Source organism: Anoplopoma fimbria, chromosome 8 (genome assembly GCF_027596085.1).
Source record: "Anoplopoma fimbria isolate UVic2021 breed Golden Eagle Sablefish chromosome 8, Afim_UVic_2022, whole genome shotgun sequence".
In the NCBI taxonomy this organism is placed as follows: domain Eukaryota; kingdom Metazoa; phylum Chordata; class Actinopteri; order Perciformes; family Anoplopomatidae; genus Anoplopoma; species Anoplopoma fimbria.
The window spans coordinates 16,213,161-16,357,339 of NC_072456.1; the positions used below are offsets into that span (position 1 = coordinate 16,213,161).

Consider the following 144,179-nt stretch of genomic DNA (forward strand, 5'->3'; position numbering starts at 1 on the left):
CAACTTCCCTACTGTCTGTCAGTCACTCTGCAATTTTAAAAACGCATAGTAATTTCCTAAAAAATCTGGGCACTGTAGTGAGTTTGGTACTTTGGTACTTTTTACAACATTTAAATTTATTACAACAGGATTGTGTACTTTGGGAATTTAATTGAATATAATAATTGAATTCAATAATATTATAAGTCCAAACGAAACCCTTTAGTAGTTTGAATTATGCATTATAAGCTACTAAAAACTGTGTTAGGAAGTTAAAGAGGTCATAATTCCCTTTTTAATATGTATTTGATATTTTTGTAAAAGCATCTCCTTCAAACAACTGTATTTATTAAACTTTCCAGGCGAAAAAATGTTTTTATAGTACATCTGAATGCATCATGATAACGTTTTAATTTACCATCGCAAATTAAGGTATTTGTACTGAATAGATCCTCTGAATAGATCTTGAACGCAACATAATGGAACTCAATGGAGCCTCCATTAAAGTTGTCTCCGTTAGCTCCATTATTTTTTCAACGTACTACCCTCAGACATAGAAACAAATCAGGATTCTTCAACTGAACATGCTCAAATATTAAAAGGTTACTGGTAAATGAAAAACCTTCAAAGGAAGGTTCTTCTTACCTGATGCCTGAACCACCTCAACTGGTTTCTTTCAACACTACTCTGAGCTCCCTCTGTTCTAACTACTCAAAGCTTGTGACCCTAGGTGAGGGTTGGAACGTAGATTGACTGGTAAATGAATAGCGTTGCCTTCAGGCTCATATCCCTCTTCACCACACCAGTAGGGTACAACGTCCACATTACTGCCGACACTACATCAATCCTCTTATCATACTCACACTCACCACTATACGTTTTATACAACTCCTTAAAGTGATTCTGAAATTCTTCAAACGGACCCTGAATATTTAAAAAGTAATCTATTCCCTTTCAAGCTTATACAAAGATATGTTTAGCAACGCATAGGCCTGTTTACTGCCAGGGAATTCTGGCTACAGAGGTAGGAGGACTCAGGCGCAGACAAATACCTAGTAGGGAAGCAGGTAGAATAAAGGAAATGGTCAGAAACAGGCTTACGAGTCGTCCACAGGATGGCTGTTAAAATTGGAAAGCAAATCCAAGAAGGGCAAGCGAGGTGAGCAGGTCAACAACAGGCAACAGGTCAAACAGAATCAGGGACAGAATGGGGTACAGGTTCAGGTACAGGTGGTTGTAAAGCAATAGCATAAGCAACATTGACTGGCAGGGAATGATTGGTAATGGGCAAATTATACAGTACTGCAGGGCTGATGATGGAAAGTGGAAACAGATGAGCAGGTGAATAAGAGAGTGAGGTGACCGAGACAGGTGGGAGTGAGAATGTGACTGATTGGAAGCAAAGTGAGGCAGAATGGGAAAAGCAGAACTGAGGCAGACTTTGTGACAGTTTGTTGGCTGTTGATTACTGAGTCACAGGATTATAAAGCATAAAACTAAAATAATCATGTGATTTCACACTACATCACAGGAGAAGGGACCAGATTGTACCTCCCATCGGTGGAGGCGTTGAAAAATAAAATGGTTGAGTGCTTACCGGAGCTGTGGAACAACAAGCCCTATTGTGTCCTGTAGGTTTATGATCCATCTGCACATACCGCCATTATATATATATAATAATATATTAAATATATTTAAATAACTTTATCGTACTCATGAGTACTTATTTGCAAAGTTTGAAAACCTCCTAATTTTACTTGAGGTTGGTTTTTAAACTAACCACAATTTTTAAAGTTAGTGGGGAAACTAAATCTACAGACATATGCACCAAACAGCAGTTCGGCGTACCAGGCCTTCTTGGAGTCCTTGGTTGGCGTACTGGAAAGGGTGACGACTGGGAACTCCAAAGTTCTGCTGGGGGACTTCAATGCTCATGTGGGTAATGATGGAGAAACCTGGAGGGGGTGATTGGAAGGAACGGCCTGCCTCATCTGAACCCAAGTGGTGCTTTGCTGTAGGACTTCTGTACTAGTCACAGATTTTCCATAAAAAACACCATGTTCGAGCATAGGGCAGTTCATCAGAGGAGTTGGTACCGGAACACCCTTGGCCAAACATCTATGATCGACTTTGTGGTCAAATCATCAAACGTTAGCTAGTAAATAACACAACAAGTTACTGATTATTGTGCTATGCTGGGTAAAAACCTGTCACTATGACAAGTCATAAAAGAGGAGGCAGCGGTGCCCTTCAACTCAATGTCAGCTGAACTGAATGTTTACACACTTGGCAGCAATGTGAGTTCAATGACGTGATGAACCTTCTTCCTTTTATATATTCCTTGTTACAGTCAATGTGAATGACATAAACTGACAGGAAATGAACACTGATCCAAACTGTTGACTAGAAATGCAATTCCACTGAAATGGTCTATAAGCAAACTGATACAACCACCAGCCAAGTGCATACTGTCGTGCTTGCCTTTACCGCAGCTGTCACAAATACAAGTTGTTGACACATCTAATACAAATACACATGAAGATGATTCAAAAACCTGTTATACAATCCAAACATTGATCATGCAAACACAACCACAGATTGGCTACCATCTAGCAACTGGGTTTACCCTTAAGGCTTAAAGTAAGGCACGCTGCAGTCTACTGTATGCAAGAGTCAATATTAGCCTCTGGAGGAGGTTACACATTTCATATTATTTTTGATATATTCATGTAACAGATCATCTCAATTTCATGTATGATACCGCTGACTTTTTGTGTCTTAGTCTGAGGCACACAAGATAAAGGCCTATCTGAAACTGAAAATGACGGATGTAAAGCGTGCTGAGCTCATCTTCATCTGTTTGATGCTGCTTAACGGTAAGAAATTTTGAGTATCCACAAAGTTAGCAAAAAAGATGAAAGCTGAATAGTTGCAATTTGGTAGTTACAGGGGTACTTGAGTTACTTCTGGTCCTGTACAGTTGGCACCTCTTTCAAACACAGATTTATTTAAAATGTACCATCAGGTTTGACATTATATATATGAAACTAAATTAGTTTAAAACGGCTACATGGCACATTAATAAATACATTTTCAGTGTATACTATACTATACTCTAATATCATGATTTATCCTCTCTTGTCTGGGGACAGACTCTGGAAGACATACTTGTTTACTTACTTTTAAAGTAACCTGATGAAGGTCTGTGAGCTGAAATGTTGTCACTAAAGATCCCTAATGCAAGTGAAGAAGGCAGTGGGTGGGATTTTTTGTTTGTTTTATATTGTCTACCCAAGCTATTCTCCAATGGAGCTGTTGACCTACTGGTGTGCCAAAGCTTGCACTTTAAAAAAAAAAAAAAAAAAAGTCATAGTCCATGATTCATATTCATTGTATATTTCCTGCTGTTATTTTCCAAAAGAAAATTGGGGGACACTTGTTTATTTTGGTTGAGTCAGTTATCAGGCACAATTCTGACGAAAAAACAGTGCTACCTATCTAGTAAATAAAGAAACTTTGGGTTACTTAACATTATCCCCGGTTGTGTTTCACTACGGGAATCGCCTATATATACCCGTATGGTGTACAGCAGATAAAGATCTGTAATGCTTCTGTGAATGTACCAATGAAATAAATGGGACTTTATACTTCCATGGGCACGTAAATGAGTTATCTCACTAATTTTGTTTCCAGGTTTTGTAGCAACATTGAATTGCACAAGCCCAACTCCTGAATCTTTGTTTTCCTCACTTGAGAAGAATTTATTCCCTAAAAAACTACTGCGACCTGTGAAAAGCTTTTCAAGTCCAACTAACATAACCATTGGTATCACAGTGGTGGGAATTCTAGGAGTGGTGAGTCTACACAAACATGCTTTTACGACTGTACTTGAGCATGCAGAAAATTATTAAATTATATTTGTAGTCATAAATTCAAATTCATAATTAATCTGTATAACTTGTTTATTTATTTAAAATATATGTTTCACCCATAGGATGAAAAATCCCAAAGCCTGACAACAGTCTTGTGGCAAGTTCTAGTAAGTTCTCAGAAGATTGAAATAAAGTATTTGTCTACGTAAATCCACTCTGTGCAGATTTTAACATGATTACATCATCTTTAAAATTATTATAATTGCATTAGTTTTTGTTTTTAGAAAAATAAGCAAATTCAAGCGGTAGGAGGTGTGTCTTTTTTATATAGAAATTTTCTGTTGAATTTCTCTAGTAACTCGAAATGATAAGTATATGCCTATTTGTTTGAAATTACTAAAATGGACTGAAATTAAACTTAACCTAAAGTTAATTTGGTTACATTGGCTGTTTTGAATGAAACATCATACATTTTTTGTTATTTTATGCAGTGACACAGCTGAAATGAATGGCGTTTTCTAAGCTGTTAATCACATCGGTGTTGTTCCGTTTACTGTAGGAGTGGGATATTGAGGGACTGAGCTGGGATGAAGAGGAATGTGGCACTAAAAGAGTCTCTGTCCCTCGAGAAAAGCTTTGGGTCCCAGACATCCATATCTCAGAGTTGTAAGTTAAAAATGATGTTCAGCATTATATCAGCTTTTTCTAATTATTGGCAAAACCAGAGAAATCAACCTTAAAGTAAAGTACGTTCTGAAATATAAGGACTCAGAAAGCAATCTTTGACGTTGTAAACCTGAGAGGAGAGAGGTAAACCTCAATGCAGGTAAACAGTATAAGAGTTGTTTGGTACTATGGAGCCTAAGGGAATCTAATTGATGCCCCATTTAAAAATGCTAAAATTATGAGGCAGTACAAGGAATTTTCCTTTTAGTGTTGATTGGTGGGCCCTGTGGACGAAAGTGGTAGTGTTTCCGAAACACCAGAATACCTCGGAGAGGGATATGAACCTTCTCGTCATGGTATTCCTCTCTTCTTTAAAAATGTCTTGGATTTATTAAGTAACTAATTAATATTTAAAATTAATTTTCTTTTTTATTTCAGCATGGACGAAGACAAATCTCCCAATACTCCCTACGTCTACTTGCTTAACACAGGTCATGTATATGATGATAAGCCAGTTAGAATGGTCAGCTCCTGCCGATTAGTAATCTACAATTTCCCCTTCGATATTCAAAACTGCACTCTGACATTTGGATCATATCTACACTTTGGTAAGCCTGACTAAATATAAAATACAGTTCTGGAAGAATCTAATCTTTTAACTGTGTATATAAATAAAATCACTACAGGATAAAATGCATATTTGTATAAAATAAAATGTCTAGTGTCATATTTTAGGGCTTGAAGTAAATTAAAAAGAGTTGACTGCAAATGGTTGGGAAATAAATGTGTGTGTGACACAAGGTTACACTTGGCATCACTTTTTCTGTTGTCAACTTTGAAAAGCCCTTTAAAATCTGCTATTAAATGTAATTTAAGCTACAGACATAAGGATGATTCAAGGCCCCACATCTGAAGAGATACTGCAGGAGTCCCAAGATGTGTTGGTGACCAATGGGGAGTGGGAGCTCATAGGTATCAGTGTAGCTCCTTCTACTCTGTCATTAGATGTGGGAAGCTACTCTGAGATCAGATACCATGTAAGCACTTTTTTTGCAATATATTCATTGGTTTTTCAGTTTGCAAATCGCAGTGAAAGCACAGTTATATAAAACACACCAACCCATATTCAGATTTTTGGTCCATCATCATTTTCTAATCAACAACAATTTTACATTGACAAAATGACTATGTGACAAGAAACCTAAAGTGAATCATTTGGCATCCCAATTCAGAAAGAAATAAAGATAGATGCTCAAAGTGGACTAAAACTTGGAGGCGTTGTACCTGTGTCTCTTCCCAAGATCATTCTGAGACGTAGGCCAGTCCTCTATGTGGTGAACCTGCTGATCCCCAGCTGCTTCCTCATCACTGTGGACCTCTTCAGCTTCCTGCTGCCCCCCCATAGTGTGGACCGTTCCTCCTTTAAGATGACCCTCATCCTGGGCTACACCGTTTTCCTGCTCATCATGAACGACCTGCTGCCTGTCACTGGGGACACAACACCTTTCATCAGTGAGTGACACCTGTGATATTGTTACTTACTTTATTCCAAAGAAGGTTAAAGGATCATGAAATTCACTGCTGCACATGTGCTTTTAAAGCCAAGAGCTTTGTTGACCGAACACACAGGTGTACTGAAGGCAAACTGAACAACTCAAGGGAGAAAAGTGGTTATTATTATGTTCAAATTTCAGGATATGGACTATTACGCAAGTTGCAGCAAATTAAAAACTTTTCTATTGCCCAAGATTGTGTGTGTGTATTGTGCAATCTATCCTGAGATTTGTTATGTTTTGCTGAAATGCAAGGCATCCTCTGGGTTTGTCAGTGGCGGGCTTGTCGCTGCTGGAGGCTCCGCTGGAGTCTCAGCTGAAGGGCTTTCTGGTGAATCTGCAGGATTTCATCTGATTTCATCTGCACAAAATCCTACCCAGTGGCACAGCTGACGAACATAAAGAATAACTATATAGATACTACTATATATTAATAGACTATATAAGCCATATAGATGCATCAATATTAAATTTACTAGTCATTCTGCTGGCCCCTGCTACAAGCCAAGAAAATAAAAGTTGAAAATGTCATTTTCATGCCACGGTTGTACAGAAGCCGCAGTATTACCCAAATAATTCAGTATCCATAGAACACTGACACTCATATTTATTATGTGTTGAAAAAGGATAAAAAAAAGTAAACAAATCAAAATCTAATTTGAGCCCTGGGAGTGATGGGGGGCTGTTTGTGCTCTGAGGAAAGTCATCATCTACTGCAGCTCAAGAACCAGTGGTATTTCCCAAATAAAATCATATCCAGGTTATGACTGAGGACGGTTAAAAAGGTTACTGACATGCATATTAACATACAGTACTTAATTAGAAGTGTGCTGTATCATCTCTGTTTTTGTTGATTTTGTGTCTTGCAGACGTTTTCTTCTCCATCAGTCTCGCTCTGATGGTTGCCAGCCTGTTGGAGACCGTGTTCATCACTAATATCCAGTACAGCTCCAGCCGGTACAGCGCCATGCCTCACTGGCTCAATGTCCTCGTGCTACGATATCTAGCTGTTGTAGTTTGTCTACCTCGAACGAAAAAAAGCAACCGAAAGACTTTCTTTCACGACTCATCTAATAGAGGTATATCATTATTATTTATTGACATCAACGTTTGTAGGGAGTTGGTGGTTAAATCCTTTGAAGCCCCAAGTGATATTTAAATGACTAAATAATTGATATGACTATGTTAAGTTACAAGAAAAACTAATATTTCTTTGTTAACTGTTACCTTTATAAGAATCATTACATTTTGGAAAACAAAAAGTTTGAGGTGTACTGATAATAATTTTAATGAACACCTAACAGCCAATAAGAAATAACAACTTTCCATGGCCATGGGATAAACTAATCTAGTTTAGATTTGACATTTTCAGCTATTTTTATATAATAAGCTGTTTTAAATATATTGGAATCCAAACCAGCTGTTCTTTGTTTTTGACAGAACCACCACAGAATTCCGGAATCACCAACATCTCAGCGTTTCATCTTCAGAGCGTCTCTGGTGATACACCTCCAGCGAAACCCAACCCAACCCTTTCGATGCCGGCCCTGGATGAACTGAGGAAACTGAGCAGAGATCTCTTGGCCATCCGCCTCCAGATGGACAAACACTTCCAGGGGAGCAAAACCTCTGAGGATTGGCAAATGGTCGGGTTAGTTATCGACCGTTTTCTGTTTGGATTGTACATTGTCTTCCTCGGTGTCAGCTTCATCACCATAATATGTATCTGGACCTTGAGCAACTCGTAACCAGCATGATTTAACCAGACGGTTGAAAGCCTGATTGATAAAATGTTCACACATTTCCGCAGCTTACATGCAAAATTCTGAGGTAATATCCACCATGTTCACAATCTTAGTGTAGCATGTTAGCACTCAACAGCAAGTACAGCTGAGTCTGATGGAAATGTCTTTTCTAGTTTAGCAATTATTTGGTCATGAATGTCAAATTATTATTTTAATCAGCGCTGTTTCTATGTAAGCTATCCGCTCCTGCTTTTTGATTCCAGAAAAGTGTAGAAAAGTTCAGTTGTGAAGTTATCCAACACGTAGCGTTAGCGTGCTATATCCAGCATCCAGCAGCCAAAGTGATCTGCAGTCAGTTAGCTGAAGCGTGCCCGCTGCAGACGACAGGTGCGAGTTTGCATGGCCACAAAGCTCCGCCCAAGATGTACTGATCACAGTCACGTGTCAAAATTGCACACAATTTGAGAAAGCACAGACAGAGAAAGTGATTCCTTGCATTATAGTTAATGTTAGATGAATAAACACTCAATCTCAAAAGAATATGAACATGGCGGCTATAACCTTTTAAGAATCCAGTCAGCCTCAGAGGGAAAAGAACAGCTAACTTTTTATAAACTGCCCTGTAGAGCACAACTGTGTTTTATGCTTTAAACTTATTTCAGAGTTTTAAAAATAGCCTCAAACCAAAAGTAAGCACATGGTTTGACAGTACCGTGCAGGGTGTTCGAGAACTGAACATACCTTAGGATCCCATAGGTGGAGGTGTTGCAAAATAAAATGAGGTGATTTGTTACCAGAGGCCTGTGCTGTCCAATTTGTTTTTATGATCTGGATTTAACTGCAAGATATAAATAAAATATGTACATGTGTGTATGTAATTGTTTTCCATTCTGCAATATTGTATAAGTTAGTTTAATAAGTTTAGGTAATTTGAGATATGAGTTTGAGAACTTCCCTCATTTGTTTGAGGTCTTTACTAGAATACAGCAACAAAATTTATTTTTTTAATGTAGTAAATAAATGCACAATAGTCACAAGTTTGAATTTATGTTTACAAGGCTACACCATTAAAGATTATTTCTTTTTTTCAATTGTTACTGAAATCATGTCTGTGTGCTGTGGGTTGCTTAACATTATAAAATGTATGCTACAAAACCAAAATGGTCCAGATTATTGTCTACAAGGTATACATTTCAGTGTCAAAACATGCAATGTTTTGTTTTTTTTATCTGAAAACAAGGCAACTGTAAATGTTTTTGCAGATTGTAGGCAATGATTTTCCTGCACTTTGTTTTTATAAATGATCTGTTCATGGTGAATACAAATGTTTGAGGTTGAATTTCTATTAATTATTTTCACATGAGCAGATGGTGTTGTTGGGGTTTGAGGTACTTGTGCTTTACACAAGTATTTCCATTTTCTGCTTCTTTATACTTCTACTCTCTTAGACCCTTCTATTATACTTTTTACTCCAGCAAAATTTATTTGATAACTCCTTACTTTGAAAAAATCTGATTAATACAAAGCATAGGTTAAGATAAGAAAAGTAATTAAAATTATCTCCGCCTTTATCACCTGTAAAAATAAAAAATGCTGCAAAATGCATGACTTTTACATGTGACAGTATTTCTCCACAGTGGTAAAATATCTGAGTACTTCTTTCATCACTGTGCTTAATTTATAAAGATCAATGTACACAACTAAAGAGGGCGCAAAATGGTTTTTTCCCCCTTATTGTTCAGCAAATTTTGATGACAAAAAAGGTAATGGCGTGAAATAGATTAGTTTTGATGACTTTTCTATTAACACACAATAACAAAAAAACCTCATAAACAGTCTGGCCAGTATTTTATTGTCAACAAACTTACAGAACAAAGTCAAATTAACACAAATAATAATTATAATAACAATCATAAACGTTATTAATAATAGACTCTTTAATCAGTAGTGCACGTTAAACCTTTGAACACCTCCGTGTTAAAAGGCAGTTCAAGGACAAACCATCTGCTGAGTTGAGGAGGCTTTTCAGTGGAGTCGAGCGGTCACTTCATTGAAAGTTCAGTATTTCCTTTAGAAAGGAGCCTGAAGACACGGGTGCAGTTTATTTCTTAAATTCTTGTCTGTGGGGGCTTAGGGACATGAATATCACATGTATTGCTTTAAGTAGGTTCTCATGAGATCGTGTTGACCTTGTGAGGGATTGTACACATAAAGCAAGGCCTGTTGAGGACGGTGTGCACTCTGGAGACTAATCCATTAAGAGGTCGGTACACATTCAATTGTAGGACTGAAATCAGAGGTAAAGCGTTGTCAGTGGGTTGCATATTTGTTTTCCCACAATTTTCTTCCTCTGATTAACCATCACATGAACTTCATATATTCATTTTTCCTGACGTACTCTGGTTAATCTAACTCACTACAGAGCCACTAAGCAGAACACTTAGATTAATAGAAGCAAGTCCAGATAAGTTGTAACAGGTGAAAAGTCTATAAAATATATACTACATGTGCGATTCCAAACTTAAGGGGTCCCAAAATAAGTATGACGGGTCACTGGATTGAGGAAATGACGAAAATAATCAAAAAGATTGTTTAGTAAAGTTTGACATTTTTTGACGCTTTTCACCTATGAAATACTAGAATACTACTTTACCTTATGGGGTCTCTAGATATCATTCAAATAAAACAATCTGAGAAAGAAAACATGCTGTTTGGTTCAACAGCTGTGTCAAATAGTGATCTTTAGCAGTGCTGGCAGGCATGTTTTTTTATAAACAAGGCTATAGCTGGTTCCCTCTGTTTCCAGCCTTTATGCTTAGCTAAGGTGAGGTGAGCTAATAAGCTGCTGGTCACAGCTACATATTTACCTGACAATTTTTACAAAACTTAAATATATTCTTTTATGGGACAATAAGGTTGGGAACCACTGTACCAGACTAAGATCTGTTGGAGGAAAGACCCAATTAAATATGAAGAATTTCAGTCCAAGAGATGATTAATGCATTTTAAAAACGATGTATGAATGTTTTCTCTTAAATTGTGTCTCTTATTGTGGACTGAACCCTCTTCACAATGTAATGCATTCAAGGTTCATGTTCTTAAAACGAACATCACCTAAAGAGTGACGTCCTAAACCGCCCCCCCAACAACAACAACAACAACAACAACAGACAGACAGACAGACAAACAGACGAATCAGTGCAATTAACTGGACTCTATTATTCCAAAGCCGGCGACGTTAGAAACAAGTGCTGATTAGGCTGGTGCAAACCTTTTGTGCATGACTGCATGTACAGCAGGTAGACATGTGTGCGCACACACACTCACACTCACACCTTTTTCTTATAACCTCACTCACTCACTCACCTCACTCACTCAAAGCAGCACAAAAATGGAGCATTTGCAGTTTCATATATTTGCAACACTGACAGAAACTCTGAAGTCCAGTCCTTTATAAACTCAACTTTCCAATGTAACTCCACTAGCCCTTCCAGTCTTAGTTCATTGGTCCCAGAGGCACATAAGCGCTGCTAAAGAGCTCAAAACGGGACAGTAGGAGTGGGGGAAACAAAGGATTAGTACCTTCAATATTTTCAAACTAAAATAAAAACTTCAATATAAAAAAGGGCAGGATTGCTCAAATACAGTGTCTGCACTGAAAAAATCAGTCAAAACATAAAAGAGATCTTAATTTTTTACTTGCTATTTGATTTAAGATATTTGCAAGATACATCCTGCCATGATCACAAAAACAAACTTCAGCTAAGCCAGTAGCCATTAAAATTACCAAAATTTAAGCTGTTGCCAAAAGCTGCAATTGAAGGCAGGAGGAATATCAAACCTGGGTACAATAGTCTAGCAAATGCTTGTTTTTTCCGATCTAGTTCAATCCCAAATATATTAGCTTTACACCAAAACGTTTAGTGAATCTCAGGTCCTTTTCACACATTTAACTGCAACATGGTCAGCATAAATTGTCTTGTAAGTCAGAGGGTTTTGTTATTTACACTTTTGTCACAAAACAACTTTTTCTTTTTTTTTATACTGCCAATAGGAGTCTCCAAAGCCAGACATGTTCAAGTCCTATACTTTTATTTATTACGTGCAAGGAAACGTGTTTAAATATCTTCTTTTTTTGAGCCAATCTCAGGTTTAAGAAAAAGAGTATTTTTAAAGAAATCCTGCTAAAAAAAATTGGGAAGCCTGATGTCTCTTTAAAAGTCACAACATTTTCATGGAAAAATCAACTCCTTTTCAAAAATTACGCTGACACAAAAACTAACCCTACTCACAGAGTAGAGTGCATGTGTGAAAGGGGACTAGCTTACACTAAATGTAACTGGAAATCAACAGTAGCCAACTCAACACAACTGATGTACCGATGTAGTAAAACCTGCACATCTGGCAATCTCTTGAGCTTAAAACATTAGTTTGCAGTTTTGTCACCCAGGTGTGTGAGGACTGGAACAGAAAGAAAGGTGGTCAGTCACTACAATCATGGTCGCATTGTGCTCTTCTTTTGTCTCAGAGTGTCTTCTGTTACCGGCACTAGGGCCCACCTCCCTCGTCCTCTCGTTCCTCCATGTTTTTCCGCGCCATCCTCTCTCTCCGCTCTGCCAGCCGCTGACATCGAGGGCAGTCTTTGCCCGTCCGGAAACAGCTGCGATGGTAACACGCATGGCACTCTGTAAAGGGGGAGAACGTCACAAAAAAACAGAAGTCAGAGAACGCTTTTCCCAGGGAGGAGCTTCATCTGCTAATCCAAACAAAGCTGCAGTGTTAATGTTAACCAGTTAAACCAGTTTGCTGACAATGAGATGTGATGCATCAACAGAACAGCCAATCCAAATCAGACTTGTTGGAGGCAGGGTGAGGAGGGGAGTATAAAAGACGCAGAGGTAAGAGGCAGAGCGGCAGAAGGGAGGAGGAAACAAGCATGTGAGCTGGCTGAAATCCGTGGAGACTAACGCCACACCCTGAACCTGTTCAGACACATCCCATTACTCCAAAATAGGCCACCAGAGTGCTTTAAAACTCTTCACTGTCTTAACAAATGCTTCAACTGACATTGATTTTTGTCTCTTAGTTTGCAAATCAAAAAATGGAATGAAAGATAAAATAAAATGAAAGGCAACTCAACTTAAAAAGATGGCGTTTATTCAATGTTCACATGAAGATGAAGCTTAAATAAAAGCGACTAAAAGAATAAATTACACATTCATTCTGAGACATGTTGCCACCTCACAATAAAGACACACTCTTCCTTCAACAAAACTCTAAATAATAACATTTAACATGCTTTACAAACAACAGGCAGTGTTTCCTCTAACCTGGTGGAAGAGTCTACACTGAAATGAAACACTAGCTCTGCTGATTCCACACAGAGAGATGAACGTATCAGTGAAATCAGCTGAAGTAGTGTTTTACTGGGATGGAAACACGACTCCTCCACTGGCTCAGGGGGAACATGTGTAACAGACCGAACTAGATTTCTTGACCAAAACGAACTGAAATGTAAACGTTTACGAGTGATACACCACTTCGGTAACATTTGCCATCCCTTTGGCCGAGACGAAAGCAGCCCAGAGCTCACAGCCAAAGACGGGAAAACTAAACCATGACTGACGACAGCTTCAGTATCAACCATCAGGCATTACACACAAACATTTCTGGACTTGAATCCAAAGATATCCACCACCAAATAGCTGCCAAAGCAGAACCAAAGCCAAGAAATACCAACACCACTGTAGTGCAAAGAACTTATAGCAAAATGAAAACAGGACAGAACAAGAATAAGTGTGCAAAATATGTCCAACCACAAGACAGCTGATAGGTGACGAAAAGACAGTATCAACAGAGAGGCAGACATATAGGACATCTGATTATTAGAGTTCAATATTCCTATACTAAAATACCGATATAAGTAGTACTTAAAAGGAATAGTCGGACATTTTGGAAAAGCATTTGGGAAATATGCGGATTCACTTTTTTTTTGCAGAGAGCAAGACGAGAAGAACACTTTCACTCTCATATCTGTCTTCTAAATACGAAGCTGCAGCCACCGCACCGAGCAAAGAAATAGTGCAGAGAACATTTTTATACTTTTCATCTTGCAAGGGTAATAACAACAATATGTAACATGTTAGTCAGTGAACAAAACAACTCAAGTAGTTGTGCAGCCTTACAAGAAAGTACTTCAAATCTACAGACTATAAACGCAGCCAAAAACATGTGAAACAAGAGTTGACTTGAAATGATTAGACGAGTTAACTAATCCTGACGCCCTCAGTTGACTGTTATCTAGCAGTCACTAATATCTGGACAAAAACAACCCACAGTTTTATCCAGTAGATTCATCAAATAAGAACCGTTATACATTTATTTAGTGTTCTGTGACTTTCCTTTGCAGTTTGAACAATTGTATCTCTTAGCTTTATATTGCTCTTATTCTTGTCCTCCACCTCTCTCAGTACAATAATCTGCATCATTCATCTCTTCAATTTCTCCACTTGCTTTCTTGCTCTCTTTCCTGATCTTCCTGCCTCCCGTTTCTCTCATAGCTTTGCGAGTTTTACGACTCCTCCAGTTAGTCTGGTTAAAGTCGGCTGGCTCTTGTTGGCCTTCCTCCTCAGCGTCCATCTCGCTTTTTGCATCACTCGCCTCATTTCCATCCTCCTCTCCTTTGCTCCTCCCTCTGGAGAAAACAGCTGACAGCCGATGAGGTTTTAACCATTTCATAAATGTAAATTTGTCCTCGTTTTCTGCGACAGATATTTCTCCTTCAGCTGCTTCCGTTTGGCCTTTGTCTGAAATTTCATTATTCTCCTCGCCCTCCCTGCTGCCTTTCCCTTCGACCTCAGATCCTGTTTCTTTCTCCAAAGATCTCTGTTCAGACCCTTCCTCTTTCACTTCAGTTTTCCGTTCATCCTCTACCTCTCGTCTTGAGAAAGCCTTGGAAAGACTAGCTGAGCCTGATACCTGGCAAAGTCCTTTCCTCTGTTGTCCTACTTCATCCAGACTTTCCATGCTGCTGCATGTTTCGCTGTCACTGCCCCTTCTGTCTCCTTTTGAAATGTTCTTCTTTAGTCTATCAATGTGAAGAACCTTTAATAAGCTGACTTTTTTCCTGTTTGGTTGACCATCTCCCCTTTCCCTACTCTTTTCACTCTCTTTCTCTTTCTCTTCCTCTTCATCGCCTTTCATATCTTCCTCCCTATCTGACTCCGCCCCACCTGTCATCTCCTGCTCTTCCTCGCTACTTTTACTCCTGGAGAAAGCTTTCACCAATTTTCCAGGAGCGAATGCTTGAAATATCCCCCCTCTTCCCTTTCTCTCTCCTGCTGTGTCACCCTTTTCCTCTTGCACGCTACTCTTCACCCCTTGATCCACACCTTGCTCTAAGCCTCCCTCCCCTCCCTCCCCTCCCTCCCCCTCTCTCCTGTCTTTGGACAGGGCCCTTGCCAGCCTACGAGGTTTGGAGATCTTCCAGTCTCTCCAGGTAACTGGAATGGAGGGGCGGTTGGATGGGGCTCTGGAGCCGTCCAGGCCTGCCACCAGCAGAGAGGGCTCACCTTCGCAGCGCTGGCACTTGTTCAGCTGGAAGGGGAAGATGATGTCTTTGTCGTTGCTGCAGAACTCGCACACGAAGCCCTTTGCCTGACACAGCTGGGGTCGATCGAAGCAACCGGGACAGAAAGAGCAGACATTCGATTAAGCAGGGAATATTATTATTTGCCGATTTCGCTTGTGTGTTTTATCACTGAGATAAATCAACTGGATTAACTCTCCGAATTAAAAGAGAAGTTACATGGTGATCTTACCACACAGCCAGCTACGTGCATGGTACCAATCTTAAGCAGCTCTTTCATTCGGGGAGCCAGTTCCCCGTTACGCACAGCGGTGAGGTCACTGAGGGAGAATAGATGAAGGTCCTCTGTCAGGTGACCTGGCAGGCTGTCGAACTGGTCCAGCACCCTGAGGGACACACAGACACACACACACACACTGATGATGTCCGTCTTTGCACAGAGAATAATCATGTTTTGAAATGATTGTGAAACTAAAGAAAATGTGCAGGCAGACAACTTACTCTTTAGCAAAGCGACACGTCTTGAATAGATTCTTCATGTGAAACAGTTGCACTCTCAAAACCTAAAACAAAAACAAAATGGAAAACACATCATCTTGTTACTTAAACATCTTTGACAGAAACACAGAGCCATTCAGTTTAATACATGGTGGAAGGAACGGGAAGGCCAGGTCTAGTTTACAATAACAGCATCTGTGCTGTCAAAGTGTTTAATAATTTGTGTGCCTGCCAGCTGACTGAGGTGGGGAAGCATCACATTTCTTCTCTCTCTATTTTCTAGTAGGTATAAGCTGCATTCTGTGCCATTTTATGTGTTAATGTATATCCTAGCTCTTTAAGACCAGGCCTGCCTAATCACACACATAAGAATGTGACTTCAGGATCACTAACTTACTGTTTGAAATCGAGGACATAAATTGCTTGATTCATTCTGATGTATTTAAAGCAGCAAATCCAGTCACAAGTTTGCTATTTTACAATTAGGATACTTCATGTTCAGAGAACGATACATTTTGGGCCACAGTGTTCAGCTTTTTCTTTTTTAACAAAGCTGAAACTGGTTATAAATGGTGGCTTCCTACTAGTTATTAGGGAAAAAGAAAACTAAATATAGAAAAATTCAGAAAAAACATCAGACAATTTGCCTAATGCCTAAATTCCCACGTCGCTGCTCCTGTGCTCACCCTGACTGCCTCCAGAGCTTTAATCTTCTTGTACAGGCCACTGTTGATGTCATTGGGGTTGAATAGCGGGTCTCCGGCGATCTTGCTCAGCAGGTCCCGGGCAAAGTTGCTGACATAGTATTTGCTGAAGTCCCACTTCCTCAGCACTCGGCCAGGAACCACCGCCTGGGCGTTCTCATGGCAGCACTGGCAGAAGTAACGGCCGAGGTATTCACAGTAACGCAGGCGCTTTATGTAATCTGAAATGTGGAGAGACACAAGTGAGTAGAGGTAAGAATATGGAATGATACTATGTCTGTGAACAAAAAGTAGAAGAATCTCTGCTTAGCATTTCTATATATAAAAGGGAACAGCTGATCACGTTAAAAAACAAGTATTAAAGATGCACTAACCCTAACCCTAACAAGAACTGAAACTGTGAATATGAATAGATATTTAGTGTGATGATACCGTTTGTTTAATGGAAACATGTCCAAATGCATGTTAAAGCTTCCATGCCTTGTTACATTTTCAAGGACAACAAGTATTTGGGTTTGCTGGACATACCTGGGTCGATGCGGGTACCACAGCCAGCGCAGCGGTAGTTTTGTTTAGCCACAACTATCTTCCTCCTGACAGGGAAAGAAAATGTGTAAGTAATATAAATTCTGTAGAATAAAGAGCAAAGACAGTGGCCTTAACAGAAACGGCCAGAGTGTGTGGGTCATGAGAAGGATGACAGCAACAAATAAATGGCAGATTAAAACAGAAATGAATAAAAAAGGAACAAAAAGAAAGTGATAAGGACAGGTAAAACCTGCTGTGGACTCACTTTGGGGCGGAATGAATGTTGAAGATGATCTGCGGTCGGGGCGGCGCCCACTCCAGGTTACCTCGGACCCGAATCCTCAGTTTGTAGATGTCTGCGTGTTCACCGTCATCAGGAGAGATCGGCAGAGAGTCTGGGATGGGCAGCAGCTATGAGTGAAAGCAAAGTATTTTATTTTTAATCATTAATGCATGTTGATTGTCATGTGTGGGGAACTGCTATTCTGCTAAGTAATATATATATATAGGCAAGATGTGGCACCTTCTGTGGAGCGTCGTGTTCTGGGACCAGCCAGTCGAGCTCCGAAGCTGCAGGAAGCTGCATGCCCTCAAATTGCCTGAGTAAACCCATGGCTACTGATTCAGCCGAGTTAGACTGGAGGAAGGATGGAGAGCTGAAAATACACAAAGAAGGACAGAATATATTTCAAAAATGTAACAATTATTACGCATCAGATTTCAAGTTTGTTGCTTTATGACAGACATGACATAAAATTACCAGTAGAATCATATTAGAGTCTTAAACATTTTTTTAAACCAATTTGTTATTTTTTTTCTGTGATTAATTAAATCAACTTCAACAGTGTTCAATCAATAATTAAGATTGTGAAAATGATAATTCTGCATTATCAAGAGGAAGAAGGGAAATAGGAAGTAAGTAACTTACATTGACTCTGAGCTGAGAAAAGACCTGCTGCTGGAGCTTACGCTACGCTTAATGTCTGCATCTGGAAGACAATAAGACAAAAGTTAAATAAAAGAGATTTGACCACTTAGGAGCAGTGTAACAGTCACACGCGTATTTAGCCACCAAAATTGTAAGATTTGTAGAATTGGAAATAGCAGTTAGATGCTGGCTGAATTTGCCTGGGGAAACAAGCAAAAAGTACCACGGTTGGCTGGTGGATGGTGTTCATTTCTCACCATGGCACTATTTACTACTGCTAAGCAATGTTTAGAAAATACATTTTTTTAGAGAGATGTGATTAGATACACAAAAATAAGATGCTGAAAAAAGTAAAAACATCTATCTATGATTAAATTCAAGCATGTTTAAAGGTAATTCAGCAGGAGGCATGCAGGAAAGGTAGAGAGATTCAAAGGTAGAGCATTGTTGCCATATTTTCTTGTAACAACCCCAAACAAAAAACACCTAAGCATAGACATTAAGCAGTAAGAGTTTGGAATAACAAGAAAGTGCCTGCAAGGATTCTTGTGTGACTATAGAGTTTATTCAAATAAATCACTAGTTTGACTCTGAGCCCTTTATGCAAGATTTAACCAGTTTCAGCCTTTAAATATAAAATGTTTACAGTTTGAATACTGTAGCGTGATACTACAAGCAAAGGATGATTTTCAGCAGCAGCAAAAGGAAAAAAGCACATATGAGCAGACAGGGCATGGTGAGTGACCTTTAGTGATTTTGTGTCCAGAGGAGAGAGGTATAATTAACTGGAATATGTCATCACTCACATAAGGCAAGCATGTGCATAACATTCTTCTTTTGTTTAAGAGAAAATTGAACTGCGGTCCTGCTTTGGTTTAAGGTTTGACGAGTTCTCACTTAATCAAATATCAAGATAATTCTGACCAATTTCATCAAAGTCAATACTGTGACAGTGCTGCTGCTTTCAGGGGATATTCACACACAAAAACATTTTAACCAAACAGGTAGAACTTGTTTTCTTGGAAATGTGTGGTTTTCTATTAACTACAGTTTGAAGACTTTTCAAAGGATGCATTAAATGATGCCGTATTTTCTTTAACAGTATTACCAATGTCTGTTTTCATCTCATCAGTACGAAAATACAATCACACACAAGGATTCTGATTAGGTTTAAGGATTTTGGTTGTATTAGGGGTAAGATGTTTTGGTTAAGGGATGCAATTTAGTATAAATGATTGCGATTTTTGGGATTGTTAGAAGCATTCAATGTTCATTTCACTCTAATACAAAAGAAATATGAAGCTCTCAATGCAGACCAGGAAAACTTTACATTGTTATCAATATCACAATTTACCGGTGTGAAAATCAGTTGAATGAGCCTTCACAAAATAAATAATTAACATTGGGCTGACTTCAAACAACATGGGGGAAGGATGTGAATGTGACAGAAATGATCACACCTCATATTTACCGGAATTGCATTGGAGCTAATGAATAATGTGATGGATGGATAGATGGATGATTAAGTGAATAATCCCTATAGTTACAGATGCCAAAGAATGCGACTTGTAAACGCCCTCCTCTGCTCCCATGAGCCTCCCTTAACTGTTAACAGGTACAGGCACATTTGTCCACCAAAGCCCTGGAGCACTAAACAACAAGCACCAACTGAAACAGCCAAGCGCACTATTCAGCTAAGGTGAGCAGGCAGGTGGCTCGACTCCAAAATGAAAAACTTGCAGTAGTCTGTGCTCTGCTAAGAAAAAAAATTTTGGTAGGATAATGGAAAGCCATAGTAATCTTTTTTTTTTTCCCATCTAAAAACTCTGCAACTCATGTACAACAACAACAAAGTATAAAACTTCTTTATGATAGGGGTTAACCTGCCTGGTACAGAGTAAAATTGTTTTTAAAATTGGAGTTTACCTCCAACTTTCAAAATTAGACAAATTCGAACAACTGAAATCTGCTTTTGTTTAGTAAAAAGATTCTTTAGCCATAATGCCTTTGCAAAAACTGTTTAGTGCATTGGAGTACTTTTAGTTTTATGCAGGCTTGTACTGCATTACCTAAGTACATACAGTCATGCTGAACCAAAACTGAAAGCAATCAGTCCATGGATTTACTAAAAAATAATAAATATCACTAAATCAGTATTCTGAAAAAAACATAGTTTTGATATTTTTTTAGGTCAATTAAGTGTCTTTAACTTTACTGAAGGTTGTGTTCACTAAAATATTTGAACAGATTAAATCACTATGATTAAACGAAGACAAAAAGATAAGATATAAACTGTAAATGGTTATGATTAAAATGCCATCAAGTTTAACCGGAAGGATTGAATTCTCAGTTTGGAGTGGAGCCATCAGCTTCCTCCTAGAGGAGCCCCCCCCCCCCCCAGTAAACTGTCTGTATTGTAGCTGTGGAGCCTCGCCCCACCATCCAGCAAGCAGATACCTGAGAAGAGGGAGGCGAGTGACAGGGAGAGGCCGTTCTGAGACACCGCCAGCAGGGACTGACCCTCACAGCCATCTGAGAGACAGAAACTAACACTCAGCACAACCGTCACCACAAGCACAAACATTTTTTTAAACACTCCACAGAGCTGCAGGTCAGTGTCACAGACAAACATACGGAACACTGCACTAATACAGTAAGTGTGGAAGTCATGCAGTAACACAGCTCCCCCATACAGCAAACTTTTTATGCTCAAAACACAGTACTGAGAGGTGCAGTTACACACAACCAGTCAAACAATACATAACGTACATGCACATGCGAAGTCCCACAACCCATGTTAACAGCATCAAAGCAATACGTGTTCGGATATTTCCAAATGTTAGTGATTAGTTTCTTGCGGTTACTAATTGACACACAAAACAGCAATTTAAATCTAATCAATTTATTCAGAGGAAAATGTTGAAGTGTCGTGAACACTGACTGGAATATACCAGAAGCTTTTCCTGACCAAACGCACCCTACCAAATGATCATGACCGTTTAAATCCGAGTTGTGGAGACTCACATGACTGTAATGTTTGTATAAATAGTAACACTAAGAAAAAACATTTTACAGACTACCATTCTGTGACTTTTGTACTCTTCCATGTTTATGGTCCATGGTAAAAAGGTGACATGCTTGATTAGCAACATGAAGCAAGTGTGGTGACTAGGTTATGAATTATGACAATAACAGAAAATAAATCATCCATGCAGACAAAAGTTGAATTATTCAGAGTCTTAGAACATATTAAATACATTAAGAATAATTTTGCAAATTATAGAAAGGAATATTTTGGCAAAAGTTCAAATTTCTGATTACTCTTTACTGTTAATTGCATCATATGACTGTAGCTTGTTCATCATCAAGTAAAAAGATGCTAGCTGAACTGACAAACACAACAATGTGCATCATATGCCTGGATGGAAGAAGTGTGTTAACTTAAAAACAAAGACTGTTAATCTTTCCTGGAGTTCCCCTGTTCCCTCTCTCTACCTCGTAGTTCGCACTCCTCCACCTCCTCCGCTGATCCAGAGTCAGACAGGCCCTGGCACGAGTCCTGAGAGCTCCTCCTGGAGCCTCCGCTGTCAGTGGAGTTGAAAACTGTAGGAGAGGAAAGCGACAAGAGATTGAACAAAGAAGCATAACAGAAATAAAGGACAGAAATCAAATGTGGCATATGACACTGCCATGCAAAAAAACAAAACTTGACTCAAATTGTTAAAATACGTCACAACGTTCTCATAATCCCAGCAATTATGAGCCGTCAAGTTGTCATGTAAATTTGCATGCTTTTGTAAGACCATCACTGAGACCAGGATAGGCGAGATGAAGAGAAATATATCAAAATTAAACAAATCTCATTGTATTCATTTTAACTAAAGGATCTTACAATACATTAATTAACACTGAAAATAAATTGTGAAAAACATTTTGTTTTTAACAAGATGTATTTACGTAAATCCAGCCATCTCAGGTTTGGCTGATTAAAGTCTGGTCGGAAGATTTTGTGGTCGATGATCGTCTCAAGAGCAGCTGCACTTAATCCAATCCTCATACTTTGTTTTCCGATATTGATGAGTGTATTTTTGTCTTTAATGTAGCGATATTTGTGCCCTTGTTGCCTTACTGTGCTGGGAGTTTGCGCAGGGCGGCAGGCGGCTGCGTCGGATCTGCTGCCTTCGCAGGCGGATCTTCTGTTTGAGCTGCTGAATCTCAGAGTCGCTGTCTCCCTCCTCCTCTCCCTCCTCCTCCTGACGCCGCAGGTTGTACTTCATCAGCTCGATGGCAGCAATAAGGGACTCTGAAATGCTGAAATGAGCATTTTCCTACAGAACAAAGGAGAAATAATGAATTCCTCAGAGGAGCCTAGACTTTTCTGTCATGCAACATTATAAATTTAACACTGCACCTTTTCTAAAGTATAATTTATGACAAATTTGGAAGAATTTTAGCATTAAGTTGCTGCATTTGTGAAGCACTTGAACTGCCTCAATGTGTTAAAAAGTGTATATAATCAGAGTTTGACTAAATTAGTGATTGACTAATGGATCAATCAGCACCAACACTAGTCAGAGTAAGTCATGTGTTAAAATGGACCCCGACCTTCTCAAGGTCAGCACAGCTGCCAAAGTCCTGCTCTGACAGGTAGCTGATGAGGCTCTGACCCTCCGACGGCTTCCTGAACATCCCATCAGGAACACTGTTCTGGGACCCATCTGAAGAGACCAAAACATGTACACAGAAAATACATCAATACACAAAACAAAAACAGTAAAGACGCTTTGTATTTTCTGAATTTAAGTGTGTGTTTCTGCTGGATTATAATGTAATCTGTTATAGCTTTCAAAATAATTATTTGGTCCCTTGTAAAAACTGAAGAAAACAAAAAAGCGCTAAGCTTGCCAAAAGCCGACTGCACGCTGTCAGAGCATCTCATTATCTACACCATAAAATCCCAATAACACATATACACCCACACCTAAGCAACTTTTCTAGGACCTTCCTGCTCAGGTCCAGAGTATCACATTTATTGAACAGCTGACTCACCTGCTACATTCACATTCAGTAACATTTCCTGTTCAACTTACTTCCATATTTAAGTTTGCTATGGACTTTCTGTGGCTCAAATCTTCTTTAAAAAAATCTAACAATCAGAGGATAAGAGCAAAGCCCTTGCAACATAACTGCAAAAGCAAAAAAACTTACGGGACTCCATGTAGAGGGAACTGGGAGAGGTGGCATCTTTGCACTGAGGTGAGAAAGGGCTGTAGTTCTTTATACAGCAGTCGTTCCCTGCTGATTCTGAGAGACAAAAAGTCCATGTTAGGTACCTTTTTTCACCCAAAGGCCAGAATCACTATAATAAACCCAGAATTATTTGAAATGTATGGAAACATGTGTCACTATTCATACACAAAGCAGGTTAAAAGCTGTTTTGATGTTATCGTCGTTTTTATGTCAAACAATCATTAAAATCTATGGAGATGGCTCACTTTATTGCATGCAGAAACAAAAACTCCCCGACCTTTGTCAGTTTCATGGCTTGAATTATGGATGTAAAATCTGAGTGACACACTTTTTGCAACACATACACGTAAACACCTGCTTTGACATTGACACTTTGACTGCTACATTATAATGAAAGAACACTCTAAAGGACAATGCCAGTACTCCTACATTACTAACTTAACTGCAATGAAATGAATACGTAAACACACAGTTTATATTTCAACACAACACTGATCGGTTATGACAAATGTGTGCATGGACATAAACACAACAGGGGTCATTCAGGGCCTCATCACATCAATTTGACCTGAGTAACACAAACCAAAACAGTTAAGAAAAAAAAGACATCAAAGACAAAAAGCACATATGAGGAGCTGAAGGCAAGACTTGAAATGAGAAGAATGGATAGAGTTCATCGGCATGCAAAGGAAAAGGACAGAAAAGAGGGGTATAGTGATGGAGCACAGTGGAACTGCGCTGCCAACCTGCTACCGGATCTTCTATTATTATGGTGATTTTTCGGTGGCCCCCTCCTTTGCACAAACGGTAAAAGAGAGAGAGAGATAGAGCAGAGGGAGAGAAAGTTACCTCAAGCCAAGAAGGGGAAACAGTGAGTAAAGAGAAAAGAGATGTTAATTCAGAAACCCTAAGAACCCTCAGAGAGGAAGTGTGCACCTTCGGAGAAAACGTGTGGCCTCGCCACATCTTACAGAGCTAAAAAAAGAAATACAGCATTCAGGTATACCGCCAACTGAATCGTACATTCAATTTATGCAAACATTGATAAAAAAAAAAGAGTTTTTGGCTCATTTTCACATTAATATATTAATGTATTACTTTTATAACTGACACCAACAAACACATGCCCGCGCGAGCACACACGCACGCACACACAAACCAAATGACTGGAATTTCAGCTACGGTCTGTGCCATTAAATAGTGTCAAATATGTCAAACAGTGTTGGGAAGTATAGGTCTAATGTAATTGGTAGATTTTTTTATTTTATCTTATTTAAGTGGAATGTGCAGCATAATGACTGTAGTTTGAGCCAAGGCTAAAATCACACCATCATCATTTTAGTTTCTTTGCATAGCACATTTATACGTACACGGCGCCACAAGGGGAAAAGACCCTACTTTTTACATTTGTTATAACCATTCAACCTTTCTAATTGAATTCAACATAACTAACACACAAATAGATGGAAGGTAGCCCAGCTATAGTCACATGAGTTACATGAGTTAAGTTTTCTTACCGTTCCTGAGTTTTTGGTTGACCCCGGTGTCAGAAAACGATCGGGTGTGTCCTTTGGGCCCCCGGCCGGGCCCCCTCTGGCCCTCTGAGAAAGATGAGCATCTGGGTGCGGGCGGAGCTATGGAACTCCGTTGCAGGGACTGGTCCTGGCTGATGCCCTGCTCGCTGCTGTGGGTGGAGCTTTGGGTGTCACAGCGGCTGCGTTGCCCCAGGTTACCGATAGCCAGGTACTCCGGACCATCGTCATAGTCTCCCTCACCAGAGTCCCCGGCCTCAGGCTGAAGGGAGGTGGACGAGGGGGCTCTGTGAGCGAAATACAAGGGACCGAGGCGGGGCCAGGAGGGGGTGTCACACCCTGCTCACTCTCCCCTCGCCTGGACACACACACCCAGGGAGCTCCCATGCTGCTGGCTGGAGAGGTAGTGTCTGCAACAGAACAGGTAGATAATGTGAGATGGATTGAGACACCATGTTACAGGCCTGCTTCTGGTTATTCCCTTTCACTTTCACAAGCTTACAGATTGGTTTTAGTCAATTAAGTAACCATTATATCAAAATACTAATTAGAAAAAAAACATGTTAGTGAGCACAGACAGTTTAAAACAGAGATGTCGGGGCTGCATTTTTGAATAACTGACTTTGTCCACAAACAATCAGGCCTCTGTGTGGCTAAGTCAGTCTGTCTATTCACATACAAACTGTAGTGCATTCATAGTGCCATTCCACAATCCAACCCCCTATTGGCCTGTTTATACTGATTGCAGAATAGTGACCTTTTTTCCATTTGTGTCACTCAATATTCTACTACGAAATCCTCCTCTTAGATCGAGACCAATGCATGAAGTTTCGCCAAGGACGACACTTTTTTTTCTGAAATCGGACCATGATTTCTGTCCCTACAATTGACCAAAAACCCGAAATGTGGCAAAACAAAAGAGTTCTATATTTGAACTCCCATGACCCAAAGTGTGCTCCATGTGAACCTACCATTAATCTCTGTTGTCAGAAACACACTTTGAACATCAAAGCAAGTATTACTGCTTCCTAACTCCTAATCTTATTTTCAATGGATCAAAAATGGATGATACTGAAATACATTACTTAACTTTGACCTTTCTGTAAGTAATAAAGACAAACAGATACAAGACGAGTGAAACCCAGACAGTGGGGAGTTATTATTACATCATACTGAGTTGAGCCTTATGAGAATGCTCAGTGTGCCTCTTTAAGCATTCAGCTGAATCAGAGGAAATTACACATTAAAAGCATAACATCAACAAATCCACAAACACCCTTAAAAACAACTGCACAACTCACTTTTGCTGATGCTGTTTTGGGATCCGACTCCCGTAGTGTTCCCAGAGTTGTGACTGGTGGCGACTGCTTCTCTGAGGGAGCAGTTGGAGGTGGTGAGTCTGCGATTTAGAGATTCTCCTCTGGGAGCTGAGTCAGCGTTCCTCCAAACACCACCGGCCCCAGGCAACACACACAGGCTCTGGCTCTTCAAAAGGCCCAGACATGGTGGACCCTTCAGAGGGGACAGCTGGAGGGTGAGATACAAAATGTAAGGCCTTGTCCGGAATGTACTCATTAAATTTCCCTTAATTGTATTTATGACTCGCCATCTAAACAGGAAGCCACGATAGGTAGTGTAACATAAAAAACACCCATCAAAGGCTGATAATGAGGGTATGAAGCACCACCACTTTTTCTTTTGTGCGACAGCTTACTGCCATTAAAAATAATGTAGAGAGGATTTCTTTAGAAGAATCAAAAATCTGTTTCTTGCATAACAATAGTGATGAAACATAATGCATGTAAACAATGACATAACACAATGTCAAAAAAAGAAAGACAAGTAATAAATACATATTTGTGCCAAGAAAAATAAATACAATATGAGAAATAACACATCATGTCCCACCTCAAAAAAATAAAATCTTTGACAGCTGATGAACAAAAGATTAACAACAAAATGAAAATAGAAGAGATAAATGCAGAAAAGTTGACAGACTAAATTGAAGTAATTTCATAATACCCACCCCGAAAGTGTCTACTTGGGCCAGCAGTTTGGGGTTATTCTGCTCCACAGCTTCCAGGCACTGGAACATGGCGGTCACATGGGGCTCGCTTAGCAGAAAGGCATCATCTGGAAGGCAAAGGCAGAGAGCGGGGGAGAGAAACAAAGAGGGAGATAAGAGAATGAGAGAGAGGAGAGAAAGTCATAAAGTAGAACAGGAACAAACAATGAGGAAATTGGGGTACAGAAAAATAATTGTAGGTGTTTCATACTTCTGCTTACACATGTCGTCTATATTAAACTGGACTATTAATGTGACCCATCGTCATGACGCTTACAACTCACCATTATAGTATTTCCGTGTATGCCCCAGATGCCGGAGCAGAGGTCGTAGCTGAGCCGACAGCAAGTGAACCTGTAAGCTGTGGAGGAGCCAGCGCTCAGCCTTGTAGCTCTCACCAGCACTCCGCGTCCCGCTGCTCAGCACCGGCTCCAGGTGACTGAACTGTGGGCAGACAGAGAGAGAGAGAGAGAGAGAGAGAGAGAGAGAGAGAGAGAGAGAGAGTTGTTTGTGAATTTAACAGTATGACAACCATTATCATGGGGTCTTGTTCCAAATCTTATACTGTTTACACCAAACATACTGCTGTTTGTTTACAGCATAGTTTGTATGATACTCCATCTATTTACTGTTGCACACTTGACAGAGGGGACCGGTCTCCACAACACACCAGAACAAAAAAAAAGGAAGTGTAGTGACTCTGATGAAGGCATCTTATGGTGTGAACTATGTCATGTATTTACTTTCCATGAAACTCAAAACTTGGCAGGCAGGTTGGCTCTCAAATTCACCAGCTATGGTGACTGTACAACAAGCTACACAATTTATCAGCTGACTGAGGGTTAGTTACTTGCTACAGTAGCTTGTGAAGCAAACAAACATGCCAAAATAGAAAATTGATCAGTATATGGTCTATACACATTGCTAACTTCGCAGCCCAGCTACTACGCTTTCACGAGTAAATCTGCCGTTTATTTTCTCCTAAAAGTGAAAACAGTGAATAAAATGCAGAGGCACATCATTTGTTGTGTGCGAACATGATTTACAGAACTGAAAATAGCAGCCCTTTCTTGCAGTAAATGTGGAACCTGAAAAGTTCTCTAAAATTAAAACATTGTTTTACGATTTTGAAACAAACCAAGCAACAAGGTAACTCGTGATTAGAAGATAGATAAACTGATAAAACCAGGGAAGAAGCTTGTGTGGTAACTTTTTATTAAAAAAAAATGATCGACTCATAACAGCCAGGTTGGCAAGTTTTGTCAGTGATTTATGTTCTCTTCATGTTCACTAGTGATCCTACAACACTGATTATTAAGTTGTAATTACATCCCCGTGCTTACATTCTCCTCCTCAAGAGTCATTTCTTATCAGCCATAATTGCTAATACAAATTGCTAAACAGTGACCATTATTTCTTCAGTTAGCAGCAACCTGCTTAAGACTGGGGTAGTGCCGCCTTCCATATTTTCACATTATCATATTATCAAATCTTTCTGAGAACATAATGAAAACTGTACTGCAAAGTAATTTCACAATATGAAAGTTCAACAAAGGCTATGTTACACTGTTAAATGAGGTGTAGCATTATTGCTAATTCAAATCTGAAATCTAAAAAAACAAAGCCCAGAGCAAGGTAGCATATTTTAGACATGTGTCTGCATAAACTTGCCTCCTATGACAAAATTCAAAAGATTGTTATTGTGACGAAACTTATTTACATACCAGCCTGCATGTTGCAGCAAGGATTCATACCTGTTCAACATGAGAGGCGAGATGAGGGCTGATGTAGCGAACACACCACACAAACGGCCAGTAGTCTCTCTGCTTGTAGTACACCTGCAACACAAAACCAGCATGACCCTGTTACAGAGAAAACCAGCTTCGATAGACACAATGAGCCATTATGGAGGGAGGGCGTCTGAAAGTGAACCGTTCTCCCAAGTGAACTGATAAGGACAGGTAATAGTTGTCTAATAATGTAAATACTTGTCAAAATATAATACAAATTCCCACCTATATTGGTAAAGCATGTGATAAAACCTACAACATCCATTCCTGACAAACTGTGGGTAAGTGAGAAACTTACTCTCTGATGAATAGAAGGGTTACATTAACTGGTGGTAATGTAACTTAACTTGAATTACTTCTGTATCTCGGTTATCAGTGGCATTTGTCTTAACATCTGCAGCTGCAGGTGTAATATGGGTAATCTGGAAATATTGAGCAAACTGATACTGCAGTTTGTTGTCTCATGGTGCGGTAGTGTGGAGTTTATGGGTCACACGTTGAATCAATTACTCCTCCATGTTCAAACACAAGCCTTTATTGTAGATTGTTCAGGCCAAAGCTAGATTTCCTGAGCTAATCTGTGAGAGCTGGCTGGAAGTCACACGGATAGTGTTTGGTAATGTTTTCACAACAAATAAATACAAAAGGGGGAGAGTGGCATCAGTCAGACTTCCTGAGTTCTGACCTGCTCATTCTTCAGCCCATGGCTCAGGATGTTGTTCATGTCCTTGTGAAGCCGCTGCAAGCCGCCATAACGTGACCACACATTGGGATTATTGGTGGACACGAGGCCCTCCACCGTGGTCTTCAGGCTGGACAGAAGCTTCCAGTGCTCCTTCCTGTAAGAGAAATGGGGCAGAAGGAAGGAGTGCGGCAGGGTGAAGGAGGATGTTTAGGGATGAGGAAGGAGGTGAAGAAGTGCTGGCGTTAGCAGTGCTGTGGTTTAAATCATCACTCACATGAACAAAAGCACTTTTCCCAAAAACAAAAGTTGAGTCTCAGCAGTTTAATTATGATAAGCTGACTTTGCTCTGAACTCGGTGACTAAGGGTGCTGACCATCATTAAATGTATTTACAGTAGCACCACATCCTAGCCTAAAATAGACAGATAAAGACAGGAAAACTCTTTTTATAAATAGTAAGATACATGAATATAAACCTACTCCCTCCCTATAAACAAAATGTTTACAAAAATCCAGGTCTTAATTGCCACAAGCAGCCTATTTTTGACCTAGGTGACATTGATGGATAAACCAGTATCCAATGTTATTCATATTTCTGCCAAACGAGGAGCATGGAGTTCTGATTTATGTGCATTTGAAGCTTTAAAGTATATTTAAAGGTATTTTCTGCAAGCAGGGACCCTCCTGAAGTCTCCATGCTGATGTTACAAGACACAAATATTGGTTGACATATGGAGATACTTTATCTTTAGGATACGGCTATGGAAAGCTGTTTCTTCAAAAGTGTTGGCTACAAAACATCATATCAGGTCACATTCCCTAAGAGCCATAGAGCACTTGCTCATTTCCAGGACATCCTCTTTTTCCCCTTTAGTCAGCAGTCGAACTGAATGCTATTGAGAACTAGTCACATAACGGCAGCAACAGGACAAATAAATCTGATGTCACAAGACATTTGAGGACGTTCTTTGAGTATAGGATAATTTAACATTTAATCTACTTATATCTTACACTATACTTAAGTAAGTGTGGGATGCTTGAATGCATAATAAGATAAAAAGAATAAGCCATACCTCAGGGATCATATCAAAATTAGATTTGTTAGAAATTAAAATTAAGGTTTAAAAATACATTTGTGCCAGATTGATTTAGGCAAAGCAGTCATGCAGCATCTCTGACAAACCCAAAATATTCTTTCTTTTAAAAAACCTCACAATCACCATCAGGCAGAGAGCTGGTTGCATAAACTGTTGAAAAGTAAAGGCTATAAAACCCATGAATAGCACATTTATGAACACAGCAGTGCTGAGCAGCAGCAGCAGCATCACAAGTTCATCTACCGAGCTAACTAATCAAATCACATCATGTAACATAGAAAGGAAGGCTGAATGTCAGAGAACATTCTCCACATACTGTAGAGCATTGTGTATTTATGCAACAAGGGAGTGTGTGTGCGTGCGCATGTGACTATGTGTATGTGGGAAAGGGAGACATGATGGGGTGAAATTCTACAAGGTTCACAGAGGTTGGTGAGGTTAAGGATCAACTCTGTTTCGTTGATCCACTATGTTTGTGTGTTTTTGTGTGCGTGTGTCTCTGTGTGTGTGTGTGTGTGTGTGTGTGTGTGTGTGTGTGTGTGTGTGTGTGTGTGTGTGTGTGCACTGCCTGTCCTTTCTGCATTGTCAATGGAATACATCCCGCATTGCACCTCTACATCCATCAAAGGACTCATAAATAACAAATGTATTGGAAAAGATGGACACCCACGAGGAGGTGTGCGAGCTCTACTTGAAAAGCCTCAAGACTGATTTGTTTATACAATCTTACCTTCAATTCTTAAACAAACAAAGATGATCTAAAGGTTTACATGGCCCTGCTCATTATCATCAGTGTACCTAAAAAGACTTTCTCTACAGCTGAAACAATATTCACAATGCTGATATCAGAAAGTGTACATGTGCATTGTTCAGGCTAAAAGGGTCATTACAGCGTCTCTTGCACACCCGAAGGAACTTGTGCAGCATTTCCTGTTAAACAAACTCTTCCAGTAATCGTGCTGTCAAGGAATGAGAATAATGTTATTTATGGCAGCCTGTTAAAAAGCATGTATCTTGATAAATTTGCCAACATTTTACAAACAAAATATACTTTGTAATTTGTAATCGTCCTTAACGGTGTGTTGACATTCTGCACAACACAACAAGCGACCGTCGTTAGCTAGCTGTCAAACTTCAGCTGACAGCTAGCTGTTAGCTGTTAGCTTAGCCTAGCTAGGCGATAGCTAACAGCTAGCACTTCTAACGAAAGGGACACATTGCTCAGATGCAACCACACCTTCAGTAACAAGTCAATCAGTTGACACTTTGATTTAAGACGTGTTGACAAGCCTCGTTGTTGTTGTTGTTAGCTCCGACTTGTCAAACACTGACATGTCAGGTTAGCCTAGCTTTAGCACTACTAGCTACTTAGTTACCCAACATTGTAACAGGTTCAGTTCAGGTGAGTTGCTGTTCAAAATGACTGGCCGACACATTGGTGAATTAGCATTTGTGTTCTCAGTGATACGGTTTCTTGTTTTGTTATTTAGCTTGTATAACCACGGTCCCTGTTAGCACAGCTAGCCGGGTAACCAGCGCTGCCCAGGCTGTCGCTCACCTGCGCTCCTCCGCCTCTCCCTCCGCCGATGTCTCCATGTCATCCGGGAGGAATCGAGTACCGTAAAAAGCCGCCAGCTTTCCCGTCTACTCCGATATATCTTCGTGAAACAGATAAGTAGGGCAGCTTTAAGTAATTACGGGGACTTCCAGTCCTCCGCCATCTCTGCCCCGCCTGTCCGAGCTGAGAATCAAAACAGTGAAGGCCGCATGACCCGCTCTCATCCGCGGAGGGGGGCGGTCCTCTGACGTCATCCGCGGAGGGGGCGGTCCTCTGCTCTCACTTTTCAACGGTGGTCATGCTTTTTGCTCTATAGTTCACATCCTCCGTTGTTGTGGCGGTGTGTCAACGGGAAATCACTGTGTTTTGCAGAAGTTGCAATATGTAAAAAAAATAACATTAAACGCTCTGAAGTGGCTTTCTAGAAACGCATGACTGCTCAACTGCATTAGCCTCAGTCATCACTGCCCCCTGCTGTACCAAAATACCACTGTACTTATTACTGCTGCCCCCTGTTTGAACCCTGACGTCTTTGTATCAGCAGTATGACATATAATGATTAATTGAATATTCTCGTATTCCGTTCTGATCCCACACTGTATATTTAGCATAACTATTTTTTTTTTAGAGATCCCAAAGTTTCCAAATATGTCTTTAATTTAGGAGCGAGCGGTATAACATAATCCTAAAATACAATAAGCCTTTGGTGATCCCAAGAGGTGGACAGAGATAACTGCAGATAAATAAAGAGAGTAAACATAATAATAAAATGTGTAGTCTATAGATAAATAAAGTCTAAAGAAACTATGCAAAAGCAGTTAAAGACACAATCAGCACATCTAGTATGTGTAAACAGTGAATACCAAACTAAATATGATATGATATGATTGAGTTATGACATTTAATGTCTGTTTATATTAAATTAAAACAGTGTTACAAACGTTGTATACCTTTAGTGAAGAGCTGGAACAAGACGATCCACATACAGAGAAAAAAAACATTTTCCAAACTACTGTCAGCCAAAAAGTGGGGTATTAACATTTACCCAAACTTCAAACTAAATCAATGTAACCTTAACCTGACTTTGTGGACAAATACCCAAAAAAAACTACAGAAAATATGGACTCTTTTTTGATGTTGCTGTTTGTTTGTTTGTTTGTTTGTTTGTTTGTTTGTTTGTTTTGCTCATGGAGGACATTTTGAAAAAAGAAAAGTGCAGGTGTTACTAGTTAATGATGGCTGTGTTACAGTCAGGCGGCAGTCAGCAGTGGTAGTGAGCAATTATGCTCAATACCAAGGCCCCTCCCCCATATTTTTTTATATAATCATCATACCCACATGGTGGCACCAGAGTCCTGAATTGTCTGTTAATTCTATGAATTAGTTGTATCACTTGATGGCAGTGGAGAGTCAAGAGAGCTACAATGTGAAACAGTAAATCTCAAATCATAGCGGGGTGTGGTGGCGGATGCCTGCATGATGAGTAATTGTCCTTACAAAACACACACACACACACACACACACACACACACACACACACACACACACACACACACACACACATGTTCAGCACACAATGTTCAGCAGTTTGCAAAGCAGAAATTATCGCTTCCTTCCCCTGTGCTGTTATTTAACATTATTTAACATTTGAGATACTTTTGTACTTTGTTGTTTAGAAGTATTCAGATAATTAACTTTAGTAAAATTAATAGTGGTATTTTATATTGTAATTACTGCATTTTTGTTATTGTTATATATATTTTTTATTTTTTTATTTTATTTTATTGTACTAAACAATAATATACACAATATATTCCTGGGAACTTCGTTGATGCAGGAGTCAGGACATGTCAGGTTAATAAGTTAATAATCAGGTCACAGGGAGAGGAAATTTCAGCTTTAACCCTTCATTCAAAGTCCTGCATTTACTGAACTGTATTTGCTCACAGTGATGTGGAAAACACTCCCTGTTCTTACCACAACTCTGTGTGAGCAGCTGTGACTCAGAGCTAAACCGGCCAGGGCATGAACACACATGATTACCTGAAAGTAAGTGAGTAAGAGTTGTCACGGTGACACAGAGCCCGGTTGAACCAGTCTTTTTTTTTGTTTGCAACAATGTACCGGTTGTTTTTCTTAATGTTTTATCCTCCTGGAATCAGAAAATTGCTGACGTGTCATATCCCACGCAACAAGAAAGTCTCAATTGCATTCAGAGGGTTGAGCAGACATGTAGCAGGTAGCATATCCAACACAGAGAGATAATTGTGGTGTAGAAAACACACAGAAAATACTTTATCTGCTCTAAATGATGAATTTATGTCATACAAATTCTATCAATGAGAATCGCATTTTTTTCTAATGTCTCTTTTGTTCTTGTTATTCAACACAATGCTTTATCATTCACAGACAGAGGAGTGTAATGTTGAATTAGCTTTCTAGATTTTTGACATAATCAAAGCAAAAATCTAAGGATAAGCAAGTCAGTCAAGTCAGACACAGAGAAAAAAACTGATCAGATTATTTGTAACTTTATTAACTCTAAAGGGGGAATTGGATTCACATGGTGGCTTATGTAAACATAGTAACCAGCCTTTCGTGGAAGCGGGTGTTTTCTCCTGCAAAGTGCCAATAAGTGCAACACTCTGATGACCAAAATGTATTCTATTTTTATTATTCAATTTATAACTTTTAAGATTACAGGTAAAAACGTTTATGGTATTCAAGAGGAGTGTGAAACTGATGGTTATGGAGACAGGGGCCCCCAGAGAGAAATAAAGCGTACTTTAAAGGGTCAGTAAGTCAGGCTTTGCTTGCAAGGAGGTGACAGGATTGTGACTCAGTTACTTGGAAAATTGCTGAAATTTCTTCCTCTGAAAACTGAGAACTATCTTCTTTATTTTTGAAGGACAGAATAAAATGAATGATGGCTGTGACTCAGTTACTTGGAAAATTGCTGAAATTTCTTCCTCTGAAAACTGTCTTTTTTGCAAGCTCTCTGTTTTGAAACAAAACGCCCGTCCTACTTGAAAATGTAGCTTTTGCCTCAACAGGCCACCTTCATACAAAGGAACATAAGGTGGGAATGAATAAGGTCATCCATATCGCTGCATTTTTATTCTGGTCAATTTAAAGATAAATAAAAGATTGTCTCTTGCTTTTCTCTGAAGCTATAACATTTTATTCCTCATGATCATTAACTAAAGACACTTTATAAGCACCTTTACCTTCAACACTGCAGACCTGGATGAAAAGATTTAGAATGATTATAAGCATGTAAGCATCACTGTGAGCAAATTTCCCTGCTGCGGGACTAATAAAGGATTATCTTATCTTATGCAGCACACCTTGGGTGAAACTGAACACCTGGCAGACATGGATGAGTTATAAGAGGACGCATTTTCTCTTGGCTAACAAACAAGTATGACGTTCACAGTTTGATTTAGGACGTGACAAACGTGTCAGAGTCTTTGCCACACACAACGCTGAGTCAATGCCAAGAAAGAGAAAAAGATCTTCAGCAAAGACTGACTTTGGGGAGAATAACTAATTCTTGCTTGCTTGATTTAGAAAGCGGACACTAAGAGTTTAAAGAATTTTCTTAATTGAAATCTTTCAGTAGTAAAGCTGACATCAGCTGTCACTGGTTGTCAGCTTTGCGGTGACGGAAGACGTCAAGTTCAAGGCCAGAGTTGCTTAGAAAATGACCGCCTTTCTGAACAAGTATGAAGTGATCAATTATGCCTCAAATGAGAAGTAAGTGATGAGTGACGAACAATGTCAAAATTTAGGCTCTGTTCCAGGTGTCAGCTTTTCTTCCTTCTTCAGAAAGGTTTTATGTGTCCTTCAAGCGAGCACCCATAGAAAAATAACTTCTTCCCAACTGATTCCAAACTGATTTGTTCCTGGTTCTCTGGAAACTGATCAGATTACAGATAACCTGTTGTCCCAAGTAAAGGTGCTGCATACTTAATAACTGAGTCAATCATATACAAAAAACAGACTAGGGATGTTCACATCACAGACGTGTTGTATTTTTGATCAGATTTTTGTTGCCATTTCCAAACACATGTGCTTTTTCATCCAACATTTTATATATTTGATAAGATTCTTAAAAAATGTCATAATTTAAACTTCGGAATTTAAACTACCTTTATTTGAAGATGTCTCTTTATTTTTGAAAAGTTTTTCTACAGGAAATGTAAAGAACACCAAACTAATTTGGGATTTTAATGGGAATGATTTCTCTTTATTTTTGCTTTGAAATCTGTGTTTGGATGTCACTGTATATCTATATTTTGGCCAGATGTTCTACAGGAAATTAATTAACACTTGGAATAACTTGACGAACGGTTTCTCTCAATTCTTCAGAGGTTCAGTTGCTTAACATACTTTTGTTCTCTGATAAGACAATGCAATCTTTTACAATGGATATAAATTAACATTCTAAAAATAACATTTTATCACAATGGGTCAAAAGTGTTCTTGTCTTCTTTATTTTTGAAGGACAGGCCCTTTCAGTCCGACAACATCAGGAACACTTTTCTTTCTTTCTTGAGAGACGAAGCAGTGCGGACTCCAAAACAAAGACTTTGTGGACTTCTAAGGAAATGAGAGGTTGGAGCTTTTATTAAAGACATTTTGACATGTCACAGAAGGAAAAAAACAGATGTAAAGAATAAAATTAATGATGGCTGGATCCAAATTTAGCTTCTTCGGTTTCAGGGTCCTGGTACAGTGCATGCAAGTAACACCTTTGCTTTATCTACAATGCAAAGGTGCCAAATATCTGCTGTGAAAAAGGCCTGTTGTTGTGGACAGATAAACTTGAGTATTGTTCATTCTGTAAAACATATCCTCATTGACATGTTTGTATTATGCAACTATGTTAATGTAACAGAGGCAATTTTACTGTTAAAATGTTGTATTATAATTACACAAAATATATGTAAATAGTCATAACCTGACATGTTATACCTCCAGATTTAATAAGTGGAACTGTTGAGACTCCTCATTGGAGAGGTGAGTGATCTAGCTCTGCATTATTTTATTGTAATTCATAATCTAGATTTCACTAAATCATTGTGTATTTCTATTGTACTACTACATAACTACCACTGAGTATAGCTGTGGGCATAGACATTTCTTTGCTTTGTTTTTTTCTGTTTTAAGTTGCATTTACGAGTCTGCCTACTAGCTTAAACTTTGTGTGGTAAGCTAATGTCTCGTGTTCTGTGCTTATTCAACTGTATAGGAGCTCAAGTGCCGTTTACAGCTACTGACCGGAGGGTTTTACATTTTTATTTCTGTCAGATCTGCCAGTGTGGCATAAAGACAATAAACGGAGACCGCCTCCAAAGGGTATCCAGTCTCGGGTCTCTTCCTTCTCCAACACAACACAACGCAGACAACACCGGTTACATTAACTTGTTTATGCTTTCAAAAATATCTTAAATATATACTCTGATTACATAAACATGTTAAAAAAAGAGAAATTATTTGTGATTAAAAGGAAAATGTTCGACAGTATTTTGTAGTCAGATGTTTGATATTCTTTAAAGTAATGTTTAATAGATAACTAAAAGTAATAATGAGTTTCCTGAGTAGTTTTCCTGGTGGGGGGAATTAAAAAAAAGAAAGCATGAAGACATTCTCTTAATAAAACAGTAATTTATTTTTGACTGAAAACTAAATTGTCTGAACAGCACATTACAAGGGCATTGTTAAGATATTTTCTCCAAGGCTCAGTGATCACTTTCATACAGTACACTTGGCATGTACACGGCATCTCCTTCAAATGAAAGAAAAACAGAAAAGAATACTCTAAAGAAGAAGAAGTAAGCCTGTTTGCAAAAGAAAAGAAAAGAAAAATCAAAGAGTCCATCCTGTAGAAAGATGACTGATTGTACAATTACCAAGCATTTTGGTTTGGTTCCAAGCCACAGAGAAAGAAACCGAATCGCCTGACGACAGCAGACGACGGCACAGGAGGCACGAAAGACGCGACACGAACAGGACATCCCATAATATGCTCACACACAATCGACTGGGTTCCAGCTTTTAAAGTGTGAAATGTTTAATAGTTTCCATTGTCTTTTTTTGCAGATGTTATTTTTTTGTAAGCAAAGTGTTGGTACACTACAATCAAAATCTAAATGCTGCATTCATTAAATACATTAAAATCTGCAATGTAACAAAACCTTTTTCTCTGCATATGAAAGTCAACACAGCACTGACATGAAAACGGAAAAAAAGATGGCTCCTTTTCTGACTTGTGTTTTGTGAAAGATATAAACACCGTGCCATTCTTTTTTTATTCTTACCCTCAACCACTTACTCCACCCTCTCTGCCCATTGTTCCCTTTCTCTTTCATAAAGCCTTTTCACAATCATTCACAGACTGACACGAAATAAGTGCTGGATAAAAACATGAGGTAAGAAAGTGGTTTGATTATAGATCATGCAGAACATGCAAAACAGCAACAAAAAAAATATAGGGAAGGAGAGAGTAGGAAAAAAAAGATTTGTGTGCAAATAAAAATGAAAAAAAAGAAAGAAAGACTTACACAGCTTTGCGTCTTTGGTTATAAAGTAGGTTGAACCATTTTCACAGCTTTTCATCCCCCAGACCACACCCCTTAATTAATTTCTGTATTTTGTCTTGACGAAGAAGGTCTAGAAAAAAAGTAAATTAATAGATTTCTTTATCGAAACATCCCATCACATCTTAACAACAGGTGTCCTCCTGTACAAGCCCTCCTTTCTCTTAATACTTTACAAAATATACATTCAACCTGGATTTCACCTAATGTAAGCTCGGCTTTAGTGTTAGCAATATTTCATGAGAAGAACGTTTTCTATTATGGAACTTATTGCCTACTTTATTGAGATCTAGTTGTTCCATGAGACAACCAAATTTAATACCTGACAGATTCTACAATACCAAAAGACCAAAAAGGAAAGGTTTTCTTTTCTGTTAATAAGTAAATCCACGACATTGTTCATTTACATTATGAAAATAGCAGCCCTGAAATAAATAAATGCAAATACTAAAACTGAACTAAAGGAAAAAAAAAAGTATTATGATTCATGTCAAAGTACGGTGGCTCTGAGAAAACAACACAAGCTTTTGTTGCAGCATATAACAAGTCGAGGCTCTCGACTCGCTCCGCTCAAGCCGAGGCACCCGTCGGCTTCCTGCTCCGCTCAGGGGGGGGGACGAATCCTCTCCCCAACCTCTCCATTGGCTCTCTGGCCTCTTCCAGCCCTGGAGCGATGTGGGGTTTGGGGATACTGGGAGGACAGACCATGCTGGATTTCACAGGACCCCTTGTCACCCTCACAGGGTCACCCCACCCTCTTCCACCACTTGTTGCCCCCAACAAATCGAGCTCCCTGAGCCCTTTGACCCCTGTCCTCCTGCACAAGAACAACATGCAGTTTTACTGTGTCCACCGGTTCCCCTGCCCTTCCTCCTTTTCTTGCAGCCAACAACTGGGACAGAATAAGACTTTTCGATTGGGTGGTAAATGTCTTAATAATGTGAAGCCCGGTGATGGCGACGAGCACACATTGAAGCATGGCTCTTGGTGGCAAACAAAGATGTCGCTGTTGTTGATTTCCTCAAATGGAGCATATTGAACGCAGAGTCGAGCCTTTTGCTTGATGAAGCTAAGGGGACGGCAGCAGTCAGGATCTCCCACTCCTGTCCATGGGAAGTGTGTGTTTGAGCATGTGTATTTGGGGGAGCGGGGGTCACGCCGAGGTGATGTTGGGCTGATGGGGGACGCTCTGACTCCCCTCGTGGTGAGCCAAGGGGCCGTTGTTGTTGTCGTTTGTGACAGCCGCGTGTTGCTGCTGTTGCAGAGGCGGCGGCGTGCTGCTGCCGTGGTTGAGCTGACTGGACACCTGGCCGAGCTGATCCGTGTTGGCCAGCGACTTCAGCACGGCGTTTTCGCGCTCCAACACGGAGTTCCTCTCGTACAGCTCCTTGATCTGCTCCTTCAACACCTCCACCTCCTCGCGAACAGCATACATGAGGTGGCTCTTCACCAAGTCCTGAAAGAGAAAGCGAGTTAAAATTAGCACACAAATTAAGCAGTTTCCATCCTCAAATAAAGGAACATGTGACATCTCTGAATTTAAAGTGGTAAAGTGGGGACTGTTTTTAGCCTCATTGCCGTGTTGGGTTTTGCAACTGAATTTTCAAGAGACAACATGTCAATCAAACTGTGTAGGCAACACTATCCGTTTGATTTCCTGGTTTGTATTTCTTTGAAGAATGGCTGTTCAGTAGCTTTCACGAACTGAATACAGGTTATTACAGTAAACGTCCCTCAAAATGAACAAGAAATTTGTCATTTAAGAGTCAGCGGTGGAAAACTCTTTTTGAATCAAGTCACTGGAAAGTCCAGCAGAAAAACGTGGTCACCTGACACAATTAGTTGTAACTTTATCATCTGTGGAAAACTCACCATGGCTTGCTCAATCTTGTTATCGATAGCGACGACGCTGGCACCGGATGCACTGTGGAAACAAAACAAAGGCAAATGTCACCACAAGATACCAATCCTCATATCTACCACACGCTTCAGATTGATATCAGTGTTCACTTTCACTAGCAGCCACACAATCTGTTCCATGACAGTGATGACCTCAGAGGATTTCACTGGTACTTGAGAAGTCAAACAAAACACATTCTGATCTGTAGATTTCCAGTAAAAATAAAAAACCCTGTTCTATTTTAGTGCACCCGATAAGAGTCACAGATGTTCAAAACCTACAAACCGCCACTGTTAAATGTCATCAAAGGCAAAGAAACCTGTTACAAATATGGTACTGCTTTTAAAAAGACACCGGGCAGACTATTATAATCAACCTAAGAGAGATTTATTAGAAGCAGTTTAATGTCCACTGTGTAGCCAGTCCACAGTCAACATTAACTGTACAGACATGTCTACTTTGAGCCCCAAATAACAGCATCTATTGTTAATATAGTGAGGCATCCCTCACACTACACACTGACAAAGTGGATGACAACAATTACCATTAACAGTGGTTTTGTCGTCAACAACAAAGAATCCCACCTGACATTTGACTACTGTGCTATGGTGGCTGTTATTGTCGTTTTGTTTTACTTTAAAGTTACTTTTGTGACGAAACTTGACCAGCTGTAAATTTCCATTAAGACAGCTGTAATTTAGGCGCCTAGAATGACATCTTTCACCAGTAAAACCAACAACAACAACAACAAAAAACAACGAGGACTGTGACTTCAGTGAATCACATTCTGATCAAATACACGTGGACACAGAAGGAAACGAAATGGCACCATAGTTGTCCAAAGTGATTTGTGAACATTTAAACGCAATAAGAACATCTGTCCGTGTAGAAACAGGAGCAGGACCAGGAGCAGGACCAGGACCCCCCCATAACAAAGCTCCTGCAGATTGTTTAAATGCAGAGTCGTGGTGATGTCAGCTTTTATCTATGCATGACTCCAGCACAATGAAAACAGATCCCAGACAGGGAGGGGGGCTCGCCTCCTGCAGGACTTATGATCGGGTGCGGCTGATGTCGCCATCTGCGATCCGTTTACATTTGTTACTGAAATCTCATTGTGTAAGACAAAAATATATATTTATATATTTTGGTCGTGTGCTGGCGACACGTGGAGCTTCCACGTCGCTTCTCGGTGCAATCCCGCTTTTAAAAAAAAAAAAAAAAAAAAAAAACACGTTTCCAAATCACTTCAAAAGCAGCGCAACATTTTTAGTTTTCTACCCCCCCTCCCTCCAAGAAAAAAAAAAAAACTGTCTCCCACTTCACACGTACAAGACTAACAACTTACGAAGCCAAGCCAAAGTCCCTCGTTCACTAAACAGGATGCCAAATATTGAGTTTTCCTCCTCTCCAAAGCGAGAGAGGATCTGGGTCTGTCTCCACTGATTACGCTTTCTTGCACAATCACCGCCCAGCTCGGATGTGGATGCAACAAAAAAAAAAAAAAAAAAAAAAAAAAAAAAAAAAAGCGTCTTCGAGCCGCTAGTTGGTGCTCTGAGCACGAGACTGGGACGTGAGAGGGAGCACGTAATTCAAAATTAGCATCCATTCCAAAATCCTTTAAAAATAGTTATTTAATAAATATTCAATAAAATATAAGTGTAAATTCATAAACTGAATTTAATGCAACAATGCAATCGTCAGTGTTGACAGTTTAATAAATCAGACACTGATGGCAGAGCGCTTAGTATTACATCTTTGTTTCAACCAGAAATGCTTTGTGCTGGTTAGGGGGTACTTGGCTAAAAGAGTATTTCACAGGAGGTACATCACTGAAAAAAGGTTGAGAACCACTGCCTTAGAGTAACGCAGGGTTAAATCAAGATAAGCACAATATCAACTTTGCATTTGATAATAAATGTATTCACTTATAGAGTCTTTCAAAACATGAAAAAGTTTTTAGTAATGAGTAATTTCCTTCAGCTTTGGAACTAGAAAGGGCTCCAAAGCATCGCATTTGCATTGTAAAAGGATTCAAATAATCCATAAAAGGCTCCGAATTGTCAGTATTGTTCATATAAAATGGGGCTGACGCCGCCTGAGTAATACTTCATGTTAGAAATTTAGTACATTTCCTGGGAGGTTAAAACAGGAAAACAAAAAAAAGGGGAAACGTCTTCAACAGTGTGAAACCAACCTCACTAGTGACATATGGATACAAGTTATTATGAAATAAAAAAAATAAAAAAATTACTACAGTTAACTACACACTGACCCACAACATGAGGGAGCTGCGGCATGCACCATGCCAAACAGACACAGGGCGAGAGGTTAATATGCAGGTTTGATTCCAATCCTGTCCACTATGGCAGGCGGAACTTAAAGACTTAAAGCGTGCGTATCTGGCACAGTGGAAGTCTGCCACAAAGTGTTCACATTAAACTGTTTTAATAATGCACAGAATCCCCCCCACCCCCAAAAAAAATTAAAAAATGTGGATCCTAAATGAAACCAAATCCGAGCAGAGTATAATGACAAGACACCACAAATATTGTAACAAGCACATGTGAAAGTCAGTACCTGGCCCTGTAACACATCATGCGGCCCGGCGGAGGAGTTCCCGGCGAGCAGGGCAGACTGTAGCTCATTTTGCAGCGCATGTTTTCTGAGTCTCACTCCCCAAAAAAAGAAAAAGGTTTCTGCCGGAGGCTGGTAGTGCTTCACTGAGTGTTAACACGAGAGTGTGCCTTGTTTGCATGGGAGCGGAGTGTGTGTTAAATCCCAGCTCGGTCACATGGTGAGGAGAAGACGAGGGGGCGGGGTTTTCTCTCTCTCTCTCTCTCTCTCGTTCAGTCTCTCTCTCTCTCTCCGTGTGTGTGTGTGTGTGTGTCTGTCTGTCTGTCTGTGTCCAATAATTTACTTCTGGATTCTTTAACAAATCACATTACTCACTGCCGCTGTCTGCCAAACGTTATACACTGCGACCCCAGAGGCAGAGGACGCCTTATTCAAAGGCTACACTTCAGTAGACAAGGAGACAGTGTATTGAGAAGACATCAGTGGTCTCTGTTCCTTTGTTTGAAAGTAAAAGAAAAAAAAGAAAAGGACAAACTTCTTAATTAGCAGCATGATTTTGCAACCAAATAAGCTATTTAGTTAGTTCAGTTTTGTTTTTCCCAGAACCAGAGGAGTTTTCTCAATCATGTTCCTCCACATTTGAACTGTCCAGTGCCCTTTTAAATGTAATTATTGTTGTATATCGAGAGTTTTGAGAAAAAGATAAATGGTCAAATATGTGTGAACGAGTCGACTGAGATGCTTCACGATGTTAACTATAGAAGCCAAAAGGCAAATTAGAATACTGTAAGTTTCTATAGGTCATATTGAAATTAAACTAAACACCATAGTAGATGATGCCGGATCCACTGAATTTGCATGCTTTGCATATACTTTAATTGGCACAATCCAATATGTAACGTAATCAGCCTTCAAAATGTACACCCGTTTAAATTCCCGCTCAATCTAGGTAAAAGAGCTGCATTCCAAATGAGCGAATCACTCTGTTGATGTATGTTTTTATATACAGGCTGGATCAAACTAGCTTGTCCGGTGAATGAGAGATCTGGCCTGAAGGGGCAACAAGAAATTTTACAGACAAAAAGACTAATTTGTGGCTTTTCAGCGTCCAAGGAAAACAAAGCAAACCGTACATTTTATTCAAGGAGGAAGACATGTGGCTGTTTGTATAAGGACCGCTTGCCGTGTTAACCTCAACATGGGCCTTTCCCCGCAGACTGCAGCCGCACACATGCACTCGTTCGTCCCCCGATTTCCCCCCAAAACAAAGTCTCCATGACCACAAGGCATCACATTCCAACTCTGGACACCGACGGGTCTTGAGGCCAGCGCCTCTAAACTGATACATCTGTGTCGGAGCCAACATCACGCTGTGACAACACGCAGGCAAGTTCTTCACTGAGGAGCGCTTATCACAACAGTCCAGTTTTTGTGGATTGATACGGACTAAAAAGGGAGTTTTTCCATCATATCCAGTTTGTTACAGAGATCCCAAACCTGCTTTCACACTGGAAGCAGCAGAAAGGCGTAAACTGTATGCCTTCAATGTAAATATTACTGTGTCTGACTCTCTGTTATCTATACAACAGTAGACACGCGTGGGAGCAAAGTGTGGTCGCCTCTATCCCTCTGGCTGTATCACCTGATGTCTTATAGCATCACCAATCAAATATAGCATCACCAATCAAATGTGTTCCTCATTAAAGCACAGATGCAGCGGCACACGTCGCTGTCACAAAGCATACCAACACTCACTGTGGGGGCAGCAGCTGAACAAATTAGACCTCAGCCTTTCAGTGATAAACCCCCCCTCCCTTGGTAAGTGTATTTCAAAACAATAGCTGGAGGGTGGGGGCTGTAACAATAGAGGGGTCCCCCTCACTGACGACTCACTGTGGTTCTCTTTCCAATGCAGAGACTCGCCTTATGTCGTTAGTTTTGGAAGATGCAGTTCAGCTGCTACGCCAGACGAGGTCGGCAGAGGCTCCCATTAACTTGTGGCACAAAACTTCAGTGAAAACGAACAAAGCTGCTTCAGAAAAGAGTGGTCTAGTCATGACTTTCCTAAATGATCACAACGAATTCATTGTTATGGCATAAATCAACGATAAGCTACTTTGTTTTTTTTTTCTTAAATCAGGACATTTTACAAGCTGTCGTTTCAAAAAACTAGCTCTCATTTCTGTAATGAGACAAACTCATTGAATGGTCAGAATACTGTCACCCTTGTGCATAAGTACTTGTGGTGTAGCAAGTGAAACTTTCGACAACATCACTCAGCGTTGTTAGACGAGTGCTATAAATGAACATGGAGACGTAAAAAGGTTCAGAGAACTGAAAAGGTCACAACGACGGCAGAATCCTGAAACCACTCAACTCCTGATCACCCTCACTGATTACAAAAGGACCTGTATTTTTTTCTTAACAGGGGAGAGCCCATCATGTTACTTATCCTATTAAATTAATTAGACCATGACAGCACACACATCAAGTTCATTCAAAAAAAACGAAAAAACACGAAAAAACACCAAGAAATCATTGAAGGATGTCAGTTAAAGAAGGGATTAAAACGTTTGTAGTGGAGTTTAACTTATTTTAGAAATATGTTGCTGTCAAGTGTTAATATTTTGTTAGTCATAAGAGTTGTTCAGTTTATTTTGAAGGCATCTCATCTATTATGTTTCCTAAACTTGGTTTTAAGCCAATATAGACAAGTCCTACAAGTGTTCAGGGATAAAAAGGAAATCTAAACTACATTACCATGACAATTGGGCAATCTGAGAAAGATCAATCTTTCCTTGTTATGTTTCACAACTGCTTAACTGAGATTTAATCTTACACTTGTGCAGCGGGTTGGAGTGAAATTAGAATTTGCATTTTAAGAACATGCTCGTCATGATCCAAACGAACGACCTGAAACCTGAGTATGACAAGAAAGCAACAAGTCATACAACACGGCAGGAATACTTGGTATTTGGCGAAGTACGCTTGAATTCCCCCATGAAGACTTAAATTTGCATTTTCCACTTTAATAGTCACAAAAGATAAAATCTTCAAACAATTGTGACGTTTCGTGGATGTTGTAGGAATGTAAATATAAATGGATATTTTTCGGATGCCGTATTGTTGGGACGTGTTGTTTTGAACCGTAGTTCAAACTGCAGATACATAAAGTATGAACTGTTGACTGACTAATACTGACTAAACAATGAATCAACTAAACATTTCTTAAACTTGAGATTGAAAGAACTACATTTTTTAGATAACATAGGAGTCTAAGTGCTACAGTACGTTCGAATAAAAACTGGGCAACCAGAGGAAGATCGTTCGATACAATCAAAAGCGCCATTGAGACTGCTTTGTCAAGTGTTTACACTGTTAGAAGTCTTATTTTGTCATTCCATATATATATTTGGAATGACTTTCCCTTTCACTTGTTAAGTAGGTCTGAGTAAAGTTATAATTTGCATATCGAGATGTGTTAAACCTGAATGCCAACATGCTTGTAAGTATGCAAATCTATGACCCAGAGTAGTACAACAAATTTAGTTATGCAAAACAAACGAAATACTTTCAAGACTAAAATTTGCATATAGCACTGAAATAGTCACAAACCAAATAATCTTGACTCTAACCACTTCTGTCTTTGTTGCACTGGAATGTTTCAAACACTGGTGACAATTGCAGGATGTTCCAAGTATCTTAATATGTGCCTGTGAACATTTCTCAGATGCTGCATTGTTGGGGCATGTCGTCTAAATAAAAGGTTGGTCCAGACTGACACAATGGAGACTAAACAAAATCTGACAGACCTACAGAGACCCCTTGTCTGGAGATGGAGGGTTTATTTGTCCAGCATTAACTCAGAGTCATGAGTCTGTGTGTGTCCGCTGCCACCAAACTTCCTTGTAAACAGACCGAAGGAACTGTCCCCAATAGGACCCTTGCCCGTAATCCCAAGACTTGCACACAAATATCTCATTCTGCATGTGTCCCTACGTGACGTACTGAAAGCACGACAGCCTGTTCTTCCTGTAAGACACAGACACTTCCAGCAGACCAATTGGTGGGTGAACCGGACGCCAGGGAGCATGAGAAGGAATCAAGGCCCTCGGGGACTTAATACAAATGAGATGTGCATCCATGAGACAGCGGATCATCGTTAATTTAAACGGCTTATGGAAGGCCTTGTTATTTTAGCCTCTCAAAAGGGTAAAACAACTGCTAGCAGGGATGTTTGTTAATGTTTGCTGCCGAGCATGTCTGGAGATTATGCAAAGAAAGGACGATTTGCTTTCACATGCTTTAGAAACAGGTGGTCTTAAAAGTCTTCATTTGAGTAATTATTTTCCAACCAAATCAAATTGTTTAACAGGATATTCAACCTTTGTTTCCTTATAATGACTTCCTTTATTTCCAGGGCTTGTACAAAGGCAATCAAGCAGTCCATGAATATGAGATATGAGTTTACAGATAATAACAATCCCTCCACTCTATAGTGAAGGTTGCTTTATGGCTTTTTGCCAGCTACACCTACAGTCTATGGGCATATCTATGGGTTACACTTGTTGTCTTTTTGAAATCCTCACAGTTCACTTTGTTTGTACGCCCTGCAGCGTTTGGGAGAATAATGCAGCGCATCGAGTATAAACGCGTCCGTACTTACTCGGAGTTCACGCACCGTCCGCGGATGCTCAAGCTACAGCACCGAGCTCGAGTATAAACGAAGCCTCACAGCTCCTGAAGAGATGATAAAGAGCCTAAGTGTAATGTGACCATCACACTCCATATGCAAACTCAGTGGGGCACCAAGGAAAGGTGTCCCCAAGTCTTAAATAATCACTGCCTAAAACCAGATCTTCAGCGCGCACCATGTGCCTCCATATCATATTTTACTACTTTTTCCTTTTGCCTCCCTGAGTGATTCGGCCTTGTGCCACTTGTTTGGCTCAATGTGGATTAAGACCTCACTGGAATGTGTTAAAAGTAATAGTGTTACTCCTGAGGCTTTAACGGGGAAAATCCTGGCACCTCACCGTTAACGAGCCTCTGTATTCAGCAGAGCATTTATCACGGGATCAAGGACTTAGCCTCATTTGGTCTTCCTCTCTGAAGTGCAGGGTTTGGGTCAGACTAATGTCATGAGGGACTATGCAGCAAAAACACTGGGCCTGATGAATGTCTCAGCTGTTGTATTTCACTCCTGGCTTCTGTCTGGCTCGCACACAGCTTGAGCCTCTATCATGATATGGCAAAGGGAAGATACGGCTTGAAAGGTATCTTAAAGATAAGAAATGGGGGTTTGTGGCCCGAAAGGAACTGTTTGAAATAAAATTTGGAGTTGGAGGTGAAATGCAAAACTCGCTCAGCGACGTTATTAACTATTCAGGCGCTTATCAGTGCTGCGTTTTGACCATGTGTGGTCCAGAGGGGGTGTGAAATGGCCAACAGTGGACGCCTATGGTATATATTAGGTATCTCCCAGGTGTGAATGCCTCTTACTGACTGGGTGTGAAGCAAGACTATGCTCAAAAAAGAGGCATGTGTGCTCAGCAAACCTTCCTGTATAAATAAAGGTCAAATGTCAGCAAAGTTTCTAAAGATAAAGTTGACAGGCTAAAAATGTTGCCTTCATACAGTGTTGTCTTTGAGACATGAGCTCTGTCACGTAAGCGTAGAAGAAATGATCTTTGATGGTTATGATTGCCATCCATCAATTCCTCCCTGCATCTAAAAAAGAAAGGCCTCCTTAAGCTCGAGATCAGAGCTCTGCACAATGTCAAGTCCTGTCATGTCCATCAAGGCTCTGCAGTTAGTGATTTCGCTGGAGGGGGGGGGACCTCCAGAGTAATCCGTTCAAAATGATGTACTTACATGTTGTATGTGCTTTTAAGAAAGACCCTGGAATTTAATAGGGCTAGGTTCTCTGGGGTTTTGCCCCACGGCCTGTTAGCAATTACTCTGTGTTTTTGGGTGTGTTTTTCATTTGTATCCAGGGAGACTGATTACAATAGAGTGTGTGCCAAGAAAAAAAAAAAAAAAGCCCTATTATCCGTTAACAGATGTTGAATAAACATGTGATATTTTTATAAGAACGCCAAAGATCTTCTCTTGTGATGTTCTTTCCTATTGGCATATCATGAGTGAAGTAGCAGCTTTCCCACGTTTCAACTTTCCTCCCTCTTGTTTCAATAATGCAATGTTTGTTTCTGTGTCATAAACAGTGGCCCGCATACCTGGTCTGGATCAAATAACTCACCGTGGCCGAGCGTTGGGCCACTAATCAAGTGTGCTCAGTTGGAATATAAATCTGCTTTTTCTTTTATTGTCCGTAATCATAAAGTTGATCATTGTGGACTGAAGGCAGTAAAAGGGCTGCTGCTGCTTTAGTCGGGACCAATCACAGCCTCACAGTGTTTCCATTCAGCAGAACAACAAATTGCTTTCCTGGAATGTTTACAAATGCAGAGTGTAACTTATAATTCAGTTAGGCTAAAATAACTTAATCTCTTGCATGTCGAGCTGTTAATAAAATGAGGTTTCAGTAGAGCTGTATAAGATCAAATCAGGGTCAATAATATTTTTGGAGCTTGGGAAATGAACATTAATAGCATTTAAACCTGTGGGGGGAAAACACTGCATGCAAAGTTTAAGGGTGGGAATGGGAAGAAAAAGTCTTCTTTTATCTGACCAACAGTATCACGTTGTCCATCATAAAATACAGGAAACTAGAAAATTAACGTTTAACGATGTTTCTACGTACAGATGTGACAAAAGCATAATGTCCCTCAGTATTTATGAGACTTTTGTGTCATTTTTTTTGCAGAAATTGTATTTAGACAGCCTAAATTTGTACACTACAACAAACAAACTTTCCACACATTGACAAACCTGAGAAATTCAGATTTTGTAAATGGATTTCTCATGCACTCTTGTCACAGGTTTACAAAAGGTGATATACAGACCGTGGATTTGAAATTCATTTTTAACATTATTAGCAAGCTCTACATCTTTTTGAGCCCATAGTGCTGCAGCAGAACTGTAAAAAAAAAATTAAAAAAAATGGGTACGCATGTTTTCATGACAATAACGTAGTAGAAACTTGCACAAAACACCAAAGCTGGTTGTGAAAAAAGTACAAGTGATGAGAGGGCACGCTTCCCAGCTGAGGTTTCACATTTTTAGCAAAGCAATCATTTCCAGGAATGCTCCTTCATGCCCCCAAACTATTTATATGCAAAACCTCCTTCACTTTCAACAAGTCCAACCTTGCAGGAGAGCTAGCTCAGCACAAGGGAGGTGGAATGAAGCGACTGGTTTACCTGTGGTTTGTTGAAAGGTTTTGAATAATGCTGTATTGTTAGTCATAGAGCCCATAGGCAAACTGGATCGGGAACTCAAACACAAACGTTGAATCTTCTGCCAGCCGCGACACTTTACACAAGCTCAACTGCTACTGTTGCGCAACATTGACATCCACATCTCATTCGGACGGGCTCGTTTGAAGAACAATATAATTCAAATAATACATACGACTGATCTTTTTGGGATTAAATCTTTGAAATATAAATCGGAAACGAAAACATAACTGTACTGCTTGTCCTAATGAAGAAACATAATGGCGCTGTAATCAATTTAACAAGTCAACTATATAGCATCGGTCCCTCCAGAGTCTTTTTATTTCAAGCACTGCCAAAAAATAAAATGTCATAATACAATGAATCTAGAGGCAAGATCAGTTTGGTCCTAGGAACAACCATGGGCTACAAAAGGTTTTCATTTATTACATGTGGAAAAATCTAGCTGATTGAATCCTCTTGCTAGAAGATACACCACGGATACATTTGGCTTATTAAGTAAAAGTCAAAATGACAAATTTACTTCAAATGTCCTAAAAGAGTCCCAGCGTCCTCTGATCGTAAATGATAATTGTGGCCTTGGAGATAATTGATCAGGCCGTATCATAACATTTCATGACTTAAGACAACCGCATGTTCAACATAAAAATGCCGCTTCTTTAACTCCAAAGTTTGTTTGCCGCTGTTTGTTGGCAGCCAATTAAATATCCATGGCAGAAAGTCAAGATCTCACACAGTCTCCATGAGACAGCACATGGGAACAAAAAGCGGTCGTGACTAATGTAAACCACTCAAACCACGGACCTATTCACTCCCAAATCAAAACTGACTGGTATTAATTTTCTTTAGTACCGACGTTACTTGACAGGTACTCGCATGTTTTAAGTTAATTAACAATCCATTGATAATGCAGCTTCACTTCTGTCAGATTTAAGCCACAATAACACAGTATGTTCTGTATCATAACGACACCCCAGAAATTCCCAGAAATGAGTCGGCAGATCTCGGAAATCTGTGCAGCAACACACACACCTTGGAGACCCTGGTTGTTTATGTTTGCTATATTTAATATAATATTGCAGTAGCATTTTCTCAGAATTGTTTTTCACAGCAGTGAACGTCAGTCCCTGCCTGGACAACATCTTTAAACAATATATAAAAGATTAATTGAGTTATTCATTATTTCCATTACTGATTAATCTGACAAGCTTTTCTTAGTTATTTCAAGAGTAACTATACCCCCAAACTTCTCTTTTTCAGCTGAAAACCAACATATAATAGTTTAAAGTAGGTTATTGATTGATTCAGTTCCAACTTTTTCCATTTAAGATCAACACATGGTGGAACTAGAAAGCTAGCAGCTAACTATCCAGCTGCTAAATGAGTCAAATGTAACAACTGAATGCTTTATCGCCATACTCATGTCACAGTTTAGGAAAGCACATTGCTATTGCCATATGATTAGTCATTAAAACTAACTCACCGGAGTTAGACTTGAAATTAAGTCATTAGAATCTAATGACTTAATTTCAAGTCTTCAGAAAAGAGAGAAAAGGATTCTGCTGTGCTGTAATTAAAATGATGAAGTCAATGTTGATATGTATTTCACAAGGCATTTTTTTTTTTTTGAATTTTCAAGGTAGAGGCACTTCAGACATAACTATGTGGTTTAGATACCGTATAAGTCTATAAAAAACTATATAATTCCCTAAAGCCATCTTTAAATCGCTTGTTTTGAGAATCATTAATTGACAAATCGTTCCTCCACTAATAGTTTTCCACTTCCCGGAGTCAATAAATCCGAGTCACTAATCACCAGCTTCTCATCTAAAAATACATAACAAACTTCAGTAATACTACACAACCTCCGTCATGGTATCTCACTGTGAGATGCTATTTGCAGCGCTGAAAGCCCCTGGCAGTGTTCCACATAGGTCCTAGGGGGCAAGAGAAACCAGAGCACTGGATCCTCATGACCGGAAGAATGTAGACACTTTAAGTGTCACAGAGTGTCACAAAACGCACCAGGACACTTCCCACAGTGCCATGCTTTCGACATGCATTACACACTCGCAGCGGCTGAAATGTCCAGCTTGACAAGTCATTTAATTCAGTAGTTGGTCTCAGATGCCATTTTTTCTTTAAACCAAAGTCGCTTTGGATAAAAGCTCTGCTAAATGACTGTAATGTAATGTAATGAGAAAGTAGAGATAGAGGGAAATAACTAATAATTAGTTTTGCAAAAGCAACAATGAAGCTGCTGATAGCAGAATGTGTTTGATATTATCTACAATCTTTATGTGATCATTTTTCAGTACGTTAGAGGAGAAATTTGTATGACGCAGCGTTTAAAATAGAGATGTTTATTCTTTGTTTGTCTCTCTGTTAAAAAAAAATAAAAAATGCTATTTACTAAAAGGCTATCGACGTGTTTTTTCGAAAAATGACACCTTAAGACTCAATAAAATAAAAAATAAAAACAGCATAGCGCGGGGTTCAATGGATGCAGGGTCTGGTTTAGTCAGCCATTCCAGGCGACACACAAACACACGTAAACACACCCGAGCTCATACCTATCGTTGAAGGGCTTTGACCCTCGTAATCTGCTAGGCCGGAAAGCCTGGTAGAAAGCAGTGGATGGGTTCCTGCATTTTATTTGGGGAGGAAACAGAGACAAGAGAAACATGAGTAAAAAGGAAGGAAAACGTGTACGCTGGGAGAGGAGAACGAGGGAGAGAGACTGTGAACGAGAGCAAAAGAGGATCCTGAACCACACTGAGAGGTCAGAGGAAATGATGACACTATCCAGATTTCCCAGCCCTTTGCAGGAACCCTCATCATCCAGTGTCGTTACTGCCAAACACTGTCATATCCACGCTGTATCGATTACTTATCTTTTTTTTGTTAATTGTCATTTGAAAGAACATGAAAATAAAATTATAACTATAAAAAGGTGTCAATCTTAAAGATTTTCATCTAAATAAATGACTCAAGTAATCTATTGCTGAATAAGGTAACACGATGGCGATCGAGCCAATGGCCTACTAATGAACATATCGCAGTACTGGGTTGCTGTGGTTACTGCTAATGCAAACCAAATATTTCCTCCTGCTGCAGCTTCACATTAAAAGCATTTAACTGGCAAAAAAACGAAAGTTGACTTTTATGATGAAGTAGTCACATGAAATGTAATGCGTTTGTCAGTTTGACACCGACGGCAATTGTTCATCAAATTTTGCCTGAATTCTTTATTAAAACGACGATGGCTTGTTCTGCTGCCCCCAGTATGCCGGGACCTTTAGTATTAAACTGCATTTGCTGATTCCACCAGTGAAAACGATTTTGCCAAACGATTTCCACTTTAATGTGCAAAACCAACATCTGGAATTAATTACAGGTGTGCTGTAAAATGTGGCAATAACATCTGAACAACTAATAAAAAGCTTTTAGGATTAATTCGGGCAGAGTGCAAAGTGCAAATTAAATAAAAATGCAAACACAAAAAGAATTCATGCAAAAATGTTTGCTTGTTACAACATAATTCTGTAAAACCCAGGAGATTTATTTTTGCAAACAGCCAGGTATCTGTTGGCATTTTTTCATGAACTAGAAATCCAAATGCTTAAATACTTACATTTGGACAAAGTGTTCTCATTATTAGTTTTAATCACTTGTACCCTCGTGTAGTCTAAAGTCTAATAACATGATGCTTTTAGTTTTGTACATGATTGATTGTTTTGGATGGCTGTGAAACTTTTAATTAACTAATCATGGGATATTGTGTGAAACTGTTGTTCATTTACAGAAAACAATCTCAAAGTTCACCTTCGATCAGGGAGGATCTGGACAGGAAGTTCACTTTTCTTGTCAGCTCATAACGTTCATGAATTTACTAATCCTCTAAAACTACTTGGCCAGACATTTGTAGAATAGAAAGTGAACTCTAAACAGGGCAAGTTTTCCTGAGGGAAGATACAATTACTAACCACATCAAATATTTATCAGCTTTCGGGTAATTGCTAGCACAGGATGTAAATGATATAATCTCAGCCCTGATGTCTGAATTTAAAAACAGTCCAAGAAGCTTGACTACGATACAAAACAGACAAATGTTGGTAAAGTATTAGACTTTGTTTTTTTTGCCATGACTATAAGGGTCACACTTTGGCTGACACTTTCACTTCACCTTCATTCAGAGTTTACACTGAAAACAAACTAAAATGTGTCAATTGCAATTTGAAGTTGTTGTGAAATGGGATCTAGAAAGTAACAATATACTGTCAATAAACTTGAGTAACTACTTCAGTCAAAGTGCCTTCAAGTATAATGAGTGAATCCATTTTCAGGATGTATGACCACGTGCATTTTGAGGCCATAAACAAAATAGTTTTCACTTGTGACATTTGCTCTACACCACAATGCATTTAATGCTTTTATAGGCCAAGTCAATTCAATTTAATGCTCTCCATTAAACGGAAAAAGAGACTCTCAAACCAAAACAACTTTCAGAAAACCGGCTACAAACAAACAAACAAACAGGTCAACAAGGTGAAGTTTCATGTTTTCAACAGCTTACAAACCGGACAAGTGAATGCTCCTGCTGGGTTCAAGTTCACGTCAGTTAACCTTTTGTCAGCACCTGAACTGTAAAACTTTGTATGAAAGGCTTGTCCTACAATAAGAACAGGGGTGGTTTACAAAATCGTAAAGTGGGCAGTTTCAATATACAAGAGATCCTGGAGGAACGAAAAAAACAAACGGCAGGCGAGATAAGGAAATTATTTTACAAAAACTAAAAGAGCGAGGTTAACCATCCACCGCTGTACTTGTGTCTGTCGAGAGTGATTTACAGCCGAGTTTCCATATCTGAGCCTGTGACTTGCACCACACCCCACAAACAGCAGCTCAGGACCTTCAAGTTTCCTCATGCACCGGTGAGGTATTTAGACACTGCTGCTGGTTTAAAGAGCTCACAAAGAACACACTGCTGCCGTGTCCTGGTTTTATTGGGACGAGGGCTGAATTTTGTATGCATGACGAGTTCATCCGACAGAGAGGAGACACGCAGAGTTATCTAAAAGGTAGCTGAGAGAAAAGCAGCAAATCAAAGTCATGGAAGTGGAGGATGGGAAAAGTTGGGGGGGGAGGAAACAGGGAGGTGTGGCGTGTCACCTCACCCCTCTGCAGCAGGAATTGTAGGATTGAGTGTGTTTTTCAGTCCGTTATGTAGCACGCAGTACACAACACTGTAAAGGCCAATATAAAAAGGCCCACTACATGTTTGTTCGGCCGTATATGATAGTGAACTGAATCCATTTGGATTTTTGACCGCTGGTTGGACAACACAAGATATTTGTGTGAATTTACCTCGACTTTGGCAAAAATAATGGCACCATTTCACTATTACATTATCCTGCAGATTAATAGCGAATAAAATTAATAGTGAGTTGTAGCCCTCATCACACAAATCTCCAACTCCTGTCACATTTTACTCTCTGTGGCCTAGATTTTCACCTGCATATATTAATCCTGCACCTCTATGGGAGCAGCACAATCATGGCTAGAAGCAGAGAGAACTCTTTTGTGCAGTGAAAGTTAAATTATATTTAAAACGGAGAAACAATGGAATCGATATACCTAACAATTCTCCAATTGCCCACAAGTTTAAGCAATGTTGAAAAATAATTACGGCTCTACGTGTCATATATAATTAACTATTTGGATTTTTACAACCTCTACTGACAGCCTCTCCTGTCTTCACCTCAATGCACTGAACTCAGCAGCCTGCAGTTGTGTCGGAATTTCACGGAATTTTCGGTCATGCAAATGTTTGTCTCAGGCGAAACAATCGTCGCTTCCTAGTTGCACTGACGAGTGTAGAATTTAACACTTTTTACAGTATCTGCTTAAAGCAAAGTGTTTATTAAGAGGGCAAGATTTTAAATTCAGACATTCAGAATAAAATATATTTGATGAAATATCACAATTTTAAGCTTTGTTTTGGTTGCTTTTTCTGACTGAAGCATTTCTCGCACAGGACTGTCGGAAAGATGAAAATCTGCCGATAATGACAGTTGATACAGTTGATACAGCTTCTGGCTGCCTTTCAAGCTTTTCTTTTTAATCCCGCCGGCAGGTTATGGGATTCAGCGAGTTGAAGTCGTCTTCACGCAGTACAGCGCACGTCGTCAGATTGTGCCCTTAACAAATTCGGCCTCTTGAACTTTTGCAACATGTTTTGTTGCTGGAGGCAAATATTTAAGAGAGACTACAGACAAATGAGTTCCTAAGTGTGTAAAAAAAATTAAATAAAGGCAGCATGAGGTTAGGTAGGTAAGGAAATTGAACCTTCTCCTGATGCAAACATGACTGCACTTGACTTTGTGGTGAGCTTCTGTTTATCAGTCATTAATTACTGTTATTATGATACAATTCAAACAGCATAACAAGCTGGGACATGCGGCCACAACTACTGTTTAATCAACAATGAAAAAAATGTTCCTGTTTTGTTTGGTGAGCCATAATTTTATCTGGCATCAGTAAAATGTATAAAATATTAATATTGAGTGGCATCTTCGTCTGAAAAACGCACCGGTTCTATCCAAATGAAAGATGATCGTCTTGTGAAAGCTTTTATTTCGTTAGATTACTTTTTAGAAGCTGCAACTGTTTAAATAACTTTGTCATACAATGACTGAGAATCAGTTTAAATGACTCAAGACAGTATTTAGATTATTATAATATCACAATGTGTACAGGATTTACTTAGTTCTGTGAACTTTTATTAGCTGTATTTTTTTTCTTATTCTTAAATACATCCTGGACAGAAGTCTTTGCAGTTAAGCATAACTTTGCAGTTAAAGTTAAATAAGGTGGTTGCGAACACATTGAGCAACCAACCTGCAAAAAGATGCCAAAAAACGGGTCTCACTCTGGTGTTGTGCGAGTCGCCTGAAGCAAAGTCATGCTAAACTGTCAGATCTGAGAGGCCGTTCCCTGGTCTCATAATGTGTGCTTGACAAGGGATTTAGCAGCCAGAACGTCTGTCAATAGAGAAGCTTTGTTTGTGTCACAACTCTTAATCACACTTAAAGTCAAACATAAAGGACTATTTGCCACAGAGTTGAAGATTCAGGATACATTAATTTGATTATCCATTCCATCCATCCATTTTCCGCGACCTGCTTATCCAGTTAAGGGTCGCAGGGGTGCTGGAGCCGATCTCAGCTGTCAATGGGCGAAGGCAGGGTTCACCCTGGACAGGTCGCCAGTCTGTCGCAGAAAAAGGTCGTCCAAATTCTATTCTGTTACACGTTAGATACCAACAATGACATAATGATGATGGTTTCATGATGTTCCAGCTTCAGCAGAACAGGAACTTATAAAAACCAGTATGTCCACAAATCCCTGAGCTCTGACAGGTTAACAATCATGGCACAACATACACAAGATGAAGACTAGAATCGCAAGCAGGGTTTTGCCTGTAAAGCCCTCATTCAATCCTTAAGCTCATGCGTGGGCCTGAACCAACACATACTCCCTCGGGTCACTTGAGGAAAGCCTCTGCTTTCAAAAGGAACCCACACAAATTAAATTCCCTCCCTTTAGAATAACTTAAAAACAAGTCAATAGTCAAAATAAACATAATGTCTTGCAGCACGTCACCAGGAGACCAAACACGTGGTTGTTTTCCTGAAGTTGTTTTCCCTGCAAACCACTCTTTGATGTTGCCAAGTGCACACAGAGTTGAGCAGACTTTATCCCTCAACCCATGTGACTATATATCTCTATATATATATATATATATATATATATATATATATATATATATATATATATATCTCTATATATATATATAGATATCTATATATATATATATATCTATATCTATATCTATCTATATATATCTATATATCTATATCTATATCTATATATATGTATATCTTTATTCTAATGTCATGCATACAAAAACTATCTCCTTGTCCATGTAACACAAGTAATTTTTTTGGGGGCTGAAGCCTGATGCAGGGGGAGGCAGAGTAAAATTGTCCGAGGGATGGGACGTGACCCGGCAGTTCCAGGACTCCTTCTCATAATGTAGTGATTAGGAGATGCCGTGGGAGAGGCTCAACGGCAAAACAGGGATGTGACCCTCTGCATGGGGCCGAGACTGCAGTCAAACACGAGTCAGGCAGAGTCCCAGCTGTGCAGCTAGCTAAACCCCCCCCACACCGACAACACAACCCTGCCCACTTCTCCTATGGGAGAGAGGGGAGGGGATTGTCTTTGTATTTGTGACTCAACTTCAAAAACCTCAGTAAATAAGATCACAGCTCAGGCTTTAGCAATGTCAGAGGCAGGCTCCAACAACTCAGCAAAAAGGACTCGCAAAAATGTATAGTCAGTGTAAGATGAGTGAAAATATGTCACACTGATCTGAGCACTCTCGTAAAGCAGAGGGTGTTAATTTCGGCTCGGGTTACACATAATTGTTACCATGAGCACAGATGACTCAGGATAATTCAGGATCTGGGTTTGCTCATTCAGCTGGGTGGCGGCTGATAGCATCAGCCTGGAGCTACAAAGCCTCCCTATCTGCTCAATTGGACTTAGCCAGGCTCAAGTTCATTGACTCTGCCGGTTAAATAAAGTGTAAAATTGGTTCCTGGAGCGTGACCCTGGCCGAGTGAACTTTGCCATACTGGCCCTCAGGTCCGTTTCTGTCACGGCTTGTCAGCTGCTGTGTAATAACACTGGCATGTCACCCTCCAGTGACTTCTGCCTGGGGTTGAGCAGGAAGGCCAGGGGAGTCGACATACTGTTTATTCCTGCTAAAAGGTAAAAAAAAATAAAAGACGGTCATTGCCAATCGGCTGAAAACCGGGTGGTGTCATACGTTTCACTTCTCTAAAAAGCTGCAGTATATAAATGTTTTACGAATACAAAAAATGCATAAATAGTTAAATCTTTTGCTTAATTAGCAATACTAAAATGCATTTGAAAAAGAAACGACTGCATGCATGGTTTTACTCGAGTAAACGTCAATGATGAGTGCAAAATGTGCTTAACTAGCAAATGTAAAAGTATTTATTAGTCATTGAAAGTGGCAAATTATTGATGCATTTATGTATAAGTAGACAGACTGAAGAGTGCCATCTTATCAAAAATTACAATTTCCACGAAACCTATGTTTAAGTGTCTTAGTCAGCTCTCAATCACTTGAAATAAACATCCTAGGTACTGTCACACTGTCAAACATGCTTGGTGTAATCCTACTTCATCAATAAAATGCCAATGCGCCCTTCCTGTGTTTGCTGAGCTGCATTCGTTGACAGCATAGGAATATTTTCCATTGTTTGGTGTGGAGTCGTTTTTTGGCCGACCTTGTTCCGAGGAGGAGCCGATGGTAACAAAAGGGGCAGAGCAGAGTACTGAATGTAGAAATCAAAAACATGGTTGATTGATTAAATATTCATTGAATATGTACGGTGAGAAAACTGAATATCAACAATAACAAAAAAACGATTTCACAGCGCTTTAAGTGCACTTGTTCAGTTAACATGGTGACGTTACTTTTAACCTGTGATCCTGTTTCACTGCTGTAGCATAGATATGAAGAGGGGTTAAAAGGGTTGACATGTTAAACTTAGAGGCTGACGCAGATGAAGAATATGGAGGCATGACCGCGTGAAAGTTCAGAATGAACCAGTCATCACACCTCACCATCGTGCTAACCAGGAGTTCAACATGCCTGAAGATGGGTGTTATAGTGCTAATAAAAGACAGTCAGTGTTGATTAGATAAGCAAAATAAAAGCTTCAAAAGGATGAAAGGTCTCTAGTTATCAAAAGGACAATTTTTATTTTATTTTATAGATGTCAGCATTTTTGCTAAAGGAATTAAGCAAACAGAGTCTGATTCACGACTGCATTTCACTATATGTTCAACAAAGAGTTATGAAAACACTTATCTATTCCAAGGTGGTAGCTGTTACACAATAAACACTAAAACTTAATCACATAATTACAGGAAGTTATTTGTTGGAACATAGGAGATAAATGATATCATCTGGACTTCAGGCACTTATGACAGATCAAACCCGATTCAGTGATAACCTAAAGTACCATCTGTTCGGCACAAGCGCTTTGAATGAGCAAATAAACCGTTATCAGTCTACCCAGCCACTATGACTCACGTCCCGCTTCCTTGCAAAAATCTGCTCATTGTAAGTTAGTGGGGGGGGGGCAGAGAGTGGTTCACTGCTGACGAGAGGAGACACCCGAGACGAAGCTGACTTGAGAAAAAGAAGAGGAAGAAGACAACAGAGGAAGTGCTTGATAGAATACGAAAGCGGACATCAAAGCAGAGCAGGAAACGTAGGCTCTTGCAAAAAAAACGGCACCTGCGACAGAAAAAAATTACCCTAGAGATTGATCATTGCCTGCCTCGATAGTAGATTCAACTTGGTGGAACAGATATGACCTCAGTTAGCCTTCAGAGTAAGTTCTGCTCATTTTGACTTACTTGGTGAGAAAGAAAAAAAAAAAAATTGAGAGTGAATCCACTTCTGAAACTTCACAACTTTTTGTTGCTAGAGATTTACTATGAATATGAATCTATAAGAATAAAGATATAACTAAAAGTGTGATCCATTCCCTGTTTAAGTCACTTTTCAAGCAAAAATGGCAAATGATATTGATTATAAATTATTATAATCAAAATAAGAATTGCAAAATGAATCAGTACTGAAAATTATTATTAATTTCAGTTCTGTCCATTTCACAGTTTAGACCAATATATTGAATATTTTCTCACAATTCTTCAAGGATCAAAATCACGGGATCCTTGAATAAAAAAAAGTTTGTTTATGCTATGTTCCTATGTAAAAATTGATATTTGACAAAAACTCTTTAATGTTCAGCCTCAAAGATCAGTATGACAATCTTTTTGTCTTCACTTCTCAGTTGAGCCAAATGTTCATTGGAGAAATGTGGCATCCATTAATTCAAAAGAGTAAAAAACTGAACGTCCTAAAAGCGACGTGCCTCACTGTGTGTGGACTTTAATACCCAGAGACAATCAGTTAGGAAGAAGTTTGGGACAGACTGGAAAAAAAACAAAAAAAAAACACCAGTCAGTGATGAATGAAGAAAAAAAAAAAAGCTCCCAGACCCTGGAGACGCCGAGAAGACGCCCAACATGGGCACCCCCTGAAAACTCTCATTCACCCTTTCTATAAAAACTTGGAGCCTCTCTTCAGCTCTCTCAGCCAATCCCACACGGTCATACCACAACACACACAACACACACACACACGCACACACACACACACACCGAGAGAACAGATGAACAGTCACAAGCACCAGTGAGCAAGATCGGTAGACGACAACCATTGAGAGCAAGCGAGAGCACAGAGAGAGGATGGATGACTCAAATGCAGCTGGCTGCCATGCTTTCCACACATCCTCATTACTCACTATTCAGTCATCTCTGAGCTCTGTGGGGCCGCAGGCTCTAAAACCCGGTTGTTCAACCCTCACTTCCCACTCTGGAAGACTGAATGGCTGAGACACACATCCCCACATTTTCTCCAGGAACTGGTTAGCTTATTTAGAGCTGAAGACATTTATATCCCACAGACTTACAGTCAAACTTCTTAAGCTCTGATCTGTGGTCAGCCCTAAAAGCCTTTCTCTACAAAACCACTGCATTTACCCCCAAACGATGAGCATTTTCTTTCTTCTCCCCCTTCTTTATTGTGATTTACTTGCTCTGAAATACTTTACATGTTTCACTCCTGTACTTTATTATCGCTCACCATTAGCATAAGGCGAACTCTGAGATGAGGCCAGTTCTGCCAAGTGTTTTTTCTCTCTCTTTCACTTCCTCAATGTGGTATGAGAATATCTGACTTTACTGTAAACCAACAGGGTAAGCGACACCAAAATCGGAAAATACTAGAGCTGACTTCTGAGAAAAACTTTGAAGCACCATTGATGTCAAGAACGGTGTCCTTTTGAACAATTATTGCCAGAAAATTCAAACTAATTGAGGTTCTTAAAAACATATCAACCGCCCTGGTGTGCAGCATTCTGCAGTTTGAGGTAAAAAAAAAACAGCACACATATGTCAATATCACATGAAAAAAAAAAAGTGAGATTGCTAGAGGATGAGCTATCAGCTACAGGTGAACTTCAACACTAGTGGTGTTACAGACTATTGTTGATCCATGATCCCCACGGCACCCATGTGAACCGCGGATTAATTACACAGTTTAATGCTAACCATCACAGCGTGAAATAAAGATTTTCTGACGATCGTTATCTGCCAATATTCAGTCAAATATGCAATCAGGACATGGGCATTTATGCTTTTCTAGTCGCCGATCTCTGATGATGCTACAGTGTAACCAACTAATCCGTATTTAAATTGACAGATTGTGGCAGCACCGCTAAAGGCCAATGAACAAAGTCACACTATAGATGACTATAACAAAGTAAAAGGATAACATTTAGAATTGTTGACGGTTTACTGACTTCAGAGCAGATAAAAAAAAAAAAATATATATATATATATATATATATATATATATATACACACACACATATATATATGCCAATATGGATCATAAAAGATTGGCAATTAGTATCAATGGGAAAGAAAACGGGAACAGGGATCTATAAAAGTTATATTTGCTCCCTTCTTTTTTTTTTTTACTGCTGATCCGATCTGTGATCCAATCCATGCCTCTGATCCGTGACACTATCCGAACCGTGAGTGTTACAATCCGTTGCACCACTATTTAACACTGACATGATGCTGTTGTAGTATAAAAACAACTTGCAACAATGTTTTCATGGCGATCATTAGGGCTGCAACTAAACATTATTTTTTATCGTTTACTGTTATGTCTATAATTGGTCAGAAAATTTTGAAAAATGCCATCACATTTTCTGAAACATCAGGATGATGTCTCCAGATTGCTTGTGGCCAAAATTTCAAAAAAACCCAAGAAATTGAGTTGACTATCACATATGACAAGGAAACCCATAAACAAAACGTACATCTGAGACGCTAGAACTGGGGAATGTGTTTATGTTTACGCGTGAAAAAGGACTAATACAATAAACTGATTATATATTTTTGTTCAAATGTAACCAAAAAACCCTGACAGAGAATGCCAGGCAGACAAACAGCTGACAAACTCGCAAATAAAGCTGGCAAATTGGCCACATGTGTCCAAGACCATGCGCGCAACACCGTGGCTGCTAACTCTCCAATACGGACGAACTCGGGACTCGGCAGCTGTAATCCCAGCTGTCCTGCATGCGAGGTACTTATCTCGTCAGTCAACAGTTCATGCTCGGTTCAGGCTGTGTTTACAAAAGGTAGGCTAACTGCAGCCTCTAAAAGCATTCTCCCTTATTAATACTCACTTTAGAATATTGTTAGCAAACCACAAATTATGAGCTGTACTTTTCTCTTCTTTACTGATTGTTACCATGGAAATATGGATCTTAGTCTTGAAGCTAGCCTGGCTAACTTTTTATGCTTAGAATAAGTCTGTCTTTATTTTTGTGAAAATATATAATTTGCATTAAACTGATCTAATAGTATCATTTAGACAGGCTTAACACTTCAGACCAGTTGAAGAACTCCCATGTTCAATTTTGCTAACTTTAGGGAAATTTGACATTAAGCTTCTGAAAAAGAGCAGTCTAACCTGTTCTGTGCTGAGACCATATTGGGAAAAAACAACAAACACCAACAGTTTACACACTGTCCTAATTCCTGGAATAGCCTGCAACATGCTCTGCGGCTGATTCAATGGCCTGGCGTCCAGGACAAACTGAGTTAGTAATGGTAGGCCACCAGGAGCGCAGTTGTTTACTTGCTTTGGCAGGTCCACTCTAATTGGAAGTGATCCCCTGACCACGTCTTGCTGAGATAACAGGGCGGGTCCCGCTATGCTAACTTATTCAACCACTTTGTCTCACACCGCTGGCCTCTTCCATCTGATCTTTGAAACTTTATAAAATATATAACAAACCTGACGTGTTTTAATATCAAACATGATTCACTGTACAAACATTATTGTTGCTCTGCCTCGTTGCAGGAGAGGAGTGTTGTTTTTGTGGAACTGGAACAAATTAGGTGAAAACTCTTAATGAGCACCAAGAGGGTAGATCCAGGAGACATCATTAAAAACCACTCAGTAACCGCTCAGTTATTATGAATCTTTTTGAAAAATCCTGGGGATTGCTCAACACCAACTTTTCGCTCAAAGTCAAAAGCAAAGAGAATATAGTTTTGTGTATGGCATGAGGTTTCTCGTCTGATTAATGAAACTAGAAAAAGCCAATGATGCTAACTGGTAGCGAAGAAAAGCAGAGAGGGAGAGTGTTAAGACCTCGGTTAGGAACTGACTAAAAAAAAAACAAGAGCCAGAGAGACAGAACAGACACATTGGAGGGAGACAGACAGGAGGCAGGGCCAGTGGTCCAGCCCAAAACCAGAACTGGTGCAGACCCGTCTGCTCAGCCCGGGGCGTCCCACAATCACAGCTATTCAGGGATCCAGGAATGTATCCCCTGGAAGTTCAGGCAGGTCAGCTATCTGTGGAAAATAAGCTGCTCCCTTGTTTTCAGGCGCTGCGGAAAACAAACTACGACCCCCAACACACACTCACACACACATACACACACACGCCCCATCCCAAACAGGACCCTCCATCCCTCCTCCTTTGTGTGTAACTGTCAAACTGCCAAGAGATAAACTGGAAGGAGGTGCTACAGTACAAGAACTGAACGCGTGTATATTCAGACTTACGAAAACTTTTGACAAATTGCTGTCACTCAACTCAAGGCATTAAAAAAACTAGAGCCTTCATAGCTTAAACATTAAAGTCATGAGCAACAGTGGAGGTTTAAACTCTCTTCATCTTCCCAGCATTCAACACTAATGCTTGTTCAACTGAACAAAAGGCGACACTGCAAGTGTCTCTTAACAAAATGACTCTCCACCAGTCCAACCATTGTTTTCCAAACTGCAGGAGCCACTGCAGGAGCCCCAGTTGGTGCTGGGACGACTCACAATTTCCACCACACACACACACACACACACACACACACACACACACACACACACACACACACACACACACACACACACACACACACACACACACACACACACACACACACACACACACACACACACACACACACACACACACACACACACACACACACACACACACACACACACACACACACACACACACACACACACACACACACACACTTCGCAGCTGACCTTTCACAAAGCTTCCACTCAGATTACAACGTCATGTTGCATTCGTTGTTTGTGAGGAGAAATTAATCTTGTGGTTATTTGAGTTTCAACAGCACGGTGACTTCATAAGTTGGCTATCAGACTTGTCGAGGAGGTTCGTAAATTTGGCAGCTGGTTTACTTCCCTTTCTGTCGGACCAGGGTTTTTTTTTAGTTTAGTTTATTTTGGGGTGTTTGCTGATAGGAGAGGCAGTCTTTTGATCTGGCAGAAACAAGCTGAAGTTTATAAAACATTTCTTGGGACTAGATGGTGGTAGGTTTTAATCACCATACTTACCAGGAACAATGACCTTCCACTAGGCTCTTGAATTTCACACTCTACAATGGCCAAAAGTTTGACTGTGGCTTAACTAGGTCTCTCTCAAGTGTGAATGTGTAGGCTATAGATGCAGAAAGGTGAGTCAGGTTACCGTTTAAAAGTCTACAGGCGCCTCGGAAGATATTCACTTGCCCCAACATAAATACCATTTTTAGTCCTGGAAAAAAAGTCAAAGTTTTCCGGTAAGACTGAGACACTGGAACTGCCTGAAGAAAAAACAACAACCAACAGTGACAGGCTGTGAGAGTGAGAGTGAAGTGTGTGCAGGCCTCGAGCACACACTTCAGATGACAGAGGAAAAAATCTATTGAAAGCAAAACCGTGTAATAAGCAGGTGACGAAAGAGGGATTCTTAACACAATACAAATGATCTAGAAAAGTTAAATAATTGGGGTGCCCATAATCATCAATGAAATATCATTCATTGACCTTGTCAATCAGAGTAGTCAACTTGATTAAAGCAGTTATGCTCCTCCTCTAGATAACATGTTTTAGCATATACAGTAAATTGTTTACCAGAATTTACTTCAGACTACATTTTTCTTCGCTGTAGAATTAAGATACAACTGTTCTTCAGCTTGATAAATGTAATATGTGATGGATTTATTTGTCCCAGGAGTGGGCAGCTTAATCACTTAACATGACAGAGATGGAGATTTACGAGAAAGTTATGAGTTAGCGAGGCTTTTTAAATTACAACTAAAAGTGATCAACCAAAAAGTTTTGGCCATATCCAGTTTGGTGTTGACTCAACTTGCAGCCAGGCTGTTTAACATATCTTTCTGAAAAATGGTTACAGAGTGCGGCTGAAGCACCACTGGCTATGTAGCAATTTTGTTGCAAATCGGACGACACAAAAAACTGGACGGACTGGACTTAAAAATTGAGTCTGATTTACCGATAAAAGTTTATACTTGAAAGGTAACAGCCCTCTATGGGACCCTATTTCACACAGCTTTTTTTTTTTTTTTTTTTTTTTTTTAAACTTATGTGTAAGTGTGAGGTTTCAAGTCTCATGTACTTGAAACCTCGTGTAACAAAAAGTGGAAATGTGCAGAGAAAAAGAAGACTTAAACCCATTACAGGTCAGAAAGAAAGCAACACTTTCTTAATCTGATGTGTCAACGTGGACAGGCCTGACTAGAAATCCTCTGAGAGCCACAGCAGAAGGCAGACGTCGGCTGATTCAGTCTGGCCATGTCATCGCTGCCACAGACACAGACAGCTTACGTGCCTGCTATCAGTGCAACAGGTGTGTGTTTGTGCGCCGGTCTGTGTGTCCTCTCTACCTCCCTGCTAGTCCTGTCCTGCTGCCAGCATCACCATAGCGACACTGACAGCCACTGATGTCACTATTCTTTCTCACACACACACACACACACACACGCACACGATGTTCCTCTCATGAAATCAGTGACAACACAAACACACACTGTTTTTGCCCTCAGCACACAATCAATCCATGTGTAATGCTGCTGGGATAAAGTCTCTCAGTAAACAATGATAAGCTCTAGGAATAAGTAGACCATGAGTGATAAAAATTAGGCCCCAACCTCCTAAAACAGATGAACTGATAAACACTGGGGTATGAATAAAATTAATTCAGGATAGACAATGTACGTCTGCGTTGTGTGTGTAGGTGTGTGTGTGTGTTAGCTCTCATCTAGGTCATTCTTGGCTCAAACGTCACCTCTCCAACACTCCTCTGCTTTCTTGTAACGGCAAAGAGTGACAACACTTAGGCACAAGCTGTGTGATGGGCATCTGACAGACCCTAAAAATAACTACTGTGTTTACATTAGAAGGGTCCTGTAGGAGAGTGAAGTAGAGTTGGTATTTACTAGGTATAAAGTTGGGCGGCTGGGATCGCTGCCCAGCGAAAGTTTGCTAACCGTCTCTCCTCGACAGACAGGAGATTTGAAAAACGCCTACGTTTGGGGGAGTTATTTCCTTTAGCTACAAAACACAGCTACTGCGTGTGTTGTAACTATTCCAAATGCTTGTGAACGCCCCGTAAACACAAACAGTCTGTACAGTTGAATGGAGGCTTGAGGGAGGGTGATGTGGGTTTGTAAAGAGGCAAGTTACTCAGCATTGTTTTGTGGGTGGCATATTATTGACAAAGACAGAATAAATACAGAATATCCTGTCGCTGCCCGTTTCAATTGGCTCACTACAACTCGAAATAAGGGTTTTGTCTCATTGATCTTTCAGTACAATCAAACACTTTATAGTTAAAATGTGCTTAATTTTGGCACTGGGGAAGGGAGAGGCGTTCTCCCCGGCTTGGTGTATGACCACAGTGAAGAAGAATGCAACAAGGATGTTTAACATGAGGGCACACTTCTAGAGACACACTTACTACCTCCAACAAGTTATCAGTGCTGCTCCAGGTGAAGACTGTATCATATTTCGCTCACAGACTCAGGCAAAGTGATAAATACTATAATATTGCTTGATCGCCGACAGCTTAACAAAAAAGCGGTAAACAACATTTATGTGAGTGGGCTCTTTTCATAAAGGCATGTTTCTATTATACCCTCTTACCTGTCCTCATCCACATCCATGGTAATATGGATGCCAAACAGGCTGTTGACACCAGGAGTGGGCAGGTTAAGGCCCTGGCCGAAGAAAGGCCGTACACCATCTTTCCCTGGCACCACAATGGAACTGGGCTGAAGATGGGCATCGGACTTCTGCCTGCTATCTTCGGTCTGGTAACTGAAGACAGAGGGAAGGCCTGTTGATGCTCCTCCGTGGGCTCCTTGGTGCAGGATGAGTCCTCCTGTGCCGGGCGCCTGGTTTTGCACTCCTGGAGGGGTGCTGGTGGTACTGGGCACTGTGGCAGGTGCGTTCACACAGCTGTGGGATGTGTTGGAAAGTGCAGGGGCTGTGCCTAGCCCTCCTGAAGGCTGAGTCTGGCTCAAATGCTGCTGTTGGCCATTTCCTGGGAGGATGGGTGCCATGGCTGATGTATTTCCTACTTGCAGCAGGAGACCCTGGGCTGAGGCTGCCTCTCCGCCAAGCCCTTGGGCTCCTGGACCAGCGGCGGTGATTAGAGGCGATGGTACCTGGCTAGTTGGAAGCCCCACAGGGAGAGAAGACATGGGAAGGTTCTGAGTGCTTGAGACAAAGTGCTGCTGACTATAGTCCAGCTGACCAGTAGAGAGGCCAGTAGGATGAGTAGAATAGGCAAACTGCTGGGCCTGCGTGGCAGGAGGTATAACGGGAGTCTTCTGATGCATGGCACCATGGTGGACACCATTGAGGCTGTTGGAGAGGAAGGTCTGGGTAGCAACAGGCTGCATATTGACCTGGGCCTGTTGTGGTTGCTGTGATGCTGTAGTCATATACCCTGTGGGCTGGAAGGCACTTGCTACGCTCCCTGTCTGAGGAGCCAGGCTGTAGCCTTGCTGCAGAGGCTCAGAAGAGTGGGGATGGGCGGGGTGCACCACGGAGTAGCCACTGTCCGCGGTGTTCCCCAAAGTCTGTGCAGAAAAAGCACTGCTGGTGAACACAGGGTTACTGGTGGGCCCGAGCCCACTGTCCCGGTCTATACTGTGATCAAGGTTTACACTTGACTTTATGCTATCCACAGTTCTATTGACATTTGAATCGGAATCTCTCTCGTAGAACTCGGTGCATGTCCACCTGCCCCGTCTGAAGGGCTCCCCAGTGCCATGGTCAAGTTTAATGACCCTGAAACGGGAACTACAGCTGGTGCTCACGGGAGCTACACTGGTGGGGATAGTGGCGGCAGGGGCTGTATTGATGACTGACGGGTGGATGGCTGAGCTCGGGACAAAGGGTTGAGTCGTAGCTGGCACGGGCCCTCCTAAATGATGTGGGGTGGCACGACCAGTGCCTGTGCTTTGATAAGAGAGTCCCCCGTTCACAGGGGCGCTGGTGGGCGGCGGACCCTCCTGAGGCTCCCCGACGTTGCTTAACGTTTCCTCGGATGAACTCATCTCACACACCCCGAGGTCGGCCCGAGAGACGTCAAATATCTCCGACGAGCCGTCCTCCGTCCGGGACTCGTCCGGGTCGTCGAGGCTCTCGGTGTCGTCGGCGATGCTGCTGGCCGCCACCTGAGCCTGCGTGACACTCGTGATCTGGAAACAACTTTTCTTCTTCGCCGGCATTTTCGACATGTTTGACCAGCACCTGCGTTAAAGTCCGTCTTCTTCCAGATCAAACAAAGTGTTTGGACTGATACAAGTCCTGCGAGGTGAATTCACAGCTGAGGGATGTGACACAGACACGTATAATCACAGGACATTTCCATTCCGTACCCTCTTCCTCCTCTCTTGTTTGGAGAAAAGTGTCACAACCGAAGCGAGGCTCCCCCCAAAAAAACTCCGTGATGTCCGGTCCCAGCACGCGGGTGACTGATGCTCCTATGACGGCCTCTCCGACACCCGCTCGGCCTTCCTTGTGTCCCGACAGCGGAGTTGCAAACAGGCCGATGTTGTCAAAGTTCTCGTTCGGCAGCTGCCACCGGTACTTTAGTCTGAGGCGGGCCCACTATATGTATTCACCACCGACTAGCTAAGTTAGCTGTCGTTAGCTTACTCCCCCCTCTCCTATACCAGCATGTGAGAAATCATGATGTAAACAAATCCATTGGCTTTCCGAAAAAAAGAGTATATAATCAAGCGGGAGGCGGAGAAAACGTCTCAAAGTCAGTGAAGTTTTGCCTCTCGTCGGGTGGACAACTCACTTTTGGCAGCTGCTCCTAGCAGCTAGCTGACAGATAACCACTTTACCACAGCGGCAGAAAGCTAACGCGTAGCTAACTCCTGCCTGCCGCTCTCCTTACTCAACCACTCGACAAGATGGCAAGAGCGAAGTGCATTCTGGGTATTGAGGTCAAACTAGTTTTCTGTTTCCTACATTTCTTTTTTTTTTTTTTTTTTTTTTTTTTTTTTTTTTTTTTAAATCAACAACGCCACAGACTTGTATTTTGTACATTATTATTCATTATTTCTTTTCGGCTATATTTCATTTTAAAATAGCTTAGTAAGTTTTATAAATGGTTTGTGAACTATTTTCTTTCGCTGACGTCACTTCCGGTTAAGGTCTCACACTGTAGAAGCAGGAAAGAGTTCGCCAGCAGTCGGCAGATGTTAGTTAATGGGCGATGGAGGGTTTATCATTTTGAGATGAAACAATCGGATAACCTCATGAATAACATACAACGTTTAACAAGTATACATGTGTATTTACTGTTGCTTATAGTACAGCCATCATCTGAAACAAATCATATTTAAACGGACCGTAAATCTGATATCCCCTTACAGAAGCAGCTGTCGGTTTTTGGAAACGATCTCTAAAGTCTGACTCATTTATTCAGACTTCAATCGACTGAGTCATGATCCTGTTGCTTACTTGGCATCATTTAGCTTAACAAAAGTGCCATTCATAAATGCAGTCTCTACTAAAAAAGTGGAAAAGCCTACAGACTTTGTATGTATCTGTTAAAATAATATTAGTGTGTATACTATCATTTTGGTCCCTGTGCACATGTATATATTTCACCCAAAACATGCACCTTAAAGACACTCAAGAACAAAGATAGTAATTAAAAGGAACAAATATAAATGATAAGAAACTGAACTGAGAAAGAAACTGAACTAAACTAAAACTAACATCATATGAAATAGAGGAAATAATATCACATTGACGTTGCTGGAAGGAAATTGTGATTGTTAGACACCAGCACACCTTGCCCTATCAGTGTAGAGATGGTCTGAAAAGGCTGATATACATAAACAATAAAACCATTGTTCACATTTAAATTCAGTATTTTTCCTGCCAAAGTAATAATCTACTTTATATATTATTACAGAAAACACTAGTTCAGCAAATTGCCATATCAAACCAGTTAGTAATATAGACCGAATTTCTTTTTCTGGTTGCCAGTGTACATTTTCAGTCATGTCCAGGAAGCAGGAAACGCCTCATACACATGGCCCATGACTATGGTGACCCCTAAGGGTAAAGCAAAAAACAAAACACATTCAACAACAACTGGAATACACTCCTGTCTACATTTGCAGCATTCATTAATAATACAGTTTTCCTTCTTGCATGTGTAAGGTCATAAGAGTCCAATGTAAATGACAGAGATATTAAATATGTTCCTAAGAAACAAAATTGTTCTTGAGAAACAGTTATGATCTACAGTTTCCTCCTAGCTACACCCCTTTATCTGTTTTGACTTTGTTCGAAGACTGAAGCTGTGTAATTGCTGTACCTTCCTTCAATTGAATTTATTCAGGTGACATTTGACCCCTGGTCTTGCTTTGGAAGGATAAAAAAAGATTTACCATCACACTATAATTGTGTTTTACCATCAGATTCTTAAGGAGCGGTTATCAACTAGTAAAACTGAGGCCCGAACTGCAGCACACACACTAAAGCAGGACAGAACTATTCACATTTTGGAAAGAAATTACAGATATTTGAAATAGTTAAGGAGGTTGGGGCCTATAAAACACCTCTTATTAGGGGATTGTAATGCATCCTTAAAACACTGCCCAGGTTATTTCAAAATTCTCACCTTTTTTAAATTGTATGACCAATATGACTCATATGTGACTTTGACAGCTTTCGTAACATGTATTGTGTGAATGACGCACAAGGGTTTAAATTATTTGGACTCGCCCGCATCAGTAAAACTGATTAAACCTTTTGGTAAGAGGATATTTCTAAGAAAAATCTTAATTTTAGTCGCTTAAGTAACTTGTTTACCTTATTTCACCCACACTATATGAATTACTTTATTCCCTGATGGTGACTCATTAGCAATGAACTGATGACAGAGGTTATGCTTCAATAAGGACCATTGAAGGCTTGTGATAGACAGTAGGATAGTTTATCACAAGATCAACTCATGACACAAAGAAAAATAAATGAGTCATGATGTTGGCCTATGTTTTTAGTGACGTCAGGTCTGATCATGGTCAACAAGTTGTTTTCCCTTTAATTGCATTGTATAAAAAGTGTTGCTGGAGGAATAGTTTTTGATCAGCTATTTTCTGATGATCCACAAAACAAGTGATTTCCTTTCAGCTCTTGTTCATTACTTATAAAGGTGAAAAATAAAATATATTTGTTTGTACTTTCTCAAGAACTGCGACTCTTACTGTACTTTAATCCCTATAAGCATATTCATACAGATTAACATAACATGCAAAACATTCCTTCCTTACACCCAAAATACAGAACTGCAGTTGTGGACAATGGCAGTAAAAAAATAGATATGTATATGAAGGAAAGTGTGAATGTTAGGTTTTGTTTATTGCTCAAGGACACACTCAAACGTGTTACCTCTCTACCTCATCTCATAAACCAATGGTTCATCTTCCCATTCCGTCTGTCTTTATTTACTGCAGTCTTATTGCTCCTTAAAAAACGCAAACTGTGTAGGAAATGGCAGTACAACTAACTGTAGTGTTTTCATCAACTTTATTACACGGTTGATAAACTGAGAGGTTGAAAAAAGCTTTGCAATATTATTCCCCTGATACGACTGACTAATCATTGAATTACACAGTTACATAATGTCCGGTTGCCGACTCACAAGGTCTGTCTGATGAAAACAATTTCATGCAGTCCTTAGATAAGACAGAGGAGAAGGAAAACAACCCAATCTAGATGTGGGTTGACATAGTAATAAAATACACAATTTCATTTGTATTCCTGCCGCGTTTCATAAGGGATGGAAAACAAATAAAATGTCAAAAGATTTATTGCGGAAAAAATAGAAGTAATATTACTTGTTTGGAAAGCTAGGGGCTCTTTTGACTGTGGCTTTATGGTTGAAAGCAGTTAACTATCAGTTTGTATCTTTACTTTAAAAAAGTACCACAGTGTGAAAAAGCTACTTAATTACAGCAGGCTTTAAATAAGCGTGAAACATTACTTCTTTCTCCTCTCCTATGGACCTGGATATAACTCCTTCTGAAAACAATGTTGCAACATCAGCTCCATCGAGACCTCTAAACTTAGACGCCCTTCTTTAGTAGCGGGCTGTGCGTGGGCTTTCTGAGCCCCAGCCAAAGTGTTTGTGTAGCTGGTTGTGTTTATTTGCTCTGGTCTGAGGGCGAAGACTAACAGGCTGTGCTGCGGCGCGTCACAGTCCAGCATGCTGGGTCCACTTTCAGTGTACCACCGCGGTAACAAGACAGGCGTTGTACCGCTGTATTTTGGGGCCCAGGGTCCTGGCCAGCGGTCACTCTCAGCAGCCCAACCTGGAAGACCTCTGGCCTTTGGCAAAGCAGCGTTGGGCCTGAGAGTGCACGATCAACAAACAAACTGACCAAACATCACTCAGCACTTGCTAAAATAAGGGGTTCCCCAGAGAAAAAGGGCACAAGGGGTTGCTTCAGGGCAGCTTGACCAGCCTGAAACCAAATAATGAAATATGCACGTGAATCCTTTTCCAGAGAAGCACACTTTGGCTTGTTAGTCTTGACCTGAACCATTTATATCCCTGTGTCTGACTGCTAATAACAGTAAGTGTTAAAATAAAGTTAAACTACCGTCATGTGTGTGTGTTTCAAGGTGGAGCTATTCTTCCACATAATCCTCCTTTTAGCTCCAGATATTCATGTCTCACAGAACAAGCTTCAAGTTAAAGTCTTGTGTAGTTTTTGGAGATCAATGGGTGTATTTGTTCGGTTGAGCTTTGCATGTTCCTCCTGTTATTTTTCACTACCTCATGAATTCCTTCAGAATAAGCCTATTGGGGATTCAAACTTCAGTTATTACACAATATCCTGAGATTACATAAACCTGTATGAGTAATGTACAGTAATGTGCAGTATCTGTCTGTATGGTAGATTGGAGAAGAAAGAGCCTCCAAAGACTGGTGCAACACAGACATGACAATATTCTGACGCTTAGCAACTTTGACGTGTGTAAAATCAATGAATAACCACATTTATTTAACAGATAATATCTAAAAAAAACAAAGCATGGAAAATCAGTAATCAGTGATGTCATCATGTAACAAACAAAGCAGCAGGCGTGTCAGCCAAAGAAGAGAATTTGATGGAACCACACCAGGTTTCAGGTGTGGCTCATCAGCTGATGACCAACATCCCGTAGGACAGAAAAGAGCCAGCGAACTGGACAACGTAATATAGCTATAGGGTATTACAATGTTATAAGACGCGTGTATATTAACTGACAGATACTCACAGAGGAACACAAGACCACCAAATAAATCTTATTTCCCTTTGGGCCATTTGTCCCAAAAGTTGCAACTACCAGTGAATAAACCTACGTCAACAGGCAAGTCAGATAAATGAGAAGTCATGATTGTGCTATCAAGATGTGAATCATTTCTAATATAGCTTCTTGTGTAATATTTATTCCTCCTAAGTGCCCTTCAAAGACAAAAACAGTTTCACACACTTAACTTCATTAAATTACGAGAAAGATTATGAGAAACTAGGGAAAGGAAAAGGAGAGGAGCTGTTGAAAGTAGAAAAGTACAAGCGAAATGGCACAAAGAACAGAGAAATGGCTTGTGCAGCTACTCTAGAGTTTGATGCTTTTCCTCAGACAGAGGGTTTTAAATAGCTGCAGATCAAAGTACATTGGAAGCTGAAATGGTCCACAATACAGGCCCAACATCTTATAATGAGAGCTGTACAATTACAATGTGTTTAAATTCCCTAATCTGCAAAAATCACAAGCTAACAAAAAACAAGGAGTACAAAGTTCAGGGTTTTGGAGTCTTAAAATCCTTACAACGCAAGAAATTATGCCAATTACCATGAAAAAGGGAGAAAATAAGCACAGAGAAGGTGAAACAACATTCCTGGTGGAACAGTTTTTGAGCTGTAATCCCCAATGAGACAAGTTCTGATTGATTGTTTAAAACTGCCACTACAGACAAAAACAAATAGAAATATCCCCCAATTTAAGCACTTGGCCTAAAAGATTAACTCTCTTCAGACAGTTTGAGGGACATCAAGTGAGTGTTTGTGTGTGAGAGAGAAAAAGAGACAGTGACTCATAGATCTGGGTGCTTGTTTTCAAGCATAGAAACAATAATGTTTGCTCTCACACCCACATATAACAGAAAGTGTGTATCTTCACAGGAATGTTAGCCAAAGTGAATATGAACAAAGAAATCTAAAATCCTCTTGAACTGGTTACTCTTTGAATTTCTGGCTATTTTTGTTGAAACTAAGTGATGCAGGTGCCTGGACAGGGAGAGATTATAAAGAGGCACTTGTGAGGAAAAGGAGAGATGTTTTCAGTGGAAAATGTGCAGTTGTTTACTCCCACTCTGCCTCCATGCTCATGGTTAGATGGTTATCCTGATCATTCAGCAGAATTATATTTGGCTTGACTTGTTTTGACAGAAAGATCCTGTTCCCAGGAAATAATTTGCATCGCTGTCTCTTTGTGTCTTTATTTGAATAATCAAGTAATTGTTAAAAAGACTTACAATACATATATTTGTATGTGTTTGCTGTGTATATGTGTGTTTGAAATCACTTTGTTTTCATACTTATTGGTCTCCAGGTTTAGGTGGCTCAAGTCGTATGACTGGTAAAGGTCAAAAGGTGAAACTTAATAACTACACTGAGAGTAGAAACTTTAACTAATCTAATTCTTTCCCCCGAAGCATACATTTCTCAGAACTCAGCATTTGCACTGTTTATGATGGACATATAATTTAGGATTGCAGCTGGAGGTGGCACCAGGATGACATGAACCAGGTTACTAAGAAAGGCTTTAAAAAATCAGAGCAGGAGCTACAGATCCGTTAATCAGATCTATAAGCTGGAATTCCTCCATTTCCTCTTAAGTGAATGTTATGTCATGCAAAGCCAATAATTCAAGCTCTGATCTCACTGTAACTCGTCTTTGTCTAAGGACCCCAGAAAACACTGTAATGAAGTTACAATCACTCATTCATAAGCAGATAAAACAATCATCTTTTATGTTGTTTAAGTCTGAAGTAATCAAATTCAACACTGGAGGATGTGTTATGTGACTTGAATCATCTGTTTATAACAAAAAAATGATTGTATTGTCAATTAATCTACCAGTTACATTTTCATTGATTCAATTTATTAACACAAAAATGCCAAAAATAGGAAAGAATGCCCAATCAGAAGTTAAAGGAGCCTGACCTTTGTTTTAAACTGGTTTGCTCAATGTGACGGACCAATATTCAATGAATATGACACAAAACAGGATTAATGTTCAAACATTTCATTCTTGAACTTTTTGCCATGGTAAGGGCATGGCTCGAAAGATGGCAATGTCAGTCGCTCAACCACTTTTGTTCAAAGAAAAGGCCTACTGTTTTTCTCTGAATAAAATTTGAATGAGGGAATTTGATGAGTGAGACTACACACAATGTTGTTTTCAATACATGATTCAGTAGATACATTTTAATTTTAATTGAAAAAAGTCAAATTAACTTTCTGGTCTATTGGAGCTGGTTCTCTAAAAAAAAGTAATTTTGCTGGCACTATTCTTCCTCATTTGTGCAGCAGCAGATTGTCGTGTAATTTCTCTCAGAGTTAAATTATTTTTAATTGTCTTCAATACTTTTCACTGATTTAATTCACAAGCAGCCATAGTAACAATGTTTGTGAAATAGGCTGGATAGAAAAGTTTAAATTCAAGCTTATGTCACGCCACCTTGATCAACTGCTCATAAAAGTGCATTTTCAGAAAAGTGGGTCATCACCACCCAGTGACTCAGAGTTTTGCCTTGAGCAAAATGCACATGATGTCTTTGCATGCTAGATTTCAAAGGGAGATATATGTAGACTTACGCCATCGCCCTGCAGCAGTAGCGTTCAACAGCATTGAAGGAGAAAGAAGTATGGAGAGCTGAGAGCAAATACTTGAGCTTAAAGGTTAATCTGTGACTTTTGAATGACTGCATGATGATTTAATAAAGTACACCTTAATAATGAATGAAAATACTTTTCCCCAATATGACCGCATTATGATGCAGCACAGATCTAAATGAAATCTATGTCAAAATTCCATCCTTGCACTTGTTATCTAGTTGTTCTTTACTGCTCCCCTTGTTCCCTCTATTATAAGTTTAACTCCCTCCAATGAGAGGTGAGATTCGAAGTGTCCAAACGACACTGGAGATGAACAAACGGGACAAGTACTTTAGGTCCATGTGGTCAGTGTGCAGAGGGAGACGGACTGGGTTTGAGTATTTTTAACTGAAATGCTGTGTTGCAAACTGGAGGTGAAGACTTTGAGAGAAGTGGGCTTTTAGAAGGCAAATTATTCATATACTTATTCTAGGCATTATGGGAAATGTTGACTCTGTCTCTTCAGTTGGGTGTTCTGGTGCTAGAAGCAACTGGTACAGTTCTTTAGCGGCTGCTGCTTAACCACCATTGTTAACTTTAGCTTCTTGTCAGATTTCTGACCAAGCAAATAAAGACAGGCATCTTTTATTTACTCCCCAAATACCCTTGTTTGAGTAACATCTGTATGGTACTCTTTTTATTACAGCTGTTTCTGCTTCAGCTGTTCTATGATCACTTACTGCTAACCAAGCCAACCTCTAGCTGTCTGAGGCTTATGTGTTGTTATTACAACATCCTTTGTGTGTGTTTACTACATTAACTAAAATTTGTATCTTCTTTCTTCTTAATATTAAAACAATTTTTATTTTTTACTAGCGATCATTTTTTCTTCCATGGTATTAAGCTCAGCATTACTAATTTGACTGCAAGTCTATAGTTTTATATGTGAAACAATTCTTTTTTGTAAATTGTGTTTTTTGTCATTTTACAGAACATTTAAACCCTTACACACATACATACATACATACACACACATCTATTGTGAAACAATTTTAACAATAACTTTGATGAATACACCTTTAAATATATGGGGGAGGCTTCAGTAATATTTCTGTTCATGCAGGAATGCAGGATACTGAGAGAGAAGTAACTCCTAACTCATTTTGGTGACATTTTAGAGTCAGTCTAGGAAGAATACGTCTTATAATCTCCTTTAATAGACTTTGAAAGCCAGTATTGAAACCTTAGCAGTCATCTGTTAGAAAATAATGTGTTCCCACATTGTGACTGCTGCCAGTATTATTCCACTAGTTTGTTGCCACATAACGCTGGGTGTCAAATGATCGGTATCAGTTTAAGTGCATCTAAATGTTATTAAAGGTCTTGAATATATGCATAGTTGCCGCGTAATTAAGTTGGAAAATGTATACAGAAAAACACTCGGACCATGACATACTGTTTATTTATTCAAAAAACTTAGAGGTAAAGATACAGGACACAAGCTGTAATGTCAGAGGTTATGTTGGTTCTAAAGTAAATTCCTTTCCAGCGACACCATTTGATCATAATGCAGTTTGCGTTAATGCATGTCTTTTCAGATGCAGTGATCTTATGTGTGTCATCATGTGTGTCATTCGATAACTGTTCCCTACTCAACAGTTAGACACAGTTTAAATTAACTTCCTTTCCCACCCTACTTGTATTTATTATCGGCTCCTGAAGGATCCTTTGATATTATCTGACTTAAACTATCTGCCTTTTAGTGTTTTCAGTTTTTTTCTTTTCTAGCCTGAGGAGGATTTCTTTGTGTTGACCTGCCAAGTGTTTCCTAACCAGTGGCTCTAGTGCACCATCTGTGTCCCACTGTGCTCATGACTCCAGCACATAAATCAAAGCTGCAGTTAACAGTCACCGCCGCAAGGTGTCATCACTGAGCAGTAAAATAGCACTGCAGTGGTATGCTGAACTATCTATCTATCTATCTATCTATCTATCTATCTATCTATCTATCTATCTATCTATCTATCTATCTATCTATCTATCTATCTATCTATCTATCTATCTATCTATCTATCTATCTATCTGGCCCAATCAACTTATACAAGGTTTACAAATGAAATACAATGCTTTCAAGATAATAACTAGATTTTATACTATAAGAAAAGCAAATTGTTGACAACAAAATTGTGAAAATTAATTAAAGATATAAGAATCAAGTAGTCAATATATTTACAAGATGAGATATAAGTTAACAGTTGAATATTATTATCATTATTATTACTATTATCATTCTTTTTGATATTATTATTATTGTTATGACAAACAGCAGCAGGAAATCAAACTTATTAACCAATGAAAATAACAAACACACACACACACACACACACACACAAACACACATACCATAATTATTCATTTGATTTGCAAATAACAGCTGCTCTTTTAGGAAGTCATTTGTGGTGGCTTTAAGACATGTGTGTGGGTCTGTGTACAACTGTGGGTGTTCCATACATGACCTTTAAACACGTGTCCATATGAATGGGTGTAGTGGTCGAAGGTTGAACTAGGCGTGGACTCACTCCTTTTGAGGGGTGTTCATCGTTGACGTATGTAAAAAAACAACTGGGCGCGTTCAGAGTCATGCAAACCTGACTGGGGGCATTGGGACATGTTTACTGCAGGACTAATCAAATGAGCAGTAAGATAAACAAACACAATTCAGTAGCATTAATGAACAGGTTTTTTTTTCTTCCATTTTCAAGCAAACCCAGTTAAGAGCTGCTTTAAACTGATTGGAATGAAAAGTTCCCTTTTTCATTGATCACTTGACGAGTTTGACATTAAAAGCTTGTTTGCCATTGTATATGGTGGATGCTTCTATTATAACTGCAACACCATGACAGGCAGTTTAGCTGTGCTCTTTTACAGTCATATGGGAGAAGTTCAAAGTGTGTCATCAAGTGAGGAAAACATCTGTGATGAAGTGTTGTATCGGTAATGTTGAATTATACAGATTTAACCCGTTGAGATTTAATCAAAGAGATTTTAACATTTTGTTCTATGATATCAAATATGTCAGCTTTGACACGTCTTAAAAAAGGTGGTTGCTAACATGAGGCTAAATGACACTACAAAATGGTATCACGCCGACTAGTGCAGATTTACAGCCTCGTTGTGTAAACTCACGCTCGTGCTGCCATATTGTAGATACTTTGAAGCCTAACGTTATCTTTTTACTTACCAATTGCATTGAGTAATAAAAATGTTCATTTGTTAAGACTATCTTGTGCTCTTTGGATCTGACCTGTGACACTGAGATGAATGTGCTAAAAAATAATAGACCAACTTTCACAGACTCATTTTTCTACAAACCAAAATGTATTCAAATGGAATAATTTGGACAAGAGTTAAAATCATGATAAAAAAACACACAATTAAATAGACAAAGTTAAAATAGACTTTGAGTCAAGCAGTCGAACTGATCAGACCATGAACATGTCTGTCCAGAGCAAGACTCACTACATCCTTCATCCCCTATGAATCATGACTATTCATTTGTGAAGAACAGTGTGGCTTTATATCCAGTCTGTACATGATCATACCACACTACCAGAGTATGAAGGACTGGACAGTAGCTTGTAGATCTGCAGAACAACAACTCTGTGCTTCTTGTCAGGCGAAAAAAGTTTATTCCTGTTAAATGTATTTATAAAATGCATAATTATGGGTCTTCTTCACATGCTTTTGAGAATTAAAGTGGTTAAATAAAAATAAAATGAGAGGAGCTCCTTTGTTTGTTTTTTCCGTAACTGACCTTCTTTAAGAAAAACAAAACGTGGGTGTTGGATGATCCACAAGCATTCCTCAAGCATTTTTATGGTGAGAGAAAAAGAAAAGGAGGTTTACAAACCAAAAGGAGGAACAGAAAAAAAACAAGGCAGGCACAATTTCATACCAGGGCAACTGAAAGGGCGTTTACAACACATTTCTGGGCATGTATGTAACATTTTATGGATTTATTGCTAAGATGTCTTAAAGGTGCAGGTCAACATTTCTAATCAGCAGTGTATGATCCAAAAAAAGAATACAAAGAAGGAGATAATATCTCTCTATTTCTTAAGTCTGTTTTATTTTTATTTTTTCTTCTTCTGGGTGTGGCCTTCTGACCGCATCATTGCTATTCAAATCCATACTAACCCACTGCCCTCGGCATGCCGTGGGCTTACGTAAGCTCACCTTGTTTGGTTATATGTGTGTGTGGTGACTAAGTGTCGTGTGCATTTGCATAGCCACATTTTACATGTCTATATGAGAAAAATGTGTGTGTGTGTGTGTGTGTGTGTGTGTGTGTGTGTGTGTGTGTGTGTGTGTGTGTGTGTGTGTGTGTGTGTGTGTGTGTGTGTGTGTGTGTGTGTGTGTGCTTTCAGAGTTAATTTGCATGTGTGTGTGTGTGTGACATCCACGCGCTGCTGTTACGATTTATGGGGGTTTTGATCCATTCCACAGATGGGGGGTTCTGGCCTCTGAAAAGACTGCCTCATTGTATATCCTGCTGTGTCCAGCATGCATACTGACTCTGCTGGCCGTGCAGATGGACCACCTTTGATCTCCCATGTCGACCTTTTTCAGGGGGCAAAGGTTACTGGAGCCAGGCAAGCTGATTGTCACATGTTTTATCACAAGTTGCAGTGAACAAGAGATATGTTATCAAATGTTAATGGTGTTTTTCCCGCTCCCCTTTTCATACGTATTCTTCAAGGGACACTAATCATATAATACTGTCTATGACAACTCATCTGTCAGAGCTTTGCTTTCCACCGTATCTCTCAAATGTTGAGGTCGTGTGCATCCTTTACCCCCCCCCCAATCCTTGACTACTATTGATTTCCTCTGTGTGTGACAGACCTGGGGCCTGGTGAGTAGAGAGGAGACATTTTCTAGGAACAGAGCAGCGCCAGCTCACCATCTTCCCTACCTGCTGCTGCTCAATATTTAATGCCCTGTTTAGCCATTCCAGGGAGGAATGACAATCGAAAGCTCTGTTACTTCTTAAATCATGAAGTCGTTGTGTTGAGATTTGTTTCACTTACACCGATGAAGCTCTGGCAACCTGTAAGGAAGAAAATGAGAAATCCCATTAGCTTTAACACCAATTTACAGCAGCAACACACCCCTTGTTTGGATATAGTGAGTTCTCAAGAAAACAAACAATATTTGTCAGAAAGGTGTGATTTGAGCTTGAATCCAAAGAACAGGTGTCTCATGGAGTGAAAATTATTTATTTAGCGATGTGTCTTAGCATATCGACCTTTCAGCAAGTTCATCCGTGTGTAAAAATAGGTCTACTTCTTCTACTGCTACACAAGACAAAGAGTGAACTAGGCCCATGAATAAATAATTTTGTCCAATTGAGGTGAAAAAATGGCCTGAATTGTGTTCAGACTTTACGAGACAAAGCAGAGCCTCCCGCAGAGTCATAGAGGACTGCAGGCTGATAACTTCCAACCCTGTCAGGCAGCTGTGGCTCTGACCTTTGACCTCTTTCCTGTTGGTTGCTTGTCATATTGATCAACTAAGAATTAAAGCTTGTTCTACTCTTGTACTCATTTCAGTATGAACTGAGCGCTATATATACCCTCTGTTAGCTGTGATGAAAAACACAACCACGGATGAGGGTTTTACAAGCAGCTACATACATGTTATTCACTGGCAAAGACCTCACATTGTCCTTTAAACTAACACGGTCGGTGAGATATCATGGGTATCTTTTTTACTGTCCAAAAATCTACATATACGAATATACAAAGACCAAAAGCATGGATGAACTTATTAAGATACTGATAAGTATATATTGTATAGCTAAACCGTGATATAGTTAGTACCTGACCGGTTGTTGTTGTTGTTGTTGTTGTTGTCCAAAAACTAAAAAAAATTTAATAAATAAATGAGCCTCACTGTTGCACCAGTTGACACGTTTCTTTATTGCGATATGGGCATTGTACTCTAGTTCATTTCATTTTTTAAATGTTATTTTTGGGAATTTTTCGCCTTTAGTTGAGGGATGACAGTGTGAAAATGGGGGAGAGAGAGAGTGAGAGAGAGAGAGAGAGAGAGAGAGAGAGAGTTATGACAAACAACATGCGCTGTAACCAATCAGGTATCAAGGCGCAAACTGTAGTTTATTTTGGGTCAATCCCACTGTCTGTCAACACTCAATAGAGCCCTAAATTATATTAATCAACTAACTGAAAATAGTCTACCAACAACTGCAGTCTCCTTTTGTGTGACTTACATTTGTTAAAAGTTCTTTAAAACAATAAATATATAAATGCAAAATAAAATGCTGGAGATACGTAACTTATGCTTTATAATTGAGCTTAATGGATTTAAACATGATGTGGTCAGAAATGTAACACCCTGGAGAGCTTTCTATTTGTTTGCTGAACTATTCACTACTCTGCATGCAGCTAGAGACTGGGAACTGGGGAGTATGGATTACATGTGTTATGGTGTAACAAACCATAAAGGCACACAATGCTGGCTATTAGCAGCTTGACTGCACAAATATTAGGGCCTTTCGAAAACCCACTTTACTTTTACTTCCTTGTAGTCTTACGGTTTTCTACTTCATTAGAAATATATGTATGTAGAGGCAAAGAAATATGGAAAAAAAAAGAATGTGTTAAGTTGTAAATCAGTTGCAGGCACATGGTATATTCATCTGCCTGCTGAGCTGACAGGAAGCTAAGGTCCCAGACTCAGAGTGTGCACTTTACTGATCTATTCTCTTTAAAAGAGAAAACCCAAAGGTTTGTTTTTATCAATTAACAGTGAATTTAAATCATTTCACTTCTATGCATGGACAAATATGGACACCATGTGAATAGAAAAAGAAAAAAAACATTTGAGATAACCAGAGAAGTGCTACTTGCTGTGTTTATCTGTCTTATCCAGTTGTTATGATGGCAATAAACGATGCTTGTGGCCTTGCTAAAAACCAATCCTTTGCTAAAGCAAACAAGTTAGCTCCTTGCTGTATCTCCATGACTCATGCGCAGCCTGAACGATACTATTTTGACAGAGCAGAAGTGCAAAACAGAGGTGGCCATGGAAACTGACGGCATCCAATGAGAGAATAGGATATGGGTGTGGCTGAAAAGTCCCGCTCAGTTCCTTCTGCCTGGTCAATTAATAACTTTTTCTGCATTCAGTCTTCCCAGGGAGGGAGAGAGGAGAAAGCATTCACTGGAAGTTTCTATATAAAGATAAAACTGTCACATGATGTAGGAGGCTGTGTATGTGGTGCATGTACAAAAACTAACAAGCCTAACCCCTGCAGTATGTCTCTGAAATATGAACTGAGCTCAGTGCCGTTAAGTCGTCTCACTTCCAGTAGTTGTGTAGTTTCTCACTTACATTTATTTTTACATGAGTCTGAATGTAAATGATTGATTTGATCACATTCATTGGGCGTCATGCAATTAAGTCAGGTTTATCTGAGTAGTGAAAGTCGCTGATTAATACTCTCCATTCATTCCATGCCTTTGTTTGATTTGAACAAGGTGCCTATGCTTGTGTACACCTGCTCAATAGAAGTAGCTCCCAGGTGTAAACGTATGCTACTAAGGTGAAATTGTTTTTTTAAAAGTTAGCATAAGTCATGGATAAGCCTAACAGACAACAATTCTGTTAGGCTTATCCATGACTTGTGATGCAGCATTTCAGATATACAAGATAAACTATTAAACATATCAGTCTTTCTTTTCAGTTCAAATCTGCAGGGTTTACAGTCTGTCTTTGTGTTCTGCTACTTTCGCAGTTGGTGTCAACAGATGAGAGGATAAAGGATAGCATTATATATTTAAAGGGTTTATTGTTTTATGTTTTAGCACTTTCATGTCTCAGTGTAGTTACTGTCTGTGATGTGCTGGTTTCTGTTTAGTTCTTATGTGAGCTCACCAAAGCAAAAACTATGCTGAAATGGAAATAAAGTATTGAATTTTGAATAAAGCTAACAACTAACAGTGTGAACAACACAAAATATATTTTCATGCAACAATTTGCTCCCAAAAAAGGCCCTAACCTGCAATTATTCACCAATTCAGTGACACTTGCTGTAGTACACACAAGGATTTCACATTATGAAGAGGTATCCCGGACTTAAATGATGGAAAACTCACAAAGATAATGGTGAATGAAACCAAACAACATCCCTGCTGCTTAATCACTGCCAGACATTCTGGAGTGAAAGCTACTCCTAAAATGTAAACATACACACTTATATGGAAATACAGCTTCTCTCTCCAACACAGCGCTAAGGATGGCCGCCTGGGAGAGTCTCCCACATTAGGACTCATCTTTAACGAATATAAAATACTCTATCCTGTCCAAAGTGTAAGCTAGTTACACCACAATATCTCCCATTGTCCTGAGATTCATTCCCTAAGCCATGTTACATGGAGATCCAAACTTGCTCATCATCATAATGACTTTGCAACTCAACGTTTTAACCTTTGGTGAACTAGTGGTCTTTAGAGGGTGTTTTCATGTCTTTTAGTGCATGACGAGGGACCCAAAGGACTGCAGAACTTCTGACTGTGTCCATGTACCAATTGGCCCAGCTGATCTAAGTGGGGTATATATTACATTAATCTTAAATCAAGAGATGTATAAATTAATATAGTGTAAATGACCAGGGGCTTCAGTGATCATAATAGGTAAAAAAAAATAACTGTGCAATACAATAGTTTAATAGTCTGTATATATAATATTTTCATATAGTATATATAATAGTTACTGTGGATTCTTTACTGTTTTTTATTGCTCATTTTTTTTTTTTTTTTACTTTTTTTTTTTTTTTTTTACTATGTCTCTTGTTTGCACTATCCTCTATGCTGCTGTAATAATGTACATTTCCCCGCTGCGGGACTAATAAAGAATTATCTTATTTTATTTTATCTCATACATGCAGTGGAGAAAAAAATAGTCTGTCTGAGCTTTTTGCCACGGTATATCCATCCGCCGCGCGGCATAGCATGCAATGAGGCGGTAGGGCGAATAACGACCCGAGCGGAGTGATTTAGTCAGGACTACACCCAAGCGCCTGTCCGATTGCAGCGGCTTCTCTTCATTGCTTAGACCAGAAGAAAGCCTAGACGTGACGGAGTCGGGGGGGTTCTGCTTGCTGGAGGCCCGTTAAACCACTGATAAATACAGCTTCATCACTGCTTCGTTTGTGACCTAACTTGACCCTACGTGCTTTTCATCTTTGAACTAATCTCACAAACATGTCCTGGCAAACCTACGTGGACAGCCTGCAGCAGGATGGCAACTGCCAGGACGCGGCCATTGTTGGGTACACGGACGCCAAATACGTCTGGGCATCAAGTGCCGGCGGTACTTTCGCCAATATGACGGTCAGTATACTCTGTGTGTCTGTATCTGTGGTGCCTCGGAAGGGGAAAATGCATATTTCCCCCACGCCCGGTGCGTTTTGTCTGCAGAGCCCGGCCTTGCTGAATGAGACTGGGACGAGCGGTGTGTGGTACACATGGTCTCCGCTGGGCTCAATTAAACTGCATTGGCACGTATGCACCGCTGCTTTTCAACCCACCACCCGACTTTATAGTTATTTTAGCATTTCTGGTGAATTAAACACAGTATGTGGTGTTATTGTTAACATTGTGTGTTTTTTTTAGAAAGCACCACCAGACCCGTCGGCGGTGACCAAAGCCGGGGTCCGACATTAATGGCACCGCGAACTCAAAGCTAATGGTAGCTAGCATGCTAGCTACCATTAGCTAAGCTAGCCTTGGGGATGCCGGTCCGATAAAATGAGCGGAACAAAAAGAGCCTAATGAATATTTTTTTAATTAGTGCAGCATAGTAATGTTTTACTTAAACACACGACACAGTCTACAAGGGGTATTGCTTAGACATACAGCGTTTACATGGAGCAGACTACAGCTCGTGGTTAGCTAAATTCAGGCCGGTCATCCCCGTCGGAGAATCATGACCAGCTTACGCAAGTAGCGCAGCGTCGGCGGCGCTCACGTACGTACTCGACGCCGCGGCGCGCTTGCTCGTTCGCGTCTTTCGCCCGTTCGGCTTCTGTGAACCACACCGCCGCTGCCGCCCCTTATTTTCCAAGATGGCGGAAACGCTCCCATTCATTTTGTTCGTGGAAGTTGAGCGAGACGACGGGTCTGCGTTAACATGTGCAGCAGGGGTCCACGTGTGAACAGCACGGATTTATATGGATGTAAACTGCTGCACGTGGACCCGATAGACTGCAGTATTTAACGTTATGGGGATGTTTCTTTGATACCCAGTCGACTTTGGCGCTTACTCGAACCTCCATTTTGTCTATTAAATAAATGATTAGTCAATAATGGATATATTTGTGTAGGTGAATACATTATGAGTCCTAGGGCGAATCTAAAAACATTTCTTATTATAATTTTTTTTTTAAGAATATGTTAACAAAGAAATGACAACACATGATACAGTGGCATGTGCTGCTGCTTGGGAGTGTCCGCCCTGGTCGCAGAGAATGGGGATTGTTATCCTTTTGAAAACTGGAATAATGCAATAAAGTGACATTTTTCCTTTTCCTTTGTCCGCTTATGTGAAGCCATAGCCTGTCATGTTTCTCTCCAGACACATTTTCTGAACTAAGTTGGCTGCAGGAATGCAGAAAGTAATAATAAAAAAAAAGGGTTATCTGAAACTACAGTGCAGGTTTCCAGGAACAGAAAACAGTTTAACCAAATAGGGAAAGGCGGTGAATGTAATTAATTTACTGACTGGGCCCTTACAAGCTGCTAGCTACCATGCTAGCGTTATGTGAGCTATAGTAGAAATCCTTTGAGTTTCTTTTTTTTCTTTTTTTTCCCCTCTCCTGGAGGGTTTCCTGTGTGCCATGACTGTGCAGTTCTGGAGTGAAGGGGCGACGCCTTTTGTTCTGCAGTTTGGTTCATAAAATAACCCTGGTGTTAAAAAAACATACAAGACGGTTAAATACATTTTTGAACATTTAGGTAGCAGTGGTTTCAAAAAGTTTATTAAAGAATATTGATAGTAGACAGACATGTTTTGAGCAGCTGCAGTGGGCTTCCAGGGCTTAGCAGCTATAGTACAGTGTAGTCAGATGTGTCTTTAAACACACTATGCACCTTCTTCTGTGGAGGGCTGGATCTTCTCTCAGTACTTGATACAATCAACTCTCCTGACCAATTTGGCAAAAAAAAGCATTGCAACAAATTGTAAATGCTGTGGCTTTTTTTTCTTTGTTTAGCTTGACTTCATTAATCAACATTTTAGATTTATTTTTTTATCACACAATTAAGTAATTTGGTGTATCAATTTGGGTAAAGTGGTTGGTGGTGGTTTTAAGGCAACATTGTGCTGATGCATTTTTGAAAAGGACAGTTTATCAAAATAAGGACTTTGAGGATAATATAACCAGTATTGAATGATAACCTGATCCCTTATCATGAACAGTCATACCTGTAATTACCATCATAGCCAGTAAAAGAGGCCAGTCCCTCCATGTGCTTTTTATACTCATATTTTCTTGGAAAATAGTTGTGATTGTATAAATGGGAATTGAAGGTGTTTTGTATAACTTGATCAAGGATTTAATCATTTAGATTTGCGTTACTAATTTGTGGCTCTTCTATACTCCAACCCCTGTGATGTACTGGTGTAAATGTATTTGATTCATACATTTTATACAGTTCACATTTAGCTGCTGCACTAGAAACGGGTGCAGCATTAGGACATGCTTTCATTTCTAGATCACCAAAAATCTAGTTAAATTTAACTTGATATTTATTCTGCTACGATGTATGAATTCAGCAAAATCCACAGATGCCTAAAATCTCAAATCCTTATATATGGAGGGATCCATAATATTCCCCAAAATATATTTGTAGACTGAATTTGAATCCAACATATGTACTAAACTTTATGGTTTATTAAACCTTTTGTTAAACCTTGTGATGTCTCTCAAAGCCACAATGGAGGGCTGCAGGTGAGTTGTTTTATTGCTTTGTGGTGCTATGGTGTCTATTGTGAGATTACATTGCAACAATTATTGTTCAGACACTTTCATTTAGATTTTAATGGTTAACATGGCTTAATAGTGGTATCCCTAGTGTTTACCCCCCCCCCCCCAAAAAAAAAAAAACAACCCATGAATATCAGTTCTCAACAGCATAGGAGATGTTTTGAACAAATATTTCTTTTTCTTTTTCTTTTTTTTGTCCAGTAATGGCCCTCCAAGGCCTTGTTTGTAGATGAAAATAAGGAGCTAAGAGAAGATGCAGAATAATTAACTGTAATTTATTAGTATAGCACATGATTATAGTATAGTCTCAAAAGGTTTCAGTGCCCAAACTTGATACAACAAATGAGAATTATGTTCAGCAAGTATAATGAATATCAGCCACAAAGTAATACCAGAAAAGACTTAACAGTCTCTCTCTGTGTTGATCAACATATTGCTTTTAAAGAGTTGTACCTGACTTCTTGATTTCTGTCCCCTACCCAGCCTGAGGAAATTGACCTGTTAATAGGAAAGGACCGGACTGCATTCTTCACCAGTGGGATAACCTTAGGCCATAAGAAGTGCTCCGTAATCAGAGACAGCCTCCATATTGAGAACGATTGGACAATGGACATCCGGACAAAGAGTCAAGGAGGAGAGCCAACATACAACGTTTCCGTAGGCAAAGCCACCAAAGGTGAGCACCACGTTCAGTGTTTGTTACTAATGTTTTAGTAGTGCTTAAGTGACAGCGTAGCCTGCTTTAGCCTGCACATAGTGCCATTAGTTAAGCTACATTTAGAAACTTATGTTGTCCTTGCATGTGTGATAGATCTTGAATGCGCCTTTCCTCAATATATGATAAAGGTGTTGAATGTATGTAAATCACAGGATGTTACCATTGGATGTCATTTTATTAAGATGAACAACTGCATATCAGCTATATGTAATCTGTAATAATACTTGGTTAGAGGTAAGGGGCAGATTCATTTTAAAAGGGAAATTTCCTTTGAATTATGACTGTCTTCGGTGCTAATGGTATTGCCAATTATAGCTGTATTGCAGTTAAATATAATTTGGATGATGTATGTTTTGTTAGCATAAGGGAGACTAGACATCTACAAATGAACAAATTGGGAACAATCCTAAAAAAAAACTAACATTTTTCAAATTTTCTCGTCTTTGGTATCCATTTTGTATACAAGTTGTCTAGAGAGATTCAATGTTTTTCAGACAAATTAAAGATGTATCTATTTTCTTTAACTTTTATAAGCTGAATACTTGTCAACCAGAAGAGCAGTAAAGTTGGCACGTGACTTGAACCCTGCATAGCTGAAACACTTCACATCAGAGGTCCCGACTCACTCTCAGATCTCTGCTGATATATTTTTAAATGAAGTGCTTAAAGCAAATTTGTGAATATTAACATAAATTATGGGCATTACTTGTTTATATGAAACATTCTGATTAACTTATTGTTGTTTAAATGTATTTAATTGATAAATATTATATCTTATTATATATTTTTATTTAAATCTGTTGCATAAACTATGCGATAGACGCAAAACCATAGAGGCCTATATATTTATTTTGCAATAAATTGCTTTCAATACTCTTAGCTTTCAAAATGCACATATTGGAGGCAACCACTCTTTAAATTAGCAATGTATACCTAAATTCTTACGTATTTGTATATGATACAAAGAAGTTAAATTAAGTCCCTGTTTAGGGGCTTGCCTGAGAGTTGTGCGAGTTTTCATATTGCCTGTATGGGCCCCGGTGCCCCGTCCTCCCCACTTTTCTGAGACCCTGCTAAACCTCAAAGGTGAGAAGACTGCAGCCGGTTCCTATTCTCCACACACTGGGCCAGGATTTCCCCCAAACTATCTTAACTGCATGCATCTTCCTCTTTTCTGGTTAACACACTCTCTACCCTCAAGTATGGATCCGTTCCCCTGCTCACATGCTTCCCTTCTATTCCTGGTAAAAGACTGATTCAGGCCCTTCAGGGCTCTTTCATGTATTGAGGAGAGGTACCACAAGCATGCTGCTGTATCTGCATGTGTGCCGCATTAGCCGTGGTTGTTAGTTTCCAGTAGCACGTTCACTTTTCTAGTCTTTGCTGCTGGCATTGTGTGTCTTGATTACAAATGAAACAAAGACTAGTACTGCTCAAGTGGAGCGCAATACACTCAAAAGTACAGAGAGGGAGATGAACACTAAGCCACTTACATTAGTCACACACCCAAACATCACCTGGTTGCTTGTCCATCTAAAATGGGGAAGAAGCCAGTTTGACCATTTGGATGAATGCAAAACCTGTTGTCCAAACAAAAACAGATGGATAGATAGATAGATAGATAGATAGTGATTGTCGTCTGGAATTGCTATCTGCTTTCAGAAGATATTTATATTTTAAAGTAATCTGGATTTGATGACACGTTGAGAGGTATTTTTCTTCTTTGCTGAAACAGAGGAACACTGGCATTCAATCAATATAGTGTCAGGCTGTAGTGTACATATTATGTTTACTGAAGGAAAGAATACATTTATACAATAGTGCACTCAATGCGTGACTCTGTCAAAATCATCATGTTAGACTTCTCTTTTTAAATTTAAATTGTGACTTGGTTTGGCTCCAGTACTGATCCTTACCGTGAGGCCAGCGCAAGATGATGTGGGATATTAGCTCCCCTTTAATTCACAGTTTACAAAATACTAAACATTGCATTCACTCTTGGTGGAAGCTGGTAGATGCTAAAATGAAATGTTGACTCCAACTCTGAGCCTCTGCTTGATTACTTTGTATAGACTGACAAACAGCTTTGCATGCGTCCTTTACATTTATACTCCCGCTGTACTCGCCCTGTCTTCCCAATCGGAATGTGTTACGTCTTGTTTCACCACCAGCAGCACTGATCCGAAAATGAACGTTTATTCTCGACGCAGCCTTCAGACCAAAGCGCCGCTGTGGTTTTTTTTTCCCTGTGCGTTATCTCTGCTCTGTCGCTGTCTTGTCCGCCTGCTGCGTTTGGCTCTGTGCTCTTCTCTTTTCACTTGTGTGATCTCTGCACCTTCTCTAAATGTCCCTTCTCTGTCTCTTTTCTTTCAGTCTTGGTCTTGGTAATGGGCAAAGAAGGGGTCCATGGAGGCGGATTGAATAAGAAGGCATACTCGATGGCAAAATACTTGAGGGATTCAGGGTTTTAGTTTTAGTTTTGACGTAGCGTATGTGGTGTAGTTGAGGGAGAGGAAAAAAAAACCAAACAAAAAACATTAAAAACAACAAAAAACGAAACAAAAATTACCGTCAAGCCCATGTGTCCACCCAAAACGGAGCATTTCTAACAAAGTGCAAGGTTCAGGCTCTGTTCTCAACTATGTAGCCCCACATTTAGCAGGGTGGCAATAAAAAAAATTAAAAAAAGTATATTCTTTTCCAGTCCTGCTTTCACCATGTCTGTACATTTATTTTGTTTTTTTTCCTTTGTGTACTCCAGCATTGGTTTTTGTCATGGGGAAGGAAGGTGTCCATGGAGGGCAGCTCAACAAGAAAGCATATACTATGGCTGACTACCTGAGGAGGTCCGGATACTAAAGCAGCCTGTACCCAGCCACCTAGCAGCTCACCCTTACCACCCTGTTGCATTTCACACTACTTCAGTCCTAGTTGGTAGTTTCTTTGTTTTTTCTTTTTCTGCCTTCTCTCCTCCCCATTTGTTATCCCATATTTTGTTATCCCCCCCACCCCCTTTCCCCCTCAGCACACTTGTGCTGTGTACGCTTAACCCCTTAAGCACTATAAGTTGATCCATAGCAAAGAAGAGCATGTTGCTAACAGGATGTCATGACAAATCTGTAATTAACAAAGACCAGCTGAAAAAAGAAAAAAAAATCTGGCCAAACACTAAATAAGAGCTTTACTGTCAATTTGAATAGATATTTCTTTCTTTTCTCTGTCATTGTGCCCACTTTTTAATCTCTCCCAAACCCCGATCATACACACTCCCTCCCCGAGCAGCCGATGACTTAAGCACTTGGGCGGCAACTAAGCTCGTCATGTCGTCCTGTTTAATTTCCACCATCATGTGTGGAAGGGGAGACTACGAACGTCGGTCCACTGTTGTTTCCCCTTCCACCAACACTGCCCCCCTTCACACTCCCTCCTGCCAAAAAATGTTAAGATCCACCTCTTTCCCTGTTTCCCCATCCTGTTTACTCAAAGCAGGCAACACTACAAACCTCGCAGGAGACTTGTATTCATCAAACACTAAACATCAACCAACCAGTCCCTTAACCCCTCTCCTTTCAGATCCACTGCTCTGTCCTGAATACATTTTATGAAAGGGGGAAGGCACACGTGGGTGCGTGTGTCTTTGTGTGTGTGTGTGCGCGCGGGGAGGTCGCTCAGTTGACAATCATGAGCCGGATCTGCGAGCATTGGTGTCGTCCAACAGCTGGTAGCCTCTCCTCCCCAGCTACAAGAGAACCCCATGGACATTCCACAGTAACCAAGGCTCAGGCACTTAATACTGTTTTGTTTGCCAGCTCCTGTAATATAATTTTTTTTTTTTTTTTTTTTTTTTTTTTTTTTTTTTTTTTTTTTTTTTGAAAGGCTGCCATTTCTGGACAGTAGATTTCCAAGCATATAACCATCTGGAGCATGTCCAGTTAGAATTTTTTTTTTTTTCTTTTTTTTTTTATAGGACCAAGTGTAGTCGAAGCTCGGTTGTTTATACGATTGCTCAAAATCATGTGAAGATGACTGCTAACCTTTTCCTGATGAAGTAATACTTACCATGGTTAAAAAATATGAAGTTACAGGGGAGGTAAGGGTGGGAGTATATGAAAAAAAATTCTCACTTTTTTTTTTTTTTTTCCTTTTTTTTTTGTCTTAAGAAAACAAACAACTGCATTTGTACAAACCCATGCTGTGTTGACAACTACAAAACTGTGGAATAAATTGCCTTTTACTCTTTAGTCAGCTGAGCTCTGGGGTATCACACGGTCTGTCAGCGTTCAGTACCGCTAACTGTAACGTCCAACTGACAAAAATAAACCTTTCAAAAGTAGAAATGACACTCGATGGGAGATGGGATTGGTTGGAACAAAGACTCTTATTATGGTTGTCTTGTTGAAACTTAACTGCAGAACCTGTGTATCCTGTGCCATAATAGAGATCTGTTGCTGTTGCAAGATGGATTTTACCCACTGTCCACTTAAGAGTCATTTCATTGGCACTTTTTTCTATTTAAGCTTCAGCTCCACTGTTTAGGCCTTGTGGGATATGTGTACACATAAAAACAAAAAAAGTTTCAAGTCCTGTTTGCTGATTTATGTTAATTTCCTTTTTCTTCACCACTTTTTTTCTATTTAATGCATCTGATTTCATATGCATAAAACCAAGAAATGCCATAAATTGATTTATCACCTTGTTTACAGACAGATCAAATAAATTTATTCCAACCAGATAAATGTTTGCTGTCCCTTTTTTGTATTGTCTTTTTAAAGGAATAATTCGACATTTGAAATGGACACTTGTACCAACATATCAGCCGCTTGGCACAAAGACTGAAAACGGTTTGCCTTTCTCTGTCTGAACGGCAAACAGCAGGTCATGAAGTGAGTTTAGGCCTCTCATCAAATTAAAGACTAAATGTTTAGATTTTTGAGCTGCGTCAGTTTCCAGACAGGAGACTCAGAAAACGGGATTACCAAAGTGTTGGCAGGACTGCAGAGTAAACCTTGGAACCCTCTAAAATCTGAATTTGTATAAACTGCAGTTTTTCAGCCCATTTTGTAAATCTGCTAAACAAGATGGGCCTCTTTGTTCGGAGTTATTGTAAGGGTGTTAATAAATAATTTGTTCTTGACTGTAAACGGTTGATCATCTCAACCTGAGGTTTACTTGGTAGCTGGTATGAAGCTTTTGATCATGTTATGAGATAAAGGTGTGAAACTAAACTTCAAAGCTTACATTCAAAATATGATAATTCGGGGGGGAAAATAGAGGGTTTTTTTATGCCTTTCATGCAATAAAAATAGGTAATTGGACCATTTCCCACTGAAAAAATGCACTTGAAATTACACTAATGGAGGAATTGGTGACATGATGGGTGTAAATGTCCCATAATTTCCACCTGCTAATGAGCCATGCTACACTTAAAACAGGCTGATTTGTATCATAATCAGCTAAATACTAAAGTTTAGCCTACATGTTTTTTGTTAATGATGAATACACTGCAGCTGTACATTTTGTGACAATATCTACAGACAACTGGTGTTATAAAGCGTAAACACTGGAAACCAGGAAGTAGTGGGATGAACGTGGGGCAGTTAGCTATATTACATCACTCAGTATCATAAACTGAGTAAATTATAATTCTTGACCATGAAAACTTTCCTTGTCAAGTGTCATTTTTGTTTTATTGAAGTTAATTTGTATTGAGAACAGACATACATGAGCAGGAAAACACTAACAAGACAAAATACATCAACTGAAAAAAGGCAACAGGTTTCATGAACAGAAAAAAAAAAAGATCAAAGCCATGTTATGACAAAAAAAACGCATATTTACCATCAGCTGTATTAAAATGAGATGCGGTTAAATGCGTTTATAACAAGGCCTATCAACAGAGAGCTGCTCGCGTTTAATGGAGTGATAGGTCCGGAACAGCCAAAATAATTCACCACAGGCAGCGTGGACAAAGTTTCCACTCAAGTGTCTCTGCACATTTCAAACATAATGTGACGTCACACAAGGAGGACACATTCTTTTGCTTCGAATGCGTTTCTCAAACTGGCTCGGCTTCAGTTTCTCTTAGTGTGAATCGCTGTAACAGGTGAACCGTGGCACAAAATACAGACAGGAGCACCACTCGGCTCCGTATTACATGAGGCTAGAAAATAAATTGGCAAAACCATATCGCTGTGGCTTTAAATGTTTTCTATACTTGCTGAATGTTAGTTTTCATTTTTACAACAAAAAAAAAAAAAAGGATGCTGCATAGCGGTTTAAGGAGTGTCAGTGTAGCGTGAACATATATGTACAATAATGAAACATCCCCCGTCATCAGAAACATGTAGGATAGGAGATAATTAAACTTATTGTGATTTATACTTTTTATATACACAGTACCTTTACTGAATAAGGGTGATCTCGTGTGTCTGGATCTTTTTAACAGACTACATTAAGTACAGTATAAAAGTCTACTGTACTTTTGTCACCAGGTCAGTCAAATCTGCCAAGCGGCCCGTACAATATGCTCACTGACTTCCTGTCACATGGTTGGAAATCAGCCCTTTATCCGTAATCGTGTAGAAAAAAAACCGTATAATTTTAAATGAACTTATAGGGCGAATCACAATGTCTTTTAAGCAGTGACAGAAAAAATGAAATTGTTTCGTGATCCCCCCAACAAAAGTCTCTGGCAGCTGAGAGGTTGAGGAGGTGGTGGTGGTGGTGGTGGGTGGGGGGTTGGGGGTGGGGGGGGGGATTTAGCGACCAATCAGGTCGTCCGACAGGCCAGTCAAGCTCGGGGCAGGTCGGGCTCGGGGACTTCAGAGCTGGGCTGCTGCATCTGCACCACCACGGTTTCCACGGTGACCTCCTCCTCGCTGTCGCTGCTGTCCAGCTCGTCGTCCTCGTAGTCGGAGGACTCCTGGTCCTGCTCCGAGCGCGACGCTCCCGACATGGTGCCGAAGGAGTGGGCGCTGGTGGAGGCCAGCGAGCGCAGCAGAGGGGTGCTCTCCGACACCTCCTCGTTCTCGTCGGGGCCGCTCTCCCCCTCCTCGGAATCGGAGTCGGAGTCGCCCTGCGAGGGGACCACCTTCTGCTTGCACACCGGACACGTCTTCTTAGTTTTGGTCAGCCAGGGGTCCACACACTTACTGTGGTAGGCTGCAGGGGAAACAAAGAAACCCTGTTTAAGCTTGGAAACGTCACTTTCTTGTACTTTAAAAAAGGATAAGTCCGTTTTTATACGTTTTTTCTTATTGTCCAATAAAAAATCCAATAAAAAGTTCAAAACTTACAATTAAATGATCCCACTAACAAATATTGCCAGTGTAATCAAAGCCTGACTTTGCTTATTTCTCCACTCCAATGTTGTAAAGAACATTAATGAGCCACACCAGGCGCCATTGCTCCTTCATTATGATAAACGTGAGCACTGTAGCTTACGTTGAGTGAATCCCAAACATACCATCCTGCTGCCATAAATATATATATATATATATAATAAAGTTACATTAGACTGTTTGCTAACGTCTTTATGTAAAATAATAATGTCCATATATAAAGATTACAGAGAATGGCGAGTCGTGAGGGGGAAGTACCTTTGGATGTTATAAGGAATTTGCATATTATGAGTGTTGAGACTCACCATGAGAACACGGCAGGACTCGGAGTTTGTCACCTTCTTCATACTCGTCCAGGCAGATGGCGCACACATCGTAGTTGTCCCCTGTGTCCAAAAGACGAGACATATTCATCTTCTGCCTGCTGTTAACTGAACGCGTTTGTCAGACAGCCCTTTACTGAACATTGATGATACCTGTATTGTATGTTAGCAGTGCAGCTCTGACATGGCAGAGGCTACGAACGCATACTCATAGCTGGAAGGCTACTGATAAAAGCGGTTAGCATTTTTCAGTATTTTGCATCAGTTCCCAGTTCGAAAGTAATTCAAAACGTTCAATATTGAAGCAGTATATTGTCATCTGTGGCCGTCGTATGAGTGTGTTATTCCGCTATGAAAAATAATGCATGAAATGAGGCTTAGTTTGGGAAACTAGATTTAGGAAATGGGGTGTGAGTGTGGTGTTTTCCTGAAGGTCACTGACGTCAGGTGGATCCATGGCTTGTAGGGCAATTAGAAAACGCCAGCTGCTTCATGAGTCTAACCTCCTTAAATTCTTCAAATGGAGTCACTTTTCCAAATATGTCTCGCCCCTGCTCAAATGCCAGCGCTGCATCTCTGGACGCCACAGGAAGTGCAAAGTCTCTTTGAGCACTAAAAAAGCTCAGGAATTTATCAACACACTCCCCTTTCAAATTCCTCAGCGTTCCTCTCGTTTTCCTTGCCTTCCTCTTCCCTGGCCGGGCTGGAAGGAGGGAGTCGGGCTGCGGGTCGGTGTGTTTATGTAAGCTCTAAATGAGCATGTTTTCCCCGACTCGGCTCTCTGTGTCCATGCCAGGGCTGCATGTGACCGTATAAGGATGGAGTCATATCGGCCAGGACCCCCCCCCCCCCCTCCCCTCCTCCTCCTCCTCCTCCTCCCTGAGCGTCAGCAACTTCCAACTCATGGTAATGTTTTCAACTCTGCTCCCTCTTCACACTTTTAGTCACCCTCACTATCACCCCCACTTTTTTTTTTTAAATTACCCAACACTTGTCCTTTTTATTTTCTGGGACATAATTCCAAGCAAGCCTCCATCTTTTCCCCTTCTTTTTCTCACCCCTCCCAGGCCATGGGAGGGGTGAGGGTGAGGGAACGTTTGTGCAGGCCTGGATCCAGTATTAACTCAGGAAATGCTGAACTGTGGCACAAACGGAGCTATTCTGAGTGAAGCACAGAGAAAAGATTCAGTGGCTTTCTGAACTCAAACACCTTAAAGGATAATTCTGTATATATATATATATTTTTTTTTTCTCACTGTTGTAGTTTGGGCCACCATTCCTTTAGGTCATAATAACAGTGAGAAACATGCAGCGCAGTTTCTTCTGCAGCAGAACGGACGTTACCCACTCCTCGTCTCTAGAAGCTTCAGTAATGCCGTTACTGTGACCTGCACATGTGAGCTGAGGTTCACTGTCATGAGTCTCACAGGTAAAAGCACATGTGTCAAAAGCAGTGCTGAAAAAAGAAAAGAAGGTACTCAAGAACTGCTACTACATGAAGCTAGTCCCAATATTAATCATTAACAGATGTTTTTAGAGAGAATACAGCAAATATTAAAAGCATGTATAAATATATTCTCAGCAGCAGCAGCAGCAAGAATTATGTGATAAAATTGGTAAAAACAACCCAATAAAACCATTTCTCCCAAATAGTTTGAAAGGCGATCGATACGAGTCCTGATATGTGTGTGTTTGTTCTTCTGTATTATGAGTCGAGTCAGCTTTGAAGTGGAGTGGTAAAATACATTTTCAAGGCCAATCAAAAACATCTAGATCATGTTTTAGCAATGTGTACACTTTTCAGATGCTGGGAATCCCTTACATGTACGTTTTCTTTGGGCCAGTAGCACATCTTAAAAAGGAGCCACGAGCCAGCGCAGCTCTTCTTCACACTACTTTCATTAACCAGCCGGCCCGCCAGCATTCCTGGCTCTCAGAGGAACCGCACTGTCCTACTGAGTTTCAGATGAGCAGTGAATGTGCAAAGCAGAGAGAGAGAGAGAGAGAGAGAGCGGGAGAATGGAAGAGATGGTGACAGAATAAATTAGTAAAAAAAAAAGAAGGAAAAACAAAAAAAATGCTTCTGCAGAGTTCGTCACTGGTTGAGCCAACCAGATGAGAGCAACTGGCACTGAGGCCGGTGGACGAAGAGACAGAGAGAGAGCTCCTCTGTACGGACATCAACATGCCTCACACACAGACGGCTGAGACACTGCAGCTGCTCTGTTCAGTGTGTGTGTGTGTGTGTGTGTGTGTGTGTGTGTGTGTGTGTGTGTGTGTGTGTGTGTGTGTGTGTGTGTGTGTGTGTGTGTGTGTGTGTGTGTGTGTGTGTGTGTGTGTGTGTGTGTGTGTGTGTGCTAAGCTCCCCGCCTATGGTTTGGAAGTGGAGGGCTGCGGATGGGAGGGCTGGTGTGACTCATCGTACGCAGGGAGGGATCAGACTGGGGTTCAGGGGTCAGAGGGAGAGTCTAGCCTCTCAGTCTAATGAGGGGTCTGAAACAATCCCCCTAGTTTCCTAAGTCAGTTTGCAGTTCACTCTGTGTGTGCGTGTGTGTGTGTTCACAATTTTGTGGCTTTAACGTCTGTTAGACGCCGGTTGTTGGCGAAACTCGCCACCAAGAGGGCCAAAAATCACAGTCGAGCATCAGGAGGCCTCAGGCTAAGTGGGGATGACGCAAGACTCTGCAATGAAACCGGAGCGCAAGTCAAGCTAATGGCAGAGCGACGCTGTCCGCTGACAGCTGGGGCAGCTGGTATTACATAATCCTGAACATTCAGACGGATCTTATGTTGCATGCTGCTGCTCAGACTGGTATTGTGCGTGAATTACACGGGTACCATGGTTTTCATTAAGGCATTGTGTACCATCCATACAGACTCCCTTTGTGTGAGCTGCTATTCATTTCAGCCTGTGAACTCTCATTTCCATACATGCATGGCTGACATTATCCAAATGGCTACCATCACCACCCCTGGTCCGAATCTACACAAGAACTGTCGAGTCAATATCAAATGGTATAACTTAAATTCGTGCTCAATAGCAATAAATAATTGAAAAGGATGTAAAAAAAACCAACTCAATAAGAGTATGACTGACAAAGTGTTTGCAGAGTCGATAGATAGATGCCTGTTTTTTACAGTCTAAGCTGCTCTGCCAGAGAGAGTAGATGGTGTGCAGATACTGTCATCAGCAGAAAGGCATCCTGCCAGCACAGCAGCAGCCGAGGGCCGTCGCTGATCAGCTGGTTAAAATTTCCCCCGAGGTGACTTCACATTCTCAGAAAAGACATCATCACACCAAGTTGCTTTTATAAACCCTCCTGCCTCTGAAACAAACCAATGGTGTCTGAATAATAGGTTCTAAAAAAGGAGCACAAAAAGAGGTCTCCCTAACGCTGCTTACCGTTTTCTTAAAAAGGAAGTTGTGACTGGATTTGGGTTAACCAACTGCTGAGAAATTGGCTGTTACTGCAGAAAACTCAACTTTGGAGATGGAAAAGCCTGGGTGGAGATGAGTAGGAACCAGCGATATTTAATACAGCTCTGAGTGGAAATATACTTCCATATAGAGCTGCAGGAATGACCAAAAGATGGACTAGTCAGCGTGATGACGTGTAGTCTCATTTAGCCACTTGTTAGCAACCGCCTTTTTTTTTTTTTTAAAGACACATGAAGACTTAAAAATTCCCAACAACTGATCATTACAAACTTTTAAATATCTTAAACTTGTGTTCACCACAGACCTTATTTCCAGCATCTAACTAAAACACATTTGAAAAACTCATTTCTGCACTTCTTTATTAAGCCTTTGCATCTTTCAAACAAAGCAGTATAGTAGACTGAAATGAGAAAAAGTGAAATAACCTATAGAGGCCATACTGATACTGTTAAAATGTATCGTCTTTGTATTTCAAGAGACAAGGTGGGAGTCTCCTCAGCCACTTCATTATGGTTCTTGGGGCCATCATGTAGTGGCCACTATAGGAACTGCAGCTTCAAACATTTGCACAATGGCTTCAACATGTAAAGTTGCAGAATTGTTGCTTTAATAGCAACACTAACGCAGCATCACAGCGCTCCGGTTCACTTTGTCTGCAAGCTCAGCATTATCTGTTGCAGCGGAGGCCAAGGGCGCCTTTAGGCATCCATCCCACTCTGACACACACACACACACACGCACACGCACACGCACACACACGCACACGCACACGCACACCCCAGTGACTTGTGTGGCGCTGAGCTGTCTCAAACAAATGCTAAAGCTGAAAGACCATCATGTGTCACAACGTGGGCTTATGGGAGAAAAAAAAAAGAAAAAAAAAAAGGAGCACACTCAGCATGCTATTAATAATGACCACTGTTTTTTTTGATGAGAAACTGTAACAGCAGCTCTGTGATTCTAGCTCGTCATTGCTTCCGTATATACAGATGTACACTGAGCCTGTGGTAATATCCCCCCCCCCCACACGCCAACCAGTCCATGTTTTAAGGAGAACTGCAGTGGTTGCACATTAGTCAGACTCCAGAACCAGAGATATTGTCTTTGTTTTTACATTTTTTTTTCCCTTGTCAAAACTTGACCGCTACATTACCCATAATGCATCTTGACCACCGACAGTTGGGTTGGAGATCTGGTAGTCATGCTAGTCAGGGCTAATGTAGCCTTGAGCCGCTAGCTACAAGCGGAGACGAGTTACTCCACAGTTTATTCGTTTTCAAACATGTAGTCTTCAAACGCAATTCATTTAACTTTGCGCAGTTCACTAACAAGGCTTTATGCTATTTTTTTCCCCCAGATGCATTAGTACTCACTGAGACCTGTAAACAGACATGATGATTGTCTTTTATTAAAGATATTTTCCTTAATTGCAGAATTGTAATTCTTAACCATAGGGTAAAGCTACTATTACACCCTCTTTTCAAACGCCTCAGTGAAACAAATCAATCATCCTCATGCTCGATGATCGTGTGCGAGCTAGTGAGCCCTTAAAAAAAAAATATCAACACTTCCTAGCAATTAAAACCGTGGCTACTTAGTTAAACCATTTTGGTGATGAGTACCTCAACCAAAATCCAGGTGTAGAGCTCATTTCTATGGCAATACATTGACAAAAAGGTGTTTTTTTTTTCTCTTCATCAGCAGTCTTACTCTGACGTAAACACTGTAGCAATAAACCGCAGGGGACAACAGAGGCTGTGTCCCAATGCGCTCAGCCCTCCCGTGCGCTAACCAGGACACTCGGCTCTTTGCCAAGCTAGCCTTGCTCCAGAGTCCAGGGCTTAAAAGGTGATTAGGTAGAGATTTGGTGTCCCCTTCCTGAATCGCCAAACGCTCTGACTCAGCCGACAGGAGCGCAGACGCCACCCTGGAGGGGAGGCCGTTTTATGGACATCTTAACTGTAGCGGTGCCTGGTGGAAACCCTGAGTCAGAGTGGGCACTGCCACGAGAGCGCACAAACCACAGAGCCTGACGTGACAAACGCGCTATATGAGGAACACATGCTGCTTTTAGCTGGTGTGTTGCACGTGCATCCGTTTCTGCCAAGGCCGGGGAGGAGCAGCTCGACTCACGGCGCCTTCAACTAGCAGCTTTGCAAGGGAGCTACTTATCATGCACCACCCGTGGTCTATAAAGCTCCTCGGTGTTCCCCCGCACAGCTGATTGTAGCCAGGAGCTTTCCAGTATGCAAAAAGCAGCTGCAGGACGAACAGCTCTGTACGGCTGGCACCAAAAAAACCCTCTCAATACACAAAACTGAGTTGGCCATAGCATAACGTGGATTTGCATTGCAAAACAATGCTATAGCCCGTGTGAGCCATGTGCCGAGATAGAGCGGAAGTCAGTGGCAGAACTCTAAAAAGGCTTCAGGAGTTCAACTGAAATGCTCAAATCTACACAAATATATAGTATTTACTTAATCTACCTTACTGTCATTCAGACCAGCAGAACATACTGTACATTCGCTCAACACGTCTGAGATAAAACCAAAATACACCTAACTTTCAGCCCCCGTCATGCCTCTGGCATGAGACTACATTCCAGAACATCAGTCATGTGTCCAGTCTCAACAGAGAGGAGCTCTAATCTGCCACGGAGGGCTTTGTGGAAAAATCAAGTCCATATTAATCCGATTAGCTCCAAGGTGCAGAGCTCCGGGGAGGAATGATGTCATAATGCATTGATGACATCTCTTCTCTGGGCGTAATCATGTGAGAAAGGGCGGCATAGTACAGGAGGATGAAGCATCTCTACAGACTCTAAGGTCTAAGATCAAAGTTCAGAGGGAGTTTACGACTGATGTTAATGCCCTGTACAGTGTATACTGTAAATGACTCAGAGATTGAAATTATACAATCACAGGTACTTGAGATATCTCATATTGCCTCCGTACCTTTCTTGTACTTGTGGATGGGAAGTTTCTTTAGCTGATCTTTACGCAGGCGGCTCCTCCGAGCTCTGTGCCGATCCTGGACAAACTTGGTGATCTAGGAATAGTGGAAGAAAGAAATTTGTACATTTAACGCACGCACGCACGCACAAACAGTTGTCTTGTCCAGGTGTTGCATCCAAAAACCTGTACCTGTGATTTCCATCACATCAGGAAAGGTGTGATGTTTTAAACCAGATGCCAATTACCTGACAAAGAGACAATCTCAAAACTAATATTATGGACTTTTTCCTCACTGTAATAAAGGTAAAACCTTTAAAGGGAATGAGTAAAAGTGTTTTGAGAACTCAGGAGGCAAAAATCCTTTAGAATACCAGCCATTTTCTATCATCTAATTTACAACAATCAAGTCAAATTAAATCACGGCCTTTAAATTGCGCCGCAAAGTTCCTTAGAAGAATGTACTTTGCGTTAAAAACAAGGATTGACCTACCATGAAAACAACGATGAGGATGAGACAGATCCCCACGATGATGAGGAAGGGGATCAGGTAGTATTCCAGCGGCAGGCTGAAGTCTGGCATGAGGACCACGTGTCCCCTAAGAAAACAAGCAGAGCCATTGTCAGGTGTTGGCAGGTAAGTCAAACACTGACTGACGCCTCCACAGACGCTGTGTTGAGGCAGCATTTCATTAGTGTGACAGTCACATATAGGGTCCTCTAGCAACATATCACATTACATTTCACACTATAAGTTAATGGCTTCTACTTCCTCTCACAGAACTCCCTCTACAGCAGACACATATCTGCACAGCCAACTTGGTCCACTCTGACAAAACTCTGCCAAGACCATGTTTGGTGTTCATTCCTCTGCAAAAGTCTCTGGAACAAACCTCAGTGTTTGGATGGCATCTGACAAGCCCCCACACACACACACACACGGAATTTTAAACTTAAAAACATTAATGCTGCTGTGACTCTCTGGGCTCCTCTGACAGGCTGAGACATTTCATTTCAACTCCTCAAAAGACAATTCCTCCACTTTGATATAGAGCCGGACACAAAACAGACATCTCTTCACTATATCACAGTGAGAGACTGAAAACCTGCTTCTATTTATATTGATGGGCAGCAAGATGATATTTGTGTTTAGACTTACCCCTTGTCATAGGTGAAGTCTTCCTTCAGAGAGTTGGCAGTGTGCTCGCTCACAAACACAGAGGGAATATCTATCTGCTTCATAATGTCCACTAAAAAGGAAAAAAAAGAAAACTTTTAATATATCATATGACTGTATATCAGTACCTGAATCCACTGAACTATCCTGAAACATGAAGTTTCAAGCCGGTGTTGAAAATCAAAGTCCTGAGAAACTGTTATTTAATTGTGTCAGGATTTGAAAAAAAAAAAAAAAAAGAACTCAAGGACCACTTACTTCCTTTCTCTGGAGGTTTAAATACATCTAACAGTCCTCAACTGATGGAGTTTGCTTAAAGTTGTTCAATGCATGATGAAAAACACGAGATGCGGTGGAACTACAGCAGCAATGATGAGTCAATAATCATTTGGTTGATCTACAGAGAATCATCTAGTCATTTTTCAACATAAAATACCGACAAAACTCACTGGTTCCAGCTTCTCAAATGTGAGTAACTGCATGTTTTCTTGGTTGTCTTGTGTCATTTAAAATAACATGGGTTTTTGACCATTGGCCAGTCAAAACAAGCAATTGAAGATGACATGCATCCTGTGACACATTAAAGATAAAACAATTATCATCACTTGATTAAACGCTCCAGAAAGTTATTAACTGGACTATGATTTGAGATTTCTTCTGTCAGCTATTTCCAGTCAAAAATGACCTACTAAATTTGCCAAGTTTGTAAAGCTCATGTGCTTCCAGCTAAACCAGTGATGCCGCTTATGTCCCACATTGTGGAAGTATTTACAGATTATAGTCTGTTCAAACTTTAAGGCTGGCACGCTGTTGGACCATCCGACTTTGGTTGACGCATGCTGGCACCTTAAGTGAGCTGAAGAAGTGACAAGAGAGATAAAACATCAGCTTGTGACATCTACTCATCTTGAGAAACGCTCACCAGGACAAGAAGCCCTCTGGGTAGTTTATGACTGTGCTGCACGCCTTGAGTGAGAGTATAGGTGCCACCTAATTGAAAGAAAACCCCTGACAGCATCATATCTCTAAAGTGGGCTTGAGGAGGGACAACATGGATTCATAGGCAGGGAGTACTGGGGGGGGGGGGCAGGGCATTTCATACTCCCTCATGTGCATCTGGAGACTTGAAATAAACTTCCACCATAAAATTGCCTAACTTTTCCTCAGGCATTAAGAGAAAAACAAAGGACATCCTTTGTCAACAGAGGCACAGAACCAGGCGGCTATGTAAGATGCTAAATGCTCAAGTGCTACAGAGGGAAAAGGAGGAGGTGGTGGTTACTTACGATCATTGGATCCCATGCTGATTAAGTCATCAGAGACCACATTGTGAACAATGGCGGCCTTGTATCCGGCTTTCTGAGCATTGAGGACCTGTGAGGAGACAAAAACATTTGCACTCTGATGATTAAATGGATCCCCTTTGTTTCAAACACCTGGTGATTATTAGTAAGCTAACCTCAACTGCTAAACACAGCCTCAGGTGAAGTTGGTGTGTGTGTGTGTGTGTGTGATAACTGAGGTTCTGTGTCTGATTATGTGACCGCATCTGATTTCCAGCAACATCAAACCACATTAAAGATAAGATAGGAACTGGAGGTGTGGAGATGTCTTGATTTCTCATGTGATGCAGCGACAGAACAGAAACAGGAGATCCTTTGAAACTGTGTTTCTCCTAGGGCAGATAAATCGTCATTCCGCCATCTTGTTTCTCTCGTTACCAACATTAGCTGCTCTGTTTCAACAATGTGGGCCAGAAAAAATGTGCATGCAGGCTGAAATTAAACCCCTTGTTTTGTTCAGTCGGGAGATGAGCTTTTTAGAGCTATGAGTAAGGGAAAGTCAGCTAGCTGCTAGGCTAATTCATACAGTGTAAAATGCCCTACAGTAAGCAGGACAGTGCCCTGTCTTAGAGCTGCTATGTAAAGAACATGTGTGTGTAGATCACAGCACACATGTGATGCACTGCAATAGGATTTATGTTGTGTTTTTGTCATGTTTATATACTTAGGTGGGTTATACAGATACTGATATTGAAAAGTAATTAAAAAGAAATTAAAGACAGTTGTAGAGAGATTTTTGAAAGCACTTTCTAAATAAAAAAGGGAGTTTGGATTTGTCTGACTGCTTGAATTAATTGATGAAAAAGTAGCCGTGTGCAGTAATATAGAAAATAGAGGATGCGATACATTTAGATGCATCGTCAATAGTTGAATTGTTGACGGGTGAATAGTTATCAAATGGTGAGGCTGGGTGAAGATTAATACCTCTAATAGGAACCAGCTGTGGTTAGGGGCTTTTAGTGATGGGTTAAATGCACCAATCATCCTCCAATCTCCAATCCACTTCCAGTCTAAAGATGCTCTCTACTGCCTATATGAACTAACTAATTAGTTCACTAATTGATCTGGCTTCGCAAACTGAATTCCCAAAAGGACCATACATTGTGCAGTCTAAGAAGACAGCAGCCAAAGGAGCCCCTGTGGCTTCACAGTAGCATTCAACAAACATGTTTACGGCCCGTTTGCCAGAAAGTGTTTGTAAGAGACAAGACGTTTGCATTTCACGGCCCAACAGCTCGCTCCTGCATGATAAACACTGCCTGCGAGGATCCAAAACAGGAAGGGTTCGATTATAGGACGGAAACAGAGGTACAAAGAAAGCTGCACGGCCACAGAGTAATGTCAGCGTGGGTTAAAGGTCAGAAGAGTTGTTCCTTTCATAGGAAGGTATGACAAATGCAGAAATGATGCACACTGATTTTGCTCAATTAGAAAACATATCACATTTTGACACTCCTGACTTTATCTCATCCGCCTCTTCTGGTTCTGATGTGGCACACTATTATTTTATATAGGTTTTATATATATATATGTTATAAAGGTCACAGGGTTTGATCCCAACAAAAGGCCATGTGCCCTGGAGTAAGACGCTTGAGGCCAGACCTGCTGCCTCGTGACGAGTGCTGACTATCTGCTCGGAATCATTTCAGGCAAAACATGTAATCCACATGCAAACCAACGAGCAACCTCACTGCCAAAGTCAACATAAGCTGTTCAACTTACAGACTGATTGATAGGTGTTTAAATACAAGGATATATAAAAAAAAATGTCTGTCCTTTAAATCATTTGACTAACAAACAAAATCATTATCTCATTACTCATCAAAAATATATATATATATATAAATATATAAATATATATACACATATAATATATATATATATATATATATATATATACACATACACACAGTATATCAAATATATATTTCTCTTGCATCTATAAAAATGTACAAGAAAAATATTGGTATTTACCTATAATGAAGTATTTTTTGTTTGGTACAGTTAGTTTGTAGCCTTCTTAAATACTGGCTAAGACAGTAATCACTCTTCCAGTTTGGCAAAAAGCGTAGACGTGTATATGTGTGCATGCCTGTGTGTGTGTGTGTGTCAATTGTGTTTAAACTGTTGCATAAACATGTCATCATGTCCACACTCCGATTAATCATAGATGTGTTCCATGTACCTCTTAAAAAGAAAGTAAAACCTGTCACTGCTGCATTAAAACAGCTGCTACAGCTTTCCGTGTAACCTGTTCACTGTGTGTGTGTGTGTGTGTGTGTGTGTGTGTGTGTGTGTGTGTGTGTGTGTGTGTGTGTGTGTGTGTGTGTGTGTGTGTGTGTGTGTGTGAGCAGCTGTCATTTTTCTTTTTTTATATCCGTCAACACCTATAAATTCATTCCTAAAAATTCAGTAGGGCAAACGTTCTCAGTATTTCTTCTCTTAACTAGAAGCACATAAACATATATTTAATGTTACGTAACACAATAGCTTGCAAAAATCAATTTAGCAAGAAAGTTGTGTTATAAATTTGATTGTGAATACATTAATGTAACTAGACGCAAGTTGCACCAGAAAAAATAAAAACTGAATATATTCTGGGCGTGGAAATGTATCTTATTGAGTGTCTGTCTGGCTTTTTTTAATGACTGTAGTACTACGCTTTTAGGTATTAAAAGTAAAATAACAAACAAAATCTATGGTTAGAAATTGAAAGCAAGGTGTCCAAAAACTCAGATCTTCAGTAAAAAAAAAAATCCATCTATGCCAGCTGGCAGATTTTTTTCCGCACAAATCACGGTAGGTTGTGTTTTCAGACAAACGTAATGCTGAAGACCCTAAAAAATGATTTAAACACAGATCTTTACAGCAGCAGAAGCCAGAGCGCCATGTGTGCTGCATCATGGATTCAGGGGAAACTGACGTCATAAGGATCTTCCATCTGCAAAGCTGTTTTTGTGGCCGTGACACAGTATAGAGCTCACAGCATCCTGTATAACCATTGTTGAGGCTGATTGCTCACAACAGATGTGGTGGAGGAAATAGGATGTGACAATGTTATCCTGGAATTACTCATTATGTGTTCTTACACAGACAGAGACAGACTTTGGATAGTGAATGTTTCCTCTGAAATTGAGTGGGGGAACAATTTGCATCAGATCACAAAAATGTCACTCTAACTCATTATAAATAATAGGAATGAAGACAGCGATCCTGCAATACCAGCAACAATACTTCTATCAGTGAAAACCATATTCTAACAGTGAAGTGTCTCCTAAATTAAAACTAAATATAAATTAAATTGTTTAGAATTAATGGATTTAGTTTGTTAATGATACACACAACACTAAAACATGAAAACTCGGCCTAAAACTCAAACATTGTAACACAAAAGCTAAGTACCTCACATTTTCGGTATATTTGAGGGCCAGAGCTAGAGAATACGTGATTATCAAACTATGAATCTATGAATCGCTGAACGAGATGAGGACAGTGTTTCAGATGTCTACAATCAGGCTTAGACCACCTCGAATGCTTTCAAAACATGAATGGGAAACATCAGTTTTGGCATTCTCAGAATCAAATTGCAACGGTGTCTTTTTAGAGCTGCCATTTCTATAAAATGTGACAATTTCCTGATGTAAAAGAACTTAGGAAGGCAGCCTGAGTTATTGTTGACACGCACTAAAACATCGAGCCAGAAACCACTACACATTACAGACTAACAGTATTACAAAAGTAAAATAATCTTTAATTAGCCACTGCTACCTGAAGCCACAGAGGAATTTATGATGTTAATTATTACTCAGAGCACGTCTAAATTAAATCCTGACCCAAAAACCAGACAGTGTGAGAGAGAGAGAGAAAGAGAGACCATGATATGAGGCAGGGACAGTACCAAGTAAAGATAATAAAATATATGAGAGTCATCTGCTCTGTTAAATAATAGACAGAGGTCACTCACACTAACCTGAGCAACAAGTGGTTGTGTGAGTGCAGTGTGTTAGCCCTGAAGCTCGGCCAGGCCTCTCTTTACCAGCATTGCACTCTGTTGTGAAGCAAGTAAAACCATTTAGACCTGTGGGGGGTGAACAGTGTGTGTGTGTGTGTGTGTGTGTGTGTGTGTGTGTGTGTGTGTGTGTGTGTGTGTGTGTGTGTGTGTGTGTGTGTGTGTGTGTGTGTGTGTGTGTGTGTGTGTGTGGGGTGGCCTGTAGGATGCTTATACAGAACAGCACTGTCTTTTGTCTGTTCCTTGTCACTGTAATTTTATGCACAGGCATACGTGAAGCAGGGTGTATGGCAGCCGCAGCATTGTGCTCCCATGTGTTTTCTTGTGAGGGTGTATTGTGAGGAGGCATCAATGGCTACTGTGTGCGTCTCGAGGTGGGCTTTCTGGATAAGAGACAAAACATAAAAATACCGGGTCCAGATGCGTTTCTGTGATTTCTTTTTTTGTGAGAGGAAGTGAGCTAGGTGGAGGGGGGGATTTTTGTCTGTGGATTTTTGTCTGTGGTTGTAATGATGTGTTCCCACTACGAGCGACAAAAGCAGCAACATGGCTACACGTCATTGAAAATGACGTGTAGCCATGTTGCTGTGTTGCACTTAGTGTGAACACATCATAAGATGCATTTTATAGACTAAATCAATAATCAGTTAATCAAAGGAAAGGGTGCAGTCAATACTGATAACAGGGGACGGCTACATGGCCTTGGTATCATGATTTATATCCAGCTATGATTGTGAAACTAATTTTAGTCTATTGTTTGACTGCTTGCTTTATTAATTCTGTCTTCTTTCCTCTCATATTCCAACCCTGATTCTTTTCCCAACTCATCATTTCGGGATGTGTTATTCTGATTAATTTCCACAAGGCAAACATAAAATGTAACACTCAAACAATAGTTACCTGAACTGAATAAATTGGATCATGACACTTATCGCCAGGATCCATTTTATGGCTGCGTATCAGCCTTTGTTGTGTGATGAGGGCATGAGACAAGAAATACGGTCCATAAAGTCAAAGTAGAGTAACAGATGAATCCGTTTAGTTTCATCAGGTAGAAAACACTGCACAATGGTTTGTAATTCTCACACCAAGATTTCACAACTTAAGAAAGTAACGAAGGCGCCAACTCTTTTACAGATTTTGTCACAACGATTGCAAAGTCAACAGTTATATGAATATGGGTTGCAGATTGAAAGTTTATTAAAAAAAATGGTTTTGACTGCCGTTTGGATGGAGGGGGGGTCTGAGGCAGGGGGGAGTATTGGAAACACTACTGTGTTAACTTGAATGTGGGATGTGCATGTCGTGTAGTTTGCATCATATTACGCCTCAACGTGTTGGTCTGTCAGTTTGTTGGAAATCCGATAATGCAAATAAGAAACTACTGTTACAACTGACACAAGCCAAATTCCTGCCAGCTGCTGCCAATATGGGTACCAGAACATTTTTCCTGTAAGGTCAAGCTTTACTTCCTAAAATCTACCTAGCTGGTACAAAACTGAAACGTAGGTGCTGACAGAAGACAAAAAGGTTCGCTCCTTTGCTGCTGTTAACTCTCGGGTGTTTTCAGGGAGATTTGACAGTAAACGTGAAAAGCCCTTTTTGGCTGAAGGTTGTCTGGATGCCAGTCTGCCTGGGTTCTGCAGAGGAATTCAACCTCTGCTGCTAGCTCACCCTTGTGTTTGCATGGGCAAAGATAAGGACATGCAATGCATTCCTGAGACTGAGGAGAAGGAGAAAAAAAAAGACAGGCATAAAAAAAAGGAGTGGAGAAAGGGGAAAAAAGACATGAAACCTACAGAAAAAAAAGAAATTAGAGCGCAAGTGTGTTGCTATAAACACACTAACACACACAAGCTTAAATCAAGAATGCATCACCGAATGAGCTGCTGTTCTACCATCTGCAGACCATCGTACTGAGCTGTAGCGCAAATATCCATGTCGATTTAACAGCCTTCATCAAACCACTTAATTGCCATTATGCCTGTGGGATCAAACATTAAAATCCTGCTGTTCTGCTTCTGCATCATTTCCCTCTGCACACACCCACATCGATTAAGATGGTGTTGTGGGACAAAATGATTAAATATACAAATAAAAAAATAAAACATTTTCATTTTTAGATGAACCTCTTTATTCTACCAAAGAAAGTTGACAAAGCAGCATCAAGCTTCTCAGTACTTCTTCGTTCACATTTCTTCACGTGGCTGCTGCCGCGTACAGCTACAGTGGAAATACACTGGAAAAACTAGCGGCTAAGTGCCTCTCTCAAGGGCATCTCGACATCTCGTCGTCATGTGACGCCATTACTTGGCTCCAGTAACTTATAGCTCTGTTCTCTCTTTTTTCCTGCCTCCCAAACATCACATTATTTATCATTTTCTGTAACATCAGACCTCGTAATAAAACCAAAGTAGAAAGCGCAATGACCATATGATGTTATTTCTTTCACTGTGGCCCCCTGTGGAGTGCTGACCAAATTTTGACTTGGCCTGCAGCACAGACACTGTAGGTTTTGTTCATGAGGTAGAGCAATTATGGATTTTTAAAAGGCAGTTTGGACTCTTGTTTAATTGGGTGTTGTTTTTGGAGCCCTGCGAGTGAATTTGACAAGCTCCAGAAGCTTTTTCCATGGGGTTAAAAGCACAGTGAGACGTACAGTAAAAGCCCCAAGTAAATAGGCATGAAACGAAAACGGATGTGATGTCATTTTTCTGGATAATGATGACACATCTCATCTCAAAAATGCCTGGAGATGTCATGCCATGGCGTATTTGTGGTAATACTTTAAAGCAGGTGGTTACTGATAAAATACGGTGCTGTTACTTGCGTCTAAGGAGGCGGGGCACCTTCCCAATAAAACACTATGGGAAACCCTGACCTTTAAAACTATTTGTACACAATTTTCCCAGGTCAACCAAGCATTAAATTCAAGCCAAAGTGTTGAGTAAAATAGTGTGGCTGGTGAAAACAAAATTCAGCCAGTTTAGATGTTGACAGTACACAATGCAGAAGCTGCTGCTGAAGTTCAGTTCGTCCATACGAACCTGCTGAACTCTGATTCTGCATTAGGCACACTGAGGCCTTACAGGGTTTATACGTGCCGGACAGCGAGAAGGTTGCAGCTGTTTGGAGGCAAACCGGGCTGCACCGTGTCTTTGTATCGAGCAGCTTCCTGTGAATGCGTGGGACGGAATGAATGTGAAGGAAGGTGTTGCTGAGAAAAAAACAACAATCAACTGGAACATGGGGGAGAAAAGATCACTTCAAAGTAGCTTTGCACTAGAGATCACTGAACTATTGTTATTTGTGTGTGTGTGTGTGTGTGTGTGTGTGTGTGTGTGTGTGTGTGTGTGTGTGTGTGTGTGTGTGTGTGTGTGTGTGTGTGTGTGTTTGTCCACATATGTATATGCGTGAGAACCAGTTCATGTTGGTCACAGCTGACTGGAGGTGTGTAAGCTGTGCCACCTGGAGCTGCCTGACTCACTGCTGCAGGACTAAACCATTTGGATCCCAAATAGAGCTAGACATGTTACAAAAAGCAGTTTAATGAGTATATAATAATAAAAACTAATTATAAAAACATTTTACACACGGACGAGATGAACCATTATTATCTATTGACATTATCTACCGAACGATATGATTAAAAATGGCCGCCTACGAGGGTAAATATGGCCGCACACATATCTCCCTTTCCACTCCCATACTAGCATCTGTAAATCTGGTGGTGTGGACAGAATCTGCTGATAGCATCACTAATTATTGCTGCATCACTACTGTGTGTGTGTGTGTGTGTGTGTGTGTGTGTGTGTGTGTGTGTGTGTGTGTGTGTGTGTGTGTGTGTGTGTGTGTGTGTGTGTGTGTGTGTGCATGTGCGTGTGTGTGTCAATAACTACTGCATCTTTAATCCTGTGTGTATCTACGGCCAAAAAGCACATCGACTCGTGTTCTCTGCCTCTCCTCCTTGTCCACCTCTGAAATCCTTTCTTCCACAAATCCCTCTCTTTTATTCTCCCTCTCCTTTCCTCTCTCATCCACCCACCCACTGTCGTCTTTCCTCCTTCATCTGTTTTCTTTTGTTTTGTTCTTCCTCTCTCCTGCCCTGTTGGAGCTCAGGCAGTATAAATGACCTGCATGGAGCCTGTTGCCGTCTCTGGGCTGCATTTGCATGAAGCAGACTTGACCTGAGCTTTGTGTAAATGAGTCTCAGCAGCACAGCACGCCTTTCTCACACATTACAGTCAACATGTTTTGGAAAAAGATCATAATGTTTTGTTATTTTTATGTTGACTTTCAATTACTTTTTCTTAATTAGTCTGTGAAGCATGTAAGCTAATTAAAACTAGTTTCTTTGACTTCTCATTTGTTCTTAGGATGTTAATATTATATTGCTTACTGCTGCTCATCGATGTTAGACTTTTAAACGGCTCCAATGTTAACCCCCTAATTCATTCTTTTTTTCCTACTTCCTCTGCTCCCTGCGATTTCTTTCTTTCTTCTTCTCCTCTCCAGACTCGTCCTGAAGTCAGTTTTATGTTTACTGCCCAAAATACACCTCCTGAGTCTCCAGGGGAGAACATTTCAATACATGAGGAACGCTTAATTTGCATTCAGAAAAAAAAAGGCTGTTTGGAGGTCTGTAAAAGTACACTTCAAATGGTATCAGATGCAGCTAGGTGCTTCTCTACTCCTCTGCTATTTGGACAGCAGCTCCCAATCAGGTCCTCATTTCCTCCCTCTCTCTTCCTCCCTTAAGGGGTCTCTCTCTCTCAGGTTGTCTCCCCTTTTTTCGACCCCCATATTCACTCAATTCTCCTCCTATCTTTTAATTTATCCCCACATGCCTCCTTTTGCCACCCTTCCTCTTTTATTTCTCCTCCCCTCTTTTCCCCTCGCTCTCAAAACTCCCCTTCTTTCTCTTCCTCTTCCCTTCCTACCTCATCTCTAAATTTAACCTCCTACTTCTCTCCCCTCTTTGCCCTCATTACCCTTGTTATATCACCCCGACTGCTAACTTCTCCTCAATTCTGCCCAGCCCCTTCTCTGATATTTCCACTCTCCCTCTCCCTTTCTTCTCATCCATGCCGTCCTCCCTTTTCTCTCCTCAGTATTTCAGTGGAATGCTGCCCAGAGCAGAGCTAGGTTTTAGTTTCAAGGTCCGGACGGCTGATTAGATAAGGAGTTCAATAAAACTGAAAGCTGCAGGGCGAGGCCATGTATACTGATAACGATGCACAGTGCAATCATGCATTTCACTTCCTTATGTGTGAGTGACTGTATTTGCACTAAAGGTGTTGAGTATAAATATAACTTTAACACATTTTAATAATGCTCCCTGCCCCAATTTGTTGTTATTCTTTAACACATATTTTTGCATGTGTTTGATTAAAATATGTACTGAAATGCTTTATGTTGATTTTTTTCATGTGCCGTAAGTTGCATTGTACAAAAGCTTAAATGTCCTTTAGTTATACCATTTTCTACAGTTAATAGAGCCAAATCAGTGCAGTCTGTATGACACTTATTTGGACAAAAAATGGCCAAAAGTGAGGAAACTTTTGTTCTCACATCTAACTGGATAAACATTTTAAAGATGTGTGTTTGGAGAAATTTAGAAGAACAACAACATTGATCTGGACTTAAAAGTACTCGTGCCCACGGTGTGTTTTTGCCCTATAAGCCAAAGGGAGCAGGCTGAGCTGTTTGTTGATACAACAAATTGCAACAGACTTAACAACAGCTCAGACAACCAACAGCCACATGAGACATATTGCTCTCTCGCTCTCTTTCTTTCCTTCTTTCTCTCTCACACACACACTCAAGCTAGTCATACATCCAGTCAGCCATAGTCATACCCTGTCATAAGACTGAGGGAGTGTGTGCAGGAAGCTAGATCATTGTTTGAATAATGACTGAGGCCTGTGTGTATGAGAGTGTGTGAGAGTGTGTGAGTGTGTAGCTCAAGGGGCTGTGAGGTCACTGCAGCGCAAATAGGCCGCACAATAAAATGCACTTACTGTAAGGCAGAGGTAAGAAGCAAGGTTAGTTGGGAAATTACCAGCCACCAGAATAAATGCTGACCAACTTGGGCTGCAGCGAGTAAAAGCAAACTCTTACTAGACGATTTTTAGACTTACTCAGAAGCTGACTTGACAGAGTATACTGTTGTAAAGAAAATAAGGCCACTGTGACCGCTCCCAAATCATCGAGAACTTTTCAGACATGCTTAAGTGTTGATAATATACTGCAGGAGACGGAGAATGGCCACACCTGAAGATAAGCTGGGGGACTTTAACCTGCGTCTTTCTGCTATTTTTTTATTCTTCACTGGATCCCTGCAAGGCCCTCTATATTGGATGGATTAGCTGCCAATCGATATCAATTAGCAATCTGTCATTCACACGGTTTATATCTCCACTTGCACTAGATTTTGCTTCGCGCAGTCTATTTCCACTCAAAATGGGGTTGAATTTAAATTAGTGCTGAACAGAAAATTACAGATATAAATTAAAAGAATTAGCCTTTATTTTCCCACCTTAACATCTTGTACTGAGGGAGTTGATCTAATCTACCGCCTCTTTAACCCTGACATTTGTTTCCATTATTGAATACCAGCTTTTAATTGACAACCAATCACGCAAGGCATCAAACATTTATATTAATGAAACCTTATTATTATTTATTTTCTATAAATAACTGTGACAAAGGGGGAACATTTTACACTTGGTCAGCGCCCTCTGTCATACAAACTACATGAAGGCATTTCTATCGCTAGATGATCCCAAACAGATCATATGCGGTTTCTTGTTATATTGACCTGGCCTACTTATCGGTCAAACTCTAGTCCGTATCATAACTGTACAATGTTACAATGAACACTTTTGGGAAATGTTTTTGAATGAGAGAATTGTTCAGAGTATGATGCCTGATGTCTGCCCTGTCAAATGAAGTTCACAGCTTCCTGAAAGGACAAAAAGCATTTATGCCAGACTGAACGTTTAGTCTGAGCTGCCCTTTGCCAGGCAAGGTTTGGTCTGTCTCAAAGCATGACCTGGGTCTCATGTTGGGAATTTTCCACCAGACAAAAAGCTGTCATCTCTACCATCTACTGGGTGCTTTTACACAGTACTTTGGTCGCTACCAACTGAAAACAAAGCAGGGTATGACCGATTCCTATACTTATTAATGCTTCTTTATAGTGGCTGTAATCAACTATTTCTTAACAATGTATCATGACCATGTGAAAGGGGTCACATGTAAATATGAACCTACAGCAAACTGACCCTTAGCTAAGTCCCACCCTCGAACACAATTTTAAAGATGGTTTTGTGGATTTGGAGCTAAATGTTGTTTGTAAGTGTTTGCCGTTTCCCTGAGAACTTGGAAGGAGAATAACCATAGTACAAATGAATGTTCCTAACATGAGCTGAGCACTTTACCGGATCAATAAATACTGTTAGCACTTCTATGCTACTAAGCTGTTTTAACACTTTTTAAAAATGAATTAGATAACATTTATTCAGTGACTGCAGTTAGTGACAGTTCTGGGGATCCACACAGAAGAAAAAAAACTCTGTACTACTAGAGGTCTGAAACTCCAAAAGGAACCTTTAGGGCGGCTAATTTTAGAAAACTGAAGGAAGTTATTGCTGGATACCAGACGTTATTGAGGCAGTGTGTTGACTTTATGAGCCCTCTCTATCTGTGCAACTGTTTCAGCATAGAGGGCAGCAGAGAGACTTAATGAGTGATAAACAGCAGATAAGAGAAAGAGAAGAAAGAGGGTAACAACGTGGTCCAACAGAACTCGACTTATCTCTGTACATGTTATATAACTAGGACATTATGTCTCAATGTATATAGACCTGCAGTGTGTGTGTGTGTGTGTGTGTGTGTGTGTGTGTGTGTGTGTGTGTGTGTGTGTGTGTGTGTGTGTGTGTGTGTGTGTGTGTGTGTGGAGGCAGCAGTGGGACAGTGGGACGAACGGACAGTCTGCAAAGAATCTTGCTGAGACGCAAAGGAGGCACAGGAGGGAGAGGGGGAGGAGAAGGGTATTGAGTTTCCTGTTCACTCCCCACTCCCCCCTCCCCTCCCAGGGAAGGTCAGAGAGGTCACCGGGGAGCCCCCCCACCGCTCTAAGAATCCCACTGTACAGGAAGTGCAAACCCGGTCTCTCTGGAGATTTATTTGATTAAAAAAAAGGAACAGCAATGGAGGAATGCTGTCTCTCTCTCGGTCTGTCCCTCTCTCTCTCACACACAAAGAGCGAGCGAGCCTATTAACACCCCTTCACATGATCCCAATTCACCCCCTCCCCATCTCAAACACTCTCTCTCGACATTCGACCTCCTCTCCGTCATGTCTTATCGCAACACACACACTACATCTCTTACACACACTCTCTCACACACAATCACATACTCCACCAGTGAAGGAGGTAACACTTGGCGGAGGGTTAAGTGGCTGAGTGTCCATTTTATTGCCCATTACGGCCACGGATCCATTAAAACTCGCTGTTGCTCACAGGATGCTAATGGCTAAATGCTATAGAGGAGGCTGCAGAGGGACAGAGAGAGATGGACGGCAGTGAAAGCAGGCATGTTGGGGGGTGACACCCCTGCACCACACACACCCCCACACCCCCAGAGAGAGAGAGAGAGAGAGAGAGAGAGAGAGAGAGAGAGAGAGAGAGAGAGAGATATGAGTGCCTCGTCTCAGTCAAGATGGAATCTATTATTCCTTTGTTTCCCTGCAGCTTCTGGAGGGAACTGAGCCCGGCAAAGAGAGGAAGGGAGGGAGGGAGTGTGTGTGTGTGTGTGTGTGTGTGTGTGTGTGTGTGTGTGTGTGTGTGTGTGTGTGTGTGTGTGTGTGTGTGTGTGTGTGTGTGTGTGTGTGTGAGGAATTCAAGGTAGACAGCTGAATTCCAGGACAGACAGCTGAATTGTGTGTGTGTGTGTGTGTGTGTGTGTGTGTGTGTGTGTGTGTGTGTGTGTGTGTGTGTGTGTGTGTGTGTGTGTGTGTGTGACAGAGAGGAGGGAGAAAGACAAGACAACAGTAAGATGGAAAAGAAACGAGGAGGGATGGAGAGACAAAGATTGCCAACGGCAAAAGAGAGAGAGAGAGATAACTGTATATATGTGTGTGTGTGTGTCAATGTGGAAATGTGTGTAGATATAAGGGATCATTAAGCCAGAGACTGTAGGCATGCAGCAAAGCCAGACCTCACAAACAGACTCTGTGACTGTGTGTGTGTGTGTGTGTGTGTGTGTGTGTGTGTGTGTGTGTGTGTGTGTGTGTGTGTGTGTGTGTGTGTGTGTGTGTGTGTGTGTGTGTGTGTGTGTGTGTGTGTGTGTGAGAGATATAAGGGGAGACAGAGAGAGGGAGTGAGGAAAGAGACAGGGGGAAAAAAGAGATTGGAAAGGAGATACAGAAATAAGTGCAGAGAGAAAGACAGGAAGACACCCTCCCTTACACACAAACTGCAAACAGGGTCTAGTTTCCAGCCTTCTGTAAAACCCCAGTCTATTGTAATCATTTCCAAAGGGTGTCTTTTTCAAGCTACTTTTTGCCATCATTATAAGAAATTTAAATCTAGGCAGTTGCCACATGGATTTATTGAGGGAGCCACATTGCCACAGTGATTCAGCCCTGCAGCCAATATTTCCCAGTTGCCAACTGCAGTACTGCAACAAAGAAAAAACCTCCATCCGGGTAAAAAGTTGTCGAGATACTGACGGGAAATGCATGGGGAGAGGGAGAAGGAGGGGGGAGTGACATTCAACAAAAGGGCCCGGACCAGATCAAACATGGTTTGCATCTAAACCACTTGTCCTTTGGACAAACCCTATTTTAAGTCATCACAATTAACATTTGTAAAACTTTCCCACAGCCTAAAAAAAAAAAATCTACTGATCTAAATGATCTCAATAAAAAAGTTAAAGTCTATAAAACGAGGGGCCAGTTCTTTTAACACATCAAAAATAAAATAATTACCAAATTTGTTTACACTACAGTCATTCAGTTTGTGTTTGTGACCTTCCAATCACCTTTATCACAAGAGCAGATGGTGTGTGGAGCATTTAAATCAAAGACCAGACCATGTTCACTTGTCACAATGAAGCCTGAAGATGACAAACAGACACAGAGAAGAGATGGGAGGACAAGTAGCATCATCCTCTTTGCAACAGGAATCAGCAGAGGGCTTTAAGTAAATATTCAATGTGTAATTACATGAACAAAAATGTAATTAAAGCGTTATTTTTAACCCCTAAAGATGCAGATGTTTTGGTTTTTTTCATGATATCGGATTACAACACCTGATCCACTTGGCCTGGATGTCAAAACTTACTTTGAGGTGCTGGTTAGAAATGCATTAAAGCGTTAATGTACTTTTTATGACAACTGAGGGAACGAGAGCTGTAGGGTTACACTCAAAATGCCACCAGATCTCAGCGAGGAGAAATTCAGAGAAAGCTTTAACAAGTCCAAGCTGCTCCTTCGAGAGTTGCAGGAGGTGAAATGTCAAATCTGACATAGTTCAGAGGGACTAGTGTGTGTGTGTGTGTGTGTGTGTGTGTGTGTGTGTGTGTGTGTGTGTGTGTGTGTGTGTGTGTGTGTGTGTGTCTGTGTGAGACACAGCTATGTTGAGTGGAGTCTGGTTACACTCCAGCAAAGGGAACACCTCACGGCCCTGTCCGTCAACATGTTTCTATGATGTGTGTGTGTGTGGGTGTGTGTGTGTGTGTGTGTGTGTGTGTGTGTGTGTGTGTGTGTGTGTGTGTGTGTGTGTGTGTGTGTGTGTGTGTGTGTGTGTGTGTGTGATGCAGTAAGACCTTCTTAGGCTATAAAAGCAAGAGGGAAAGACCAACAAAGAGAAAGTGCCAAGAAAATAGATTGAAAAAGAGTGATTGACGGGAAACGCCAGAGTGAGTGAATGGGGGGAGCAACCAAGAATGTACAGAGTGAAAGGTAAGACTGAAAAGTATGAGAGCAAGAGACAAAGAGAGAGAGATGCCAAGAGGCTGCATGCTTTCCTCTCTTTCACCCCATTACTCATCCATGCTCTCGCTCTCTAACCCCGGCTCTCTATTCTCCCCTTTCTACCTCACTCTTTCCTATTCTCTCTTCTGTTTTTTTGAAAAACTGGAGGTTTAAGAAGCATTTAGGAACCAATTTACCACACGGTGTTTCTGCAAAAGGACATTTTGAGCTTCCTTTACTGCAAAAGTGACGCAACAAAAAACTGGAAACTTTGAGTCATTTTACTTTTGGCACAAATCGTCCTTGGTAATCAGCAATCTGGATGTCTGCAGGTCTTACAAAAAAAAGAAGACCTACAGTAAATGTCTTAAATTCTGTAAAATAAAATGTATCATCAAGGTCTCCAAAAAGAGGAGAGATATTTATTTGTGCTTTTCATTTTGTTGTCATCCTTAAATCTTAATCCTCCTGTTGTTTACTTGATGAATCTTGCAGTGGCATTGAAGCTGTTGTAGCAAATCTGAATGCAAATAAAAAGTTAATGTGTCATGTTTCCTTCATAAACTGCCACTGACCCACTTCAACACAACCGCCTGGGTTAATTCTTTGCCACCGTGTTTGACTTTGCATAAGTTAGTTAGACTTTAACTAAGGTTAACTGTTTTGTTTAGACTGCTTTTTCAACGGCAGGTCAGATAAACAGACACCATCACTTTCACTCTTTTTATTTCCCTATTTTATATAAGATAAGATAAGATAAGATAAGATAATCTTTATTAGGCCCAGAGATGGGAAATTTGTTTGTATCCTTAAGACCTGCAGACTCAACGTCTCTTCTCTAGTGTTGAACAAGGCGACACTCAACTTGTGATGCCTTCACCACCCTCTGTGCACTGCACGTGTCCGGACGCCTCACTTGACGAATAGAGATTAGCTCTCTATCTCAATCTTTCAGCCACTTCCCTCACTTATTAACAGCAGCAAACAGAGCTTTTCAACTCCACAAGTCCGCCATCACGCACAAATCTTCGGCGGTAGGTGGAGTAGGAGAAGAAAAAAAAAAAACAAGAGGCAGTGGAGTGTGATAGATGCTCTTGCAGGTTATTCTGTTTAGGGGAACCAGACCAGACTTGATCCGATATAAATACAGTGTTAGGCATCAGTGTACAGCACCTCACAACAACTGTTTGGCAGCTTGCTCTTATAATCAACAGCTGCTGAAATAAATTATGTTGTCCATTACCACCAGGTGTAACTATGCACTAAAATCAGAGCTTCCCAAAAATGAAAACAAGGAAAGGCCATAATTCAATGTACCAACGATGCTGCACATAGTTTTGATGAGACAGTCAGTGCCCTACTAAGCTATTAGAATAAAACTTGTGTTTTGTTTCAAAAAAAAAGTTAAAATAGTTATGATAAGATTGAAACTCAAAATTGTTGGCATTGATCAGGCAGGACTTCCATTTCTGACACACACACACACACACACACAGTCTCACACACACACACACACACACACACACACACACACACACACACACACACACACACACACACACACACACACACCTAACAGTCTATACACTGTACCTTGATGTCAAAGTTGCAGTCGAAGCGCTTGATGAGGACGATGTAGGCGCCCGTCATGTTGTCCCTCGGAGGGGGCTCGATGGGCTCACACGCATTTTCCGGTCGTGCACCAATCAGGAAGCCCTGTGGGGATGACATCATCAGACATGACAGGGTGAGAGAAATACATGAATGGCTTATATTCAAGTTACCCTGGAAGTCAAAAAGGCAACCAAGAGTAAAGAAAGAGTAGAGATATAAGATATCTGTTATTTATAGAAAGCATTATCTAGCCCAGCAAATCAATGATACGCCACATTTGAAATGTATTATGCTTCTTGTATAAAGAGCAGCTTTTGGGTGACAAACCAAATTATTATTATTGTAAAGCAAGGTAATTTCTTTGTCAACAACATACTAGTTACTCAATCCTGTATCACAGTGTGTGTCAATAAATAAAAAGCTACAGTAATAAGTTTTACTGAAGGGCATTTTGACAGGAATTCATGGCTGCAGATTCAAAGTGACATTAATGGTCATTAGCCTACTTTCTCACACCTCTGAAGGACCATTGGTCATTTCTAAACGAGATCTGCTGAAAATGATTTTGGAATAATCTCAATATATCTTAATGTGACAAATGACAGTGTCTTCCTAGGAACATGACAAGTTATAAGATATGTTTTCTGGTTTTTTTTTTTAAAACATTTGTGAGCAAATTGCAGTCCAACATTTGATCACACCGTTTTGTCATATTGTCGCAATAAAATGCCGATTTTAAAGACCTGCTTAATAATCCTGTGTACCGTAAAAGATGCTAAAGACAACACAGCTACATCCCAATGTCCATGACCCAAAGTCTGGGCCTGCGCCATCTTTGTTCAACCCTACCGCTGCTTCCAGATTACAATCATTCATCAAAACAAACTTCAAAAAATCTTAAAGTGCTGAGATGCAGTCTGCTGCAGCCCCAGATGTAACACTGGCAAATACAACATAAATTAAACATGGAAATTCATGAATAATAAGGACATAACTTTCCACTGGAGTGAAGAATATCACTGGCACACAAAAGTGGTATGTGTGTAAGCTGCATGTCTTTATATGTCCATAAAAAACAGTGTGTTTTTGCTCGTTTCATGGAGCCTAATAGCTTTCAAGACAGCTGTTGTTCCCAGTTTGGACCTTGTATTTCCAATCTTTCTCTCTCCCTCTGTTGCTTCCTGTCTTAGTCCCATTTCCAACAAAAGCTTTTGAAGTGACTGATGAGACGGCGATAGTGAGGAGGGAGAGAGGGTTAGACAGAGAGGCTGACAGAGTGATAAAGGGGGAGAGAGCAAAGGCGAAAAAAACAGAAAAAGATACAAATATGGAGGCGAAAGGAATCAGATACCCACTGAATTGCAGACAAAAGAGCAGATACAAAAAAATACAGATGGAGAAAGACAAAAATAGAAATGTGAAGACAAAAAGAGGCAGATAGTGAGAAAAGAAGAGATAACACAAAGAAGAGATGATGAAAGGAAAATACACAGGACGGAGGGATCTGATATGATATACATTTCTAAACCTGTGCTGCTCTTATGCAAGTGTAACTGACACCACTGCCTGTGTGTGTGTGTGTGTGTGTGTGTGTGTGTGTGTGTGTGTGTGTGTGTGTGTGTGTGTGTGTGTGTGTGTGTGTCAGCATCAGGGTGGTAGACAGGAAATGTGGACTGCTGTGGGACTCTGGGACTCTGCCAGCCACTTTCAACTCTCTCTCTCCATCATAAAGCCAAAAAAAAAAAAAAAAAAACAGCCTGTAAATCAAGGAGAGTCAGCACTTTATCGCTCTCTCACACACACACACACACACTAGGCTGGTGTCTGCTAGCTCCAAACCGTTCTGTGTGAGCGCATCTTGCCGGCTGCCACACTGACGCCAAAACAGCAGCTGAGCCACATATGGAAAATGGCCACAGTGACACATCACATTTGCCATCAATTCGAGTCAAGCCACACAACAAAAGAGACAAAGCTGCTGTGTGACTGCACCGCCCCAACATTTATAAGACCTGACGTATGTAGGGTCAAATTCAGGGATCAGGGAGATCCGCGAAATGATCACATCGGGGGAGAGCAAACATGAGGGAATCACCCACCGCCGTCACCTCTGGGTGTCGCCTCCAGTGCAGCCCTGCCTCGCTGTTAAATGACATCACTGTGCCACTGCCTCACATTCCTGCTACCACATTTTGAAACCACTGGCGAGGGCGCCCTCTGTTGGGGAAGAAAAACATCTGCCAGAAACAACAACTAAGAACTGCAGAGGGGAGATGGCAGCGGAAAAACAGGAAATAGCTGGGGAAGGAGAGGAAATCCTGAAAACCTTGACTGAAAGGAGATGTAGATAAATCGCTGACTGCGCAACTTTTAACACCACAAGAATGTATAACCACCTTAAACTGTTTATATATTCCCACTGCTCCGTCAGACTCCAAGCTGGGTGACATGGGGCTTTTTTGTGTGTGACGTTATTTATATTTTATTCATCATGTAGAGCTGCCTTTACTGCGAATATGAGGTTCTGCTCTCTGCATATTCAGACAAATTCTTGTGCTTTGATTGTTGGGAAATAAAGATACAGTGGAAAAAAGACAAACTATGAACCACCTTCCTGAGAAGACTTGTGTTGTCATGATACCAGACTCATTTTTCCATTATTGCATTAGTCTTGGTCAAAGGTGTCAAAGTTTGGGAGTGTCACTGAGGTGAAAAGGTATAAACGTGACGTTAAGGTGAAGAGCTTCCATTATGTGGCTGAAATTGGCTGATTGTTTGAAGGTTTAGACAGGCTGGTTAGTGATGAAGTTCCCATCTGTCACCAGTTATTGTAGCTAGGGATACGCTAATCAAACCCTCTTACTCTCCCGATATCAATTCAGATACCACAACTTGAACAATACGGGACTGTAATTAGTGTTCTTATTTTTCTTATTTAAAATCGGCATAGGAGGCAACATGACACCATGGGATGCTGTGACACTTAAAGGAGTCTGCATCTCCGTACGACCAAATTCATGTACTCAATACTATAATGACACTACAATAAAGTGTAATTCATGTGGATCGGTCATACCATGGCAATAACTGGTAGTCCACATCTTTAGCCATTTTCCCCCAAGTAAACATTTTGAGATAAAGAGTTAATATTACAAGTTACTCCAATGGACACTGCTTGTAAGCCTCGAGTGTAAAATCAAGGCTTCAGCCGTTTTTTGTTATTCTTCTGGCTTCAATGATTCAAACAAGGTCGATTTGCCATCAGTTAAAAAAAGCTTAATGTTTCAGAAAATCCAAACACCAAAGTAAGAAATCCCTTTCTGCTTTTTTTCTTTTCTTAAAAGCTTGACTTCAACGCGATGCAATTTATGAAAAAATGTATGCGAGGGAAACTGTTAATTCAGTGAAAGATCCCTTCACTATATATATATTGTTACCAATGAGCTCTAGAAATGAAAGAGTTGCTATCGACAATCAAGAGAATCAGTGTAAAATGAGTCAAGCTTCAAATATAAAATATTGTTCTAGTCTCCTGCTTCCACGATTACATTGCACAAGTGCTGACAGACTAAGAGGGATTTTCTGTTGTTGCAGAATTCAACAGGGATGGGGGGGGGGGATTTCTCGGTATGATTATTCCAAATTACTGCACAGTGATCAAACGTAATCCCGTCCCTAACAATCCCACTATAGTGCTTGTTTGCAGATTAGCTCTGGGTTCAGATAGGGAAATAACAGAGGAACTAATAACCAGCTCTAGCATGACCGCGGCTTCCTGTAAGGAGATTAAAGCTTGTGTGACTCCACACTCACATTCATTGATGTTCAGATTCCCCACTTTAACCTGCCTCAACCGCTTCGCTCAAGAAACCATCTGCTGGAAAACATCTATGATCAGTTCATTACCATACATTTTACCAGAAGCAGACCCAAGACAAATTACTCACGCAGGAGCATAAAGAAACCTCATTGATGCTTCATCTCCATGACAAACCATCAGAGAAAAAAAACCTCATATATTCCTTTCAGAGTCAACATTTCACCTCTTGCGTGTTTGACAAAGGCGATGTGAGCATGTTTAAGCAGACAACTGGTTTGATAAATAAATAAACCAAAAGGATGAACGATGTTTGTGTTTACACATTTGGCCTAGAGCAAAAACAGAGGTGGTTCACAATGTGGAGTCCAGGGACCTTCAGGTAGAACTTCAAAACATCTGAGCATGGAAGTACATTCATTAGGAATATGTTCATAATCTAAAAAGGTCCACATATATACGCTTTTCGAGAGCTTTCATTTTCTTTCAAAGGTTTCATTTATCACGCTTGGGTCACATCTGAGCTAGGTCATTTGCTGACCCATTGCTGCGAAGATAAACTAGAAAGTCAACCTTTGATTACTAATTTCATTACAATTGACTTCACTTGAAATTAGAGAACGCAGTGGGTAACACACAGACAGACAGCCATTAAATCACAACCACACCTTCGGGCAACTCAGAGTCCTCAGTTCACCTAACCTGCACGTCTATAAAATGAGGGAGGAAACCGAAGCAGCCTGAGGAAACACACTCGAGCACAGTGGAAACAAGCATAAATACTTGATATATAATTATCCACTCAAAACTCGCAGCCTCCTCGTTTGCAATGTTCCCATATTTCGCTCTATGTGCGATACTTGAGGCAAGATGTGACATGAAAGAACTGTTTCCTGCCACCTCTTTAAACACCCACAGCCCACAACTTCAATCAAATGTGTCTCGACTTCAATTAGAGGAAACAACTGTAGAGGGGTTGGTGCAAATGTTGGTATTTCTCAGCTGATAGGAGGAAGTCCATTCTGCTGCCTCTAAAATAACAATACAAGTCAGCTATTTAGAAATGTTTTAAAGCAGTATTAGAAGTAAGCAAGTGTGATGTCTGGACAAGCACTCACATAGACACCAGGCTTCAATGGTACACAAAATAAATATATTTCGATTAGTAATTATCATATTTTTCACTTTCACATAGTTAATACGGTGTGCTTCAGAGACTTTACCTGTTTTGCTGCTGCACAATCCAAAACACAAAGATGTTCTAATGGAAACACAAGCATTTCTTCTAGGTTAGAGATCAGTCTATAATTGGGAAAGTGGAAGTGGAAGTGGGCACATGAATGGGATAAAAACAAAAAGCTTGAAAGCCATGCGCTGCGAAAAGGGAACTTGGTTAATTTCAGACCGGTATCAATTCTTCGCTTTGGTCACATCTGAATAAAAATACTGACAATGCTGAACCTTGTCTACAGTTTGTAGCCAGGTCTTCTGCAAAGACTCTCTCTTATAACCTTCATGTACTGTATCTACTGTAATTAAGGCACAAACATGGACTTATATGATCTTAAAAATGTTTTGTTGTCCACAATGTGTCAGTGTTTGCCAAATATTATTACCGTATTTTCCGCACTATAAGGCGCACTTAAAAGCCTTTAATTTTCTCAAAAAACGACAGTGCGCCTTATAATCCGGAGCGCCTTATATATGGATTAATTCTGGTTGTGCTTACTGACCTCGAAGCGATTTTGTGTGGTACACGGCGCTCTGTCAAAATGTTTTAGTACGACTTTGGTAAACTACAAAGCCGCACCGCTTGCAGCATTACGGCCACCGTAGTCAGGAGCGTCGCGGAGTAATACATACTGTGCTTCACCATAATATTACAGTGTGTGTGTATAAGGACCCAACATGGCTCCTGTCAAGAGACACGCTTACGACGCGGACTTCAAACTCAAGGCTATCAGTCACGCAGGAGAACATGGGAATAGAGCAGCTGCGAGAGAATTCAACATTAATGAATCAATGGTACGGAAGTGGAGGAAGTTTGACTGACTGACTGTTTTGTTTCGCTTAATGCGCCTTATAGTCCGGTGCGCCTTATATATGAAAAAAGATCGAAAATAGACCATTCATTGACAGTGCGCCTTATAATCCAGTGCGCCCTATAGTGCGGAAAATACGGTATATATTATATACTGTAGGCCGTGGATATGTCTCTGCAGCAATGTTACAAAATCTATTTCCTTCACTTAAAGTGGAAAGTGACAGAGAATATCCATTCAAGTACTGTGATAGTTTTGAGGTACTTTTCTTTCCCATTATCTTACTTCCCATCGGGACTAATAAAGGATTATCTTATCTTATCTTATCTTATACTTCTAAACAACCTAATTTCAGATGGAAATGCTTCATTTTTTTACTCCATGCTACATTTATGCGATGACCGTGCAGTAGTTATTTTGTTTGTGAATCTGTAAATGTATGGATGTGGCAAAACCTTCATGCCTAAGAAATAAAATGTTCGCAACCCTAATTTTGAATTCCTGCATACAGATTATAAATGTGTTGCATCGCTACTTCAAAAAATGAAACAGACTTTAGGAAGGCGACAGGTCTAAAATAAGTTTGTGACCAAAGAGGAGAAGTGATTCTCCTGACCATTTTAACAACAGTTTTAATTATGCAAACCACTTTTTATTCGTCAGTTGTGATTTTAAGTCAACAGTTTGATGTTGCCTAATTTATCTTACAATAATGATAATAATCCAATCAATACTTCTCTGCAGCAATCATTCAAATATGGGGCTTTGAGTGGGACATGTAGTGTAAAATCTAAGAGACAATTCAAACTGGCAAGTTTTGATTCGCTACATTTTAACTTGATCTCCAAATTCAAGCTGATTTCCAATGTGATGTTTATTCATTACATGTCTGTCATAGATGATTCCTGTTACAAACTGCACTGGCTGCACATCTGTAAAACTGTGTCTTTTTTTGCGATATACGTGAATGAATTTATTGTGACATTGGGTTCATGTTTTGAATGACACTTACAAGTTTCTGTTTTCTTTCATGCTTTATCTTATCTGAGCTACTCATATGTGCAACTCAGATATTAGACACACCATAAGTGTTGCACACTGTAGGTGTAAACAGGCTCGCAGAGGTCTCGCTCCGAGGCTCTGGGGTCGACTGTAAACAGCCCCGGTTGTGTAAGAGGAAACAGGGAGGGCTCTGTTTGAAGCCTCATTCCCTGTAGGGAAACGTCGGATACTAAACAGGCTTGTGCTGCCTTGTGATGCCAGAGGTTTCTGCAGGCATCATACAACTGCAGCACTGCAAGATATTCAATGAGTTTGCTTCATAATAACCAAAAAGGTGACCAAAGTCTCTCAATGTACAGTGTGAGTTAAAGGATCTTTCTAGTACTTAGTTGGGAAATCGCCAAATGTTGTGATGCCTTCGGACTGCATGCCATTTGAAATAGTTTTTGCAAGGTGCTCCTCTTTCCTCAGTGTGTATGACTTTGTGAAACAAGTAGTATGTGTTTACTAAAACTCACAGAATCTACACGGGTCAACTCTCTTCTGAACAGCAATTACAAATAGTGCAGGTTTATTAAAAAGGAGGCTGCGGTTTGGAAGGGAAAAGCAAATTAACATTTGTCCTATAGATATCTAAATGGCATCAGACACAAATGAGTGCAGTGAAAACTATCCTCAGATATTTGCAGATGATTTTCAGTGGTAAAGTGGTATTTTTCTACTTTTTCTGTGAATTTGTGACAGTCCCGATTATGGCAAATCTTCCACTTGTCCAGAATGGAAGAAGGGAAGTTCTTCTCTACTCCTTCTTAACCTCTGATAATGTGGATGATATTATGGGCATAATCTTACATTACAATCCTGCTGACTGCAGCAGTAAATCACAGCTGAAACAGTGTTTGTGTACCAAGCTCACACTCAGACAGACAGAGAAATGGGCAGGGCAGAGGAGGGTACTTTAAAATGGACCGATTGAGCGGAGTCCTCAGGGACTAGACACCATGTCTGCCTGGCACACGGCCTCACTGCCCCGGCTAGACAGCCGCCGTGAAAAATAAGACGCAGAGATTAGATGAGGATTGAAGACAGCGAGCAGGTGACACGTCATTTCCCAGCTTTCATAAAACTGAATCTTACGTATTGTGCTCAAATACACACACAGAGGGCAACATGACAGAGTGACATAATCCCTGCTGTTTGCCGGGTGACATTACATTACATTACATTACAGTCATTTAGCAGACGCTTTTATCCAAAGCGACTTACAGGAAGTGTATTCAACATAGGTATTCAAGAGAACTACTAGTCACCAGAAGTCATAAGTGCATCTCCTTTCTTAAACAAGCATCTTAGAGCATAAACCAGAGCAAAAGTATAGTGCAGAGGCAAATTACTACGAAAACAATAATTGCAACAGACTAATACGAATATAATAAGTGCTACAAACTACTACGAATAGGATAAGTGCAGTAAACGAATACGAATTCAATAAGTGCAGTGAACTGATACGAATACAGTAAGTGCAACAACTAATACGAGTGCAATAAGTGCTACGAGGAAGGCTCAGGGTAGTACTTCTTGGGTGACAAGTCTTTCACAATAGCCTACCTAAAGTAAGGCCCATATCAACACATGGACACATATACATGTAATACTCTAGGGACGGAACAAAATTTAACCAATTTCTTAAACTAGTCAATCAATTCTTTGAAGTTCAACTAACCTGTTGAAGAGTTAACTGGCCGTTCTCTCTTAAAAAGTAATTATTCTGAAATTCTAATCATCTCAACCAGAGCCTTGATTCCTAAAATATACCAAAGGATCACCACTCATGTGACATTGCCAAAATTATGCTGTCGGACTGCCATGATGGTATAATGATGCTAAACATAGCATCAATAAATTCAGATAAGTGGCAGTAATTACAAGCGTGCAAACATACGGTACTTAACCTGCACTTATAGACAAACACAAAACAAGGCATCAGCTTTCTTCTGTGCCCTAAAAAGCATTTTGAACAGCAACAACTGGGCTCTTGACTGTGGGAAACGCGACAATGGTCAGCTTAGATAGCAGACATGAATCATCCCTTCTGTTTGCGAGCTTTGTGGATCAAGCAGTGTGCATGTTGCTGGGGGGGGGGGGTGGCATACACAAATTGTATTCACTGGAAGTACACTTTGCATGTTTTTGCATGATTTCTGCTGCTTTCTAATGTAAACTAGAAAAGGTGCGCTCAGTACTAATGCTAACCATAAAAACAATGTTATTTAGCTCACTGCCCGGTACAAATATGAATTTTTCATTGCATCAAAAAAATACATCTTTATTTTTTTATTTTTTTATGGTTAAACTTTAATTCAGTGGAGCAGATCTGTAAAGTGGAAACCTGCTGAAATATAAATCACATTGGAGATCATAAAAACCTTGGATCTACCTGTGCGGGCTTGTCATTTAGTCAAAGACAAATCATTTTACTAGTTTGTCAGACAAACACCTTTGACCCTTCTACACTCACCTTCAGTCCATCGCTGGGTAGCCGATAGCCGAACCGTGCAGGCAGGTCATCAAAGTTCTCTGTTTTGTTGTCAAATGAGTACTGAAAGATAGAAAAAAAAATAAGTTTAACTATTTTGATTCAAGTTATTTTCTTATGAAATCACATTGTTATTGTTAGTCTGGATTGGAACTGTGTTTCTGCATGGGAGTATCTGTATTACACTGTCATATTACTGTTGTATGTTACTATGTTTAGTCCCTTCATGCACTTAGATTTACTCACAGCAGCGATGTCGGCCTCCACGGGGAGCAGGTTGAGGAAGGCGAAGAGCTGAACAGTGAAGATGGTGTAAATCTGTGTGGCCGACAGCATTAGCATTCCCAGGGAGAGCAGCATCTTGGCATCACGTTACGACCCCCAGCTGCTATGCCACTCATAAACATACACAACCATAAACACACTCACACAGAAAAATGACCACGCACACTGGCCTGCAGTAGAACCGCTTTACACCGTCTGTTGTTGTCACACCTAGAAAAGACACAAATGTTATGTTTACATGTAAAGCCTGAACTCACATACACTGATAAAACTGTGTTGATACACAAATTTAAAATGTATGCAGGTGTGATGTTGTTTGGGTGTCTGCCATTCACTTTACTGGGATTTAGCTGTCAGAGTGGTGGACTGTTTAATTCTATTTTCAGATGTTTGACTCTTGCGGATTGCTTCGCCAGTGCACTGTCCAAGTCTCAGTCTCTTCCAATCCTGCATCTGGTCTTTCAATTATCTCAATCATCATGTGTAGTACACCCTTTGGGGGTAATGTGTAATGGAATGTATTGTTAGTTCATCTTGCAGAACAAGTGCTTCTCACTTGTCCTACTTTTTCATTCGAAGACCCTTCAAAAGCGATGGACACTCTTTGGAGATCACAGACAGCCGTAGAAAAGCACTGAGCAGTTTGCAACAATTGTCCCTAATGAAAAACTTCCATTAACCTAGAGTGGCTGAGTGTCAGGACTATCTTGCTGCTAGCTCATGCATGGCTTCCTGTTTGCATATGTTATGTTTCTTAGCTAGCCAATGGCCTCCTCTAGACTGAAGTGACTTTCAGGCCTAAAATCACCGCACAGCAAGAGGTACAGGTTCACAAAGTGGAGGGCAGCATGTGATCAGGTCTGGAGAAACCAACAGCCAGGCTTTAGACTACTAAGCTGAGTTGTCATGCTGCAAAGGGAAGTAGTGTTTGAGGATTTGTAGTTTGTTGTGTACATTTGGTTGAAAACAGGGACGTTTTCTTATCAAATGAATAAACAATGGGTGTGAAATGTCACCATTTGTTGAGTTTATACAATGCATTGTAGCCCTAATGATTTGAACAGATTAATTTTCAATGTTGAATGTAATTCATTTATACAGCATCAAATCATTACAGAAGTTATCAGATGGGAACGCAAGCATTAGTAGCACCTGTCCTCCATTATTAAACTAAACACTATACTGTGTCTCAGCATCTGGAATCACTGATTCTTTTCTTTTTTTTAGGCAGATGAATTATTGAGGGGAACCCAGTAAGATCCTGTCACACTGTTGCCTCAAACTAAGATTTTTTTGTAAATATCTTTTGGAAATACCCATTGATTAAAAAACTTAAGTTTACTCATTGTCATATTAAAATACAAGTACTGTTTTTTAGCCAAACTATATCATTAACAAATAAATGTGCCCAAAACTGATAAGCCCACCAATATATCCATTTATGAAAATTTCTCAAAGCTCTATTTTTTTAACCAGCACAAAAATAAATGACAACATCATCCAAATAATCATACGTTACCCGTATGTATCAAAATGAAAAGGGGAAATTGTAACTCTTGATCATTCAAAAAACATAGAAGGACAAAAAATATTGAGGAACTGTAATGTAACGGGAAAGTCAGTTTTTGGCTGCCCATTATTTTTGCAATATTACAGGTAACCTTTATTTTCACATTTCTGGCATTTGACACATTTCTATTATGTCTTATAGTATGCATAATTTCATAGCCCAACCCTAATGTTTATTTGTATTCATATTAGTTTGTTGCACTTATTGTATTCGTATTAGTTTGTTTCTGCACTGTACTGTACTTTTGCTCTGGTTTATGCTCTTAGATGCTTGTTTAAGAAAGGAGATGCACTTATGACTTCTGCTGACTAGTAGTTCTCTTTAATACCTATGTTGAATACACTTACTGTAAGTCGCTTTGGATAAAAGCATCTGCTAAATGACTGTAATGTAATTTTCATAAAATGTCAGTGTCATACAACATGCCATAAACACGTTTCCGTATGACGTATGGTCTTACTTAGGCTTAAAATTCGTTTAAACTGTAGCTTTCTCAATTATTTAAACCAGAGATGATTTAAATGTTTAAAAAATATTAATAACATAATATGTACAAACAAAGTGACAGCATTACATTACACCAAAAGGGTCAGAGACAGAGGGTCTCCTTTAAATAAATAAATAAATAAATGAATGAATAACAGGGACCCAATAGGGAAGTGAAAGCAGCATCACTCATCACACTGAACACATGATGACTAAACATCAAATGACAGCAATCACATTTTACTGACACTATAATGTTATAATTATACGGCTGCATTGACAAACCAGTGTGAGAGGATAAAATACTTAATGGTAAAAAAAAAAAGAAAACATGCTGCCAATATTGTCACAATTACTGGTCATTAAAGGTTAACTTTTCTAACCGCAATTCTCAGTGGCTGATGTTGGGTTATGGTTTCCAGACCAAAATGCTTTTGTAAGCGTTAATGTCAGTCATTCCTAGATAGCTGCGGTCATTCAGAGAATAGTTACACACATAAATACATCAATGATCCAGTGTGGACAAGCAGCTGGGTGTGCAGAGAGCCGCAAAAACAGAGCGTCCTGTACCCGTGTTAGCATGATGCTAATGCAGGTAGCTAGTCGGTTAGTCGTGGGTGTTTACCTTAATTTCTGCCTGCAGGTTTATCTTGTCCCGGGGTTTAGCTGCTGGCAGGGACATCGCTCCCATTCGCTGTGCGTAGTGTCAAGGAACATTTACAACAGTGAATATGTTGGATGGACTTCATCCCGTTAGGAACGGGTGGGTCAGAGAATATGAACATAAACGTAACAGTTTAATCCCCTCGGTTAGCTTCTTCAACTTCCGCCACATGCGCCGATCGACATCTAGCTTCTGATTGGTCGAACCGTTTGTCAATCATTCCACTCCGGAAGTGACTCCAGACGTAAACATATCCACGTGACGGCACACACAGACCTCTGCTGCCTTTTACAGTTGCATGAACCAAGCAGAAAGTCTATATTTAAATCTTTATTTCAACTGCATCAGTGCATTACAAGAGTAACAGGGTTTATTAAGAAACTGTTTATTTTATCTGGAAAAAGGTGCTGTTCTTTTTCATCAGCACAAATGTTTCCATCCTCCCCCCTAAAACAAAAGTCTTGAAAATAGTTGACACTTTTAAAGCTCTAGCACCCTCTATAGTAAACGGAGCTTATCTTCCTTTTAGGTTGTCCTTTGTGTATTATCTGTGTAAACAGCTGCAAACAAGAGGTGGAAAATAAATAACCTTTATTTATTAGAGTGCTAGTGTATTACAACTGTGGGAGTCTGCCTAGCAACAATACTTGTGTAAATAATAGCTTTACTAAAATCTAATGTATTGCAACAAGTTCTAAGAATTACATTATATGGATATGTCATCTACATTTCTATGTCTAGATTTCATTTGCGTTCTGATCTGTGCAAAACAGAAATCCTTATAACTCGCAGGTCTTGAAACGTGAGAAACCAAGTCACTCTTTGCTCCAAGCCAAGATTGAAAACAAGAACATTGTGGACAGTTTCAGACTTTAAAAGGTCAAATGCAAAGTAGCTGTCCCCCTGTAAAACTTTCAAGAACATTTTAAGCTGTAATGTGAAACCAGTGGGTAGTCCCTTTGTCTCCCACTAAAAGGCAGCGCGAAGAGCTGACGTCAGACTGTTAGGGTTGTTTCCAACTGGGGTCCCTCATAAAACAATTTACACTTATTGTATTGTAATTTATTTTTGATATAAACATTTTAATAACATGTTAAATAAAAAGTTTCAGTTTGCACCTGAGATTTATTTTCTAAGATTCTGATTCATGAACCTTTTATCTTGTGATGGTCTTCTGCAAATATCTTCATGTACTGCAGTTGAGCAGAATAGAAACAAGACAACGGCCCACTCAACAAATGATACAGGCCTACAGAATCAATAACTAAAATGAATATGCTGTATTCTGTTTTGAAAGGTTAAAACGTTTTTAAGTCAGTTAGACATGCTGATATACAAATTCACCAGTTTCGCTGTGTAATGTTTACCTCAGATAAAAAGTCTGTAACTGCACCTGAACTTTGCAGCTTTTAGAGTCTAGGAACATGACCGAGGCCATATTGCTGCTGTAAAAACAGAGAGAGATCAGGTGTACAGATGAGACCAAATCAATAAAAGGCAGTTGTCATGTGCAACACAACATTTTATTACATTTCTCAAATGCTGAGATAGTCTTGTATAATGTTGTACTGTGATTGGTTTTGTACTAAATAGCTAAGTAAAAGTCAGCTTGAAAGTATTAACTTTGCATCTTTATAATGTAGGCTTATACAACGGCCAGTGCCTTGGGTGTTTTTTTGTGTGTGTTTTTTATACACACAATACAGCCACCAACATTTTTTCATTTTTTTAATCCAGTTTATCTGCCTTCTTGCACGTTGAGATTTTCCTATTCAACATTATTTGACGGATCAGTCTGAGAGTTCTTATCATCTAACATCTTAACATCATAAAGCCAAAGATATAAGTCAACTTCTGTACACATGGCATTTAAGACACTTTTTGAAAGCAACTATTGCTTTGTCTTTTTTCGACTTGTTAAATTCTACTCTTAAAGTGGTGTGTCCTCCCAGAAACCTGCCTGCCAAACTCTTGTCTCCCTCCCTACAATGGCTTTGCCTCTGACAAACCCACCACACACACTCCTCTGGTCGACCAGAGCACCAAAGAGGAGCCAGACGGCTGGAAGGACGGAGGTCCAAACCATGAGGGTCTTTATCTGCTTCGAGAGCTCCTGTGAGTCTATTGCTGTCACCTCAGATCAGACTGTCGGGGCCACGAAGCAGATGCTGAAGGTAACAAAAAGCTACAGTAGTGGCCGAGAGTTAATGGACCTCAATTTTCGTTTTGACTGAATTTTGAAAATGTGCCTAATGATTTGGACCTATTGCTAAAGGGAAAAGAGACTGTTTGATGGATTAAACGTATTTTTAGGGATGATGTTGATTATGGTGTACTACTGTTCATTGCAAGCCAGTTATTAGTTATTTTTTAGGTCAAGAAAAAGCTAAATCTCTCCATCAATGGAGACATTATAATGCAGCTCAGACTGAGAAGCGAATGCTGCTGCAGACACTGAACAGGATCTATCAAGAATTGTATTTCTTGGTCAGTAGTCTATCACAGCTCCATAGATTTCCACTCTGTCCCTTTCTGTAGGATAACTTTCTGGTGCAACTCTCAGATGACAAACAGCAGCAGTACCTGGAGCTGAGCTACGGTGGTGCAGTGCTGCAGGACAGCTGGGCTCTGTGCGACGTGGGCATCACAAGTGGCAGTACCATCCGATGCCTGATAAAGGTATTAAAACATGAAAAAGGGTTTAGAGATTTGGAGCTGTTTTGGGATTTGCAGTAAATACAATCAGTTTACAATGACGCACATTGAGGGAGGATGCTGAAGTGCATCTTTGCTTTAGGCCTACACTTCAGAAGCTATCTATTTAAATACATTTTTTTACATAAACAGATGAGTGCAGTGCAGGGTCATCCTTGAAATAGTTTTATTTTATTTGCACATACACAAGACTTTTTTAGTGAAAAAAATGGAAAACCAGCTACAGCAACTTTCTAATCAGTTCAAATATTTTATAAAAGTTAAATGTTGCCTCGAACATTCGATCTTACACACTCACCCTAACCCCAAAGAAAATGATTTAATTTATAGACCATTTCACAGTTATAATCATTCCAAATGTGTCCCAGTTTATTTCCTGTGTCAGTGTATGTGAATGACATATGCTGACAGGAAATAAACATGGACCCAAGCTGTTGCCTATCCAATTCCGTTCTATACAACATCTACTCCTGGAGCTTGTGCCTATGTCTAGCTCAACAGAACTTCAGTAGGGTTTAAGCTTGCTGCCACAGGAGCTTTATGCTGAGCATATATGAGGAGGGACCAGCAGTCCAAAACAAAACTTTTTTTACTGCATACATATTTACTACTTGGGATTAATTCTCATTAAAGACGTCCTTCTTAAAATGAATGAATTTCATGTCAGACTGGTACACTTATATGGAACAAAATGTTCCCACATGCTGGAAGAGAAATTAGTTCATTGCTGCCTGAGATCTTTAGTTTGTTCCCATTTGTCAGTTTGCAGTATTGGGACACATTCCGGTCTCATCACAAGGCAACCTTGTGTAATAGATGGTGGTAACAGTGTTTGTCGACACCCTCAATAATCGTTTTCTTCCGGCCTTACAGTGTTTTGGTCCAATTACACTCACTAGTCATTTGTACGTCTAGTTCTGGGTCACTTTGCTTTGACATTTCACTTTCAGGGATACATTTTGCCCCTGGTCCTAAAATAAATATGACATACATGAATTCACTCAAAATCCTTTGTATCATCCAGACAATTCAGGACATACTGTATTTTTCAGTATTTTCAATAGAATAAGGTGAAACTTAATTACATGTGAGTGTGCATAATGTCAACCACAGTGTGGCAGCAAACTACTCTTTCTCTTTGATTTTTCTACTTTTGCAATCTTATTATAAACAAAAACAAAAACATCAATAGTAAAAAATGTATTTATTAAACAATCAAATTAAACAAAAAATGAAAATGTGGAACACATATCTCTGACTTAAAGTTTAAATTTCCAAGATTGGCAGAATTTTTCTGATAAACACAGGGATCAATCTTGTGACTGCAGTCTTGTTTTTCTTTTTGTCTTATTCACTGCAAGGCCTGCTTAATTATTTTTCAGAGTGAACGAAGGCCTGTGGTGTGTGTGTTCAATGCGGTGACAGGAGAAACATTACCAATCATGGGAAGTGAGGCTTTTCTGCACATGTCCGTTGCTAGTTTGAAAACTGTGGTGTCCATGCAAAGTGGCCTCCCTGTCAGCACCTTCAGACTGAGCACACCTGCTGGTGTGCAGCTCTATGACTGCAACCAACTCCAAGACTACGCCATTGAGGAGGGTATGTCCTGCTGATTGTCTATGTGGTTGATGTGTGCAACTTCATAGTGAGTGATCTGCAGCTCAAAAAAAAATCTAAGAACCTTTAAATTATTCAGTGAAAAGTTAGATATAACTTATTTTCTTCTAAAGAGCTGGATTACTTAAAACTGTGTAATGTACACACCTAGCATTTGCTGATTGTTGGCTGGTATGAACTGTGTATTAGGTATAGAGAGATGTAAAATAGCTTCACTTTTACATTAACAAGAAATGAGTTGCAGTGTTGCACTATACAAGACCCTAGTTTTCTGTCCTTTCCCAATCCATGCACAGACAATTTAGTAAAATAGAATACAATGGAATAAATCAGAATTATTTTGAAATCCAAACAGGTTTTTTTATTTTTTTAATAAAGGCAGTACTCTCCGTTTGGACACGTGGGATGGATGGGTTCAGTTCCTCCAGGGTTGCCTGCTGGGCCACAGATTGACGGTCCAGAGCCACCTCTCAGAAAAAAAGCCAGTAATGAGGTCAGAATTTCCCTACATGAATAAAAGTATGACAGATCGGTTGTTGTGCAGCGTATCCATAAAGAGTCGGAGTGCAATTTTACACCCAAATAATGAATCTCTCTTGTCCTGCTCATCCAGGTTTCAGCTGCAGGTAGCACTCTATATTGCTGCTGCTTTAGGCCACCTGGATCTGGCTGGCTGGCTGCTGGAGAGGGGGATGCATGCTGACAAACCAGTGGGGGTCCATCCGTACCGCCAGTGGTGCCACCAAACCTCCCACCCAGACACCGGAAAGTGTCCCATCCACATAGCTGCAGAGAACAGCCAGCTTCTCATACTTAAACTCTTTATCACCAGGAACCTTTCGACTCTGGCTTGTCTGGACCCTGAAGGTCGGGACCCTTTGAAAGTTGCTATTCAGCATGGTCGCAGGGATTGTGTCCGCTACTTAGCCAACAAGCTGTGCTCAGTAGTATCCCTGTCAAACATATCCCTGTCAATGCGCATCTACCTCCAGATAAAACGCTGGGTGAGGTTGGGGCAGAACAGGGCAGCCTCCAATCGATGCCAGTACGGCAGTGCTGCGTTCAAAGCCAGGGTGGGGGATACGTTGCTAGTGGATGGCTTCAACCAACCAAATATGTCGTCCAGATCCAGGAAAGCTGTGACCAAACCAAGCAGAGCTATCAAGACCAAAGCGGTGAAGCCGTTACCTCCCATCTGCAACTTACTTTCAGTATCACACCTCCCCAGCCTGCAGTCTGTGAGCACCGGTGACTTTAAAGAGATGCAGAAAAAGCATAACATTATGTCCAAATAAGAGAGAATGGCTTATTGGACTCAATCTGTAGGGATGATCAAAATGTTGGCAAGAGCAAGTTTATACTTCCGCCAATCCATAGAGAAAGCATTCCCATCCCATCTCAGCCAAAATCTTCACATATTCTGACCGCGTCTCTGGAGTCCATCTCTCACCACTGTGGCCGGACACCAAGAGAAAAAGCCATATACTGCCTGACTGTAGCCAGGTCACTATCCTTTCTGCTATACACTCTATGTGCAATAAAACACATTGTGCTTGGTCTCATAAATGCAATCTTGAGGTTCAGGATCAGTCAGGCAAATTTTGTTTTATTGCAGTCAAATTAAATACACCACACAAGTTGTTTTTTTTGTTACTAGTTGCTAATTTAGGTTTTGTACATATGTATTAACTGATCACTTTAACTGGCCAAAATAAGTTAAAGTTGCTGCATATCAAGACATTTCTATAATAACTGCAGCTTCTGTAATGAGACATACAACAGAGTCTACCCCTTGTCTCTATTATTGACTTTACTTATACACCACATTTACAGTTCATCGACTGATGATGGTTAATAACTTATAGAGATTACTCAAATGCTATACATGACAGCTTTCCTCTACTGTGTGTAATGCTTGTTTCTCTTATGCAGTACCTTCACAGAGAAGCCTTGGTCGAAGCAGTTGAGCATAGCACGGACCATGATCAGGAAGCGAGTTCAAACCACGGCCTGAAACTCTCATCCAGATCTGTCACTCAACAGCTCAGCTGCTCATTGATCGCCCATCGCCATCGATTGCCCAAATTACTGCAAACAACGAAGAATCCTTCAGAGAGACAACTGAGGAGTGTATCTCAGGCTTACGGAAATTAAACCTCTCTGTGCTCAGCCAAATCTCTGCCTTTCATTGCTTTTCACAGAAAGAGTGATAGACAGACATTATGGATATTGACAAATACTGATTTATTACTTACTCACAGGAAGTGAAAGGATTCATTAATGCAATTTTATGTTTGACAAAAGTCCAAGAAGGACTAGCTTACAGCACTAACAAATGGTATCTTCTGCCCTCTCTCTCTATGTGTGTAGCTGCACAGTTATACATTTTGTAAAATACATTTTTCATTTAAATTATGTGAGTGCAGTGGTTAACACAGCATTTAGGCCTGAGGAGGTTGAGTGTTTCATATTTAAATAGGTGATGGACTATCAATAAAGATGATGAATAGATGTATAATTAATCAAAACACCACATGCACTCATGCACATTTGGCCTCCTCCTGACTTTAAAGAGATGCAGAAAAAGCATAAACATTATGTCCAAAGAAGAGAGAATGGCTTATTGGACTCAACCTGGAGGGATGATCAAAATGTTGGCAAGAGCAAGTTTATACTTCCGCCAATCCATAGAGAAAGCATTCCAGCAAAATGTGACCACTGTGGCCGGACACCAAGAGAAAAAGCCATATACTGCTTGACTGTAGCCAGGTCTCTATCCTTTCTGCTATACACTATGTTCAATAAAACACATTGTGTTGCACATTTGGGCCTCCTCCTTTTTGGGTTAGGGTTCCTGCATTCATATTCATTTCTGAAGTGCAATTTACATACTCCAAAGTATTGCTTTTGTTGCAGTCTATTATTTTAAGAACCATGCCCTAAAGGCGCCTTTTTAACTTTTCCGAGCACACAGAGGCAGCATTTCATGATGTGAAATCTCGTTTATAAAATCTCGCGATGTTGTGAGCATAGTACTGACTGCGTTCTCGCCCCACCACCAGTCAGTGAGCAACCGGGGAGTAACTAGACATGCTGAACCGCCGGTGCACGTAGGATCCTGCATAGGTTGACACTGAGTTTATAAGATGCAATGAGTTATGACGGAGAGCATGTTTAAAACCGAGCCTCGCTTTGGTGGCGTTAACTGAGTCGCAGACATCACAGAAAAATCAGTCGGAAGAGAAATAGTTGAGCCAGCCGGTGTGACAGTCAGCGTGCGGGGATGGCAGCTCTCCGGCCGATCAAAGGCATCCTAAAAAACAAGAACAGCGGGACAAACGTCAAATCCCTGCCCGAAGAAGTGCCGGGAGACATCCCTGAACAAGACCCCGTACTCTCGGAAGATGACCCGCAGTAAGTTGTTTTGCCTCACTGTCGCGAGTGTAGCAGCCAGGTAGCTAACGTTAGCTAGCTCAACACTTGTTAGCCTCTCTACGTGACTCCCCTGTCAGGCTAACA

At 40.3% G+C, this 144,179-nt stretch overlaps 7 protein-coding genes across 7 annotated transcripts in view; 4 read left to right on the plus strand and 3 right to left on the minus strand.

Annotated features, from left to right (window-relative positions):
- The first annotated feature begins 2,800 nt into the window (after positions 1-2,800).
- On the plus strand, positions 2,801-7,818 carry LOC129094725 (5-hydroxytryptamine receptor 3A-like). Its single transcript, XM_054602986.1, has 9 exons — positions 2,801-2,855; positions 3,673-3,833; positions 3,974-4,018; positions 4,411-4,517; positions 4,956-5,125; positions 5,394-5,554; positions 5,819-6,029; positions 6,940-7,149; positions 7,511-7,818. The coding sequence occupies exons 1-9, from the start codon at positions 2,801-2,803 to the stop codon at positions 7,816-7,818; spliced, it is 1,428 nt and encodes a 475-aa protein (XP_054458961.1).
- Positions 7,819-11,496: 3,678 nt separating this feature from the next.
- Positions 11,497-32,240, minus strand: rubcn (rubicon autophagy regulator). The gene is given in 22 exon segments (XM_054602722.1): positions 11,497-12,500; positions 15,387-15,480; positions 15,636-15,789; positions 15,905-15,966; positions 16,588-16,826; positions 17,134-17,198; positions 17,399-17,544; positions 17,657-17,789; positions 18,062-18,122; positions 20,519-20,593; positions 21,557-21,664; positions 22,191-22,389; positions 22,667-22,779; positions 23,270-23,365; positions 24,829-25,122; positions 25,125-25,253; positions 26,145-26,370; positions 26,870-26,976; positions 27,193-27,352; positions 28,663-28,746; positions 29,384-29,537; positions 32,038-32,240. Coding segments are annotated over 22 exon segments (2,874 nt in total). The 5' UTR covers positions 32,076-32,240; the 3' UTR covers positions 11,497-12,363.
- Positions 32,241-37,687: 5,447 nt separating this feature from the next.
- Positions 37,688-70,990, minus strand: tsc22d2 (TSC22 domain family 2). Its single transcript, XM_054603081.1, has 3 exons — positions 68,694-70,990; positions 40,512-40,563; positions 37,688-40,095 (listed from the first exon to the last, which is right to left on the minus strand). Exons 1-3 carry the CDS (start codon positions 70,295-70,297, stop codon positions 39,793-39,795), a joined length of 1,959 nt encoding a protein of 652 aa, XP_054459056.1. The 5' UTR covers positions 70,298-70,990; the 3' UTR covers positions 37,688-39,792.
- Positions 70,991-87,044: 16,054 nt separating this feature from the next.
- On the plus strand, positions 87,045-95,501 carry LOC129094900 (profilin-2-like). The gene is made up of 3 exons (XM_054603204.1): positions 87,045-87,375; positions 90,513-90,705; positions 93,509-95,501. The coding sequence occupies exons 1-3, from the start codon at positions 87,247-87,249 to the stop codon at positions 93,604-93,606; spliced, it is 420 nt and encodes a 139-aa protein (XP_054459179.1). The 5' UTR covers positions 87,045-87,246; the 3' UTR covers positions 93,607-95,501.
- Positions 95,502-97,493: 1,992 nt separating this feature from the next.
- Positions 97,494-136,501, minus strand: rnf13 (ring finger protein 13). Its single transcript, XM_054602439.1, has 10 exons — positions 136,290-136,501; positions 133,570-133,818; positions 133,306-133,386; positions 123,906-124,028; positions 107,264-107,351; positions 105,960-106,050; positions 105,294-105,399; positions 104,804-104,897; positions 98,393-98,473; positions 97,494-97,908 (listed from the first exon to the last, which is right to left on the minus strand). The coding sequence occupies exons 2-10, from the start codon at positions 133,681-133,683 to the stop codon at positions 97,538-97,540; spliced, it is 1,149 nt and encodes a 382-aa protein (XP_054458414.1). The 5' UTR covers positions 133,684-133,818; positions 136,290-136,501; the 3' UTR covers positions 97,494-97,537.
- Positions 136,502-138,412: 1,911 nt separating this feature from the next.
- Positions 138,413-141,955, plus strand: LOC129094728 (protein ANKUB1-like). The gene is made up of 5 exons (XM_054602990.1): positions 138,413-138,502; positions 138,867-139,007; positions 140,426-140,642; positions 141,039-141,153; positions 141,274-141,955. Exons 1-5 carry the CDS (start codon positions 138,413-138,415, stop codon positions 141,953-141,955), a joined length of 1,245 nt encoding a protein of 414 aa, XP_054458965.1.
- A 1,784-nt stretch (positions 141,956-143,739) lies between these two features.
- The window catches only part of ppp1r2 (protein phosphatase 1, regulatory (inhibitor) subunit 2), a 15,913-nt gene continuing 15,473 nt past the window's right edge, over positions 143,740-144,179 (plus strand). The window contains exon 1 of the mRNA XM_054602684.1: positions 143,740-144,074. Coding sequence (XP_054458659.1) covers positions 143,944-144,074 — 131 coding nt within the window. The 5' untranslated portion in view covers positions 143,740-143,943. The remainder of the gene's footprint in view (positions 144,075-144,179) is intronic.

Bases quoted from the DNA above. Each gene is read 5' to 3' on its own strand.
- LOC129094728 (XM_054602990.1), top strand. From the start codon at position 138,413: ATGAGGGTCTTTATCTGCTTCGAGAGCTCCTGTGAGTCTATTGCTGTC. The intron at 138,503-138,866 runs GTAACAAAAAGC...CCCTTTCTGTAG, and splicing joins CCACGAAGCAGATGCTGAAG to GATAACTTTCTGGTGCAACT. The intron at 139,008-140,425 runs GTATTAAAACAT...ATTATTTTTCAG, and splicing joins CCATCCGATGCCTGATAAAG to AGTGAACGAAGGCCTGTGGT.
- rnf13 (XM_054602439.1), bottom strand. From the start codon at position 133,683: ATGCTGCTCTCCCTGGGAATGCTAATGCTGTCGGCCACACAGATTTAC. The intron at 106,051-107,263 runs GTAAGTAACCAC...TTTCCTTTTTAG, and splicing joins CAGCATGGGATCCAATGATC to TGGACATTATGAAGCAGATA. The intron at 104,898-105,293 runs GTAGGTCAATCC...CACTATTCCTAG, and splicing joins TCCTCATCGTTGTTTTCATG to ATCACCAAGTTTGTCCAGGA.
- LOC129094725 (XM_054602986.1), top strand. From the start codon at position 2,801: ATGACGGATGTAAAGCGTGCTGAGCTCATCTTCATCTGTTTGATGCTG. The intron at 4,019-4,410 runs GTAAGTTCTCAG...CGTTTACTGTAG, and splicing joins CAGTCTTGTGGCAAGTTCTA to GAGTGGGATATTGAGGGACT. The intron at 5,126-5,393 runs GTAAGCCTGACT...ATGTAATTTAAG, and splicing joins TGGATCATATCTACACTTTG to CTACAGACATAAGGATGATT.
- LOC129094900 (XM_054603204.1), top strand. From the start codon at position 87,247: ATGTCCTGGCAAACCTACGTGGACAGCCTGCAGCAGGATGGCAACTGC. The intron at 87,376-90,512 runs GTCAGTATACTC...TCCCCTACCCAG, and splicing joins GTACTTTCGCCAATATGACG to CCTGAGGAAATTGACCTGTT. The intron at 90,706-93,508 runs GTGAGCACCACG...TGTGTACTCCAG, and splicing joins CGTAGGCAAAGCCACCAAAG to CATTGGTTTTTGTCATGGGG.
- tsc22d2 (XM_054603081.1), bottom strand. From the start codon at position 70,297: ATGTCGAAAATGCCGGCGAAGAAGAAAAGTTGTTTCCAGATCACGAGT. The intron at 40,564-68,693 runs GTAAGAGGGTAT...TTGTTTCCACAG, and splicing joins ATGGATGTGGATGAGGACAG to TGCATCCGGTGCCAGCGTCG. The intron at 40,096-40,511 runs GTGAGTTTTCCA...TTTCTCTTTCAG, and splicing joins ACAAGATTGAGCAAGCCATG to GACTTGGTGAAGAGCCACCT.